The sequence below is a fragment of the Sminthopsis crassicaudata genome, chromosome 2 (assembly GCF_048593235.1).
Source record: "Sminthopsis crassicaudata isolate SCR6 chromosome 2, ASM4859323v1, whole genome shotgun sequence".
Taxonomy (NCBI): Eukaryota; Metazoa; Chordata; class Mammalia; order Dasyuromorphia; family Dasyuridae; genus Sminthopsis; species Sminthopsis crassicaudata.
In genome coordinates this window covers 492,276,883-492,421,061 of record NC_133618.1, presented here as the reverse complement: position 1 = coordinate 492,421,061, position 144,179 = coordinate 492,276,883, and the positions used below count along the sequence as shown (strand labels likewise).

At 35.3% G+C, this 144,179-nt stretch overlaps 1 protein-coding gene across 1 annotated transcript; it reads left to right on the top strand.

Annotated features, from left to right (window-relative positions):
• Positions 1–35,768: 35,768 nt before the first annotated feature.
• On the top strand, positions 35,769–123,337 carry LOC141552939 (carboxylesterase 1D-like). Its single transcript, XM_074284843.1, is given in 9 exon segments — positions 35,769–35,880; positions 97,930–97,970; positions 108,539–108,672; positions 113,264–113,417; positions 116,523–116,627; positions 116,916–117,020; positions 118,350–118,388; positions 121,932–122,072; positions 123,275–123,337. Coding segments are annotated over 9 exon segments (894 nt in total).
• The last annotated feature ends 20,842 nt before the right edge of the window (positions 123,338–144,179 follow it).

Below are 144,179 nucleotides of genomic sequence, written 5' to 3'. Positions count from 1 at the left end.
CAGTGTCCCAGTTTTCTCACATCCCCTCCAACATTCGACATTGTCTTTTCCTGTTATCTTAACCAATCTGAGAGGTGTATAGTGGTACTTTATAGTTGTCTTAATTTATATTTCTTTGATCAATAGTGATTTAGAGTACTTTTTTAGATAACTAGAAATGGTTTTAATTTCTTCATCTGAAAATTGTCTGTTCATAGACTTTGACACTTATAATTTGGAGAATGGCTTGAATTCTTACAAATTTAAGCCAATTCTCTATATATTTTAGAACTGAGGACTTTGTCAGAATCTTTGAATGTAAAAACGTTTTTCCAGTTTCTTGCTTCCCTTCTAATCTTATCTGCATTAGTTTTGTTTGTATAAACCCTTTTTAACTTAATATAATAAAAATTATCTATTTTGTTTTCAATGATGATTTCCAGTTCTTCTTTGGCCACACATTCCTTTCTTCTCCATAGATTTGAGAGGTAAACTAGCCTATGTTTTTCTAATTTGCTTACAATATCACTCTCTATTTCTAAATCATGAACCCATTTCTACCTCATCTTGGTATAGGGTGTTAGGTGTGGGTCAATACCAAAATTCTGCCATACTAATATCCAATGTTCCCAGCAGTTTTTGTAAAATAGAGGGTTCTTATCCCAGAAGTTGGAGTCTTTGGGTTTATCAAATATTAGATTACTATAGTCATTGACCATTTTGTCTTGTGAACCTAACCTATTCCCCTGATCAACTATATGTCTTAGTACCAAATTGTTTTGATGACTGCTGCTTTATAATATAGTTTTAAGTCTGGTATAGTTAGGCCACCTTCACTTGAATTTTTTTCATTCATTCCCTTGAAATTCTTGGCCTTTTGTTCTTCCAAATGAACTCTATTATCACTTTTTCTAACTCTGAAATAATTTCTTGGGAGTTTGATTGGTATGGCACTTAATAAGTAGATTAATTTAGGTAGTATTGTCATTTTTGTTATATAAGCTAGGCCTACACATGAGCACTTGATATTTTTTCCAATTGATTAGATCTGACTTTATTTGTATAAGAAAGTGTTTTGAAATTGTGTTCATTTTCCTGATTTTGCCTTGGTAGGTAGACTCCCAAATATTTTATATTATTGACAGTTATTTTAGTGGAATTTCTCTTTGTATCTCTTGTTTTTGGGCTATCTTGGTAATATATAAAAATGCTGATGATTTATGTGGATTTATTTTGTATCCTGCAACTTTGCTGAAGTTGTAAATTGTAATTTCTTGAAGTAGATTTTTAGTTGATTCTCTAGGATTCTTTAAGTATACCATCATATCAGCTGCATTTTCCTTATTACCTACTCTAATTCCTTTAATCTCCTTTTCTTTTATTGCCAAAGCTAGCATTTCTAATGCAATTTTGAATAGTAAAGGTGATAGTGGGCAACTTTGTTTCACCTCTGATCTTATTGGGAATGGTTCTAGTTTATCCTCATTATATGATGCTTGCTGATGGTTTTAAATAGATGTTACTGATCATTTTAAGGAAAACTCCTTTTATTCCTATATCTCTATTGTTTTTAATAAGAATGAGTGTTGGATTTTGTCAAATTCTGTTTCTATATCTATTGGGATAATAATATGATTTTTGTTCATTTGGTTATTGATATAGTTAATTATGCTAATAGTTTTCCTAATATTGAATTAGTCCTGCATTCCTGGTATAAATCCTACTTGGTCATGGTGTATTATCCTGGGGATAACTTTCTCTAATCTATTTGATAATATTTTGTTTAAGATTTTTTGCATCAATATTCATTAGGGGAAATGATCTATAATTTTCTTTCTCTGTTTTGACCTACCCAGTTTAGGTATCAACAGCTTATCTGTGTCATAAAAAGAATTTCGTAGGACTCCTTTGTCTATTTTTAAAAATAGTTTGCATAGTATTGGAATTAATTGTTCTTTAAATGCTTAGTGGGATTCATATATACATTGCTCTGGTACTGGAGTAGATTAATAGCTTGTTCAATTTCTTTTTTCTAAAATAGAACTATTTAAGTAATTTATTTCCTTTTCTGTTAATCTGAGCAATTTATATTTTTGTAATTATTCTCCCATTTCACTTAATTTATCAAATTTATTGACATACAGTTGGGAAAAAATAATTCCTAATTATTGCTCTAATTTCCTCTTCATTGGTGGAAAGTTCAGTTTTTCGTTTTTGATATTAATAATTTGGTTTTCTTCTTTCCTTTTTTTAAGTAGAATTAACTAAAGATTTATCTATTTTTTTTTTTTTATTAAAATCACCTCTTAGTTTTGTTTATTCAATAGTTTTTTTTTTTTTACTTTCAATTTTTTTAATCACCCTTTTTATTTTCAGAATTTCACATTTGGTATTTAATTGGGGGGTTAATTTGTTATTTTTCTAGTTTTTTTTTTAGTTACATGACCAATTCATTGATTGTCTCTTTCTCTATTTTATGCAAGTAAGCATCTAGAAATATAAAACTTCCCCTAAGAACTGCTTTGGCTGCATCTCATAAATTTTGATATGTTATCTCATTATTGTCTCTCTCTTGGATGAAATTACCAATTGTGTCTATGATTCATTCATTCTTTAGAATTAGATTATTTAGTTTCCAATCAATTTTTGGTCTATTTTTCCCTGGACTTTTATTGCATGTAATTTTTATTGTATTATGATCTGGAAAAAATGCATTTATTATTTCTGCCTTTATGCATTTGATTTTGAGGTTTTTATGCCCTAATATATGGTCAATTTTTAAAAATTTTATGCATGTTAAATATTTGTTAAATCCAATATGTGTAAACATATTTATACAATTCTTTTGCTGCACAAGAAAAATCAAATCAAAAAGGAAAGCAAGAGTCAGAAAATCAAATGCAAGCTAATAACAACAAAAAGAGTGAGAATGTTATGTTGTGATCCACATTCAGTTCCCATAATCCTCTCTCTGGGTGTAGATGGCTCTCATCATCACAAAATCTTTGGAACTGGCATCAATAATCTCATTGTTAGAAAGAATCATGTTCATCAGAACTGATTATCATATAATATTGATGTTTCAGGTACAATGATCTGATTCTGCTCCTTTCACTTAGCTCAGTTCATCTGAGTCTGTCTAGGCCTCACTAAAATCATCTTCCTGATTGTTTCTTATAGAACAATAATATACCATAACATTCATATACAAGGTCAATTTTTATATAGATTCCATATACTGCTGAGAAAAAAAAAGTATGTTCCTTTCTGCCTCCATTCAATTTTCTTTAAATATCTATCATATCTAATTTTTCTAGAATTCAATTTACCTTCTTAATGTTTTTAAAATTTATTTTGTGGTTTAATTTATCTAGTTCTAGTGGAACAAGATTAAGATCGTCCATTAGTATAGTTTTGCTGTAAAATTCTTACAGCTCTCTTAACTTCTCCTCTAGGAATTTGGATGCTATACCACTTGGTGCATATATGTTTAGTATTGATATTACTTCATCATCTATGGTACTCTTTAGCAATATGTGATTTCCTTCTTTATCTCTTTTAATTTAATTTATTTTTGTTTTTGCTTTATTTGAGATCAGGATCACTATCCCTATTTTTTAACTTCAGCTGAAGCATAATAGATTCTTAACACTATATATCATTATTATGTATATTATGTACCTTTACTCTGAATGTATCACTCTGTTTTAAATGTATTTCTTGTAAATAACATATTGTAGGATTCTGGCTTTTAATCCAGTCTGCTAACCACTTCCATTTTATGGTAGGATGTATCCCATTCCCATTTGCATTTAAAGTTAGTGACTATTTCCCATGGTCTTGTTTTCCCCAAGTTATATTTTTCTCTTTTCTTTCCACCTTCCCCTCCTTCCCAATATTTTGCTTATGACTCCCACCTCTCTCATACAGCTTTCCCCTTTTACAACTCATTTTTAAAGGTTGAGGTCTGCTTTTATGGCAAAGGGGAGATTGCCCAAGCTTCCTCTATAGGGGACAGAAGCTGTACATAGCCCTGGGCCAGTGCTGGTGACTTCCTTCTGGTTCTGGGTGTGCTGTATTATGATTGGGTTCAGAGGTTCATGATTTGCTTTTTGTATTTGCATTGGATATCTCACAGCTAATCTGTTGATCCACTGGCTTCTAACCAGGACAGAGTATCCAGTGCTGCTGTATTTTGTACAGGAGCCTCCTGGTAGATTCCCTGATGGGCAGACACCACACCACCCTTGGTCCCTGTATTGTGCTTATGCTTGGCCACCTACCTCATATTCAATTGAAACAGATCTTTTCAAAATATCTTCTGATGGAAATTTTTGAATTCTGTCACTCTAAAACCAGTTTAGTGGTTTGAGTTGGTATTTATCTGAGGGATATAAGGAAGATGTGTCTAATGTCCGCCGTCTTGGCTCCACTCCTCCCCCAAAGAACTTATGATGAAAATACTATCCATACCCAAAGAAAGAACCCATGGCTTCTGAATGCAGATTGAAGAGTCCTTTTTTCACTTTATTGTTCTTGAGAATTATTTAGTCTATGTTTCCTTTTACAACATTACTATTATGGAAATGATTTACATGGCTATAAATGTATAAACTACACTGAATTGCTTGCATTTTCAATGTCAGAATGGGAGAGGGAGACCAGAAAAAAGCTGACATTTAAAGTTTTAAAAACAAATGTCAAAAATAGCTTTAGCATGTAACTGGGGAAAAATAAAATACTAAATATTAAAAAAAATAAAGCTTGTACTAATCATTTCTGGGTAGTGTATGTGTGTATATGTGTAACTCTAAGTTTGAGAGTTCAGGGATCCAGCCTTATAGCCATATAAAAGGACTTTTCAGAGCAGTGTTGCTCTTAGGGAGAAAAAAACAAAACAAAACATTTATTGCATTCTTCTATTTCTGTGAGGTATTCATTGAGTGGGTCTGTTGAAAAAACGATTTACATACATACCTAGCAGCTAAAGTATTCCTCTCTTCCTGGAAGAGTTGAAACCTCTGGGTGGTGATATGAATCTGAGCAAAATAAGAAAAATCTATGTGGGAATAGAGATTCACTTGTAAAAATGACAATAAGAGTCCAAACTATAGGGCAGAATTAAATCTAGTAGGATTTAAGATTCTGAATGGATATGGGCTATTTAGTTTGTTTCTAAGCCACTGTGGGCCTCTTTACATGTTTTCCACATTGTGAGGTTTATCGTTTTAGTCTTGTGGCTGTGTGTCAACTGACTTCTCTATGACAACATTCATCATCGCTGCAACTTCTTAAACAAAACTCTTTTCCAAGGTTACAAATCATATATATGTATACATATATAAGCAAACATACACACATGTATGTACATATACATATTTATGCATACCATGCATACATGTCTGCCATGCAACAACCAGTGGTTGTTGTTATTTATTTTCAAAGAGGAAAATTGATATCATTGAATTGGGGGCAATGTATAGTGTGTCTAATGGTAGCTGATCAGAACAATATCAATTGAGAAAGCTCAACCACAGGTCAGATACAAATAGTTCATAGGAACATTTGAAATGGCAGTGGCTCTAAATGTGCATATCTCATGTGTGTGTGAGAGACAGAGAGAGAGAGAGAGAGAAAGAGAGAGAGAGAGAGAGAGAGAGAGAGAGAGAGAGAGAGAGGAGAGAGAGAAAGAGAGAGAGAGAGAGAGAGAGAGAGAGAGAGAGAGAGAGGAGAGAGAGAGAGAGGAGAGAGAGAGAGAGAGAGAGAGAGAGAAGAGAAGAGAGAGAGGAGAGAGAGAGAGAGAGAGAGAGAGAGAGAGAGAGAGAGAGAGAGAGAGAGAGAGAGAGAGAGAGAGAGAGAGAGAGAGAGAGAGAGAGAGAGAGAGAGAGCGAGCGCAAGCCAGCATGGCCCAGGACCTTATAGAACAAAAACAATTCTTCCTTAGGACTAAAGTCAAGTGAGTTATTGTTTTAGCCACAATCAAGTTCCTAGAAATACAAGAGTTCAAATTAAAAAAAAAATCCCATTTTCAAATGAGGGATGAGGTGGTCCGGAACAAAGGAAACATCATATCCCTGGTATTGCCCTAGGGAGGAGAAAGATTTGGTTTGGAAAGAATCAACTCATTCTCTTTTCCTCTAGGGAATGGGAAGTAAAAAAAGGAGATAGAACCTACCTTTGATAGTGTTACCTATTGTTCATAGTAGGAAACTGTGTCAGGGAGGCTTTGGGCTGGGTAATGTACTTGACTTAATGGAATGAGAAATGGTCATAGTGTGTGAACACCTAAGTTCAATCTCTACCCTGCTAATTATTATCTGTGTGGTGTATCCAATGAACCTCTTTGGGCCTCCTTTGTACAATGAACTAGAGGGCTCCTTCAAATTCTAAACAAGCTCCTACTCTATTTGAGGCACTGTCTGAGATACTGAAGATACAAAGACAAAAAATTAAACATTCCCTCTTTCTAAATAATTTGCATTCACTTGGGGGTAGGTGACATGTTCATATAGAGATATGAGGATGTGCCCCTATCAGATTTTGACAATTTTGCTGATCAGAAGGGAGAAAAACAAAGACAAAGATGAAACTTGCATTCAAAAAAGAAACCCACTCAGAAAGTGGCCAATATAGCCAGTACCTTTACCCCAGGAAAAGACTATCTTGTTTCCCATTTGCTCTTCTGTATATAACCAAGAATATCTTAGAATTAAGTGAAGACCCATGAACCCCATTGCTATTTTGTGATTATTAAACAAATGGGTGGGTCCTGCATCAGAGGAGCCCAGCCATAGAACATTGGTTCTGTAGCAAAGCCGCCATTACACATTCACTAAGGAAAGGGACTTACATGTGCAAAAATGTTTGTAGTAGCTCTTTTTGTAGTGGCAAGGAACTGGAAACTGAGTGGATGCCCATCTGTTGGAGAATGGCTGAATAAGTTATGGTATATGAATGTTATGGAATATTATTGTTCTATAAGAAATGGACAACAGGATGATTTCAGAGAAGCCTGGAGAGACTTACATAAATTGATACTAAGTGAAATGAGCAGAACAAGGAGATCATTATACATGGCAACAAGAAGACTATACAATGATCAGTTCTAATGGATGTGGCTCTCTTCAACAATGAGATGATTTAAACCAGTGCCACTCAGTTTCCAGTTCCTTGCCACTACAAAAAGAGCTACTACAAACATTTTTGCACATGTAAGTCCCTTTCCTTAGTGAATGTGTAATGGCGGCTTTGCTACAGAACCAATGTTCTATGGCTGGGCTCCTCTGATGCAGGACCCACCCATTTGTTTAATAATCACAAAACAGCAATGGGGTTCATGGGTCTTCACTTAATTCTAAGATATTCTTGGTTATATACAGAAGAGCAAATGGGAAACAAGATAGTCTTTTCCTGGGGTAAAGGTACTGGCTATATTGGCCACTTTCTGAGTGGGTTTCTTTTTTGAATGCAAGTTTCATCTTTGTCTTTGTTTTTCTCCCTTCTGATCAGCAAAATTGTCAAAGTCTGATAGGGGCACATCCTCATATCTCTATATGAACCTCAAATGAAATAAAAGAATACATACTCAATAATCAGTGAACCTTGTGATGACAGTATCCTGTATCTCCCCAAAAAAGGCACTGAGTCTGCAATTCCATAATGTGACCTGTCTTAGTTACCCATGTTCTCCAAATGTGTGCCTCCCTACCATGGTATATGTTTGTTTGTGTCCACTTTCTCTGTGAGTACTATATTTGAGAAGTATGTCCCAGATTTATGAATGCAATCTTAGCTAATTTTTGTTCTTTACCTTTTGAATAAATGCTGTTGTCTACGAATATTTGGATCATTTGGACGACTTATTAGTGGGAAACACATTGGTGAAGGCTCAGGTGCTAGAAAAGTAGGAATAGCCATTCACAATATTACTCCCAGAAGCCTAAGGTTAGTGAAAATTACCCACTGAGGATACAGTATGCTGGTATGGTTGAAGGTTGGGGGAATAGTAAATCATTAGATATTAGGATAGCCCCTGCAGCAGATATTGAGCTAACTAAGTAGCTAGCTAATTTACTATGTAAAGTCCTTTCCTATATCAAAGGGCCTTCCCTATGTCAAAAAGTTATTTTTATTTATTTTGCATCTAAAATTTATTATGTACACAAAATAAATATAAGATTTTTTAATCTAGGATGACTCTAGCAGCTGGAGGAATTGGGAAAGGCTTCATGTAGTTTCTGGTGTATGAGCTAACTTTTGTTAGACACAGAGGTTTCTGAGATGTGGAAGAGAGGAGAAAGGGCATTCCAGGTGTAGGAGATAGTCCTTGCAAAGGTATGAAAATGGGAGTTGGAGTTTTATGCATTAACAACAAGAAGACTGGTTTGACTAGAACATAGGATGTGTAGAATAGACCTAGGAAAGCTGGAAAAGGCAATATGTGGGGTATTGGTGTAGAGTTATAAAGGACTTTAAATGGCGAATATAGAAGTTGATAATTCATCATAGAGGCCAAAGGGATCCAGGAGAGGCTATTGAGTAGAAGTGTGAGAGGGTAAGATTTGTGTCTTAGGTAAACAACCTTGACAGTTGTATGGACAGCTGGAATGGAATGGGAGAGACTTGAGGCAGGGGAATGACTGCATAACAGGCAAAAAATGAAGAGGGCCTGAAACAGGATGATAGTTGTATGAGTAGGACCAGGTTCGTATTAGTAGAGGCCAAGAGATATAGGAGAAGTAAAAATGAGAATTTTGGTAACTAATTGGATATAGGGGATTTTCGAGAGTGAGGATTCAATGATGTCATGGAGTTTGCAAACTTAGGTAGTTAGAAGGATAATGATTCCTGTTAGTCTCAAATAGGAAAGGGGCTATTTGTGGATGGATATGACTAGGGGAGGAGTAGATTGTCACATGGTATATCCTTTCCTGCTTGCATCGCCTAGTAGGTGAATTCTTTGGCAGCTCAGGTTGCCTTGGGCCAATGGTTTGCTGTGTTTGACAGTTCTCTTTATTATAGAGAAGAGAAAAGAAACCTTTTAGCCCAGAACAAGTTTGAAGAAATGAGGAGCTGAGGTAATCATTTCCCCTAGGGACTGAACCTGCCATATATTACCATCTCCTTCATAAGCTCAAGGATGCTGATAAAGAGAAAGCAGATGTTCCTTGTCACAAGCTTGGCTTGGGATGTCCTAGCAGTACCAATGAGCTGTTATGGGGAGGAAGGGGAAGTGCTTGGGAACATTAGGTCCCTAGCATCCTACTGTCAATGAGTCTGTCATTCCTCTTCTGGGGGTTCTCCTGCCAATATGAAAGACTAGGCAGTCAATGCTGAAAGGAAGAGGACACATCAAAAATAAATTTCACATTAATTAGAGCCAGACTTGAAGTTAGGGGGCCTAGGTTCAGATTCTGGTACTACTACTTACTATTTGTGAAGTATTGAGCAAATTATTTAGTTTTTACAGGACTCAGTTTTTTTTTTCATCTATAAAATGAAAGAGATGGAATATATGATCTCTCAATCTCTCTCAGTTCCAGTTTCTTTTGTATGAAAGGAAGGTAGTAGGACTTGATGACCTCTAAAGTCTCCTCCAGCTCTAAATTTGTGATCCTATGACTTCAAAAATCTCTTTCAGATCTACTTGTGATTCTGCTCAGAGTAGTGGCTCATCTCAGCAATCTAATGGCATTTTAGAGGAAGGCACCTCACAGGCTTGTGATGAAGGTGCACTATAAGTTCAAATGCTTTTATGCTGTGAATGATGTGGGGTCTTATTGATGCAGGCACTCTATTCCCTGATCAAGAATGCAGCCTTCTACTGATCTCTCAGGCTGGACAGTTCTTATCTACTATTCTTTCCCACAATTCTTCCATAAAGGTGATTACCAGCATATAGAAAAGTTCCTCTGGGTTTCTCAATATTTTGTGAATAACAGGGCAACAACTGAGCTGTCAATCAATTAGCCTTTGCTCTCTCTACCTAACCAGACTTCCTTCTTTTCTGATCTATGTTTTATACTACTTCTCACAATGCTGCAAAGTATGAGTCACATAAAGTGTGAGCTAAAACATCATGTAAATGAGACTGATTAATACTATATTGAAAGACAATATTGCATAATGGAAAGAGAACTGGCCTCAAAACCAGGAAAACTTGGTTCAACTCTTACCTATCATAAATACTGACTGGGTGACCCAAAAATCCTTCCTTAAACTCTCAATTCCTTCAGGCAACTCTCAGACTATAATCTGTGGGGAAGGTACTAATCTGCTTTGGTAGAGGGAGTTTCCTTGCCTGGAAGTTCCTTAAATTAATGAAATCACAGATTGAGTTTCTATCCCTACCTCTGTATTTATTAGCACAGCCATAGAAATGGAGGAATATGAGAGCATAGGGAGAGGTAGTGCAGAACAGCAAGCATACACTACAGTGACAAGACTTTGCTTGGAGAGAGTCCACCAAAGGGGATTTGCTAATGCTTTTTTACCTGTTAGCTGCCTCCCTGCCTCTGCAAATTAAAGAAAGTTTTGACAGATAATACAGCTAAGTGGGTCTCACTTTAGATGAAGATAAAAGATTAATTATATCCAAATTATTATTACTACAAGCCCAATGCATCAGTAGTCATTTTACCTAATGGTTTTCCAGGCAACATGACAATCTGAATAAGACAATGCTAACTTTTTGAAAAGCAAGTATCTTCCTGATACCTTTTGAATATCCATAGAAATAGAATTCTCCTTGGAATGATATGGATTATTCAGTTCCATTCAATGGACTTTTGCTGAGTACCCACTATGTGTAAGTAATTTTGTTAGCTAATAGGGAATGCTAGTCAATCAACATTCAGTAAATCACTAAGCTAACATTTATAACTTCATATATCAGGCATTTTGCTAAGCCCTGGGGAGAAAAAGGTAAAAGTCAAATATTCCTATCATTAAAGGAACTCACATTCTATTGGAGGAGTCAGCATGTTCCATAGGGTGACTCCCTGGCAAAAATCTGTAATGGTTTCTCTTGAAACATATGATGAATCTTTCTTCCCTTTCCTAAAAATATATCCAAGACTAAGAATTTTGGGATTGCTAAATAAATAGCCTGAATAGCAGATATATACCTGAGGTCTTCAAAACATCCCTTTAAATGCCTCTGAGGGTGAGACTAAACCTATGATACAAAACCAAACTATAACATAAAATCCTTACTCTCAAGTAGTTTTTATTCTATGGATTCTCCTAGGAGAACATGTAATTTTCACAAATGAGGTGGAGGAAGAAGGTGACTATTTTAATTAGCTTTGAAGTAAACTAAGACTTTTTGCAGGTACAGAAGAAGAAGCAGTATATTCCAATGTAGTGATGCTCATGACCAGGTATCATTAAGTTGATCAGGACCACAGAAATGAATGAATGTTGGTTTTAAGCAGCAGCCTTCCAGTTTCCTTTTTCCCTTTCTCCTTAAGGAGTTTTGGTTTGATCTTTGAATAGTCAGAGAAACTGTTTGATTTAGAAATCTCCCTCTCCAACTTTTAGACTTATATGAAGAGTAGTAGAAAAACTGATTGAGAGCTGGGAGAAACAGATGTGACAGAAGAGAGCAACCACATTGATGAGGTCTTAAGTAACTAGGTGCAGTTGGCAGATAAAGATTAAGTATTAATAAAAATTGATACCTGAGGCAAGTAGGAGAGGCACTGATGGGGGTCAGTTTAACTTCATAGTCCCACCATTTGTGGAGATTGTGGGCAGCCCTGTCTTGCTTTGTTTGGTCAGAAATCTGAACTATATCAAACCCCTGAGATTGAATTTCCCCTATAAACCTATCCATGGCATATACCATTTTGCTGAATCCCTTTGGGTCAGTCCACCATGACACTCTGCCTTGTGGTGTCTTTTCCCTCTCTCCTCCTCCATGCCGCATGATGTCTCTTCTCTCATCCCTCACCATGTCTCATGTTGTCTCTCCTCTTATCCCCTATCATGTCTAACTAAATCTTTTAGGATGCTAAACTTCTCTATAGATTTAATCTATCAGCTATGGATATACTCCAACTTCATGGATTGCTCTCTTTCTCTTGGTTAATTGTTAATTCCACTAGGAAACTTGTCTTTTTTTCATCATTAATTGTTAAAATCCCTTCCTTGCTAATTATATACTCTCTCAACTCTATTTACCACTCTTGGTGTTTATTGTATATCTTCAATTTGTCTATGCCCTCTTTTTCTAATTAAGCATAACTTTTAAGTATTTATCTGTTTCACTTAAATTATCAGATTTATTGGCATACAATTGGTCAAAATAGTTTCTATTTATTGGTCTAATTTTCTCTTGGTGGAAAGTGCACCCTTTTTGTTTTTGATACTAATAATTTTATTTTCTTCTTTCCTTTTCTAATCAAATTAACTAAAGATTTATTTATTTTGTTGGTTTTTTCAAAAAAACAACTTTTTATTAGCTCAATAGGTTTCTTATTTTCAATTTTTTTTTACTCTCCCCTTTTATTTTCAGAATTTCAAATTATTTAATTGGGGTTTTAAAAATTTGTTCTTTTTCTAGCTTTTTTAGTTGCAATACATTGATATTTTCTTTCTCTATTTTATACGTGAGCATCTAGAGATATCAGACTACTAAGAACTACTTTGGCTGTATCTCATAAATTTTGGTATGTTTTCTCATTGTCATTCTCTTGGATGAAATTATTGGTTGTGTCTATGATTTGTTGTTTCATCCACTCATTTTTTAGGATTAAATTTTTTAGTTTCCCAATTAAGTTTTGGTTTATTTCTGTAGAGGATTGAAACTCTGAATAGTTATACTTGAATTTGAGAATGCAGAGCACTTAAGGCTAATTACTTTTTTGATTTAAGACAATGGCTTTATTAGCATATATTTGGATTGTGGCTCTCCTTACCTTTGGTGTTTGATGAATGTTTGGTAGTAAGATAATTGTAGGCAAGGATTGGAGAGTGAAGGGAGAGAGAGGAGAGTGACTTGTTGGCAGAACAAGGAGGAGAGAGATTGGAGACTCAGGACTCCAGAATCCAGGAGACATCTTGGGCACATTTCGTGGAAGTTTGCCTGCCTCCTTCACTTCTCCCCCTTAAGACCAAGGACTATAATTTGTCCTGACTCTGGCTGACCCTGAAGCCTCCAGGGAGTTAGCCTGTGCTCTACAATTTCCCCTGGTCCTTTATTACATGTAATTTTTAATTGCATCATGATTTGAAAAAGATGAATTTTAAAAGATGTCTTTATTCATTTGGTTTTGAGGTTGTCATACACTAATACATGGTCATTTTTAGTATGGGTTCCATGTACTACCAAGAAAAAATATATATTCCTTTTTATCTCCAATCAATTGTTTCCAAAGGTCTATAATATCTAACTTTACTAAAATTCTGTTTACCTTCTTACCTTCTTTCTTATTTATTCTGTGGTTTATCTAGTTCTGAAAGAGCAATATTGAGATCCCCCATTAGTATAGCTTTGCTGTCTATTTCTTCTTATAGCTCTCTTAACTTCTTCTCTAGGCACTTGGTGCATATATGTTTAGTGTTGATATTACTTCATTATTTATGGTAGCCTTCAGCAAGATGTCCTTTCCTTCCTTATCTCTTCTAATTAGTTCTATTTTTGCTTTCACTTCATCTGAGATGAAGATTGCTATCTCTGGTTTTTGTTTTTTTTTGTTGTTTGTTTTTTTTTTTTTTAATCTTCAGCTGAAGCATAATAGATTCTGTTCCAACCTTTTACCTTTAATCTGAATGGATCATTCTGCTTTAAATGTATTTCTTGTAAACAAGGTATTGTAGGATTCTGGCTTTTAATCCAATCTGCTATCCACTTCCATATTATGAGACAGTTCATCCCATTCACATTCACAGATAAAGTTATTAACTTCCCACCATTGTATTTTCTCCAAGTTATATTTTTCTCTTTCCCTTTTCTCTCCTCACCAATGTTTTGCTTCTGACCACCACCTCCCTCAATCTGCCTTCCCCTTTTACTGCCCCTTCCCATTTCTTATCCTTTCCCCCTCTACTTCTGTTCTACCTTCTATTATCTCCCACTTTCCTTTCCCCTTTCTCTTCCTACTTTCCTATAAGTTTCTATATTAAACTAAATATGTCTGATTTTCTCTCTTTGAGCTAAATCTGTTGAGAGTAAAATTCACACAATGCTCCCTTCTTTTCCTCCACTATACTAGGTTCTTTTTTTGCCTTTTCGTGTGATGTAATTTACCCCCATTTTATCTTCCCTTCCCTCTTCTTTCCTGTTTCAACCCTAGTTTTTTATATCATCACAGAAAAGTCAAATTATACCTATACCCTATAAGTATACCCCTAAAACATAGAGTTCTCAAGAGTTAAACATGTCTTATTTTCATATAGATGTGTAAACATTTTAACCTTTAAAATACATAGTTTTTTCCATTACCTTTTAACTTTTTTATGTTTCTGTTGAGTTCTATATTTGAAGATAAATTTTTCTGTTCAGCTCTGTTTTTTTCATCAAAAAGAAACAAACATCTCCCATTTCATTGAATGCCCATCTTTTCCCCTGAAAGATAATCCTTAATTTTGCTGGATAATTGATTCCTGGCTTTGGTCCAAGTTCCTTTGCCATTTGGAATATCATATTCAATGCTCTTTGATCCTTTAAAATGGAAGCTGCTAGGTCCTGGGTAATCCTGATTGTGGCTTCTTAGTATTTGAATTGTTTCTTTCTGGCTGCTTGTTGTATTTCTCCCTCATCTGATAATTCTGGAATTTAACTACAAAATTCCTTGGAGTTTTCATGTTGGGGCCTCTTGTATGAGGTGATCAATAAATACAGTAAATACTTTTAAAAGCTATTTTATCCTCAGATTCTAGGATATCAGGGCAGTTTTCCTTGATGATTTCTTGAAATATATTGTCTATGCTCTTTTTTTCCTTGTGGCTCTCAAGGGATCCAATAATTCTTAGATTGTTTTTCCTGGATATATTTTTCAGATCAGTTGTTTTTTATGAGGTATTTTACATTTTCATTTTTTTTTCATTTTTTAGTTTTGTTTGACTAATTCTTGATGTCTCATTGAGTCATTTGCTTCCATTTATTCAATCTAATTTTTAGTGAATTATTTTATTCAATTAATTTTTATCTCCTTTTGCATTTGGCCAATTAAACTTTTAAATGAGTTGTTTTGTTCATTGGATTTTTTTTCATTTCAGAAATTTTATTTTTCAAAGACTTGATTTCACTTTCCATTTTGTCGGGACTGTTCTTTAAGAAGTGATTTTCTTCAAGTAATTTCTGTATTTCCTTTTCCAGAGCACTCATTTCTTCCCTCCATTTTGTTCTAGTTTTCTTTTAAGATCCTTTTTGAATTCTTCCAAGAGAGCTTTGTGAGATGAGATCAATTTATATCACTCAGGGTTTGAGGTCTGTTCTCTGCCTTCATAAAAGCTATCAATGAACAGAGCTCTTTTTGCTTTTTTGCCCATTTTAAAAGATTGAGGTCTACTCTTAGAGCAAAGAGGAGTTTGTTCCAAGCTTCCTTTATAGGCAACAGTGGCTTCACATTGTCCTGGGGTGATGCTGTTGGGTGGGCATGGCCAAGTCCCACAGTATGCTAGGCTTCAGAGGCTCATAGCTAGTTTGTTGATCCACTGGCTTCTGAACCAGGATAAAGTAGCAAATGCTGCTGTATTTTGGCTATAAGCCTCCTACTAGGTCATCCTAGCATGCAGAAGCCCCTCCATTCTGGATCTCCCTGCAGTGCATTGCACTGCATTGCACTTGTGCTAGCCTGCAACCTCCCTTCCTTCTCCAATACCCACCTGAGACAGACCTTTCTTAAAGTTCTTCCAAAATATCTTCTGCTGGAAATATTTGTGGGTTCCATCACTCTAAACCTCATTCAGAGGCTTGATCTGGTATTGATCTGAGGGAAACCAGGAAGAGCTCAGATAAAGACCTATCTATTCTTCATCATCTTGACTCCTCCACAATAAACCTAACTTTTGCCAAAGAAAATGGCCATTGTGAATTCCCCACATGATCAAACTCCAACATTTGGTGCCCTCAATCTCATCATTTGGTTTTAAACCCCAAAAACATCATTTGGAATTAGGAATTGGTCTCCTAAATCACATTACCATAATATTTCCAGCACTCGACTCTGGAATCAAGGCAAGTCATATATGAGTGCTGGGGCTGAGCTACAGATGAAAACTGATTGTTTTTCAGTGCGTCCTACCTCTCTTTTCCTTGCCACTGAATCTGATATTTTTACCTTGTTTCTTAACAGTTTGTTTATTTCTTTGTGCTCAAGCATTTGCTTTGTCTCTTAAGCTGGTGAATCTGACAAAATGCTTAACAATTTGCATTTGCCAAACTATCTATTGTTCAAATACCAAATAGGAAGGGAGCTGCCAGGAAAGAAAAGAAATAGAATTAAGCTCGTGATTTTTTTTTTTTTTTTTGTCAGAGAGAGGTTTCAGAAGTCTAGGAGTTAGAGAAGAGAGTTATTACTTTTTTACTCTCTTCCTAGGGCAAAATAATTCTTTTACCAGGGTTTCTTTGGGTAAATTAGTCAATAGTTCTGGTTGTGACAGCAACACAACCTAGGTTGACACTGAGGCAGGCATTTGCTTTTTTTTTTACAAGTCTGGCTTGGAAAGCCTCTACTCAGAAAAGAAGGGTCAAAAGACTAGACAGAAAGTCATATACAAAGAACTGAGTAGCTTAGCTCACAAAAAAGTGGAGATGAATGAAACTATACTTGCCTATAAAAAGTGTGCTGGTAAATGTTTAGCAATGTTGCTCTCTGAGTAAAAAAATGTATGCAGACATAATTTTAAGTTTAATCGATATTATTTGTTATTATTATTATTGAGTATTTTTCTGGCTTATCTAACTCTTTGTGGCCCAATTTGGGGTTTTCTTGGAATAAATACTGGAACGGCTTACCATTTCCATCTTTAGCTCATTTTACAGATGAGGAAATTGAGGCAGTCAGGATTGATTGACTTACCCAGAATCACACAGTTAGTGTCTGAGGCTGGATTTGAACTAAAGAAAATAAATCTTTCTGGTTCTAAGCTCAGTGCTCTATTTATGGTGTCACCTCACCCATAAGATGCATTATTAACACTTTTTTAAAGTCTAGACAATCAACAAAACAATCAACCTCTAGTTGCCAAATTCTGAATTGTGAACTTACTCTGAAAATTTAACAATAGGCTCCCATTTTGGAGTAGACACTCTTGCCTGCTTGTTTAGCATATAATAACCTCATAATCACAACTAGGTATGCAAGCCAGCCTATTTAAAGTCAGAAAGGCAAAAGATGAATTGTCAAATACAGAGAACAGAAAGCCGTTGGCTGGAGTATTGAGAAAGTAAAGTGAAATGAGTCTGGTAAAGTAGCCTGGAGCCAGTCTGTGAAAGTTTTAAATGCCAAAGTAATAAATTTTTATTTTATTCTAAAAACAATAGGAAGCCCCAATTTCTTGAGCAGGGAAGTGATAGGCTAATATCTATGCATTATTAAGATTATTTTTGCACCTATGTAAAGAAAATATTGGATAGGGAGAAACTATAAATAGGGATGTCTATTATGGAGTTATTGTTAGAGCATAAGGAAAAGGTGGTTAGGACTTAAAGGAGGGTAGTGACCACATAAATTGATAATGTGAGAGAGGTTTTGGATAGAAATGATAAAACCAAGAAATCATTTGGATTGAGTGAATGAGGGAGAGGGAAAAATAAAGTTTGAATCTGAGGTTGAAAATCTGGGAGACTGGAAGGATAATTGTGGTCTCTACTGTAATAAGGAAATTAAAAAGAGAGGTGGGTTTTGCATTTTGGGTGCTATCTTGGGAATATTAAGTTTGAAATGACATAAGATAGTCATCTTCAATAGACAATTGCTGATAAAGGAGTGGAACTTGGGAGAGAGATGAGATAAAATAGATAAAAATAGATCAATAATAAATAAAGAGATGAGAGGTAAATATATTAACAATTATGAGAGTCATTAGCTTAGAGAAGACACTTGAACCTATGAGATAGAAGAGTTTATTAGGCAAAAGAATGTAGATGGAAAAGAGAACATCTCATATCTTTGAGGAACTCAAAAGTTAGGACAAATATGATAATCCAGTACAGGGAAAATCAGATAGGTAAGAGTATAAACTGGAGATAATAATATCATGAAAGCTTAGCAAGAATGAAGCTTATGGGGTGGTGGTCAATATTTGAAAGTTTCAGAGAGATCAAGAAGGATGAGGTCTGAGAAAAGACCATTTGATTTAGTACTTAAAAGTTTATTGATGGGAAGTTGTATGTTTGCCAAGTCATTCTAGAAAGCAATTTAAAATTATGCTAACAGTAACTAAAATATTCATAACATTTGACCCAAAGAACCCAAGCATGAAGCCTAAGCAGGTCAATGACAAAAATAAAAGCCATATATACATCAAAATATTTATAGAGCATTTTTTGGTAGTAACTAAGAATTGGAAACCAAATATAAGTTCACTGGCTGGAGGAATGGATAAAAAGTTGTGGTGTGTGAATGCAATGGAGCATTTCTATAAGAAACAATTGATTTGATGAAAAAAGGGGGCATCAACTGAAGGAAAATGAAGTAGGCAAAATCAGTAAAACAACACAAACGGTGGCTATGACAATGTAATTGAAAAGAATAGCAAAAACAAAACAATTTAAATTGAATGCTAAGGATAATAATGCCTTCAGCTGGCTCCAGAGAAGATCTATAAGAAGTTCTCTTCTCTTTCTTTTCAGAGATAGGGGATTATGGGCATGGAATAATGATCATAATTTTAGACTTTTGTAGCATGTTGGTTAGTTTTTTTGGAATGGTTTTCCATTTCTCTTTTATTTCTGTTTTAGGGAATGAATGAGGGCTATGGAGGGGACTGTGGGAAGTGTTATTATTATAATAAAACAACTATCCATATTTAAAAAAAAACTTTTTGATAACTTTTGAGAGAGCAGTTTCATTTGTGTGAAGTGAATGGAAATCAAATTATAAGGGACTAAGAAATGAGGGGGGAAAAGTACAGGTAGATGATTTTTTTCTAGGAGTTTGAATGTAAAAAGGAGAGATGTCAGATGACAGCTTGACAGGCTTAAAGGGTCAAGTAAATGACTTTTAAGAGTGGCAGAGACCTGGGCATGTGTATAAACTGCAAAGAAGGCACTAATGGAAAAGGAAAGTTTTAAAAAGAGAGAGGGAGTATGTTTGTATCTATATTTACATCTATATTTGTATCAATATAGCACATATCCAGCTCCATTCTTTGGTGGGAATCTCAGGATTCTTACATAGAGTAGTATTTCTCCAAGTCAGAAGATAAAAAGGAAACAAGCATTTATTAAGTAACTACTAAGTGCTTTACAAATATTAGTACATTTAAGTCTCACAAAAACTCTTGAAAAGTAGGTGTTCTTATTCTCCTTGTCTTACAGGTAAGGCAACTGAGTCACATAAAAGCTAACTCACCTAATAACCCTTGGGTATAAGGTTGTTTGATTGATTGCTTATCTAGAGTCACACAATTAGGACATATCTTCTTGTAGTTGTTGTTTGTCCTTTATTATCAAAGATAACTATGACATCAGGGGAGATGATTGGATTTAAGGGAGAGAGGGATGTGCAAAGTCACCTTCCTCATTTTTCCCTCCAGAGCATCAGGGTCCAGTGTCCAGACATAGATCAGAACAACTGGAGATGGCCCTAGAGACAATGGGAAACCTTGGTCTTTTTTAAGCCAAGGTCTTTAACAGATCTCAATTTGACTGAGGCAATTGCCCTTTCATTGTGTAAGTCGGGATAAGAAATGTGGTAGAGAATGGCCTTTTTTACCTAGTTAAAAAAATTCTATCTGGGAGATTTTCTGGCTGAAGCAGAAAGAATTGCTTCAGAGTGATTGTCAATAGCAATTGTTTCTGTTTAGCAATTGTTTTAGGAAGGATTTGAACTCTGGCTCTATCTTTTGTACCATCTAGCTGCTGTAATGAAAAAAGACATTTCTTTGTTTGAATCTGGAGTAGAGGAAGTAAGAATCAAAAGCATGTCAAGCATGTGACAGTCCTAATTAGTGGAATTAGCCTCAGAATTGTGTGGATGTAGGTACAATCCAGGTAGTTTGCTTTGAGTCTCCTCTGGCATCTGTTGCTGTTGAGTACTTTTAGTCATGTCCAACTCTTTGTGACCCCATTTGTGTTTTTTTTTTTGTTTGTTTTTTGGTGTTTTTTTTTTTTTGGCAAAGAAAATAGCCAAATATGAATAAAGGTAAGAGTGTAAGAGACAGCATGGGCTAAAACAATCAATTAGAAGTATCCTTGCCCACTCCTGCCTGCTGTCCTGTTGGGAAGACAGCTGGACATCTTGTTTGGCTTTGACTCTGGAGAGTAATAAAGATTGCACAGATGGCACCCCAAACCTTTAAAAATTGGACAGCACCTTCTTCCCTGCTAACCTGTACTCTGAGCAAAGGGAATTGGGAAGAGAATCCCTCTAAGAGTTTTGCTCCTGGACAACTAATCTAATTGAGAGGTTGAATAGCTGATCTAGTTTTGGGGGATTAATTTTCTTAAGCTAGATCCTAAAAGAACTTTAAGTGTTCTTGACAGATTTCTAAGTGATGAGTGTGCCTACAGGTAGGTCCCTAGATAACATGGATGATGTAGAAAGACTTTGAGGTAGAGAATAGGCTTGTAGGGAGATGGCCTATTTTCTCAGCAAAGTAGGAGCAGGCTCTCTGTTGAAAATATGGAGAAGAGAGGGTGGTGTAGGAGTGTTCAGAAGATGTCTGAAGTTGATGCTGTAAGAAGTGTGATTCCCAATCAAAGAAGAATAAAAGCATTGTCATGCAGTAGGGTAGACCCATTTGAGATTGAGTAACATAAATTTGTAATGTACCCACTCAGCCCCATTGTAAACTTTCTCTAGCAGTATGCAGCTTGTTAGTGAGAACAGAGAAGGACATGAGATTGATATTTGTTGAGTGTTATAACAAGCTGTTCCATATTCCCACAATCCAACTTTTTTTTTAGCACTCATATTTTCTTAGTGATACTATTATTCAAAATAAGATAGCAGAAGAATCCAAGTTGTAGATGACCCAAAGGTTAATAGTAGCGATAAATAGGCATATTACCAGCAATATAATGTAATATAATATATTGTCAGTGATATATATGAGCAGCAATGGAGATAGACTAGTTACTTAGGAAGGCACAATGAATAGACTGCAAGTGCATCAGTATTTATAAAATATTAAAAGGACCAGAAGAGGCTACATGGATAATTTAATGATCCTATACTTGTGTCAAATTACAGTATAGAGTGCAGCTTCTTCAAATGTTTCATAATTGAATGGGGGGAATTGTGAAACTGATTTTTTTATCAGTAAATATTTGATTTGTATATTTATATATGTATACACTCAGTATCACAAAAACATTTCTTGGGAGAAAAGGAGTCACCATGGAAAAAGTTTAAGAAACTTTGGTATATTGAGTATTCCGTTACTTTTATAATTTGCATATAACTGAATCTTTGAGTTTCTAATATCTTTTAACTAAGTTTTGAATTTTGTCTTGAACAGAGCTTGCAGGATCCATGATTAATTGTGTGGTGTTGATGTTGCTGTTGTTTGTCTGATTTTTGAAGAGTTGGGTGTTTAAGAAAGACTAGTACTTCTGATGTGAAAGCTTGTTGAGCCCCTTTCAAGATTACTCATATAGCTTGGGTGTCCAACTTTCAATTATAGGGTAGGGAGTGGATGAACTAGGAGCCAGAGGTGATTTCTTCTTTCCTATTCTCACTTTTTCCAGCTGTGACATAGGTGTAAGAAAGGTTTAGAAAGTTAATCCTGATGAACAGGACATAAGATCTAATGAAAAAACAAAAACAAAATTGAACTACCTGTCATTACCTTGTCTTGGTATATTGGGAGAAAAGCTAGAGAAGGGGCTTCAGTGATCTTTTTCTCCTCCTCCTCCTCCTCTTCCAACTTTTCCTCCTCTTCTTCCTCCTCCTCCTTCTTCCTTCTTTTTCCTTCTTCCTTTTCTTCTTTCTTCTCCTTCCTCTTCTCTTCTTCAATATGTCTGACTTTATGTGCCATTTTGGAATTTTCTTGCCATTTTCTTCTCTAGATTATTTAATAGATGAGGAAACTGAGGCAAACAAGATTAAGTGACTTGTGCAGTCACATAACTAGTAAGTGTTTGCAGGTAGAAGAGTCTTCCTGAAATCAGGTCTGGCACTCTATCCACTGTGCCACCTGGCTGCTCTCAATGATGTCTACACCATGGTTAATTAGGTGATAGAGGATGTACTTCCTGTTGTTTGTTCTTCTTGTCTCTCATTCTCTTGCCAACAGCCTTAAAGAAAAGCATAGCCCTTTAATCTACTGTTGAGTTTCCTCAATTGGCAGCTTTACCATGTTATTATGGTCCCTTTTTTGTTGGGGGGAGAGGGAGTGTGTGAGTGTGTAGCTCTGAATCTGAGATCTCATTGTTGTCATAGGATTGTAGTGATAACGTAGTTATTCTACATGCATCAAATTGTAGTATAGAGTTTAGTTTCTTTAATTGTGGTTCATAATTCTATATAGCATCTCATAACTAAATGGGGCAGTTATGAAATTATAATTTATTACCAGCAAATGTTTGATTTGTATATATATTTATATACATGTAAACCTGAGGTCACATAAAAACTCTGGTGTATAAACCCTCTTTCCTGATGCAGATGAGTCACTTCAGTAACATGTTCTTAGAGAGTTGTCTGGGGATCCTCAAAATTGTGACTTGACCATGATCATGTAGTTGGTATGAATCAGCAGTCACACTTGAACCTGGGTCTTGTCAATTCTATGTCCTGCCCTCTGTGTACCATCCTCTGCTGCCTCTTTGAAGGTTTTGTGCTTATAAAGTGATGCACAGAGTACAACATATCTTAGGAGGATTCTTGAATAGGGAGAAAATGCTCCAAATGTGATCTCTAGCAAAACGTGTCCTTGAAATACGTCCCCTGGATAATTGCAAGACTGCATTTTCAAAATCTGGGAATAAACCATACAGTCTCTTGTTAAAGGATGGATTCAATTATCTAATAGCTTGTTCCTGTCTCTATTAGACAGTGGTAGTGATGGGGTGGGAGAAGAAATTTGAGTTTGTTGCATGATATTGTATACTGAAGCTGACAGATGAATAAATTCAGTGAAGCATTAATGCTTTTAAGAAGTAGGAAAAAAAATCCAGTCATTTAGAACAATAAAGGGAGGATTTTAGAGACTTCATTTCTCTCCCAATAGTTCCTGGGTTCTAAAATCCTGCTCTGAGAACTGCTTGCTGGAGCCCTGGGGTTGACCTTAATTCTAAATATAAAACTTGTGATGAAGGCCTCTGCCATGGAAACAGTCTCAGGGAAGCTGCCGGAATCCAGACCGTGGCAAGCAAGAGATGCCAATCTCGCCACACTAGGTGAACCCCAGAGAGCATTGCTGAAAATACTACCTACGCTTCATCCATTTAATTAGGCTCTGAAAGTATAAGGAGAGAGGGAGGAGGGAGAGAACACAGCTGAATTGGGTAATAATCAGGCTGGACCCCCTGCAACCATTCCCAGATCCATCTGGGTGGATCTGTTCTGCTTTGTGTTTCTTATTTTTATTTTGTTGTTGTTGCTAAAAAAAAATTAAGTTCTATCAATGTTTTTGATCTTATATTACATTCATTTCTGAATTTGTCCCTTCCCTACTGGGTGAGAGAATTATGCTGTAGTTTCCTGCTGTGCATTTTCTAGACTTTTTATGTTCTTGCCCTCAGAAGGGGGTGGGCTTTGTGGGTGGAAGGTGGGGACTGGTATAGAGTGGGTGCAGAGGGTTTTTCTGTCTATTATAATGAGTTCTTTCTTCACCTCTAAGCAAAATGCCCATATTGAGTTTGCCAGGTCCTCTCTTTTTACATGGAAGGGAGGTGATGAGAGGAGTTACTAATCAATTTGAGGAGCTTCTTTTTGTCCCCCTCACTAATCAAATATTGTGTTTAGAAGATATTAACCCTTGCTTTGGGCCAGGGGAAGGACTTATGCAATGTGAGCTCGCTCACTGCTACTCAATTGATATACTTATAGAGATAGGGACTTCCTGCTCATGATTGGAGCTGAGAATGTTATTCACCTTTGTGGTTTTTAAAAGTAGGATGTGAAGCCATCCTTGGCCTTTTACTACTTTCACTCTTTTTCCTTAATGTGTTTCCACATATCATCTTCCAGAATAGAATAAGAAGATTGTTTATACAAATGTTCCTTCTCCTCCCCATCAAAGTTGTAGTAAGAGTTATAGCAAAAGCCCATGGGCAGTGGTAGATATGTACTTGCATTTGACCTGGGAGGGAAGATCATGGGCAGTATTCTTGAATCCTTGCTTCTCTGGGGATTTCCCATTGAAACACTCAACAAGAGGTCATCCATTCTCTGCTTAGTGATCTTTAAGGAGTTAGACCAACTACCTCCTGAGGCTGTCTATTCTACTGTGATCAGCTCTAATTGTTAGGAGAGCTTTACTTACAGCAAGACTAAAATTTTCTCTGCAATCTTTGCCCATTACTCTAGTTACTCTGAAACTAGATTAAGTCTAATCCTTCATGACCCTCTGATATTATTATGCCCCATCTACTGAGGCTTCTTATCTCTAAACTAAAAATCTTTGTTTCTTTAAAATAAACCTCATAGAAATATGATCTCTCCCAGAAGCCTTTGCAATTGGGTCACTTATCTACATTTCCATCATTCTTTCTGTGAACTACTCATTTTCTCCAGGGTACTACTAAATAGTTTTACTGAGACCTGAACTTCTGAGTCTTTTCATTCCTCCCTAGACTTGTACCAGTGTTCCACATATAGCCACAAACATTTCTTTTCCTTCTTTAGCTTCAGAACTAGTCTAATTCACTGGGTTCAGCTCAAGTTGTAATAGGGTTCTTCTTGGGAATATTAATTCCAAAAGCTTTTGGATAAATCTGAAACAGCCACAGGGACACAGAAACCACACTATCTGTGTTTGTTTTTGAGTCTGAAAATTCCTAGGCTTACCCCAGGCAGCTGTGAAGTATTCCTTCAGTTTTCTTCTTGTCATTGCTGATTTTGTTGCATTTTGGGACTTGCTTGTTTGGTAGAGGAGAGAGCATCATACTCAGTTTTCTGATTTCATCATTTCCTCAGAATTTTTTCATAAATTATTCATCTGGATCATGTCACAGTATTCATCCTTTTGTTATGCATTCATCCTCTGAATTAATCACCTCTTCTTTCATCCTTTCTATGTCTTTTGAAAAACCTAAGCTGACTGGTGAATTCTTTTTGTATTCATATCAGTCTCTTAAAAGACTTCTCATTCTTTTTTTTCCTTATCAGAATTTCATGTTTTTGGAATTTTATTATTAAAAATTATCTCTTCCAATTGGAAAATAAGTGGATGCCCATCAGTTGGGGAATGGATGCATAAATTATGGCATATGAAAGTAATGGAGTATTATTTTTTGCAAAAAAAAGATGAACAGGCTGATTTTAGAAAAGCCTGGAAAGACTTACATGAGCTTTTTCTGAGTGAAGCCAGTAGAACCAGGAAACATTGTTCAAAGCAACAAGATTGTGCGATGACCAACTATGATAGACTTGGTTCTTATCAGCAATTTAATAATCCAGGAAATTCCAATGAACTTCAGATGGAAGACACCATCTGCATCTAGAGAGAGAACTATGAAGGCTCAATACACTATTTTCACATTTTTTTCCTTTTTTTTCTCATGGTTTTTCCCTTTTATTCTGATTTTTTCTCTCCCAACATGACTCATGGAAATATGCAAAAAGCAAAAGTGCAAGTATAACCTAAAAAATTAAAAAGGGTCAAAAAAGAGAAAGTTACTCCTTCTTACTCAACTAAACTTGCCTTGTAGAATTTAAGTCCACAGAATTTTACCTATCCTTCCTTTGACCCTTAAGATAAAAACCTAGAATGAATGTCAGAACATTTTTACCTTTCCTTTCCTCTATCACAGTTCTAGGAAGTATGTATCACTTATCCCCAAAGTTCCCATTATTGTCATCTCAACAACCAAATATTTCCTTTTGGGAACATCAGATTGGGAAAATAATTTTCCTCTGGCCATTTGAAGTATAAAATCATTAAGACGGGTCAAGGAATTATTTGGTGTTTTACATTTGCCCTAATATCTCTAGCAGGCATTTGTATAATTGAAGTTTTCCATTGTTATTATATCATATTATTTCCCTCCACTATTTCTTTGTTCTGCCCAAGTGGTCTGTAGTATATCCTGATGATAAAAATCATTTCTTTCTTTTTCTTTCCTTGATCTTCACCCAAATATTTCCCATCATTTTCTCACCCTCTAATAACTTTTTTCTTTCTCACAGGTATATCTTTTTAAAATGCATTTTTACTCTATATCCCCTTTGCCAAAACTGTTTCTTTTGAATAAGGTGTAGTTATCTGGAGCTATATTGCAGACTTTGGTTTTATGGAATATTGAAAAAAGAGATTGCTTTACCCTTTGTATTTGTGTCTCTAGTGCCTATCACGATTCCTGGTATATGACCAGTGCTGAAGGGATGAGTAAAAAAGTTTATTAGCTTGGAGCATAGAGGCACTGTGCTAAAGATTAAGAACACAAATAAAAAAGTAATCTAGGCTTTTTCCATCATCCCACACTTCCTAGAATTCTTCTTTAATTTTTCAATCTTATGTACACTTTAAATGGACATCAATAAAACAATTTATACCCACAACTGAGGAACAGAGAAGTTAATCATTCAATAAGAATTTGTTAAATATTTACTTAGACATTGTGCTAAATAATGTGGATACAAGAAAGGTGAAAATAGTTTCCACCCGTAAAAAAACTTGCATTCCAATGGAGAAGACAGAATGACAACAACTAAGTACATGCAAACTCTAAGTAGAATAAATTGGAAGCACTCTCAGAGAGAGCGCACTACTAGCATGAAGGGAAATCAGGAAAGTTAAATAATTTGACCAGAGTGACATAGGTAGCATTTGACAAAACTGAGATTCAAACTCAGATTCTCAGTACTTTCTACTGTGCCACATTGTCTTCAATAGATAATAGAAATAAAAATGCAATTTGTAACTTAAGATTGCATAAGATAAACTGTTCCAGTACTTAGCAGCCAAGGTTTAGGCTTTTTTCTCCAGAAGATACCAATTTTGCCTTAGAGAAAGGGTTTGCTGATAAATATTAAACAACCAGCTCTCTGAAAAGATCTAAGTACACTTTTAAGTTTTATCTGTCATTTCTGCTTTGTCCAGAAACCCTGAGGCTGTTCCCCTCCAAAAGTCATTCATTCATTCATTTTTTTATTTAGATTTGTTTTTTCCTGACCAGGTGAAAGAGGAGATTCTTTGTCTCAGTTGCCACCTAGCCTTAATAACTGGGTGGGTGCAGCCTCAGTCAAAGTGAGACCTATTGAAGATCTTAGCTAAAAAAAGGCTGAAGTCTCCCCTTTCATCCAAGGTTATCTCCAGTCATCCTGATCTATATTTGGCTGCTGGACCCAGATGGTTCTGGAGGGGAAAGTGAGGCAGGTGACTTTGCAAAGCCCTCTCTCACTTAAATCCAATTCACTTGCATGTCACAGCATCACCTCCCTGATGTCATGGTCTTCTTTAACATTGAAGGATAAATAATGAGCATTATTCATATTTTCTCTATTACTTTTGCAAGCCTAGACCAGTGATGTCAGATCCCCATACCTGCATAAACCACAAATCATCATTATCTGTGTCGTATTGTATTTTTCTTTATTTTGGTAAATGCTTTACATTTTAATTACATTTTAATCTGGTTTGGAGTTTTGTTGAGAGATTGGTGGAAGTAATGTTATGCTCAATCTAAATTTCTTCCAGTTTGATGTCTCTATCCCAGATGATCAACAAAACAATAAATCAAGCTCTGATGTGTAACATTTTCCCATTTCTGAAAAACAATAGCTTGTGCTAAAATTTAACAGCATCTGGCTGCCTTTAATGAATTCAAGTTGTTAAACTTTAACAAAGAACGTCTCCAAGTAGGGTGCATAGGTATTCAGGGAAAACTAGTGTTTCTGGGATAAGGCTTGCTGAGCCCTTTTCAGGACTGCTCATCTACCTTTGGTGTTCCCCTCCACCCAACTCTCAGTTTGTGGCTCCAAAACACGTCCATGTACAGCAATAACACCCTGGGTAAACAGAGGGCTGAGGATAAGTGACAGATTCAAAATCCATCAAAGAGTTAGAGGGATAACTGCTTCAAGCCTGTGTAGACTTCCCACTGGCAAAATGGATAGATGAAAACATTTTTTTCAGTGATCATGAAGGTGGCTGAAGCAGGCCTGGTGAGTGTTTAGGGCTTGGTCAGATATCAAAGGGCATCTACTGCTTCCTAGATCATCACAATTTGTTTTGACTTTAATGACTCTAGAAAAGAGAGTGAGGTTAATGACTTTGTGCAACCCTGCCTTACTTAAATCCAATTCATATACAAGTTAAGACATCACACCATTGTCATTAGTCCTTTTCAAATGGAGGACAAACAACAAAATAACCTCTGAGCATTTAAAAATAAGTGCATGATATATTACTAAGCCTTTGTTGATGATATTTGAAAGGTCTGCAAAAACAAGAGAGCCCTGGCAGGTCTATGTATGCCGGACAGTTCCAAGTATGAGTCTGTTGTTGGACTTTGTTTCTGATGATCATTTGAGGAACAACATAGTTAACTGGGTAGAAGCTTGTATACCAGGATGATGACACCATTTTTAATCTTAGCAACTCAAAAGAGAACAGTGCTAGAGAAAAGTAAATGTCCCAATTTTCAAAAAAGGGACAAATGAAGTTTTGCACGTCAGACCTTGATTTTTTAATTTCTAGCAAAATTCTAGGACACATTATTAAAAGGATGTCTTATAAGTATTTAGAAAGGAAAGAAGTAATCACTAAAAATAAAGATGGCTTGATTCAGAATAACTTATGTCAAAGTAATTTTTGTCTTTTTCTCTTGACAGGACAAGTAGATTGGTTAAATCAACAGAATGAGAGTTGACATAATATAATTAAAGCTTAGTGAAGCATTTAACCCTCTGTGGCGATTCAGTTTGTGAGTTAAGTTTGTCTCTGTGTTTTGTGGACAAAATGAAGAGAAATGATCTTGATGTTAGTACAATTAGATAAATTTGGAACTGATTGAATGACTCATCTAAAGAACCTATCATTATGGGTTGATGTCATTCAAGAAGTATTTATTAAGACTTTAATATTTGCCAGGCATTCTGCCAAGCACTGGGAAAACAAAGAATGGCAGAAATAGTTCCTGTCCTCAAGGGACTCATATTCTAATGGGAGAGAAAAGATGAGAACAATTATGTCCACACAAAACATATACAAGGTAAATTGGAGCCAACCTCAGAGAGATGACACTAACATTAACAGACTGGGAAAGAAGTGTTTTTCCCCTATTGTACAAGGTACAATTCTAGCTGAGACTTGTAAGAAGCCAAGAGACTAACATAAGGAAGACAAGCATTCTAGGTATGGGGGACATTCAGCAAAAATGCACTGAGTCAGGAGATGGAATGTCTTGTGCAAGGAAAAGTAAGGAGGCCAATATTGTTGGATTATTGTTGTTGGATTGTGGAGGAAATACAGTATAAGGAATTTTAAAAAGTAAGAAAGACCTTGGTTATGAATTTCTTTCAAATTCAAACAAAGGATTTTTGTAAAGGGCTGAAACTCTGAGTTAATGCATTGGGGTTGGACAACCAAGCACTTAAGGCTAATTACTGATTGGATAGTACTCTATTAGCATATGCTTGGAAAATGGCTCTTTCCACTATTCTGTGCTGGTTAGATCTTTTGGTGTATACAGAGAATTGTGGGAGGGAAAATTGTGTAGAATATGAACTGAACTGGGTAGTCCAGATATAAAGTGATGAGGGCCTAGACTGATAGAGTACCCAAGAAGAGAACACAATATAAAATAAAATTTTATAAGAATAATTATAGCTTTTTATTTTTCTAAATACATGCAAAGATAGTTTTCAACATTCATCCTTGCAAAATCTTAAAATTTCAAAATTTTCTCCCTTTCTTTCCCAGACAACAAGTAATTCAATATAAGTTAAACATGTACAATACTTCTTTTATTATTATTAATAGTTTTTTTTTTTACCTGAAATAAGCATGGGTAATTTTACAACACTGACAATTGCCAAACCTTTTGTTCCAATTTTTCCCCTCCTTCCCCTCCCCCCCAAGATGGCAGGTTGACCAATACATGTTCAATATGTTAAAGTATAAATTAAATACAATATATGTATACACGTCCAAACATTTGCTTTGTTGTACAAAAAGAATCGGATTCTGAAATAGTGTACAATTAGCCTGTGAAGGAAATCCAAATTGCAGGAGGACAAATTTAGAGGGATTGGGAATTCTATGTAATTCTATCTTTTTCTAGGTATAGCTGGTTCAGTTCATTACAGCTCTATTGGAACTGATTTGGTTCGTTTCATTGTTGAAAATGGCCACATCCATCAGAATTGATCATCATATAGTATTGTTGTTGAAGTATACAACAATCTCCTGGTCCTACTCATTTCACTCAGCATCAGTTCATGTAAGTCTCTCCCTTTCTGAAATCATCCTGTTGGTCATTTCTTACAAAACAATAATATTCCATAATATTCATATACCACAATTTATTCAGCCAATCTCCAATTGATGAGCATCCACATAGTTTCCAGTTTCTGGCCACCACAAAGAGGGCTGCCACAAACATTCTTGATGTGCAATACTTCTAAACATATTTCCACATTTGTCATGCTATGCAAAAAAAATCATATCAAAAGGAAAAAAAAATCATGAGAAAGGAAAAAAATAACCAAGAAATCAACAACAAAAAGGTGAAAATATTATGCTGTGATATTATGTTTGTCCTCTCTCTAGATATATATCAGGTAAATAAAAACTATTAATCAAAAAAGAAGTATTGCACATACTTAACCTATATTGTATTACTTGCTGTCTGGGAAAGAAAGGGAGATAATTTGAAATTTTAAGATTTTTCAAGGATGAATGTTGAAAACTATCTTTGCATGTATTTGGAAAAATAAAAAGTTATAATTCTAATAGCTAAGTTAAGTGATAGAATATAAGATGAGAACATGGTACACAGCAACAAGAAGATTCTGTGATAATCAACTGTGATGGATTTGGTTCTTTCCATCATTGAGGTGATTTAAGGAAATTTCAATAGATTTGTAAGTTAGAGAGCCATCTATCATGTTATCCAATCTGAGATAGTATTTCAGAGTTGTCTTAATTTGCATTTCTCTAGTCAATATTAATTTAGAGCATTTTTTCTTATATGTAGAAATGGCTTCAATTTCTTCATCCGAAAGTTGTTTGTGCATATCCTTTGATCATTTGTCAATTGGGAATGGCTCATATTCTTATAAATTTGAGTTCATTTTCTATATATATATTAGAAATGAAGCCTTTATCAGAAACATTGGATGTAAAATTTTCTCCTAGTTTTCTGCTTCCTTTCTAATCTTGGCTACAGGAGTTTTGTTTGTACAAAACCTTTTTATTTTAATATAATTATCCATTTTGCATTTCATAATGTTATCTAGCTCTTCTTTGGCCAAAAATTGCTCCCTTTTCCACAAATCTCAGAAGTAGACTATATCTTGTTTTCCTAATTTGCTTATAGAATCACCCTTTATGTCTAAATCATGAACTTTATCTTGGTATAGGATGTTAGGTGTTGACCAATGCTTAGTTTCTGCTATAGTATTTCCCAATTTTCCCAAAAATTTTTGTCAAATAGTGAGTTTTTGTCTCAGAAGCTGGAATCTTTGAGTTTATCAAATGCTAGATTATTATAGTCATTGACTATTGTGTCTTGTGAATCTAAACTATTCCACTGAATTTCTTAACCAGTACCAAATGATTTTGATGATTGGTGCTTTATAATATAATTTCAGATCTGGCAGGCACCGTCCTTTGCGTTTTTTCATTAATTCTCTTGAAATTCTTGATCTGTTTTGCTTCCAGATGAATCTTATTATTTTTCTAGGTTTTTAAAGTAATTTCTTGGCAGTTTGATTAATATAGAACTGAATAAGTAGATTAATTTAAGCAGAATTGTCATTTTTATTATATTAGCTTGACATATCCATGATCACTTGGTAATCTTCCAATTACTTAGATATAACTTTATTTGTGTGAAAATTATTTTGAAATGTGTTGATATAGTTCCTGGCTTTGTCTCGGCAGGTAGACCCAAATATTTCATATTATCCACAATTTTTAAAAATGGGATTTCTCTTTCTATTTCTTTCTACTGGATTTTGTTGCTAACTTACAGAAATATCAATGATTTATTTGATTTTTTATTCTGCAATTTTGCTAAATTTGTTAATTTTCTAGTAGTTTCTTAGTTAATTACTTAGAAATCTATAAGAATACCATTGTATCATCTGCAAAGACTTATAATTTTGTTTCCTCAATAGCTATTCTAATTCTTTCAATTTCTTTTGCTTCTTTTATTGCTAAAGCTAATATTTCTAGTACAATATTGAATAGTAGTATTGATAGTGTTTCACCCCTGATTTTATTGGGAATGCTTCTATTTTAAGCCCATCACATATAATGCTTGCTGATGATTTTAGGTAGATGTTACTTATCATTTTAAAGGAAACTCCATTTATTCCAATGTTCATTAGTCTTTTTTAATAATAATGGGTGTTGCATTTTGTCAAATACTTTTTCTGCATCTATTGATATGATCATATGATTTCTCTTAGTTTGATTATTGATATAGTTAAGAAATGATATAAAGGAAGAAAAAAGAGAAGTTGGAACAGGTTAGATCTCAGGAACGATATGACACCTATATTGTGAACCTGGGTGAGTAAGAGGATGAATGGCATTCTCAATGTTGCCACAGAACCTTAGGAAAAGATGAGGGTTTTTGGGAACAGATAATAAGCTCAGGTAGGGATATGTTGAGTTTAAGTTGTTTATGGGATATCCAATTCTTGTTCGAAACTGAGTGGATGCCCATCCATTGGAGAATGGCTGAATAAGTTATGGTATATGAATGTTATAGAATATTATTGTTCTAAGAAATTTATTAGCCGGATGATTTCAGAGAGGCTTGGAGAGAACTACATGAACTCATGCTAAGTGAAATGAGCAGAACCAGGAGATTATTATAGATGGCAAAAACAAGACTATAAGGTCAATTCTGATGGATGTAGCACTCTTCAATAATGAGATGAACCAAATCAGTTCCAATTGCTCAGTGATGAAGAGAATCATTTATATCCAGAGAGAGAACTATGGGAAATGAGTGTGGATTACAACATAAGATTCTCACTCTGTTGTTGTTCACTTGCATTTTATTTTCTAACTCATTTACTTTCTTTTTTTTGATCTGATTTTGTATAGCAAGAGAATTGTATAAATATGTTTATACACATTGGATTTAATATATATTTTAACATGTTTAACATATATTGAATTTCTTGCCAACAAGGGGAGGGAGTGGGGGGAAGGAGGAGAAACTCTGAAACACAAGGCTATGCAAGGATCGATGCTGTCAAAATATCCATGGATATGTTTTGAAAATAAAAAGCTTTATTAAAATAATAAAAAGGGGCAGCTAGATAGCGTAGTGGAGAGAGCACCAGCCCTGAAGTCAGGAGTACCTGAGTTGAAATCTGGCCTCAAATACTTAAAATTTCCTAGTGGTGTGACTCTGGGCAAGTCACTTAACCCCAATTGCCTCAGAAACATAAAAAAAGAAAGAAAGGTCATGAAGGATTAGAATTAAGAAGAGATCACTAGTTTGGGCAATTAAGAGATGATTTGCAATCATCTCTTAGAAGAGAGCAGGGAAAGAAGTGGAGGCAACATTTTCAGATAGTTTTTTTTCAGGGTTTTAACCACAAAATGGAGGAGAGGAAAAGAGAATTTCTTATTATTTTCAATTAATTAATTAATTATTAAATATTTTACTTTTCCAAATTTATGCAAAGATAGTTTTCAATATTCACCTTTGCAATTACTTGTGTTTCAAATTTTTTCCCTTTCCCCATCCTTATCTAAATAGCAACAATCTTAATATAGGTTAAACATGTGCAATTATTCTAAACATATTTCTATATTTGTCATGCTACACAATAAAAATATGATCAAAAGGGAAAATATGAGAAAGCAAAAAAGCAAAAAAAAATAACAAAAAGGTGAAAATACTATGCATTGATCTATATTCAGTCTCCATTGTTCTCTCTGGATGTGGATGACACTTTCCATTATAAGTCTTTTGAAACTGCCTTAAATCACCTCACTGTTGAAAAGAGCCAAAATCTATCACAGTTGATCATCATAAAATCTTGTTGTTACTGTGTACATTGTTCTCCTGGTTGTGCTCACTTCATTCAGCACCAGTTCATTTAAGTCTTTCCAGGATTTTCTGAAATCAGCCTGCTCATCATTTCTTATAGAACAATCATATTCCATTACATTTATATACACCATAAGTTATTCAGCCATTCCCCAAACTGATGGGCATATGCTTCTTTTTTTTAAAGGACAGGGAATGTGGGACATGATTTATAGTTATCAAAGAAAGAATCAGTAGATGGGGAAAGATTAGAAATTAATGAGAAAATAGGGATATATTAACTATTTCATATCAACTAATAGAAAGGAAGGAGTATTTTACTTGTCAGATTTGTGAATAAAGGAAAATTATGAACAAGCAAGAAGGAGAGAGCATTACAAGATGTAAAATGGATGGTTTTGCTTATAATTAATTAATGTGATATGGGAGCTAAAACAGCTGATGTTATACTAGGCTATATTCAAAAGGCATATTAAGAAGTATGAGAGATGCCGTAGACAGCTAGGTTGTATATAGTAGATAGTGCTGGCCTAGAGTCAGGAGGAATTGAGTTCAAATTTGACCTCAAACATTTGCTACCTGTTTGACACAGAGCAAATCAATTAACCTCTCTGCCTCAGTTTTGACATCTACAAGATAATGATAATAATAGCAACTTAGCTCCCATGAACAGCTCTTGGCCCTGTGTCTTACTCATTGTAAGCAATAAACTCTTATGTCCTTATCTTTCCCAGTACCTCTACTCTGCTCTATCAAAGTCAGTTAGGATACTTCTGAAGCATCCTTTATACTTTTAGGCACCATATTGTAATAAAGACATAACTACATTGGAATATATTCAGAAGAGAGTGAGGATTCAAAAGTGATTCCTATGAGGATTCATAAAAAGAACTGGGGAAATTTAGTCTGAAGATTAGAGGGTTTGGTGAGGAGCAGCAGGATGTTGGAATTAAGTATCTGAAGGATTTCCATATGGAAGAGGGATTGGTCCCAGAAATAGAAATAGGGTCAATGGATGAAACATCAGAGAGGCAGTTTTTGATTTGATATATGTAAAAATTCCATAAAAATTAGTTAGTGAGAAGTGAATATATTGTGTCAGTCAGAAACAAATTGATGGAATAGAGACTAAGTTTCCCAACAACATGAAAATATTGTCTTAAAATGACTCCTGAAATAGCAGAACCAACAAAATAATGAGGGGAATAATTTTCCAGCCCAAAATAATTTAGAAGGCTGGCAAGAAATTCCTGTCTCACTGGTTAGCATGCGTCTAGTACAAGCAGCCCAAGTAAACCAACAGCAAGATCCCTCTATTCAACAGAAGACATCAGCATACCTTGGCAAGAGCAGCTTTCACAACTCTCCACCCACAGATGGTAAGAGGATGAAACAACTGGTCAGAAAGAAATTACAGGAGATCTACTGGTGGTGCTGGTTCTGTGTGGTTTGGGTTGCAATCCCAGGATGAGGAAGAGGACCAGGAGCAGGAGCAGATATTCTAGTTCTAGTTACTTAAAGTTCGAGTTCTAGTTACAATTTCAGTGTAAAAAAAGTGCTCATAGTCATTCACAGCCCAAAGCACAGGTCAGAAGAATATTGACCACACCGCTGCTTCCCTCACCTTGGGAGAACTGAATTTTATGAACCTTTAGAACTAGCTCTGGATGCAGTAGCATGGAAAACCTGAAGCTTCGGACAATGACCCTTGCACTCCAAGAATGGGACCCAACTTTAAAATAAAGTTAGAAGTTAAAAAATATTTGGAAAAGTAAGCAAACAACCACTATCACCCCTCCCCTCACCACCACAAAGAACCTGACCATTAAAAGTACTATTGTGAAAGGAAAGATTAAAAGAAAAACTCAGAAGAATACAGTGAAATCAAAGCAGCTACAATCAAAGTCTCAAAGCAAAATTTGAATTGGTCTCAAGCCCTGGAAGATCTCAAAATGATTTTAAAAGTCAAAGAAGAGAGACAGAGGAAAAATTGGGAAAAGTAATGAAAGTGTTGCAAGAAAGAGTCAGCATTATGGTAAAGGAGACACAAAAATCCTGAAGAAAATTACACTTTTAAAAAACAGAATATTAATGTTAAAGAAAAACAAAACATCTACTAAAGAAAAGAATTCCTTAAAAACCACAATTGGCCATATGAAAGAGGTACAAAAGTTCAAATACTTTAAAAATTAGATTTGGACATCTGGAATTATGCCCCAAAAGTTATCAAAATGTGCATACCTTTTGACCCAGCAGTGCTACTACTGGGCTTATATCCCAAGGGAATACTAAAGAAGGGAAAGGGACCTGTATGGGCCAAAATGTTTCTGGTTGCCCTTTTTGTAGTGGCTAGAAACTGGAAAATGAATGGATGTCCATCAATTGCAGAATGGTTGGCAAGTTGTGGTATATGAATGTTATGGAATATTATTGTTCTGTAAGAAATGACCAACAGAAGGAATACAGAGAGGCTTGGAGAGACTTATATTAACTGATGCTGAGTGAAATGAGCAGAACCAGGAGATCATTATATACTTCAACAATGATACTATATGAGTATGTGGTCTGATGGAAGTGGATATCTTCAACATAGAGAAGAGTTAATCCAATTCCAATTGATCAATGATGGACAGAATCAGCTACACCCAGAAAAGAAACACTGGGAAATGAGTGTAAACTGTGAGCATTTTTTGTTTTTCTCCCCAGATTATTTTTACCTTCCGAATACCATCCTTCCTTTGCAACAACAACAACAAAATTCGGTTCTGCACATATATATTGTGCCTAGGATATACTATAAGATATTTAATATGTATGGGAATGCCTGCCATCTAGGGGAGAGGGTGGAGGGAAGGAGGGGAAAAACTCGGAACAAAAGGGAGTACAAGGGATAATGTTGTAAAAAAAAAATTACCTATGCATATGTACTGTCAAAAAAAGTTATAATTATAAAATTAATTAAAAAATAGATTTGGACAAATAGAGGCTAATGACTTTATAAGACATCAAGAAATAATCAAATCAAAACAAAAGAATGAAAAAAATAGAAGAAAATATGAAATATCTCATTGGAAAAACAACTGGCCTGGAAAATACATACAGGAGAGATAATTTAAAAAATTATTGGAATACCTGAAAATCATAATAAAAAAGAGACTAGACATCATCTTTCAAGAAATTATCAAAGAAAAATGCCCTAACATCCTGAAATCAGAGGATAAAATAGAAATTGAAAGAATCCACTGATCCCCTCCAGAAAGACAATCTTCAAATGAAAACTCCCAGGAATATTATAGCTAAATACCAAAACTTCTAGGCTAAAACAATAATATTGCAAACAGCCAGAAAGGAAATCAGTTTAAATCTTGTGGAGGAACAGTTAGGATAAAACAAGATTTTTCAGTTTCTACATTAAAAGGTTGGAAGGTTTAGAATATTATATTCTGGAAAGCAAAGGAGTTAGAATTACAATCAAAAATCTTTTACCCAGCACTGAATATAATTCTTCAGAGGAATATAGGTATTCAATGAAAATTAGGACAGTTTCCTGAGTTCAAATTTGTCCTGACACTTTTTAATGTCACAAAGTCACTCAACTTATTTATTTCAGTTTCATCATCTGTAGAATGAACTGGAGAAGAAAATCACAAACCACTCTAGTATCTTTGTCAAGAAAACCCAAAATAGGGGGAGCCAAGATGGTGGAGAAGGCACACCTTAGAATCTAAGCTCCTCTCACCCTCATTACCAATTTTTAAAATCAGCCTCAAAAAGGGGGTGGCCTCTGCAGTTGGAAGGTTTACATAGAGCTCTATGCCATAGCCTGACTGCTTTGCTTTGGTGGCAGAGTAGTGGACCAGCAGAGAAGTTGGAGCCTAGGGTAGAGGGTACACTGAGGGACGCCAGAGCCTGGGAAGATCTGTCTGTGCCCACCCAGGATCGGAAGTGACTCAGTACAGACTATAATACAGCTCTTTGGGGCATTCTGCAGCTTGGAGCTCTTGTTGGGGGGCAGTCACAAACAGCAGGGGCACAGCATGGGACAACCTCTCATCTGCACAGTGAGGGGCTCGACCTGGGGTAGTGAAATTTCCCCAGCTCGACTGCACTGGCCAGGAAGAGATACTTCTGGTGCAGTGAGGGATAGGGCGACTGCTAATACTCAAAGCGGGCTTTTGTGGGGGGGGGGGCAATGAGGCTTTTGCTGCTTAACCTCTAGCCCCAAGGCGGTCACTAGTCCTCACAGTGGGGCTCCTAGCAGGGCACTTATACAGCTTGGCCCTTGTTACCCAGGTCCAGTCACTTTCCTGTGGAGCTCTTCTCAGAGCACTCCTGCAGCTCAGCCACTCCTTGCAGCCTATTAAGAGGACAGCAACTGTCCATATACCAATCCTTACTCTGCAGAGGAAGCTGGTAACCTCCTTGCCTTGAAGACAGACCCTAAAGGCTCTAAAATGAGTAAAAACATGAAGAAAACGATTGATAGCTTCTATACAAAAAGAGAGCGTGTTTCCAATCCTGAGGAGACTAATAGCAAACATCCTCCACACAATACCCCAAATAATGCTTTCCTAGAAGAGATTATTAAAAATCTCAAAAGAGAGTTAGAAGAAAAATGGGGAAAGGAAAGAGAAGCTATGCAAGAAAGTAACAATTTCCTGAAATGTGAACTGGAAAAGGTAAACAACTTCCTGAAATGTGAACTGGAAAAAGTAAAGAATTCACAGGAAGTGCAGGGAAACAGAATTAGGGAATTGGAAAAGGTAAAGAATTCCCAAGAAAGTAGGATTTTGTGATTTGGAAAAAGAAAATAACTCACTAAAAAACAAATTTAGTGAAATGGAAAAAAATTCCATAGAGCAAAACAACTCATTTAAAAACTCACTGTCATATACAAAAAGAAGTAAAAAAAGCTAATGAAGAAAATAACTCATTAAAAAATCAGAACTGAGGGGCAGCTAGGTGGTGCAGTGGATAGAGCACCGGCCTTGAATTCAGGAGGACCCGAGTTCAAATCTGGTATCAGACATTTAACACTTCCTAGCTGTGTGACCCTGGGCAAGTCACTTAACCCCAGCCTAAGGAAAAACAAAAACAAAAACAAAACAAAACAAAAAAAAACAACCCTTCATTTAAAAATCAGGACTGAACAAATAGAAATGAATGATTCATTGAGGCATCAAGAATCAGTCAAACAAAAGCAAAAAAATGAAAATCTGGAGAAAATTGTCAAATATCTACTTGGCAAAATGACAGATCAGGAATATAGATGTAGGAGAGATAATCTGAGGATCATTGGACTTCCCAAAAATTATGATGAAAAGAGAGCCCAGATACTATTTTACAGTAAATCATCAAAGAGAACTGCCCAGAAGTAATAGAACAAGAAGGTAAAATAGGCATTAAAAATTCATCGAACACCTTCTGAAAAAGACCCAAAATAAAAACTCCATGGAACATTGTGGCCAAATTTCAGAACTATCAGACTAAGGAAAAAAATATTACAAGCAGTGAGGAAAAAACAATTCAAATACCAAGGTGGAACAATAAGGGTCACTCAAGATATGGCTGCCTCTACATTAAAGGATCAAAGGGCCTGGAATATGATATTCTGAAAGGCAAAAGAACTTGGAATTCAGCCAAGAATAAACTACCCAGCTAAGCTGAGCATTTTCTTCCATGGAAGAAGGTGGACATTTAATGAAACAGATGAATTCCATTTGTTTCTAAGGAAAAAACCAGATCTAAACAAAAAAATTTGATCTCCAATCATAGGGCTCAAGAGAAGCAGGAAAAGGTAAAAGGAACTACACTAAGACTACACATATAATTTGATTTTACTGATATAACAAAAAAATGGAAGTAGAAATGGAGAGGGGATAGTGTCAGAAAAGGGGAAAAGGGGAGATAAAAAGAGGTAAACTATATCCCACAAAGAGACAAAGAAAAGCTATAATATCTAATGGAAGTTAGAGATGGGGAGGAACATTGTGTGAACCTAACTGTTATCAGAATTGTCTCAAAGAGAAAATAATTGAATATTGGTTTTACAGAAAATTCTCTCTCATCTCATTAAAATGGGGCAGAGGAAAAGGGAAAAGGAACAGAGTAATAAGGGAAGGGTACAAGAAAGGGGAAGGGATTTAAAGGGAGAAGGGAGGGATACTAAAGATTAAAGACTTGTGATACAAGTGGGGCTCATAAGTTTAATACTGGGAAAGGGGTTTGGGGGGCAAGGGAAAAAAAGCAAAATCTTGGGATAATAGGATGGCATGAAATACAGAATTAGTAATTTTAACTGTAAATGTGAATGGGATGAACTCTCCCATTAAGTGGAGATGGGTAGCAGATTGGATCACAAGTCAGAACCCTACAATATGTTGTTTACAGGAAACACATTTAAAGCAGGGAGATACATACAGAGTAATGGTAAAAGGCTGGAGCAGAATCTATTATGCTTCAAGTGAAGTAAAAAAAGCAGGGGTAGCCATCCTCATCTCAGATCAAGCAAAAGAAAAAAATTGATCTAATCAAAAGAGATAAGGAAGGAAACTATATCTTGCTAAAGGGTAGCATAGACAATGAAGCAATTTCAATACTAAAAATATATGCACCAAGTGGTATAGCATCTAATTTCCTAAAGGGGAAGTTAAGAGAGTTGCAAGAAGAAATAGATAACAAAACTATAACAGTGGGAGATCTCAACCTTGTACTCTCAGAACTAGATAAATCAAACCACAAAACAAATAAGAAAGAAATCAAAGAGGTAAATAGAATATTAGGAAAATTAGGTATGATAGAATCTTTGGAGAAAACTGAATGATGACAGAAAGGAGTATACTTTCTTTGCAGCAGTTTATGGAACCTATGCAAAAATTGACCATATATTAGGACATAAAGATCTCAAAATTAAGTGCAGGAAGGCAGCAATAATAAATGCATTCTTTTCAGATCACAATGCAATAAAAAATACATTCAACAAAAAGTTAGGGGTAAATAGACCAAAAAGTAATTGGAAACTAAGTAATCTCATCTTAAAGAATGATTGGGTGAAACAGCAAAGTACAGACACAATTAATAATTTCACTCAAGATAATGACAATGATGAGATGTAACATGCACTCCTGGCAGTTACAATTACTAGTTTGTCCTAGGCCCAACAGAGTACCTTTGACCACTGACCTTTGCAGTGTCAACTCTACCCGGCTCACCTCCTCTGAGGCCTTCAAAGGTCTCTGATGACAATTATTTCTTGAATCTATAGTTTAATAACTGGTAGCGCACTCAAGAACAGCCACGTGCAATCTTAAGAGCCTTTATTATACCTACTCACATAATGCCCTGACAGATGCCCTGACTTGTTGGTTCCCGAGTGAACACCTCGTCAAAGACCCACGTGTTTACTACCAAATTCCTTACCTCTTTCGGTTATCCATCTCGGCTTGGCCACCCAGGTTAGGGAACCAGGTTAAAGAGCGCCAGGTTAAAGAGAGCGACTGCTGCATGCAGTGGGCTTATAAAGAGCCTGTGAGGTCACACACACAGCCAATCAGCGATAGAATCACCCATTACAAATCTATCTCAATGTGGCCAAGATCCCACCTACAAGGCAGTCCTGATATCCACAGAGATTACTTCCTGGGGGACTCAAATCTTCCATTGCACTGTGTCCGCCCATTGAAAGAGCCCTTACAATTCCCTTCTCTTGTTTTGTGGGAACCGCATCCTTACAATGAGATATCATACCAAAATTTGTGGGATGCAGCTAAAGTGATAATATGGGGAAATTTCATATCTTTAGAGGCTTCCTTGAAGAAAATAGAGAAAGAAAAGATCAATGAATTGGGCTTGCAACTTAAAAAGCTAGAAAAAGACCAAATTAAACCCCCCCAATCAAATACTAAACTTGAAATTCTAAAATTAAAAGGAGAAATTAATAAAATTGAAAGTAAAAAACTATTGAACTAATAAATAAAATTAAGAGTTTGCAGGTTCTATATTAGGAAAACTATCAGTATAATTGGCCATATTAGTAACCAAATTAACAAAAATCATATGATCATCTCAATAGATGCAGAAAAAGCATTTGATAAAATCCCAACATCCATTTCTATTAAAAACACTTGAGAGTATAGGGATAAATGGACTTTTCCTTAAAATAATCAGTAGCATCGATTTAAAACCATCAGTAAGCATCATATGTAATGGGGATAAACTGCAACCATTCCCATTAAGGTCAGAGGTGAAACAAGGTTGTCCACTATCACCATTACTATTCAATATTGTATTAGAAATGCTAGCTTTGGCAATAAGAGTGGAGAAAGAGATTAAAAGAATTAGAGGAAGTAATGAAGAAACCAAATTAATACTCCTTGCTGATGATATGATGGTATACTTAGAGAACCCCAAAGATTCAACTAAAAAGCTATTAGAAATAATTCACACCTTTAGCAAAATTGCAGGATACAAAATTAACCCACATAAATCATTAGCATTCTTATATGTCACTAACAAAATCCAACAGTTAGAGTTACAAAGAGAAATTCCATTTAAAGTAACTACTGATAGTATAAAATATTTAGGAATCTATTTGCCAAGGGAAAATTAGAAAGTATATGAGAAAAACTACAAAATACTTTCCACACAAATTAAGCCCGATCTAACCAATTGGAAAAATATTAAATGCTCTTGGATAGGGCGAGCAAATATAATAAAGATGACAATACTACCTAAACTAATCTATTTATTTAGCTCTATACCAATCAGACTCTCAAAAAAAACCTATTTTTATGACCTAGAAAAAATAACAACAAAGTTCATATGGAAAAACAAAATGTCAAGAATTTCAAGGGAATTAATGAAAAAAAATCAAATGAAGGTGGCCTAGCTGTACCAGATCTAAAATTATATTATAAAGCAGCGGTTACCAAAACCATTTGGTATTGGCTAAGAAATAAACTAGTTGATCAGTGGAATAGGTTAGGTCCAAAGGACAAAATAATCAATAAGTTTAATAATCTAGTGTTTGACAAATCCAAGGACCCCAGCTTTTGGGATAAGAACTCAATGTTTGACAAAAAATGCTGGGAAAACTGGAAATTAATATGGCAGAAACTAGGCATTGATCCATACTTAACACCATACAGCAAGATCGGGTCAAAATGGGTTCATGACCTAAGCATAAAGAATGAGATTATAAATAAATTAGAGGAACAAAGGATAGTTTACCTCTCAGACCTGTGGAAGAGTAATGAATTTATGTCCAAAAAAAGGACTAGGGATCATTATTGATCACAAAGTATAAAACTTTGATTATATTAAATTGAAAAGTTTTTGCACAAACAAAACTAATGCAGATAAGATTAGAAAGGAAACAATAAACTGGGAAAACATTTTTATAGTCAAAAGTTCCAATAAAGTCCTCATTTCCAAAATATATAGAGAATTGACTCTAATTTACAAGAAATCAAGCCATTCTCCAATTGATAAATGGCCAAAGGATATGAACAGACAATTCTCAGATGAAGAAATTGAAACTATTTCTAGTCATATGAAAAGATGCTCCAAGTCATTATTAGAAAAATCAGAGAAATGCAAATAAAGACAACTCTGAGATATCACTACACACCTGTCAGATTGGTTAGAATGTCAGGGAATCATAATACACAATGTTGGAGGGGATGTGGGAAACACTGATACATTGTTGGTAGAATTGTGAATACATTCAGCCATTCTGGAGAGCAATTTGGATCTATGCTCAAAAAGTTATCAAACTGTGCATACCTTTTGACCCAACAGTGTTACTACTGGGCTTATATCCCAAAGAGATCTTAAAGAAGGGAAAGAGACCTCTATGTGCAAGAATGTTTGTGGCAACCCTCTTTGTAGTAGCCAGAAACTGGAAACTACATGTATGCCCATCAATTGGAGAATGGCTGAATAAATTGTAGTATATGAATATTATGGAATATTATTGTTCTGTAATTAATGACCAACAGGATGATTTTAGAAAGACTTGGAGAGACTTACATGAACTGATGCTGAGTGAAATGAGTAGGACCAGAAGATCATTATATACTTCAACAACAATACTATATGATGATCAATTCTGATGAATGTGGCCATTTTCAACAATGAGATGAACCAAATCAATTCCAATAGAACAGTAATGAACTGAACTAGCTACCCCAAGCAAAAGAATTCTGCGAGATGACTGTGAACCACTACATAGAATTCGCAATCCCTCTAAATTTATCCGCCTGCATTTTGGATTTCCTTCACAGGCTAATTGTACACTATTTTGAAGTCCAATTCTTTTTGTACAGCAAAACAACTGTTTGGACATGTATACATATATTTTGTTTAATTTATCCTTTAACATATTTAACATGTATTTGCAACCTGCCATGTGGGGGGGGGAAGGAGGGGAAAAATTAGAACAAAAGGTTTGGCAATTGTCAATATTGTAAAATTACCCATGCATATATCTGGTAAATAAAAACTATTAAATTTAAAAAAAGAAGAAAAAGAAAACCCAAAATGGGGTCAAAACATGGAAGAAATGACTAAACAGCAAAAAAAAAAAAAGACTTTTGGGGCACAATTTGGAGGGCATATCTTTTAACTTCACTGAAATACATACATTGCTGCTAATGTCCCTTTATACTCTCAAATTCTGATTCTGTGATTCGTGTAATAGTTTACAGTACACAACATGCTAACAACAATTCTGTCTCAGTTGATCCTGAGATAACATCCTATGTTATATCCTAGCCACTGATCCCTCTGGACCTCAGTTTCCTCATCAGGAGAGACTAGATAACATTTAAAATCCCTTCCAACGCAAGTCTGTAATAATTTGACCCTGCAAAGGAAAATTATCAAAGCTCTAAAAATGAGGCATGGTGAACAATGTAAGGATTTCAGGCCCAATGGAAGATTTAAAGAAGGACAGAGATGGACCTTTTCCAGGCTGTCTTCCCTTTAGTTAGTGGGAACAACCTCTTCTCTCTATGCACTGCCAAGTCTTGAAAATCAAATGCAAACCCAGCTTTGTGTACTGTTGACTTCAATCTTTTTTATTGTTGTTGTTTTTTTTTTTTCAGTGATTGACTATAGTTGTGCTGAGGATCCTCCCTGCACTTTCCCAAATGTTAGGCTACATACTACAGAAATGTGAAGCCTGGATCACGGTATGCTCTGAGGCAAAAAGGACAAAAGAGAAAGGGAGAAAGGACAAATGTACAGGATGTGAAGAAAGGGGGAAGGCGTGACTACTCAACTTTCCAAAGCAAGTAGGGCCAAAGGGAGAGAGTGAGCTAAAATGGTAGAGCCCAAAGATATGCTAGTTTATACTCAATTTCAATTTTTTTAGTATTCCCAAGTTTTCTAGTAAATTGGAGACATTTAATGTGCCATCTTTCCCATAGGATATCCAGAAAAACCACTAAGTCTCCCAAAGGATGAATGTCTAGTACACTTTTGGGCAACTTGAAGAGATAGAAGTTTTTGTAAGGTGGGATTGATGGGATGTAGGGGGGAACTTCCTGGTACCTTCCAAGTTAAATTAAATATTAATTTATAGCAATGATGGAACTAATCCTAGACTGAAGATTTAGGAAAATTGGGTTCTGTTCTTGGCTTAACTGTTTGGGAGAATTATTTACTCTTTCTAGATCTCATCTTCCTTCCATGTAAAATAAAGGAGTAAGACTGGATGTAGCTGAAAGGACCTTTCTCTAAGGTCTTTTATTCTTTGAATAAAAGTTAGGTCCAGTCATAAGGAGGAAAGATTTCTCTGGGTTCTGACATGACATAAATCAGATATAAATTGGATGGAAATCAACATGCAGCATGAGTCTAAATTTCCCTTAGTGTATTGAGTAAGAGGAGGAGGGAAATCATGGCTCTCTTGGTTGAGAAGAAAAATTTGTATCTCTTCTTTATACTGTCTGTTGCTTGGCTAACCTGAAAGTTTTTAGGTTGGGTGGGGTGTTAGTTTGTGACTTCCCTAAGTGACTCCATTATTGTCGTTGCCCTTTGTCCCCCAAGAGAAGTTGAAGTCTATTTGAGGATACGTTTTTGGGGATATTTACAAGGGCTCTGAGTTCCCTGGCTCAGGCTCAATTCTAGGATGCAGGTCTAAGTGGAAAGCTCCTCTACTATTATTTCTTTAAATGGAAAACCTTGTCATTTCCAAGTATCAATCTAATTCCTAAGTGCCTTTTCTCTATAGTTCACTCTAAAGACTAATCTCCTTTAATTCTCTGTAGCTGGTCCCACTTAGGATTTGCTTTGGCCAAGCCCAAGGTGTATGTGTGTTGTGTACATACATCTATCCATACATGCATATATGTTTACAGACATGAAATATGTATACAAATATGTAGCTATTTGACTATAAATGTGAGTGTGTATGTATATATATATATTCTGACATGGAACAGACTGGAGGCCAGGGAAGGCCTTGAACAAAAATCAGTCCTACCAACCAGAGCAATTACAAATCCTTTTCTCCTCTTTCTTCTGGGCTCCTCTGGGCCTCCAAGGGATGGCTGTGAGTGATGAATCTGTGCCTTTCCCTGGTTTTTAGAGCAATTCCTTTGTGAGTTGGTCGGTCTTGCTGAGTCTGATCATACAATTTTGATGGTAGATAGCACCCTCCCCTGTAAGAAGAGAGTTTAAGTTGATACAAGCATAAATTCAGAGTTGAAATGGACCTTAGTCATCTGGTCCAACCCCCTTATTTTAAAGGTGAGGAAATGGAGTCTCAAAGAACAGAGATAACTTATCCAGTCTTCTGTTTGTTTCTTCCTTCCTTCTTTATCCCTTTCCTGTAAAAGCTGAAAACCAGACCCCACCCCCCAAATCTCTGCCACAAGGGACCACATATTTGACTTCAGTGATAAGACATATTCCTAGGTAAATATTAGGTAATATGAAAACACTAATAATGGGGGTAACAAGAGTAAGCTTCATGGAGGCAATAATACTTGTTTGAGTCTTAAAAGAAGGATTCTGAGAGGTGGAGATGAGAAGGGAATACATTCTATGTAAAGGGAATAGTTTGTTCAAAGGAATAGAAAAATAAGATAGAAGGTTACATTAGGAAAATAACTAATGATTTAGTTTGTCTAGAACACAGAGATATTCATGGCATAATATGAAATGGTGCTGGAAAGATAGTCAGATTCTGGAGGATATTGAATAACAGATTGAGTTTGCCTTTGATTTTAGAATAAAAGGTGAGTTACTTAAGGTATTTGAGGGGAGGGACAATCTGTGCCTTGGGAATCTCCCTTTGAGAATGTTTAGAGAAAGGATTAGAGAGGAAAAGATTGAAATCAGGGTGATCAATTAAGAATTTCTATTTATATAAAAAATAAAACAAAAAACATAGGAGGAAGAAATCTATTTTTTCTTTTTATATCATTTTACTTGCCATTACTGATTCTGGTACTCATTTTTATGCAGTAAATTTGATTTCCCAAATAGAAATAAACTTATTAAATCAGTCCAGGCATGAGGTAATGAGGGTATGAACTGGAATGGTAGCCATGTAGGGCCATGTGGGGAGGAATACAAGAGGTGCTGTGGGGTGGAAGTGACAAGAATTGTCAATTGATCAAATATGAAAAATGAAGAGAATATAAATATATGATTAATACAGAGTTAAAGATGATTCTGATGTTATAAACATGAGTGGATGTAAAGGTGACAGATCCTTTAACAAAAATGGGAAAGTGGACAAAAAAAAGGATTAGGAAAGCCAATGTTTTTTTTTTTTTTTTTTTTTTTTTTTTTTGCATAAATGAATGCCTATTGGAATCCAGGTAGAGAATGGGGGAGAGGTGGGGAGAAGGAGGGGAAAAGTTGGAACAAAAAGTTTTGCAATTGTTAATACTGAAAAATTACCTATGCATATATCTTATAAATAAAAAGATATAATAATAATTAAAAAAGAATATATGGCAGTTGGAGATATGTGGTTGGAGTTCAAGAAAGAGATTTGGCCTAAACTTGGTAACAATCATAAACTTTCTTTGCATCTAGAAAATATTTGTACTCATGGGAAGTATCCAAGGGAATGAGTTTAGATAAAAGGAAGAAGAAAGGCACTGAAGAATGTCTTGAAAGACATCTACTTTAAGGGATTAGAAAATGGATGAAGATACAGCAACCTAGAAAGAACAGTCAGGCAGATGAGGTAGTAGGATAGTTAGAGACAGTATCACAGAAATCAAGAGTGGAGACAGATTTCAGGAGGAAGGAGCAACTGAAAATATTGAAATGTTTCAGAGAAGTCAAGGCCTATAACAACTTAGAAAAAGTTCTATCTACACTTATGAATAGCAACTGCTGGATTTATCAATTAAGAAAATATTTGTAATCTTTAAGAGATCAGTTTGAGGAGCTGGGAATCAAATTTAGCTATTTTAATTGCACATTTGACATTTTCCCTACTAGGCTTTCTCTTTGATACTCATTCTTATAACTATTCTGGGAAAACATTTGTGTGGCCTATGTCCTAAGGATGTGCTTAGGATATCCTGCAAGAAGAGAAATACTTTGGAAGGTTCCATTTGTCCCTCACTCAGACCTAAAGATTTCCCTATGGATCACTCCTTTGAGATAAATGGATTGAATGAATCCATTGATTTGGGATTGGTTAAAAATTAATGAATTGGCTTGGATAAAATGCAAATATCATTTTCTCAAAGTATAGGTCATCAATCAATCTATCAACCAATATTTCATTAAGTGCCTAATACGTGCCAGTCATGGGGATAAGCATTCTGACTATAAAGAATGGCAAAACAGTCCCTACTTTTGAGGAGTATATCTTCTAATGAAGGAGAGAACTTGTATATTAATATGTATATGCAAGATATATACAGCATAGTTGGAAAATAATTTTAGAAAATAAAGCTTTAGGAAAGCTCTTGCAGCTGGGGACTAGCAACTAAGTGGCACAATGGATAGAATACTGGATTCAGAGGTAAAAAGACCTGTATTTAATGCAGCCCCAGACACTTGCTAGTGATATGATCTTGGGTAAATCACCAACTTCTCTGCCTTAGCCTCGTCATCTAGAAAATGAATATAATGATTTCTTGAGGATCAAATGAAATGCTATTTGTAAAGTGCTCTGAAATCTTAGTGGTATACATATGCACCCACAGAGAGACATATACAATACACACACATATACACATATTAAATACATACATATATATATGTACATATGTGTGTAACTATGTGAGTGCTGATTGTGATGATGATGTTCATAATGCAGCAATATCTTCTGCAGAAGGTGGAATTTGAGCTGAGTCTTGAAGAAAACCAGGGATTCTAGGTAAAGCTGAGAAGGGAGAGTTTTCCAGGTATGGAGCTAGGGTTTCTTGAGAGAAGCAAGCAGTCCAGTATAACTGGAATACAGGAAGGGGAGTAAAATATAAAAAGACAAAGAAGATAGGAGGAAACAAGATTTTAAAGAGCTTTAAATGCCAGGCAGAAGCTTTTATTTTTGAACTTTGAAGTAACAGGAGCCACTGGAATTTCTTAGAGAGAGTGACAAGGTCTGGTTTGTATTTTGGAAAAATCACTTTTCAGCTAAGTAAAGGATGGATTAGAGGAGCAAGGGAATCAATGAGAATGCAGTTGTAATAGTGCAGGCAAGAGTAGATGAGCTCCTGACCTGGAGAGGTGGCTTTGTGAATGGAGAGGAGGATGGGCATTAAAATTCATCTAGCATCTTCATTTCTAAGCATTTCCCAAAATTATTAGGGAAGGCTGAGATAGAGAAGGAGTCCTAGATCATCAGACAGGGGCACTTAGGTGCCATATCTACAAATGCTACTAACTAGCTATATTACTTTGGGCAAAACAGGTCACTCTTTGATCAGATAAAGATGGAGATTAACTGTGTATTTTAAAACATTTTCCAGCTCAATAGCCTATATTTCCCACTTTTATCCTTTACTCTTTGTGCCATCCCATATTCAATTGTAAACTCTCTAGGCATTAGAAATGACGTTATAGACATGATACAAAGTTTACAGAAGGCTAGAACTCATGTTCTCCTGCTAATTATTGGGCCTTGGATAAATCAATTAACTTTCCTATACCTCATTTTTCTTAAATCTAAAATAGGGAATGAAGTAAACTAGATAACGCCTGAAGTCCTTTTAAGTTCTGACATTCTATGATCCTAAGTCACCAAATCCAGTAGCTTTATACAAACAGAAATAAAAACTGTCAGATGCTTTTTTTAATGCAAATATATGGCCCTCTTCTAACATATTTTGGATTGTCCTGGTCAAACGTAGTAAAAGATTTCCTGAAGAAGCAGAAAACGAGCCACATATATGCAGAAAAGCTGTGAACAACTGATAGAACAAAGATAGGTATCAGTTCTATCAAATACATTCTTAATATCTGTGAGAAAAACTCCATCTTTGTTGAAATGGTGAATTTTATGTAAGTAGTCAAAAATGAGGTCACATTGAAAAACATTATTACTGGCCAAGGGAAGGAAGTAGAAGATGAATTGGCACTGGTAAGTCTAATTTGGGGAGTTAGATTGCTCTAATAACTTTATCAGTGCCATGATGCTGTATTGCAAAATGAAGCATAACTAAGAAAACAGTGGACAAAAAGACTGAAACAATTGAAACTTAATGCTATGAAAAGATAATGACCAATTCTGATCTCAAAGAAAAGATATGAGAAAGTTCCTCTTTTTTGTAGAGATGGAAGATTATTGGTATGTAATATAAAACAATGCCCAAATATTTTTTTCAATATGATAGTTGATTTTGATCAACTGTTTTCTTTGTCTTATCCTTTTAAAGAGCTTTCCCTCCAGGATAGAATGGGGAGTTATGTTGGGAAAAGTGGGTGATGTATATCTATCTATCTATCTATCTATCTATCTATCTATCTATCTATCTATCTATACATGTATATGTATGTGTATATATATATATATATATATATATGTTTGCATATACACATATTTTTCTTTTTTTTTGATGTCAGAATGGTAATTCTAATAGGTAATTACCTATCCATGATATAGACCAAAAAGAATGTTGGATTTGGAGTTAAAAGATTTGGTCACTGACTTTCTTTGTGATCTTGGGCTAGTTTCCTTAGTTGCCTCATATGTAAAAGAAGGACAATTAATCAAATGAATTTAAAGCCTTTCATAGTTTCAATTCTATAAACCTATAATGATATTATGATTTTAAAAATGATGCCAACAGAGGTTTGTTGTTATTATTCAGTTATTTCAGTCATGTTCAATCCTCTGTACGGCCCTATTTAGGGTTTTCTTAGCAGAGATGCTGGAGTGGCTTGCTATTTCTTCTCTAGCTCATTTTACAGATGAAGAAATTAAGGCAAAAAATTAAGTGTCTTGTTCAGGATCACAAAGCTGGTGAGTGACTGAGTCTAGATTTGAATTCCACTATACTATCTAACTGTTCCATCATGGGTTTACATCCATGATTCTCAACTCTTCCCTGTTTCACTCATTTAAGCAATTAAACATGTGAAAGATAATAAAAGATAAATAGTTAAATTCACAATTAAATTCAATTTAGCAAATATTGATTAAATATCTATTGTGTGCAGAGCATGTACTGGGGAGCCACAGATTTAGGTAAAACATGGTCCCTACCTTTATAGAATTACCAATTTAGTATCATAATATTACTTGGTTTCTACCAATGCATAAATTCATCTCAGTCCAATCAGAGGTGAAAAGTGAAACTATGAAATAAAAAGTGTCTTGCCCAAAGTCAAAGGGAGTTAATTAATAGGACTTCTGACCAAGATGGCTGCTTGAATCAAAGCACATTTACTACAGCAAAAAACCAGAAATTTGCACTATAACAAATAATGATCAAGAAACCTAATGAAAAAATTGCAATAAGTTCTAAAATAGTTTAAGAGAAATATAAGAATTGGAAGAATAGAATTTATGGTCTCTACAGTAAAAATAATTGCCAGAATAGAAAACTTGAATTTGTAATGGCCAATCTCACTAAAGAAGCAGAAAATAGAGCAACTGTTTTGAAATATAAATAAGCAGAAATGAAGGACAATCTGGAACTAGAAAAACAAACAAACAAAAAAAAAACGCAATAATGTTAAAAGAAAATGTGAGGGGCAGCTAGATGGTGCAATAAATAGAGCACTGTTTCTGGTCAGGAGAACATGAGTTCAATTCTGACCTCAGACACTTAATAGATATGTGATCCTGGACAAGTCATTTTAACCTCATTGCCTCTACCACCACATACCGCTCCCCCAACAAAAAAGAAAACATGATCTCCATATAAGCAAAACATATTGATCTTGAAGGTGATTAGAGACAATTCAAGGATTATAGGTCTTGAGAAAAACACAGCAAGTCAAAAAACTTGAGCATTATAATTCAAGAAAAAAGAGAACTTGTCCTAACTTCTGAATATATATGAGTGTCAATCAAATTAATCCACAAAAGGCCTCCAGAAAAAACAAACAAATAACCATGCTGCAAATTCCAGACACATGGTTACATTTAAGAATTCCAATTACAAACAACAAATTCTGCAAGTGACTAGGAGAAAGAACTTCAATTATAAAGAAAAATCATATCACACAAAACTCTACTTCATCCACCAGAAACTACAGGAGGGAATGAAATAATACATTCTAAAGAGTAAAAGAGCTCAAGATGCAACAGATGGTGACATAGCTAACCTACAAATCTAAGCTTAACTTTTAATAAACTAGCTCAGTATAAGAAGATATATTAAAAGCATTTTTACAAAACAAGACAGACCTGAACAAAAGTGTTGCCTGGCAATTTCCCCAGAAAAACAAATACAAGAAATATATACAAATATAAGAGTCAAAGAAGGAACAGATAACAAAATAAATGATGACATACAAATTAGATAAATACAAATAAATTACCAATACAAGCAGTCATCCTCCCTCACTGCCTTTTAGCCTTCCCCCGTGTAGTTTCTCTCAATGTGGCTGACCAATTGAAGTCAGAAATAAAACAAAACCAATTACAAATATGTTTGGTTAATTAAAACAAATTTCCACATTGGCCATATTAAAAATTATCTCATTCTGCAAATGAATTCTTCATCTCTCTATCAAGAGGAGGGCAACATATTACTAGTCTTCTGGAATCCTGGTAGGTCATTATGCTATTAAGAATTCAGAATAACATATCTATGTATCCTACTAGCATTTAATGAAATAACTTTTTCATCCATTTCCAAATTTATGAGTACACTCTTAGATTTCTATTCTTTGCTACCGCAAAAGGAGCAATACATATTTTTCTACATACTTAAAGTCTGCTTTGTTTAGGGGTAATGTTTCACTTAATCTATCCTCTCTCTAATTCCTTCTTCCCTATCCTCTTAACTTTTTATTTCCTTGTTGAGTAAAATGTAATTCTAGATCCAATGCTGCTTGTATGTGCTTTCTTTTTTTGACCACTTCAGATCAGAGTAAGGTTCAAAGGATAGCCCCTCCTCACTCCTCTTTTGTATATATTGTATTTGAATAAGTGAAAGAATTCCCCTAGCCTTCTTTTCCCTTTCTTCCCAACATATATTTCTTCCCCTCTCCCTCATTTTCTTAAGATCATCAAGATATACTCTGTTGGGCCTGTATTCCAAAGAGATCACAAGAAAGGAAAAAGAACCCACATGTGCAAAAAATATTTGTGGCAGCTCTTTTTGTTGTGAAAAAGACCTAGAAACTGAGTGGATACCCCTCAATTGGAGAATGGCTGAATAATTTATGGTATAATGAATGCTATGGAATATTATTGTTCTATAAGAAATGATCAGCAGGATGATTTTTATAAGGTCTAGACAGACTTACATAAACTGATATTAAGTGAAGTGAATAGAACCAAGAGAACATTGTATATAGCAACAACAAGATAATAAGATTGCTTGCTGTCTAGGGATGGATGTAGCGGGAAAGGAGGTAGAAAAATTGGGAACAAAAAGTTTTGTAAGAGTGAACGTAGAAAACTATCATTGCATGTATTTTGAAAAAAAAGCTATTTTTTAAAAAATATTTTAAATTTTATTTTATAATTATAAAATTTTTTTGACAGTACATATTAATGGGTATTTTTTTTTTTACAACATTATTGTACTCACTTCTTGCACTCACTTCTGTTCCAATTTTTCCCTTCCTTCCCTCCACCCCTTCCCTTAGATGGCAAGCAGTCTTATACATATTAGATATGTTATAGTATTTCTTAGATAAAATATATGTGTGCAGAACCTAATTTCTTGTCGCACAGGGAGACTTAGATTCAGAAGGTAAAAATAACCTGGGAATAAAAACAAAAATGCAAACAGTTTACACTCATTTCCCAGTGTTCTTTCTTTGGGTGTAGCTCATTCTGCCCATCATTGATCAATTGGAATTGGATTAGCTCTTCTCTATGTTGAAGATATCCACCGCCATCAGAATACATCCTCATATAGTATAATGATCTGGTTCTGCTCATTTCACTTAGCATCAGTTCATGTAAGTCTCTCCAAGCTACTCTGTATTCATCTTGTTGGTCGTTTCTTACAGAACAATAATACATTCATATACCATAATTTACCTAACCATTCTGCAATTGATGGGCATCCATTCATTTTCCAGTTTCTAGCCACTAAAAAAAGGAATGCCACAAACATTTTGGCCCATACAGGTCCCTTTCCCTTCTTTAATATTTCTTTGGAATATAAGTCCAGTATTAGCACTTCTGTATCAAAGGGTATGCACAGTTTGATAACTATTTGGGCATAAATCCGGATTGCTCTCCAGAATGGTTGGATTCCTTCACAACTCCACCAACAATGTATCAGTGTCCCAGTTTTCCCACAGCCCCTCCAACATTCACCATTTTTTCCTGTCATCTTAGCCAATCTGATAGGTGTGTAGTGGTATCTCAGAGTTGTTTTAATTTGCATTTCTCTGATCAATAGTGATTTGGAACATTCTTTCATATGAGTGGAAATAGTTTCAATCTCATCATATGAAAATTGTCTGTTCATATCCTTTGACCATTTATCAATTGGAGAATGGCTTGATTTCTTATAAATTAGAGTAAGTTCTCTATATATTTTGGAAATGAGGCCTTTATCAGAACCTTTATCTGTAAAAAGGTTTTCTCAGTTTGTTACTTCATTTCTAATCTTGTTTGCATTAGTTTTGTTTGTATAAAGGCCTTTTAATTTGCTGTAATCAAAACTTTCTATTTTGTGATCAATAATGATCTCTAGTTCTTCTTTGGTCACAAATTCCTTCCTCCTCCACACGTCTGAGAGGTAAACTATCCTATGTGCCTCTAACTTATTTATGATTTGTTCATTATTCTCCAAAGATCTATCATATCTAACTTTTCTAGTATTTTATTTACCTCTTTGACTTCTTTCTTATTTATTTTGTGGTTTAACTTATCTAATTCTGAGAGTTCAAGGTTGATATTTCCCACTATAATAGTTTTGCTGTCTATTTCTTCTTGCAGCTCTCTTAATTTCTTGTTTAATAATTTAGATGCTGCACCACTTGGTGCATATATGTTTAGTATTGATATTGCTTCATTATCTATGCTATCCTTTAGCAAGATATAGTGCCCTTCCTTATCTCTTTTAATTAGCTTGATCTGAGATCAGGATGGCTACACCTGCTTTTTTGGCTTCACTTGAAGCATAGTAGATTCTGCTCCAACTTTTTACCTTTATTCTGTATGTATCACCCTGCTTCAGGTGTGTTTCCTGTAAACAACATATTGTAGGATTCTGGCTTTTAGTCCAGTATGCTAAAACTGCTTCCTCTTTATGGGGGAGTTTATCCCATTCACATTTATAGTTAAAATGACTAATTCTGTATTACTTGCCATCTTGTTAATCCCTGCTTATGTTTTTCTCCTTTCCTTCTCCCTTACCCCTCTCCCCAGTAATAAGCTTGTGAACACCACTGCCTCTCACAGCCCTCCCTTTTCAGTATCCCTCCCCCACCTTATAATTCCTCCCCCTATTTTATCCCTTTTCCTCACAATTTCTGTATTCCCTTCCACTTAGCTTACTCCTTCCCTTTTCACTTTTCCCCTCCTACTTTTCAATGAAGTGGAAGGAGTTTCACCATAAATCGAATATATCTATATTTTTCTCTTTAAGCCAATTCTAATGAGAATATGATACGCACTGTTCATCCCCCTCCATTCTTTCTCTCAGATATAATAGATTACCTTTGCCTCTTTGTGAGATGTAGTACCCCCACTTTACTCTTTTTTCTGGTACAATTTCCTTTCCACCTCTAGTTTCTAGAACAAATTATACATATGTTCTTTATACATCTTTATAGCAGAAATATAGTCCCCAAGACTTCTTTTTACCTTTTTTGGAATCTCTTGAGTTCTATATTTGTAGATCAAACTTTTTGTTTCGATCCAGTTTTTTCATCAAAAATAGATGAAGTTCACTTATTTCTTTGAATGTCCATCTTCTTCCCTGGAAGAAAATGCTCATTTTGACTGGGTAAGTTATTTTCGGCTGCATACCAAGAGCTATATAGATTATTCTTAAAAAGATATTTACAAAGTATGATAACTATTTATGCTAAAACCTCATATAAATCATGAACATAGAAGGACATCTTAAAATTTAATAGAAAATATCCATATAAAATGAAAAGAAATCACTAAATACAAAGGGAAATCATTAGATTTTGTCCCCACCCCACAAAGCAAAGCTGCTCACTCTCCCCGCTATTATTTGATATAGTTCTGGAAATGCTAATAATAATAAGACAAGAGAAAGAAATTAAAAGTACAAAGATAGGTAAAGATTAGTCAAAACCTAAATTGTTGATTGCATGGTGATTTACTTAGAAAATACTATGGAATCAGCAGTTACTAATTGAGATAATAGCATCAGTAAATTCACATGCTACAAAATAAACCTTCAAAATCAACAGTACTTAGATATAATAATAATAACAGAATCCAAAAAAACAGCAATAGAAAGGAAAATGCTATTATGTATAACTATAATATGCAAAAGTATCTAAGAATCAATTTACTAAAATACACAAAAGACTTATAAATTCAGTTACAAAAAGAAATGCTCCTAAAAGAAATAAAGAACAATTTAAATAGCTGGAGGCATATTTAATGTTTATGGATGGACTATATATGGATGGGCTAATACATTAAAAACAATAACTCTTTACAATTTTAATAATCAAATTATCAACAAGTCTTTTATAGAATTTGATAAAATAATATTTCATTTGGAAAAAATAAAAGATCTAGACCATCAAGGAAAATAGTGAAAAGAAGTAGGGATAAAAAGGAATAGCATTTCCAGATCTCATACTAAAATATATAAGTCATTAAAATTTGTTTTTTGGTTACAAAATTGAGAGGTAGCTCAATGGAACAGATTAAACAAGGAGAATTGGAAACAAAGAATAATAAATAGCATAGAAATGAAGGTGGAAATTTTTAACCAAATATCAAACACCCTGAAGAACAGAAGAGGGCAAACAGAACTGAGACTTTCTAAAAAAGAAGAAATGTTAGAACAAAGTTAAAAAATAAAAAAAGAAAGGAAATATAATGTTTTGAATATTGAGAACAACTGATCTAAGAGTAAAAAGGTCTAGGAAAAAAAATAAATGAAAAGACTTCAGATTCCTTGAAAATAACAACCAGACAAAATACTCGTGTAATATATTTCAAGAAATCACAAAGAAAAATGTCCCAGATTTTTTACAGTGTAAAGTGAATGCAGGGGAAAAAAAAGTTCACTCATAATCTCTTCAAAAACAAACACATTTTAACATATTATTTATCTTTACAGTGCATGAGGGAGGTGCTAAAAAGAACTAGAGATTTTGGAATACAAAATTTTAAAATGTTAAAAAGAAATAAATAACAATATTTATCCTATAATTATTGGGTTCATATTTAGAGGGAACAAATTGCCAAATTACACACACACACACACACACACACACACACACACACACACACACGTGATACAACCACCTCAAATTTTATTACATTTTAAATCCTATTTCATGTTTCTATAGAATTTGGTTTGCTTGATGATGCATATTCGTTACAACAAAATTATTCTTTTTCTTTTCTTTTTTTTTTTTGCAATGGTACTGATGGTGCCAGGAAAAAATACATTTATGCCAATTAAAAATACATATGTCAGGATATGAAATATTGCATGAATTGTAAAATGAAGTTTAGAAATAACTTAATAGTAACTAAAGTAGTTGATATGACTTGTTTGAGCAAAACATTTTTCCTTGACTTTCAGTGCTCTGTATGTGTTGACTTCTCTTGTTTGAATGTTAAGATATTCAAGGGGAAAAAAGAAAATAAACAAAGAAATCCTAAACTAAAAACAGTAAAATCCAATCAGGATTGCACAACATTTAGCAGCAACTAATAAAGGGGTAAGATAATATTGGAATATGATATTCTAATAGACAAATAAATAAACAAATAGAAGCTTAAAAGTAAGAATAACTTTTTTGGAATTATCCAAATCTTACAATTTATGTTTGGACCAGTTTCTTTCTTTTTCCAACACAGGAAACAACCTACAAGAAGAGAAATATGCTCTGAGTGACTTAATTGACCCTAGTTTACCTGCTGCACCTTCCTGAACATCTGAGGGCACAAAAATTAATAGAGTCTAAGCTGAGCAGCTTAGACTCTACTCAGACTTGGTGGATGCATAAGAACCCATAGGTCATCATCTCCTAATTATCTACTCATTAGGTACAAGGGAGGAAGCAAAGGAAGCTGAACCTATTAGTCTATCAAAGCTAAAGGCCACTTTAGCTTTATATCCTTAATATGTTGGGGTAAAATAAATCTCTTTTTTATTAATCATTCAGTGACTTATGCATGCCTCATTTGTCCCAAAATTGTATCTGAACAGAGTACTGGGATTAGATCTGTTTCTTCAACACAAGAGAAAAATAAATTTTTTAATAGAATAGAGAACTTTTAAGCATTCCTGATGAAAAATGAACACTGAATTGAAAGTGAAATACAGAGGAGGCAAAAGACATGTAGAGGTAGCTATATTTGTACCTTGGAAGGCTTTAAACAATGATGAAGTACTTATGTTTAGAAATGAGAGTCCCTTCACAATTGAAATATCTTCAAGAGTAATAGAAAGAATCAAATGACATAACCACTTTGTAATGAAAGAGGTAGAAGGAAAAGGTACAAGGACTATGATTGAGGAATTTAGCCATAAAAATGCAAGGGCAGCAAGAAAGGATTAGAAATCAGAATATAACAATATGTTGTTAACAAGGAACACATTTGAAACAAAGACTCACGTGGAGTTAAAATGAGGGAACTGGAGCAGAATTTACTATGCTTCAGAAGATTTTTTTTTTCTTTTTTTTGTTAAAGTAGAGATAGCAATTATAGTCTCAGATAAGATAATAATACAAAAATATAGACAGAGGTAACATAAGGGGAAACTCTATTAATCTTCCTCATCTTTTGCAGTATTCTATCCTTCCACCATCTTAAATGAGGACTTAGCCTAATACTTAAATAAAAAAAATTGAAATTTTTCTCCTCAAGAACTTACTCTATTCCCTTTCACCCCATGAAACAACAATCATATCTTCTGCCATTATCTTATCTTTAATCTCTGCTTCCTATCAAGAGATATTCCTTTTCCTTGCCAAAGCAAACCATTCTACATTCATCTTTGATCTCATTCCATCCTGTTTTATCCAACAATATTCCTCTATAATCCTTATTCTCTCACAAATCTTTTATTTCTCACTATCTAACTACTTTGTTTCTGCCAACAAATATGCTCTTCTTTTCTAACTTAAAAAAAAAAACAAAACAAAAGTCATTTGAGCCATCTCCATTAGCTCTCACATTTTATATCTCTTCCCTTTTTTGGACAAACTCTTTGAGAAAGTTATCTCCAATTGCTGTATCTCTTTCTTTTTTTCTCTTTTATTCCCCCCCCTTTTTTTTTTGCTCTTTTCTGAATTCTTCATAGAGTGATTTCTCATCGAATTAATTATTTGAAATCATTTTCTCCAAAGTTACCAATGATTTCTTCATTGGCAAAACTAAAAACCTTATTTACTTACTTTAAGTGTAGCAGAAGTAATTAGTTGACCAGCTAATGATCCCTCTACCCTCTTTTATAAGAAACAATAACAATTGCTAGAGGGGATTTTGGAAGACAGGTACATTACCACATTATTAGTGAATCTGAGGAGTAGATCAACCATTGTGGAAAGCAATTTGATAATTTACGTAGTCACTAAACTTGTGTAAATCTTTTGGCTCAGAAATGTCACTAATATGTTTATATCCCAAAAGGATAAAAGAAGCAGGAAAAGGACCCATAGGTTAAAAATATTTATAGCTGCATTTTTTATTATAACAAGGAATTGGAAACAAAGTAGGTTGCCATAATGGCTGAACATCATTATGCCATTAATGATGATGAAAACGATATATTAAGAGAAACCTAGGAGGACTTAGATGAACTGATACAAAGTCATATGAACAGACCCACAAAAATAATTTAGACAACGACTACCATGTTGTAAAAGAAAACAATTGTGAAAGTACCAATAACTATGATTAGTGCAATGACCAGAAGACTAATGAATCATGCTTCCCACATCTTGGCAAAGAGGTGATGGATTAGGAGTACAGAATGAGATGTAGTCAATGTGTGGGTTTGTTTTGCATGACTATACTAGTTTATTATAGGGGATGGCTTTCATATTTTAATGCTTTTTTGGATGGAGAGTCGAATAGAGAGTGGGGAAGAAGGATGTTTATACTGATGAAAAGAAAAAAAAAAGAAAATACCATCAATGAATCATTAAAAATATTCAGAAGAGAGCAAAAGGAATTTCATAAGACGACATGAATAAGAAAGGTAGTATTTAATATACTAAATATATATTTTAAAAAACAAGATATATTATTAGCTGTACCCAGTCTCACATAAAATCCTCTTTTTCTCTGTGTATGTTGTATTTGTTGATGTTTCTCAAATTCATAACAAAAGGAAAAAATTCAAAATAAAAATAAAATGAAAGGATTGGTCTTAAATATTCCTTTCAATTCTATGTTCTAAATTCTAAGTCTAAATTCTATGGTCTAAAAGTAGGTTCACTTTTAGTACACTGGGTTGCTCTTTAGGGATTAGTCTTTTGTGTGAAGAGAAGAATCTTACCTTTTCCATCCCTTTATGCCCACTTCTTCACCTCTGAAAGAACATAAAACAACCCTAGGTTGTCTTCCCCCAAATTTCTGGACTCTGATCACTAATTTTTAAAGGACCACAGAACTACATTTTCACCAAGGGTACAATTAGATTTCAATGACTAGAGCTTCCTTCCCTCTACCCCCAGGAAACTGAAGGTAGTTGACATAAAGCAGATGTTCTTCTTCCCCACAGGAGGTCCTTTGGCCAAATTTCTTTTATCTTCTTGGTGCTCTGTCAGCTTGTTGCTAAAGGGTTGGGGCCATGTATTATTTTGCCCTGTCATGTTCTGGGTTGCTACTTTTGAGTATCTCCTTACTATGTCACTCTGACCTTTCCTTATTGCTAAATCTCTTGCCTGTCTCATACTCTCATCCCATTCCACTTCCTTCCAAGGTTTGAGAGTCAAAACCTCTTGAGAGTGGGCTGCCCATTCTTCCAGCATGTCTTAGTTGTCTGGCAATGATAGTAATGGCTTATTATCAACTGAAGTTCTTATTCCTGGCTTGCTTTCTACCATCTAAAGTCTTATAATATACCCTGTAGTATTGTCTGAACAAGGCCCATAGCTCTGTTGTGTATATGGAATTTCATCGCAGAGCAATGAACCTCCCTTCCTGATGGTCTCAAAAGATGATTGCAAAGAAAGAAAGAGAATAGTAAGTAATGTTCACATGAGGCTTGTTGTACTTAGCATTGACCATGCAATGGAGAGAACACTTTATAATTCCCTAAGGAGATGGGCAGGAGACAGGCTAAAACTCTTCCTAAGAATAAGTGATCTGTACTGGCCTACAGCCTAAGAAAAGTAGCTGGTTCCACTGTGCTTTGAAGATCTCACTACAGAATAAAATTTCTTATGGGTATCTAGATCTGTCATTATCAAATCATTCCTTCAAAAAGGAATATCAGCATTTACCAAGTTCCTATTCTAAATCCTTGTAAAGAGTAACATATTAAATCTGTAAAGATATCCTGTTCTTTTTTCTTTCTTATCATCTTCTTTCCTGGGGAACAAAGCTGAGAGAAAAGCCCCCATATTTAAGGACTTTGGAAGTAAGATCAGGAGAGAAGTGATAATTGCTTATGAGAAAAGATGAATAAATCAGTCTACCCTCAGTCTTCTGTAACCAGAGAAGAATGCTTAGACTTCCCAGGTCTGTCCCTTGCCCTGCTCCTAACTGAAATTTGGAGCAGAAAACCCTTCATTTCCTTCAGATCAAAAAAATCCAATCAGCCGTCATAGCTAAGGACTCTAGCAGAAACACTTTTACTTACTGTGAAGGTTTGAACAATTTATTATCTTATGACTAGGAACTTTTCTTCATAAAGTCTTTGGGATGCAGACTCAAGGTCTACCAAAGAAACAAACAACAAAAAAATAACTTTTTTCCCTTGTAGCATTTTCTATTCCCTCATTCCTATTTATCTCAGCTCTTTTAGAGATGTCAGCTTCCATATATCCAAAATAGAAATCATTACATTTTCCCCAAATCTCCCTTTCTTATTAAATTTGCTTTGAGGGTACCATAATATTTCCATTCATCCAGCTCCACAATATTAGAGTTACCCTTTTGTATTCCTTAATATCCTCTTCTTAAATATTCAATGAGCTTCCAAGTCTTATCAAGTTTTTCTCCAAAATTAGCAAATAATTCAATGGTTCTTTAGATTTTTAGATATTTTAGATCAGTGAATTCCAAAGTTGGAGACATACTTCATATCTGACCCTAATAAATGTGTGCTCAATTAGAGTGGAAGGTTATCTCACATCCCACCTACCTTGAAGTGGAGCTTGTCTACAACAACCACAAACTTATTTTCTTCCCCAAATTCCCGTATTCTGTTTCCTCCCTCCCTTCATTGTGTAAGCTCCCAAGCTCTACTGTAGTGACTCAAGCTTAGGACAGTTACAGCTGAAGTGCTACCCTTGCATCCGTAATAGTTGCACAGGTGCTTTTGAGAAAACTCCCCTACATTCTATCCTCACTCCCATTCCCCAGATCACATTATGGCTTAATAGGCACCCTTTGGAGAAGTATGCTCTATGCTCTGAAAGAATCAGTATCCAATAAATATGAATCTTGACTCTCCCATTTTTGTTTTGTATGAGTCATGTACATGATGAATTGAGTAGGATAACTTGTAGTTGTCATTGCAGATCTCATTAAATTACTTTTCCCTCCATTCACCCCTTTTCCAACTTTTTTATTACTGTGGAGGGAATCACTGTTCTTCCATTCATCCTAGTTCACAATCTCAGTGTCATCTTTGATTCCTTACTGTCACCTGCCTTATTTGGGTCCCCAAATTGTCATTTCTATCCCCATGACATCTCATGTATGCTCTTTTCTTTCCACTCATAAGTCCATAAACTATTTCAGACTCTTCCTTTAATTCTTGTAAAGTTTTTAGATTTTTCTTTTTTTTTTTTTTTTTTTTAGATTTTCCTCCCATATTCTAGTTTCTTCCATATTTTAGTCTTCCTTTATCAATTTGGCTGCTACACGTGTCAGCTGGAACAGAACCAGATTTAACCTAGGAATGGCCATAGCTAAATAGAATAGGGTAGAAATGGTATAGATTAGACATAACAGAAGTTTTATTAACTTCAAAGTAACGAAAGTGTTTACAAGTGGAAGTTCACCCTTCTAAGAGGATGGGCTTAATATGCTGAGGCAAGACAGTACTTTATAAACATAAAAAAACAAACAAACAAACCCCAAACAAACAAAAGAAACAACAAAAAACAAGTGGGCTGGACCAAGACATAATCATTCTCATGTCTTGAATAGTATTTTCTGTGGCAGGCTCATGCATGGACAATGAAGGTATAAGTCTCCAAGTTGGCTGACTAGGGTACACAGCCAGCAGGAAGTGCAGTACCTAATTTGGTTCACTTGGCAGTTACAAGGAACAGGAATTGTGAACATGTCAAGAAATGTGATAATATGTTGGCTCTCAGGATCATGGGAAATAGGTGAACCTACAATCATAAATCCCTCAGTGAATACCTGGTGTCAAATTGCAAAGGGTTATTGTTATGCCAACCTTAGGTATAGTTGGCTTGCTGGATCTTAGCCCCAGGAAATAGGATGTCTCCTAATAACATCTCAACACTTTGTAACTTGGTCTCTTCCTATACTTTATCTATACTCTAAGCGTGAATCTCATAAATAATCCTCCATCTCCCATCTCTTTCTGAGTTTGTTGACTAGCTTTTATGGAATACTCTTCTCACTTCCACATCTGAGGTTTCCTTCAAGATTTAGCTCAAACTGTACATTTTCAGTGGGGCTTTCCAAGGCCTTCCTACTTCTACTGCCTTCCTTTCCAAGAGTACTTTTTTATTTGCTCTGAATATGGTTTGTCTATAATTATCTAATTACTTTTGTATTTGTCTTCTTCATTAGAAAGAGAGCTCCTTGAGGGCAGGGATTATTTTTGCTTTTCTTGGCATCTTTAGTACTTAGAGTAGTATCCCAGTGCATAGTTTGTGATTAAAAAGCAACTGATTGAATGACAGATGTCATCTCCCATCTTAGAACCTTTGAACAATATGTCCCTCATACTTGAAATATCTCCTTTTTCATTTCTACCTCCTGAGATCGCTTGCTTCTTTCAAGGCTCAACTGTTAGAAATTCTTCCCTCTAATTATTTTGTATTTATATGCATGTAGTGTATATGTGTTTTTATACATATATATATGTATATATATATATATATATATATATACACACACACACACACACACACACACACACACACACACACACATACACACACATATCTCTAAATCTATTTATTCAGTTAGTAAATGTTCTTTTCTTAGTATCCTCTCTCCTATTGGAATTAAAGTTCCTTGAAGACATGAATAGCTAAGTAATTCAGTATATAGCATTCTTGTCCTGAAATCAAAAAGACTCATCTTCCTGAGCTTAAATCTGACCCTGTATGTTAGCTAGCTATAGGCCCTGAACAAGTGACTCAACCTGTCTGCCTCAGTTTCTTCATCTAGGAGTAGGAGTAGGAGAAGGAAATGGCAAAACCACTCCAGCATCCCTGCCAAACCCCAAATGGAGTCCCAAAAAGTTGGACATGACTTAAATGACTGAATAATAACAAGAACAAGAGGACACAGACATGGTTTTTGTATCCCCAATATCTAGTGCAGTGCCTTATGCATATTAGGTACTTACGAAATGCTTACTGAATCGAATTTCAATAAATGGAATTTAGTTCATGCCCATTTCTCCCCCTAAAGGGAACTTGCTGCTGGCCCTAGATAGCAGTAGCAAGTTTCTATAATAGCAAGAACAAATAGGGATTTAGTGGACCTTGATTTGAATTTTGTTTATGCTGCTTACTACCTGTATGCTGTTAGGCTGTTTGTTATAGTGACTACATAGAGAGTCAGCTGAATATCACTCTTATAATTAAAACCTGGGCTCATCCTGCTTCTGACACATGCTGATCATGTGATCCTGGACAAATAAGTTAACCTCTGGGACCATGGAGTAAGAAAGATGATGGCCTACCTTGGTAGAGGAAATTTCCCTACCCTGGAATTCTCAAGACCAGTGAAATCACAGATCTGTTTCATAAGCCAATACCATTCCTTGTGATATTTGGCAGATTATTACTTGCTTTCTCTTTCTTACTTTTCTTATTTATAAAATGAGGTGGTTGGATGAATACATCAAGACTTTTAAATCTAGGGCTTATAAATTTGTTTTTATAACTATACTTGGTTTTATTATATCATAATTATAAAAATATAGCCAATTATAAAAACATATTTTTATGTGTTTTATTTTATGTACTTAAAAACATAATTCTGAGAAGGATTCCATGGACTTTGCCTGTCTCCCAATGGACATCATGACACACAAAAAAAGGATAAGAATTTCTGGGGCAGATGATACCTAAATCCTTTTGAGGCAACTAGGTGGGGCACTAGATAGAGTGCTGGCCCTGGAGTGAGGAGTTGAGTTCAGATCTAGCCTCAGATATGTGACCTTGGCCAAACCACATAACCTAATTTGCCTCATTTTCTTTATGCCAAATGAGCTAATGAAGAAAATAGCAAGTTATTCTAACATATTTGCCCCCCCCCCAAAAAAAAAAAAAAACCCAAATAGGGTTACAAAATGTCGGACATGACTGAAATGACTGAACAATAACACTGAATTCTAAAGTGAATTCCAACTGTTCTTCAAAGATGTTAGCTCCATATGGAAGGCAGTAAAGCTACTCTTTCTGATCTGTACATAATTGTTTGAATGCTCTCTCTCAAGTCTTAGTTAATTAGTTAAAGTGGAATCATTAAGATTTTGCTTTATGGAATCAAAATGTAGAGGGCATTGACAGCATTTGTAGTCTTTCAGAAGTGTAAAAACAACTAATTTTGGTTAGTTATAATTATTAATTCATCAAAATAGGATGTCAAAGATTAAGGTAGAAGTTTCATCTCTCCCAAGTTCATGCTACAGCCTTCCTTGTCACTGTCTCAGGGCACATTTTTTCCTATGTACCCTGGGCACAAATGTTAATTTACAATTCTTTAGCTAAGGACAATTTTAAAGCAACTAATTTGATCTGGGAATACTCTTACTTACAACTTTGCTTTGTATTATTATATTATGCTGACTCAGCTGGGCTTTGTTATTTGAAGCTATAAGGTTGACTGGCACACTGGACAGAGAATGGAACAGAATATTTTGCATATTGTTACCATTTTCTCTTGGGCTGGATGTTTTATCACAAACATTCATTGATTCAAGGGTTGATCAACATTGGTTTTTGGAAACGGTCTATTTGGAAGCAGAGTACCCATAGGTAGAACAGAGTACCCAAGGAGAACAAAGGGTATTCTCTATTTGGGCATACAATCACCCAGAAAGGCAAAGGAGTGAGGGCATCTGAGAAATAAAGTACCATCAGAGAGCAAGTGATAAAAAAGTGACCTTGTTTCCACTGGTCTGGGTATGATGGCTGAAATTAAACTTGCTTAAAACTAGTAACATTCTTGGCATTAGAGTCCATTGGTTCATTGACTTCCAGGAAATGTAAATGCTTGGACAATAAACTCCAATGATTTATAAAACAGACTTTTGGTTGGGCTGTATAATGTATTATTTCCTGGGAAGATTCTTGGTTTTGAAAAAGGGAAAGCAAAGAAATGGAAATGAGGAGGGGGAAAATATAAGAAGACTGAAAATCAAAGAAGTTCAACTCTCCCTTTAATTATGATAAGCCAAAGTAACAAAAATAATTTTTGAATACTGTGTTGTAATTTCCTTTCCTTCCCCATCCCTCTCTTTTGTTCTTTTTTTTCCTTTCCTATCCTTTCACTTTCCTTCCCTTCCCTTCCCTAGCCAAAAAGCCTCTTTCTCACCTCTGGATTTAGATTAATTAAACCAAGTTGCAGAATGTCCACACGTGATCTATATAGTTCCTCTAAGGAACCTCTATTCTATATCATTACAACTTGAAATCCGAAAGCAGGTTTCATAGCATTTTTATGTAGAAAGAAGAACTCTGAACATGTTGTAGATCCCCATTTCACTAACAATTGCAATGACAAGAGAATGAAATTAAAGGTATAAAGATAGGTAAAGAGGAGACAAAACTAGATCTCTTTCCATCATAATTTTCTTAGAAAATTTTAAGATTTATCAAATAAATTGACAAAAAATATTATTTTCAGCCAAGTAGAAAGCTACAAAATATACCCCTCCCCCCAAAATCATTAGAAGTTTTACACAATATTAACAAAATCCTGGAGGAACTTAGAGAAAAGGAAGTCATAATCAAAAGAACTACTAAATGCATAAACTATTGGGGAGTCAATCTATTAAAGCACACCTAGGCTATATAGATTCAATTATAAAATACTTCTTTAAAATTGAAAATAAAAGTTAAGATGAATATTCAGTGCTCATGGCTGGGCCAGATCAATATAAGTGGCAATATTACCTATTTTATTCACAAACTTAATATTATAATAATCAAACTATGAAAAGAATAGTTTTCAGAGTTAAATAAAATAATATTATTCATTTAATGGAACAAAAGAAAAGGATTAACTAAAAACATAGGAATGAAGGAGGAATAGAACTTCCATAATTGAGGTGTATTCTCTCAAAAAATACAACAATACAAAAATATGTGCCTATAGAAAAAGTAATCATAGGGTCATGCTTGTCAGGAGCATATTGTTAGATTCTATCATCCTAAATGTAAATGTATGCTTCACATACATTGTTTTTACAGCACTACAATATGAAATTATATCAATAGAATACAACAGGTGTTAAAAACATAAGTATATATGTATATATATTTTATAGCTAGATCCTTTTCCCTCTTTTTCTTATGTCAAAATTTTTTGGTTGATTCTTCAGGGCCACAATTATGAGCATAAATGGGGCTATTCACATTTATAAAATACGTGATCCTGAAGAAAGCCTGGGAAACCAAGAGGCAAAAGTGAAGAGCAAGAATATTCTAGACTTAGTGGACAGGTGATTAGTATAATATTGTAGAAAGGTTCTTGAATACAGAGGAAAATGTAGGTAGGACATTTTGCTTCAAATTCCAATTCTGACACATACTGGTTGTGTGAGCACTTAACTTGTTTTAACCTCTCTTTTGTATTTATAATGTCCACTTCTTAAAATTGTTATGAATCAATTGCTTTGTAAAGCAAAAAAGTGCTATAGAAATGCCAGTTATTGCTCTCTTAGACTGCTCTTCTATACTAGATGTCATAGACAGACTGAAATACTTGCTATTTCCTGAATAGGCCACATTCCACACTTTTTCTGTACCTATGCCTTTTTTCACATGAGTATATAATCAAGTATATACAATCAGATGCTGACTTACTGAATTATTCATGTATTTCAGTGAGAAAAAATATTTAACTCTTCCATAGTAGCATATGGCTATACTTTCAGATGTCATAACTTGTTTCTAAGGCAACAAGAAATACTAGACTGCTGCATCAATACCATTGGGTATGGATATAAGTAGGGGCTTGGTGACCATCTTTGGAGAGTTATCAGGAGCCATGAGTGTTTCTAATCTTGTAGGTTATTGACTGATTAAATTAGATAAACCTTGAATCCTATTTCTCTCCCAGAGAAAAGTAGGGTAATTGTTCTTTGGAATAGAAAGAGAGTAGCAACACCCAATATGTCTGATTAAGGTCCAATTTCCCTCCATCTTTGAGACTATTCATAAGTAGTGTAGAAAAGCAGAGTCACCTCAGAATTTGGGTCTAGTATTTCTTAGAATGAACTATCGCTGTTTTCAGAAGGAAGAACAGGTCAGGTGAGATTTTTTTTGGTGAGATTCCTGTGTGACAGGAAACAAGCCCATAGTAGGGAAGGTCTGAGGGATTCTAATTACCAGTCATGGGGAAGGTCTGTGTGCACTTTGTTATAATGAAAGTTAATGGAGGCCTACCAAAGGGATTCCCTTGAAAATTTCCTTTAAGAGGGGGTTTTAGCTTGAAGCTAGTCATTACTTTTATGCAACCTTCTCTTACTCTTCATATTCTCCCATGCACAAGAGCCATCCTGGAGAATGGTATGACCATATCCCTGTCCTTGAAGGCTTCAAATTTGTAAAAGAATTCGTGATGTAGATATTTTATGGTTAGCTAGTTCCTTTATAGAGAACATGACTCACCCCAAACTCACCCAAAGGTGAGGAATTGTCTCACCCAAAGTTACAGTCTCATTTTATGATACAAATATCCCAAGCTTACCATTTATAGAACTATCTGGTGCTCTCTCCCAAAGGGAGCCTAAGTTTCTATATGCAAGGCTCATCTTGATTGCAAATATGTTTCACATGTATGATGAAACCCAAGCTTTTTTGGTATTGTGGGAAGTAAAATTGTAACATTTTGTTTTCATAGTTAAAAAGTTTCAGAGTCTCATAACCTCTCTCTCCATTGCCATGGTAGAAAACAATGTGATATAAGTTTTAAGATCAGTACCTCCTAACTGAAGAGAATTAAAGAATGTCTTAAGTCAGCAGAAGTAACTGCGGCTGTTGGTTGAATACCAATAATCTAAATTTATGCTCCAGGCAAGCTAAATTTTAATTGAACATTAAATAAGCCTCATGTATACTATTTGAGCATTAAATAAGCTTCATGTATACTAACTTCTCCCTTGAGAATACATGCATCATTTTTATACATATATAGATATGGCAAGGAGAGGGGTGAACATGGAAATATATCAAGGAGTGTATGAAGTGGGAGTGTTATGAAATATTAGATTTTGGAGGTCTCTTTCAGTGCAATTTCTGAGGAGAGAATGAGGAGGCAGGGCAAGATTATTGAATATAACAGCCTATTCTGGCCACTGCATTTATGTCCTCTTAAAGGAATATGGTAACTGATTCTTACAAGAAACATAAATAAAACCTCCCTCCACTCACTCCAAGAATTTGAATCTGAAGTTTTCTAAGGTGTATTGAATAGCTAGAGTATAAGTGTATGTAGATGTTTAATAAATGACTATTGAATTGAACTCAGTTCAATTGCTACTTTCTGGAAGAAATACTAGGTATAGCTAATGCTTTGTCCTTTGATTTTTTTGATTAAATTGATGATCTAATTATTGAAGATTTGTTTGTCCTAAATATGGTGCCTGCCCTCAAAGAACTTACAATCTCGTAAGAGAAAATAACTTCACATGCTTTTTGAAAAAACCCCAGAGAACTATAAAAGTGCATCAACTCAGTATCTTTTTTGTTTCTTAAGGACCTTTCCCACACAACCCAACTCCACAGATGTGGTTGTTCAACTGACTGGTAATGAAAAACTGTGAATCAAGAGAGTCACTTTATAATCTCAAAGACAGGAAATTACATTGGTGTGGAGCTTTTTGTAACTGAACTCACCCCATTTCCCTACTGCAGTGGTGGGGAATGTCTAGCTTACACAAAGCCTGCATTACTAAGGGAACTGTTGGAGAGGATGAGCTGAAAGCTAGATAGAATAACCTCCATTGCTTGAGTTCTTTAAGTTGATAATTTTATATAGTATGATAATGATGTTATAATTAATATAAATGTTATAAATGGTCATTGGCAGAAACAGGTTTTCCATCCTTGCTCTACAGCAAGGATTCTGCCAGTATCTCACTTGGAAAAACTTTCCTTAATTGTCCACTTCTAGGTGCTTCCAGCCTCGATGTTTCTTCTCTCTTCTCCATTCCTTACTGATCCTAGTTCCTTCTCTACAAATAGTTGGAGGCCCTTGTTGGTTTGTGTTTTTGTAATAAGAAGGATTCTATCACTCTGGTTTGGTGCCTTCAGGACAAAACAAAGTATGAGATCTTAAGCATCAGCAGGGTGAGGAGCAAAAACCACAACTGGAAAACAAAGTTATCCTTTGTATCAGCAGTAAAAAAAATCCCTACTGGGAAAAGTGGCATACTATTCCTAGGGGCTTGCCTGAGAATTCTGATCCATGAAGGAATTTCACAGAGCTCCTTCATGAAACTGCCTTTTTGTTTATTTTGAATGTGGTAGTATCAAAACATTTAGCCTTTTATTAGTATGGGAAAACAAATCATTGAGGTTTTAAATTCAGAGGCAATACAGTATAATGAAAATAGGCCTGACCATTGATTCAGGAGATTCTGGAGTCAGAATTTTAGCTGTAATATATGCTAACTGTGAAAGGTTGGGCAAAGTCTTTCTTTTCTCTTGACCTTGGCTTCCTCATCTGAAAAAAAAAGATTGGAGAAGGCAATTAATTGTGTCCATAGTTTGTTACTTCACCCAATCATTCTTTAAGATGAGATTATTTAGTTTCCAATTACTTTTTGGTCTATTTACACCTAACTTTTTGTTGAATGTAGTTTTTATTGTATCATGATCTGAAAAGAAATCCTTTACTATTTCTGCCTTCCTGTATTTAATTTTGAGATCTTTATGTCCTAATATATGGTCAATTTTTGCATAGGTTTCATGAACTGCTGAGAAAAAAGTATATTCCTTTCTATCACCATTCAGTTTTCTCCAAAGATCTGTCATACCTAATTTTCCTATTTACCTATTCAATTTCTTTCTTATGCGTTTTGTGAATCGATTTATCTAATTCTGAGAGTGCAAGGTTGAGATCTTCAACTATCATAGTTTTGTTGCACTCTCTTAACTTCTCCTTTAGGAATTTATATGCTATACTACTTGGTACATATATATTTAGTATTGATATTGCTTCATTGTCTATGCTATCCTTTAGGAAGACATAGTTTCCTTCCTTACCTCTTTTAATTAAATCAGTTTTTACTTTTGCTTGATCTGAGATAAGGATGGCTACCCCTGCTTTTTTGACTTCACTTGATGCATAATAGATTCTGCTCCAGCCTTTTACCTTTTCTCTGTATGTATCTCCCTGCTTTAAATGTGTTTCTTGTAAACAACATATTGTAGGGTTCTGACTTTTAATCCAGTCTGCTATCTGCCTTCACTTAATGGGAGAGTTATTTTCTTTTTCCAATTCACAAATCCTACTTTCTTGGGAGTTCTTTATCTTTTCCAATTCACAGATACAACTTTCCTGTGATTTCTTTACCTTTTCCAATTCACTAATTCTGTTTCCCTGCAATTCCTTTGAATTCTTTAACTTTTTCAATTCACATTTCAGGAGATTGTTACTCTCTTGCATAGCTTCTCTTTCCTTTCCCCATTTTTCTTCTAACTCTCTTTTAAGATTTTTAATAGTCTCTTCTAGGAGAGTGTTATTTGGGGTATTATCTGGAGGTTGTTTTCTATTAGTCTCCTGGGAGTTGGAAACCTGCTCTCTTTCTGTATAGAAGATATCAAATGTCCTCTTGATTTTTTTACTCATTTTTTTAGAGCCTTTAGATTCTGCCTTCAGGGCAAGGAGGTTACCAGCTTCCTCTGCAGAGCAAGGATGAGTATATGGACAGTAACTGTCCTCTCAATGGGCTGCAAGGAGCAGCTGAACTGTGGGAGTGCTCTGGGAAGAGCTCCACATGGAAGTGACTAGGCCTGGGTATCAAGGGCCAGGCTGCTTAAGTCCTGTGAGGAGCCCCGCTGTGAGGATAAGGGACTGCCCTAGGGCTAGAAGTTAAGCAGCAAAAGTATCACTGCTCCCCCACAAACAACTGCTTTGAGTATTAGCAGTTGCCCTATCCCTCTGGGCACCAGAAGTGTCTCTGCCTGGGGAGCATAGTTGAGCTGGGGAAATTCTACTACCCCAGGCTGAGCCCCCCACCACACAGAAGAGAGGCTGCTGCAGCTGTGCCTCTGCCATGCAGGTTTGTGACTGCCCCTCCAACAAGAGCTCCTAGCTGCAGAGTGTCACTGAAGAGCTGTGTTATGGTCTGTGCTGAGTCACTTCTGGTCCTGGATGGGCACAGCCAGATCCTGCCAGGCTCTGGTGTCCCTCAGAGTACCCTACACCCTAGGCTCCAGTTTCTCTGCTGGTCCACCACTTCTGTGACCAAAGCAAAGCAGTCAGGCTATGGCAGAGAGCTCTATGCAAAACCTCCAACCACAGAGGCCGCCCCGCTCCGAATCCATCCCTGCCTGCGCTGGTCTGTTCCCGCCACTCCGGACAAAGCCTTTCCAATGATATTCCAGATTATCTTTGGCTGGTGAGTTGTTGGACTTCTAATCTTCGTGAACCTTACCAGTCTAGCACTATTTTTGAGACTGATTTTAAAAATTGGTAATGAAGGGTATGAGAGGAGCTCAGAATGTTGCATGTGCCTTCTCAGCCATCTTGGCTCCGCCCTCTTGAGGCCAGAATTCTTACTAATTCCCCAGGAAGCCATAGCCATCAGAATTGTTGGTTCCTGTATAGAGAATTATGTTGTTTGCTGAACACAGCATCAAAATCACAGTATCAAAGAATTGGAGATTTACAATAAAATTTAAACATTGTCTATTCCAATGCCTTAATTTTAAAGTTGAGAAAAGGAGCGATTGGAGAATAGATTTCCAGATTAGAATTTTGATTCTGGTACTTTCTAGCTTTATGTCCTTGTATTGCCTATAGCCTCAATTTCTCTACCTACAAAAATAGGCAAATAATACACTATCTACATTATAGTTGTTTTTTTTTGTTGTTTGTTTGTTTGTTGGTTCCCCCCCCCCCTCTCTCTTAGTGAGAGCAGTCTAATCTACTGGAGTTAGCATGATATAGGTATAAGGATACCTGAATTCAAATGTAGACTCTGACATTTGTAAACTTAGTAATTCTGGGTAAGTTACCATCTTTTTGATTTTTAGTTTATCTATAAAAAAAATATATACACTTCCTACTTCATGTAGATGTTTGTAGGAAAAATATCAGCTTTTGTTTTTGAAATGACAAACACATTTCACTCCTACTAAAGTAAATTTCTCTAATTCATTAGTCTTCTTGCCAGAAACTCTCATTTTGGGCTCTTTTTTTGAAGCATTGAAGTCCCCTATGAAAATGTAAGCAGATGACACTCCTAGGAATTCTTATTAGCTTTGTGCTACTAGAAGGAACTTCAACTATTCTAATCAATTCATTTTACAGAAGAGGAAACAGGCTTAAGGAGAGCATGTGATTTACTTAAGGTCATAAAGAATTATTGCCTTTGGAGTGATTAGACCTTGATTCTTCTAGCTTTAAGTTCAGTGTTTATGTCATTGTTTTATATTCCTTGTCACAAATTTGATTAGATTGTTTTCCCAAGAGGACTCTTAGGTAATGAATCTCAGAAGAGCTAAGTTTTGATGAGGAAAGACAGTCAGACCACAGCTCAAATATGAATTATTGTAAGTGGAAGGGGAAAGAAGATAAAGGAAGAAAATAAGCATTTCTGTACTGCCAGGCACTGTGCTAAGTAGCATTTTTTTTTTAACAATAAATTATCCTTACAACAACTTTGAGGTTTGCATTTTATATTTTATCCATTTTACAATTGAGGATATTGAGGCAAATAATTAAATGGCTTGCCCAGGATGTCTCAGCTGGTAAATGTTTGAGGCTGCATTTGAACTCAGATCTTCCTAAATCCAGTGCCAGCTCTATCATTTTGCTCTGTGAGCTTTCTTTCACCCTTATTCTAGGCATTAGATATACCCCTCTGCTAAGGTTCTATTTTCAAACTATATGAAATTGGTCCTATTACTGGACATATGATACTTAACAAACCTCCTAGGGAGAAAGGACTCTCTGCTCTGCAGTCAATATTCTCAACTAACAAAGAGCTATGAAGTTTGTTTTAACCCTCTCATTTGAAGACTGTCACTATCTTCAATTAATGATTTCAAACAATAGCCATAATGTTTGGTATAGGAGCCTCAGTTAAGCTTCTCTGACAATAGGCATAAAGGTCTCTTCTCCATCAGGCTCCATCAGAAGGTATTGGGGCATGTGGGTAGTACAGTAGATAGAGGACAAGACTCAAGTTCTGCTTCAGATACTTACTGGCCCTGATATTCTGGGCAGGTCAACTTAACCTCTGGCTGCCTTGTTTTCCTTAATTGTGAAATGGTAATAATAAGAGCACCCTCTTCCCAGGATTGAAGTGAGGATCAAATGAAATAATGTTTCAGAAGCGTTTAATATAGTGCCTGGCACATGACTTTAATAAATGTTTTATTCCTTCCTTCCTAAACTGAGATCAGCGTTGTCTCTTGAGCTTTTCTTAAAACTCTTTTCTATTAACTACTTCTCTTCTTCTATACTCTTATCTGAACTTTAAAAAAAAAAAAAAGATTTAGCCTTCTATTGTATCTTTTGCAATTATTAGCTAAAATTTGATCAGAAACCCATACTCATTTGTAGAACCTATTATTACACCCCCACACACCCCCCAATCTGAAGTAAATCATTCTGGGACTCTATTTCATAAAATGAAAAAAAAAAAAAAAAAGATCAAGGGATGCTTCTGCAAGCTGATGTTTATAGTCATCCCAGTAAACCTGTTGTTCTATACAAACACCAGTCATTGTGATGATTAGAGAATTCTGAGAGACAATCAGATCTTTTGACTTTTTACCTGAATTATTCCTCCAGTAACATAATATAGTTCTCTATGTGTCTATCTGTCTGAATCTTTCCCTTCTCCTTTTTCTATCTTCCCCTCTCCCCAGCTTCAGTATTGTTCCCACAGGAAAAATATATTCCTAGAAGATAACAGGAAGTATACTTACTTATTTATAAAATACTCATTAATGATAAATTCCCCAAATTAATATTCTATATATAACTGAACTACATATAGTATATACTTGAAACAATGGACATTAATATAGTTATATTGTTTGGAATAACTATGGACATTTCAAACAAATATAATTTCTATAGCATATTAAAATGTATATATAATAATAATGAATGCTAATAATGAATGCTTTTAAACAAAAATCTGTCAGATTCAATATTTAACACTTTTATCAATGATGCAGTTGGCTAACATTTATTAAGCACTGCCATATGTCAAGTACTTTACTAGGTTCTAAGAATACAAACATAAAAAAAAATCCCAAATATAAAAAATAAAATAATCCTTTGCCTAAGAATTTAAATTTGATTAAAGCAGATATGTATATATTTAAGTATTTCTAAAATAAATGTATAGAGAGAATAAATGTGAGGGAGGAAAGACATGGGAGATGAAAAAATAATAAACTAAAGGATCTATAAATGGAATTAATTATTAAAAAATTTTTATTAATAGCTTTTTTATTTTTAAAATACATGCGAAGATAGTTCACCCTTACGAAACCTTGTGTTTCAAATTTTTCTCCCTGCCTTTTCCCTACCTCCTCCCTTAGACAGCAAATAATCCAATGAATGTTAAATATTTATAATTCTTCTTTACATATTTCCACATTTATTATGCTGCACAAGAAAAAAATAGATCAAAAAAGGGGAAAAATGAGAAAGAAAAAAAGCAAGCAAGCCACAACAGAAAAGGTGAAAATACTATGTTGTGATGCACATTCAGTCCCCACAGTTCTCTTTCTGGATGCAGATGGCTCTCTCCATCACAAATCTATTGGATTGGCATAAATCACCTCATTGTTAAAAAGAGTCATGACTGGAAGTAATTTTAAAGAATATTGAGCCCACCAATTTTCAGATGAAGAAATTGAAACCATTTCTAGTCATATGAAAAGGTGCTCTAAATCACTATTGATCAGAGAAATGCAAATTAAGATAACTCTGAGATACCACTATATACTTCTCAGATTGGTTAAGATGACAGGAAAAGATAATGACAAATGTTGGAATAATGTGGAAAACTCAGACACTAGTGCATTGTTGGAGTTGGTGAGTTGTGAACTGATTCAGCTATTCTGGAGAGTGATTTGGAACTATGCTCAAACTGTGCATATCCTTTGACCCAGGAGTGTTGCTATTGAGTTATATCCCAAAGAGATCTTAAAGAAGGGAATGAGACCCACATGTGTAAAAATGTTTGTGGCAACCCTTTTTGTAGTCCCAGAAACTGGAAACTGAGTAGATGCCCCTCAATTGGAGAATGGCTGAATAAATTATGGTATATGAATGGTATGGAATAATATTGTTCTGTAAGAAACGATCACCAGGATGATTTCAGAAAGACTTACATAAACTGATGCTGAGTAAAATGAACAGGACCAGGAGATCATTATATACTTCAACAACAATACTATATGATGATCAATTCTGATGGACATGGCTCTTTTTAAACAGTAAGGTGATTCAGATGATTTTGTGATGAAGAGAGCCATCTACACCCACATAGAAGCATGTAAGAACTGAGTGTGGTTTACAGCATAGCATTTTTACTTTTTGTCGTTATTTGCTTACATTTTAATTTCTTTCTCATTTTTCCCTGTTTGATTTTATTTTTCTTGTGTAGCAAGATAATTGTATAAATGTGTATGCATATATTGAAGTTAGCCTATTTTTCTACCATGTTTAACATATATTGGATTATTTTTCATCTAGGGAATAAGGTGGGAGAAGGGGATGGAAAACTGGAATACAAGATTTTTCAAAGGTTTATGTTGAAAAATTGTCCATGCATATGTTTTGAAAATAAAAAGCTTTAATTTAAAAAAAGAATATTGAGTCTACTCCCTATTCTATTTCCCTATTCTATTCTATTGCTGAAAATGAGAGAGGGTAAGTAAATTGCCTTAGGTAACGAATTAAGCTAATTAAGATGTGAGTCAGAATTTAAACTTATGTTTTCCTGACCTGAATATAATGTTCCATCCATTATACCATCTAGCTGCTCAAATTGATAGAGATTTCAATGGGGCAGTTACGTGGTGCTGTGGATGTATAGACAGGCCTGGAGTTAGAAAGGCTCATTTTTCTGAAGTCTCTGACCTCAGACAGTTACCTAACTGTGTGATCTTGGGTTACTCATTTAACCTTGTGTGTCTCAATGTCTTCATCTGTCAAATGAGCTGGAGAAGGAAATGGCAAACCTCTTCAGTATCTTTGCCAAGAAAATCACAATTAGGGTCATGAAGAGTTACACATGAATGAAAATAACTTAATAACAACAATTTTAAAGGCTTTGTTTTTAAGTGCCTGGGGAAGGAGGAGATATCTAAGAGACTAGAAGGAAAAGCAAAAAGCTTTTTTATACTTGCTTTTTAAACACTCTTCCTTTTCTCTACCTTGAATCTATTATATCCAGTTCTTTTTTTCAGGTCAAAGTAAAAAGCTTTTTAAGTGAAATGCATCTAAATTCTAAAAACCTGTTATAGCATTAGCAAAAATTATAGCTAAGAGAAATGAAAATGATAATGAAGGTGAAGATAGGAAGAGTTTTTATGACTCTGACATGAAGTTATTTTAGCTGTTTGCTTGGAAAAGTAAAACACAGTTATGTTTAACTTTTAAGCCTAACACAATTTGTTTTCTTTAATTTGAGGCTTCAGGTCACAGATCTATCCATCCCCTATAAGCCCAAGGATTCTGGGTTTACATAGAAGAGGATGGATCTTGGAGGCCTATTTTGAATGGTATCATTATCTGGAACCTTAAGGCTTTAAGGATTGAAAGAATCCACTGATCATCTCAGAAATAAAAATTCCAAGGAACATCATAGTTAATTGCAAGGAAAAAAATTCTGCAAGTAGTCAGAAAGAAACAATTAAAATATTGGGGAGCCACAATCAGAATTATACAGGACTTAGAAGTGTAATTTTAAAGGATCAAAGATTATGGAATTTGATATTCCAGAAGCTAAAGGAGCCAGGACTTCAACCAAGAATCACTTATTCAGCAAATTAAGCATAAAACTTCAAGGGAAAAAGTGGTAATTCAATGAAATAGAAGGATTTCAATCTTTCATAAGGAGAACTAGTATTGAAGAAAATTTTGATCTCTAATATTAAGATCCAAGAAAAGCCTACCAAGGGAAAAGGAAACAAAAGAGATTCAATGGAGCTGAACTGTTTACATCCCTACATGGGGAGATAATACTTGTATTATTTTTTCTTTTCTTTTCTTTTCTTTTTCTGAGGCAATTGGGGTTAAGCGACTTGCTCAGGGTCAGACAGGTAGGAAGTGTTAAGTGTCTGAGGCTAGATTTGAACTCAGGTCATCCTAACTTCAAGGCTGATGCTCTATCCACTGCACCACCTAGCTGCCCCAATTCTTAAAATTTCTACCACTAATTGTACAGCTAGAAGGAATATACATAGACAGAGGATATGGGTACAATGTACATATGAGGGAATGGTATAAAAATTAAGGGATGAGAAAGACAAATACACTCTGTGTAGAAAGAAGGGAAAGTTGGAATGCAGTAGATTTTTTCACACGAAGAAGAGAGAAAACCCCATTACAGTAGGAGGGTAAATGGGAGAGTGACTGGCATCTCCTGAACCTTAATCTCATCAGTATTGACTCAAAGAGGGAATAATGTAAACAATCACTTGAAGATAGAAATCTATCTTATCTGACAGGAATTAAAAGGTAAGAAAATTAAGTAAAAGGGGCAGGTTGAAAGAATATAGGGCAGATTGGGAAAATATAGACTGAAGTAAAACAATGTTGAGATGGGAATGGGTGAAAGGAGAGAGAGAGGACAAATAGGAGGAAAAATAGGATGTAATTAGTAATGATAATTGTGAATGTGAATGGAATAAACTCTCCTATAAAATGGAAGTAGACAGCATAGTGGATAAAAAAATCAGAATTCTACAATATGGGAAACATACTTGAAACAGAGAGGCATAGACAGAGTAAAGACAAGGGGCTAGAGCAGAATCTATTTTATTCCAGCTGAAACCAAAACAGCAAGAGTAGCAATTCTGACCTCAGACAAAGCCAAAGCAAAAATAGACCTAATTTAAAGAGATAAGGAAATTGCCTCTTGCTAAAATATACCATAGACAATGAAGTAACAAAAAATGAAAATACTGTGTTATGGTCCACACTTAATCCCCACAGCCCTTTCTCTGGGTGCAGTTGGCTCACTTCATCTGAGCAGAACCAGGAAAATGTTGCACACAATATCAGCAGCATTAAGTGATGATTGGTGCCAGAGTAAAAATGGTGGAGACACATGTGACATTCTAAGCTCCTCTCATACCCTCACTACTAATTACCAAATTCAGTCTCAAAAATAGTGCTTGACTGGTAAAATCCACGAATATTGAAAGTGCAATAATTTGCCAGCAGCATATAATCTGGAAGATTGCCAGAGAAGGTTTGTCTACATGGGGGGAAGGGCAGGGAGGGCAGCCCAGGCCAGCATAGGCAGGAAGATAGAACCAGAGGCTAGCATACTGAGCAGATTGGGGCAGGGGCAGTCTCCATGGCTGGAAAATTTGCAGGGAGGACTCTACCACAGGTTGCTGCTCTGCTTTGGTTGCAAAGCAGTAGATCAGCAGAAAAATTAAAGCCAAAATTAGAGTATACTTCAAAAAAACACCAGAATTTAACAGGATCTGGCTATACCTACCCAAAACCAGAAGTGATTTAGCACAAATCACAGCACAGCTGTGTAGCCTCCTTCTGCAGCACAGGACTTTTGCCTTGGGCAGTCACTCTTCTGCAAGGCAGGGGAGCTAAGCCTGGGTCAGCCTCTAATCTGCCCAGTGGGGGTGGGGGCTTTGCCCAGGGCAGCCAAAAATCTGAATATCAAGAGGGCTCTGCCTGGGGCAATAGAACTTCCTCAGTAACTGCTCCCCAGGGAAGAGACACTTCCAGCTGACAACTGCTAATCTCCCACAGTGGAGTTCTGCCTAGGGCATTGACAGTTCTGCAGCTTAGCCCGTGCTACCTAGGGCAGAGACATTTCTGCTGCAGGGATCTTCCCAGAGCACTTCCACAGCTGGGCCACTCTTAGAAGCCTGTTTGCAGGACAGCTACTGTCCATCAAACTAACCCTGCTCTGAAGAGCAAACTGGTAATTTCCTTGCCCTGAAGGCAGACCCTAAGGGCTTAAAAATGAGTCAGAAGCCAAAGTGAACTTACCATAGACAGCTTCTATACAGAAAGAGAGAAGGTTTTCAACCCTGAGGAGATTAATAGCAGACAGTTTCCAGAAAAAAAAAAAAAAAAAACCAAGGGATGATGTAACCTGGTCCACATCACACAAGGCTCTTCTAGAAGAAATTATAAAAAATCTTAAAAGAGAGCTAGAAGAAAAATGGGGAAAGGAAAGAGAAGTTATATAAGAGAGTACAGAAAAAGGCTTATAATTCACTTAAAGAAAAATTTGATAAAGTGGAAAAAAGAAACAACTTCCTGAAATGTGAATTGCAAAAGGTAAAGAACTCCTAGGGACTGCAGGAAAACAGAATTTCTGAATTGGAAAAGATAAAGAACTCCCAAGAAATTAGGATTTGTGTATTGGAAAAAGAAAATAACTCAGTTAAAAAAATAGTGAAATGGAAAAAAATTCCATAGAGCAAAACAACTCATTTAAAAACTCAATTGGACATATACACAAAGAATTAAAAAAAAAAAGCTAATGAAGAGAATAACTCATTAACAATCAGAACTGAACAAATAGAAATGAATGATTCATTGAGACACCAAGAAACAGTCAAGCAAAACTAAAAAAAAGTAAATCAGAAATAAAAGTTAAATATCTACTCGGGAAAAAAAAGACCTGGAAAATAGATCTAGGAGAGACAATCTGAGGATTATTGAACTTCCTGAAAAATTATTATGAAAAAAAGAGCCTACACACTATTTTAAAGAGAACTGCTCAGAAGTAATAGAATCAGAAGATAAACTAGGCATTGAAAGAATTCATTGAACAGTTTCTGAAAAAGACCCTAAAATAAAAACTCAAAGGAATATTGTGGCTAAATTTCAAATTTATCAGATTAAGGAAAAACTATTACAAGCAGCCAGAAAAACAAAACAAAAAAAAAAACACAAAAAAACAAAAAAACAATTCAAATACCAAGGAGCCACACTAAGGATCATTCAAGATATGGCTACTTCCACATTAAAAGATCAAAGGGCCTAGAATCTGGTATTCCAAAAGGCAAAATAACTTGGAATACAGCCAACAATAAACTACCCAGCTAAGCTGAGCATTTTCTTCCATGGAAGAAGATGGGCATTTAATGAAACAGGTGAATTCCATTTGTTTCTAAAGAAAAAACCAGAACTAAACAAAAAATTTAACCTCCAATTCAATAGAAGCAGAAAAAGGTAAAAAGAACTCTTGAGAACTGTATTTCTGTTACGAATGTACATAAAGAGTACATGTATAATTTGATTTTTACTGATATAACATAAAAAAGAGAAGTAGAAATGGAAAGGGGATAGTATCAGAAAAAGGGAAAAAGGGGAGATAAAAGGAGAGAAATTGCATGCCATGAAGAGGCAAAGGAAACCTATCATATCTCAGGGAAGTTAGAAAGGAGGAGGAACATTGTGTGAATCTTACTCTCATCAGATTTGTTTCAAAGAGAAATTAATTAACATATGTATTTTTTTTTTTTTTACAGAGAAATTTCTCTCACCTCATTAAAAATGGGAGAGGAAAAGGGAAAAAGAAAAGATAATAAGGGAAAGGTACAAGAAAGGGGAAGGGATTCAAAGGGGGTGGGAGGAATTCTAAAGAGGAAGAGTTATGTGAGACAAGTGGTGCCCATAAGTTCAATACTGGGGAAGGAGGTAAAGGGGGGGTAAGAAAAAGAAAAGCATAATCTGTGGATATAAGATGGCAGAAAATACAGAATTAGTAATTTTAACCATAAATGTGAATAGGATGAACTCTCCCATAAGAGGCAGATAGCAGACTAGATCAAAAGCCAGAAAACAATAAGTTGTTTACAGGAAATACATTTAAAGCAGGAAAATATACATGGTGTAAAAATATGCTAGAGGAGAATATATTATGCTTCAGGAGAAGTAAAAAAAAGCTGGGGTAGCCATCCTTATCTCAGATCAAACAAAAGCAGAAATTGATCTAATTAAAAGAGATAAGGAAAGAAACTTTATCTTGCTAAAGAGTAGCATACACAATGAAGCAATATCAATATTAAACATATATACATCAAGTGGTATAGCATCTAACTTCCTAAAGAAGGAGTTGAGAGTTGCAAGAAGAAATAGACAGCAAAATTATAGTAGTGGGCTGATCTCAACCTTGCATTCTCAGAATTGGATAAACCACAAAACAAATAAGAAAGCAGTTAAAGAGGTAAACAGAATATTAGAAAAATTAGGTATGATAGATCTTTGGAAAAAACTGAATGGAAACTGAAAGGATTATATTTTCTTCTCAGCAGTTCATGGAACCTATACAAAAACTGACCATATATTAGGACATAAAAACCTCAAAATTAAATGCAGAAAGGTAGAAAAATCAAATCCATTCTTTTCAGATCACAATGCAATAAAAACTACATTAAGCAAAAAGCTAGGGGTAAATAAAAGAAAAAGTAATTGGAAACTAAATAATCTCATCCTAAATAATGATTGGTTGCAATAGCAAATCATAGACACAATTAATAATTTCACCCAAGAAAATGACAATAATGAGAAATCATACCAAAATTTGGGGGATGCAGCCAAAGCAGTAATAAGGGAAAAGTTTATATCTTTAGAGACTTACTTGAACAAAATAGAGAAAGAGAAGTTCAATGAATTGGACTTGCAACTTAAAAAGGTAGAAAAAGACCAAATTAAAAACCCCCAATCAAATACTAAACTTGAAATTCTAAAATTAAAAGGAGAAATTCATAAAATTGAAACCAAAAAAACTATTGAATTAATAAATAAAACTGAGTTGGTTTTATGAAAAAAACAATAAAATAGATAAACATTTTGTAAATCTGATTAGAAAAAGGAAAGAGTAAAATCAAATTATTAGTCTTAAAAATGAAAAAGGAGAACTTTCCACCATTGAAGTGGAAATTAGAGCAAAATGAGTTAAATTTTCCAATGTTATGCCAATAAATTTGACGACTTAAGTGAAATGGATGACTACCTTCAAAAATATAGGCTTCCCAGATTGACAGAGGAGGAAGTAAATTGCTTAAATAGTCCCATTTCAGAAAAAGAAATAGAATAAGTTATTAATCAACTCCCTAAGAAAAAATCCCCAGGACCAGATGGATTTACATATGAATTCTATCAAACATTTAAAGAACAATTAACTATAATGCTATATAAACTATTTAAAAAAAAAAAAAAAAAGGAAATAAAGGAGTCCTACAAAATTCCTTTTATGTCACATACATGGTGCTGATACCTAAATCAGGTAGGTTAAAACGGAGAAAGAAATCTCCCTAATGAATATTGACACTAAAATCTTAAATAAAATATTAGCAAAAAGACTACAGAAAATCATCCCCAGGATAATAACCATGACCAAGGAGGATTTATACCAGGATTGCAGGGCTGGTTTAATATTAGGAAAACTATTATTATATTGACTATATCAATAACCAAATTAGAAAAAAAAACATATGATCATCTTAATAGATACAGAAAAAGCATTTGATAAAATACAACATCCATTCCTTTTAAAAACACTTGAGAGAATAGGAATAAATGAACTTTTCCTCAAAATAATCAGTAGCATCTATTTAAAACCATCAGTAATCAACATATGTAAAGGGGATAAACTGGAACCATTCCCAATAAAATCATGAGTGAAACAAGTTTCACCACTGTCACTATTAATACTCAATATTATATTAGAAATACTGGTTTTGCTTTGACCCAGCAGCGCTACTACTGGGATTATATCCCAAAGAAATACTAAAGAGCGGAAAGAGACATATATGTGCCAAAATGTTTGTGGCAGCTCTTTTTGTTGTAGCTAGAAACTGGAGGATGAATGGATGTCCATCAGTTGGAGAATGGTTGGGTAAATTGTGGTATATGAAGGTTATGGAATATTATTGCTCGGTAAGAAATGACCAGCAGGAGAATATAGAGAGGCCTGGAGAGACTTAAATCAACTGATGCTGAGTGAAATGAGCAGAACCAGAAGATCATGTACACTTCAACAACAATACTGTATGAGGATGTATTCTGATGGAAATGGAAATCTTCAACATAAAGAAGATCCAACTCACTTCCAGTTGATCAATGATGGACAGAGGTAGCTGCACCCAGAGAAGAAACACTGGGAGGGGAATGAAAATTGTTAGCACTAATATCTGTCTGCCCAGGTTGCATGTACCTTCGGATTCTAATGTTTATTGTGCAACAAGAAAATGATATTCGCACACATGTATTGTACCTAGACTATATTGTAACACATGTAAAATGTATGGTATTGCCTGTCGTCGGGGGGAGGGAATAGAGGGAGGAGGGGTAAATTGGAAAAATGAATACAAGGGATAATATTATAAAAAATATATATATATATATATATAATAAAAAAAAATGAAGGAAGGAAGATGACAAGAAAGAAAGAAAGATGAAAAGGAAGGAAGGAAGGAAAGAAGAAAGGAAAGAAGAAAGGAAAGAAGGAAGATAAAAAAGGAAGAAAGAAAAGGAGAGTGGGAAGAAAGGGAGAGAGGGAGGAAAATGGCAAGGAAGGGAGGAGGAAAGGAAGGAAGAAAAGAAAGAAAGAAAAAAGAAAAATCCCTGCCCTTGAGAAGTTTATATTCCAATGGGCAGAGTAGTGTTGTAGGGAAATATTATGCAGAAAGATTAATCCTCAAATGCAAGTTACTGCCTAAGAAGACCTTAGCATGGGGTGAGTTGTCTTTCCTTGGGTAGGAGTCTCCCAAGAAAGTCAGTTGATTTGGGAGCAAACAGTTTAAGTGGCTTTCTCATTAATGTAGGTGTGTGTTGGACTCACTGGCCACTGGAGTATTCTGGATTCCTGGCATTCTGTGATTGTATAGTTGGGGTCGGGTAGAGAGCAAGAGGAACTATAGTTTATGGGAAATTAATTTATTTTTTTTCTTGCGTTATACACAAAAATAAATATATCAAGGGAAAAATGCCTTGCTTTAAAAAAAAAAAAAAGAAATACTGGTTTTGGCAATAAGAGTTGAGGAAGAGATTAAAGAAATTAGTGGATGTAACAATGAAACCCAAATTATTGCTCTTTGCAGATGATATGATCATATACTTACAGAACCTCAGAGATTCTACTAAAAAGCTATCAGAAATAATCTACACCTTTAGCAAAGTTGCAGAACACAAAATAAACTCATATAAATCATCAGCATTCTTATATAATAATAAGAAAATCCAACAGTTAGAGTTACAAAGAGAAATTCCATTTAAAGTAACTACTTGTATTATAAAGTATTTGGGAATCTATCTGCCAAGGAAAAGTCAGGAACTATATGAGTAAAAGTACAAAACACTTACCACACAAATAAAGTCAGATCTAACCAATTGGAAAAATATTAAGTGCTCTTGGATAGGGTGAGCAAATATAGTAAAGATGACAATACTACCTAAACTAATCTATTTATTTAGCACTATACCAATCAGACTCCCAAAAAACTATTTTAATGACCTAGAAAATATAACAGTAAAATTCATCTGGAAGCATAAAAGGTCAAGACTTTCAAGGGAACTAATGAAAAAAATAATCAAATGAAAGTGGCCTAGCTGTACTAGATCTAAAATTATATTATAAAGCAGTGGTTACCAAAACCATTTGGCATTGGCTAAGAAATAGACTAGTTGATCAGTGGAACAGGTTAGGTGCAAAGGACAAAATAGTCAACAACTTTAATAATCAAGTGTTTAACAAATCCAAAAATCCCCGCTTTTGGGATAGGAATTCACAGTTTGACAAAAACTGCTGGAAAAATTGGAAATTACTATGGCAGAAACTCTTAACATAGTACACCAAGATAAGGTCAAAATGGATTCATGATCTAGGCATAAAGAATGAGATTATCCATAAATTAGAAGAACATAGGATAGTTTATCTCTCAGACCTGTGGAGGAGGAAGGAATTTGTGACCAAAGAAAAACTAGAGATCATTATTGATCACAAAATAGAAAATTTTGTTTATATCAAATTGGAAATTTTTTTTGTACAAACAAAACTAATGCAGACAAGATTAGAAGGGAAGCAATAAACTGAGAAAACATTTTTGCAGTCAAAGATTCTGATAAAGGACTCATTTCGAAAACATAGAGAATTGACTCTAATTTAGAAGAAATCAGGCCATTCTCCAATTAGTAAATGGTCAAAGGACATGAACAGACAATTCTCAGATGAAGAAATTGAAACTATTTCTAGCCATATGAAAAGATACTCCAAGTCATTATTAATCAGCAAAACACAAATTAAGATAACTCTAAGATACCACTACACACCTCTCAGATTAGTTAAGATGACAGGAAAAGATAATGATGACTATTGGAGGGTATGTGGGAGAACTGGGACACTGATGCATTGGTAGTGGAATTGTGAATACATCTAGCCCTTCTGGAGAGAGATTTGGAACTATATCAAAATGTTTTCAAACTGTACATTCCTTTTGATCCAGCAGTGTTACTACTGGGCTTATATCCCAAAGAGATCTTAAAGAAGGGAAATGGACTTGTATGTGCAAGAATGTTTGTGGCACTCCTCTTTGTAGAGGCCAGAAACTGGAAACTGTGTGGATGCCCATCAATTGGAGAATGGCTGAATAAATTGTTGCATATGAATGTTATGGAATATTATTGTTCTGTAAGAAATGACCAGCAGGATAATTTCAGAAAGGCCTGGAGAGACTTACATGAACTGATGCTGAGTAAAATGAACAGGACCAGGAGATCATTATATACTTCAACAACAATACTATATGATGATCAATTCTGATGGACATGGCCCTCTTCAACAATGAGTTGAACCAAATCAGTTTCAATAGAGTAGTAATGAATTGAACCAGCTACACTCAGCAATAGAACTCTGGGAAATGAGTGTGAACCACTACATAGAATTCCTAATCCCTCTATTTTTGTCCTCCAGACACTAAATATCCTTCTTCTCTGCAGTCTTCTCTAGTAACACTCTATTTTGCTTCTGACTTGACTTTCTCATTCATGACGGGGTGGAGGATTTTCCCAGGGGAGAGCTAGGAAGTTTCTGGGGGACCAGGCACTTAATTGAGCTTGCCACTAAGGACTTTACATGTCACATACCTCTCTCCCTTCTAGTCCAAAGTACTCGGTTTAATCCAGAATGGATATTATAAATTGTGGTACCATTCACCACTCTTTTGCTTTCCTCTTTTCTATGAAAGGTCATAGGGCACCTTAAAAAAACATGCTAGATTTGAAATTCAGTGAACTTGCGTTCAAATCCTGATTTTTTTTTCCCCTATTACTAGTGAGTCCTTGGGCATGTAACGTTTCCCTCATTTTCCTCAACTGCAAAATAAGTGGTTGAATTGGTAGTTAGAAAATATTTATGAATAGCAATATCCTTAATGACATCATACATTGATTAATTTTGCAGTGATAGACAACCTCATTCTACATAATAGTAATGCTATTGTGGATGTTTTGCTCTGAGCACTGTACTAGCCACAGAGGACAAAGGAAATGCAAAATCAAACCTCCTAACCTCAAGTTGCTAATATTCTAATGGATGAGACATCCTTTTAACAGCATACAAGCTATATACAAGATACCTGAATGGCATTATCAGAGGAAGAAGGGGAAGAAAAGGAACACTGGATTTGATTGGGGAAGGCCTTCTCTAAAAGGTGGGCTTTGAGCTAAGCCTTAAAAGGAGGCAGGAGTTAGCAGATAAAGGGAAAGAACATTCTCAGTGTGAGGGGAAGTCTATATAAATTCATGAAGTCTGGAGAATAGACCACTCATTATGTGTGAGGAGCAGTAGGCTACTCCATTTGGCTGAATAGTAGAGTGAAAGGAAGAGTAAAGTACAAAGAGACTGGAAAGGTAAGAAGAGGTCATGTTAAGAAGAGTTTTTAACACTGAAGAGAGGATTTTATATTTGATCCTACAGGTGAAAGGAAACAATTGAAGTTTATTTAGATCAGATTCAAATGGTGAGGCCTATGTTTTAGGAAAGGTCAGGATGCTTAAGGAAATTTATTTGAGTGGCTGAGTAGAGGATATATTGGAATCATAAAGAATTTATCAATAAATAATTATACCTTCATGCTAATATTACATAATTATACATTATATATTTGTGTAATAATAAAAAATGTGATAAATTCTTAATTTTGTTTGAATTAAGTACAAACAAAGGGGAATTATTTATAGAGATTGTAATTTTTTCTGTAAAAAATATTTCATTATTTAAATAATTAATATTTGAAAACTGCTGTATTGCGACAAGTCAATAAATTATTAGTTGTTTTCCTATTGGTAGATTTATGTATAATTGTATAATGTATAATCCCAAAACTATTATGCCTCTACTCCAAATTTCTCTTCTCTTTTCTAAACTCACCTATTTCCTCTTTTTTTCAAGTGATTTTTAGTATATACCAATGACAAAATCACCTTTTCACTCCATTTGTTTTTTCTATGGACTTGCTATCATTCTTTCTACTTTTTCCTAGATTTCCTTCCATAAACATTCCTTTTTCATAAACAATTCTGTCCTTACATTATTTATTCAGTTATTTTTAAAAGAATAAAATACATCAATCCAGAGTGATAGTCTAATCATGGGTTCCAACCTGTAATGTCTTTATGGTACCCTTGAGGTAAAATTGTTTCATTACATTAGTATTTTTATTATTCCTTGCCTAAACTTTGAGTATCAGTGTATGCAAATTTGAAATCATAGTTTTCAGCACTGGATCCTTTCTTAGAATCATTTTATTGACCTTCTAATTTTGTGAATTGTTATTCTTCCACCTTTGTAGTTACTCTCTAGCTTTGTGATTATATAGAAGTAGTTTTTGCTCATATCCTTTTTTCATCTAAAGTATGTTTAAAAAACTAGATTCATATTACACCTCATTCATATTCCTACCAATCTGTGTTAGGTATATGCAATTCCTTTTTAGAAGTCTGTCATTCTTATATGGTCCATTCTGGTCCATGGAACAGAAGTCTTAATTCCATTCTCAGACCCCATGTTGATAAGAATATCCAGATGTTCACTTCTCAAATTAGTTTTTAATCTTCTTGGCTTTTATCACTTGTCTTCAATGGACAACAATAAGGAAATCACAACCTATAGTTTTTTTAGATTTTTTTCCCCTGGAAGTATTATTTGGGTTTATGTGAATAGCCAGAAGAGGAGAGTGATAATTCATTTGATTGGTCTTGTAAAATTCTGTTATTTCTTGGATACATACCTTGGGAAGATAAAAAAAAAGCCTCTTTATTGTCATCAGGTGGACACATTGCTGCCTCACTACCTTAAAGCAGGGAATTATCAACCATCATCACTGTTAATGACTTTCTCTGACCTTATTGTCACCTGACAGCTTCTATAGTTCTCTCCTTTTTTAGAAAGATCCGCAAATTTGTTTTCTTTTTAAATTTCTTTGTATACATCTGTTTTTCTTCATTTCTTTTGTTTAATTCACTTCTACTTTTCATCTTCTAACCTAAGTCAATCTATCCCAATGCAATTCTTTTTGTTCAATTCAGTTATTTTATGCCCTATGTAAATTTTATTTTTGTCCAGTAGATGGCAGAAGTACCTTATGAAAAAGTCATCTTGCTCCCATTAAGTTTATCCAGTATTTATTAAGTATCTATGTGCTTTTATGGACTTTACATTCTATTAAGAGGATAAGACATTAATACAGATAAAGGTAATTCAATATAATAGTTGGTTTATTCAGCAGAGAAGCACAAAGTTCAACGTAAAATGGGGTAGAAGTGGTAGGCATAGAAATAAACATTTATGTAGGGTAGCATTTAGTACTAGATGGTATTTCAAAATAAAGTATTTTATTGAAAACTTAATATTTATCATCATTATGTTATATTGCAGCATCACTTAAACTTGTTTTAAAGCACTTAGACTTAAATAGATTAATTTTTTTATTAATTTTATAATTATAACTTTTTTTTTTGACAGTACATATGCATAGGTAATTTGTTATAACATCATCCTTTGCACTCACTTCTGTTCTGAATTTTCTCCTCCTTCCCTCCAACCGCTCCCCTAGATGGCAGGCAGTCCCATACATGTTAAATGTGTTATAGTATATCTTAGATACAATATATGTGTGCAAAACCGAATTTCTTGTTGCACAGGAAGAATTGGATTCAGAAGGTAAAAATAACCTAGGAAGAAAGACAAAAATGCAAATAGTTTATACTCATTTCCCAGTGTTCCTTCTCTAGTGTAGCTGATTCTGTCCATCATTGTTCAATTGAAAGTGAATTAGATTTTCTTTTTGTTGAAGGTATCCACTTCATTATTATTCATTTCCATCAGAATACATCCTCATACAGTATTGTTGTTGAAGTGTAAAATAATCTGGTTCTGCTCATTTTATCAGCATCAGTTCATGTAAGTATCTCCAAGCCTCTATGTATTCATCCTGCTTGTCATTTTTTTATGGAACAATAATATTCCATAACATCAAATACCATAATTTACCCAAACATTCTCTAATTGATGGTCATCCATTCATTTTCTAGTTTGTAGCTACTACAGAAAGGGCTGCCACAAATATTTAGTATTTCTGTGGGATATAAGACTAGTAGTAGCACTGCTGGATCAAAGGGTATGCACAGTTTGATAACTTTTTGGGCATAATTCCAGATTTCTCTCCAGAATGGTTGGATTATTTCACAATTCCACCAACAATGTATCAGTGTCCCAGTTTTCCCACAGCCCCTCCAACATTTATCAATATTTTTTTCTGTCATCCTAGCCAATTTGACAAGTGTGTAGTGGTATCTCAGAGTTGTCTTAATTTCAATTTCTATGATCGATAGTTATTTGGAACACTCTTTCATATGAGTTGAAATAGTTTCAATTTCATCATCTGTATCAGAACCTTTAATTGTAAAAATGTTTTCCCATTTTATTTCTTCCCTTCTAATCTTGTTTGTAGTAGTTTTGTTTGTACAAAAGCTTTGATGTAATCAAAGTTTTCTATTTTGTGATCAATAACAATTTCTAGTTCTGCTTTGGTCACAATTTCCTTCCTTCTCCATAAGTCTGAGAGGTAAACTATCCTGTGTTCCTCTAATTTATTTATGATCTTGATTTTTTTTTAAATTTTATTTATTTATTTATTATTATATATATTTTTATAATATTATCCCTTGTATTCATTTTTCCAAATTATCCCTCCCTCCTTCTACTCCCTCCCCCGATGACAGGCAATCCCATACATTTTACATGTGTTACACTATAACCTAGATACAATACATGTGTGTAAATACCATTTTCTTGTTGCACAATAAGCATTAGATTCCGAAGGTACATGTAACCTGGGCAGACAGACATTAGTGCTAACAATTTACATTCACTTCCCAGTGTTCCTTCTCTGGGTGTAGCTACCTCTGTCCATCATTGATCAACTGGAAGTGAGTTGGATCTTCTTTATGTTGAAGATTTCCACTTCCATCAGAATACATCTTCATACAGCATTGAAGTGTACAGCGATCTTCTGGTTCTGCTCATTTCACTCAGCATCAGTTGATGTAAGTCTCTCCAAGCCTCTCTGTATTCCTCCTGCTGGTCATTTTTTACAGAGCAATAATATTCCATAACCTTCATATACCATAATTTACCCAACCAATTTCCAACTGATGGACATCCATTCATCTTCCAGTTTCTAGCTACAACAAAAAGAGCTGCCACAAACATTTTGGCACATACAGGTCCCTTTCCGCTCTTTAGTATTTCTTTGGGATATAAGCCCAGTAGTAGTACTGCTGGGTCAAAGGGTATGCACAGGTTGATAACTTTTTGGGCATAGTTCCAAATTGCTCTCCAGAATGGCTGGATTCTTTCACAACTCCACCAGCAATGTACTAGTGTCCCAGTTTTCCCGCATCCCCTCCAACATTCATCATTATTTGTTCCTTTCATCTTAGCCAATCTGACAGGTATGTAGTGATATCTCAGAGTTGTCTTAATTTGCATTTCTCTGATCAGTAGTGATTTGGAACACTCTTTCATATGAGTGGATATAGTTTTAATTTCATCATCTGAGAATTGTCTGTTCATATCCTTTGACCATTTATCAATTGGAGAATGGTTTGGTTTCTTATAAATTAGGAGTTCTCTATATATTTTGGAAATGAGACCTTTGTAAGAACCTTTACTTTTAAAAGTATTTTCCCAATTTGTTACTTCCCTTCTAATCTTGTTTGCATTAGTATTGTTTGTACAGAAACTTTTTAGTTTGATGTAATCAAAATCTTCTATTTTGTGATCAATAATGATCTCTAGTTCTCCTCTGGTCATAAATTCCTTCCTCCTCCACAGGTCTGAGAGTAGACTATTTTATGTTTCTCTAATCTATTTATAAATCTCATTCTTTATGCCTAAATCATGGACCCATTTTGATCTTATCTTGGTATATGGTGTTAAGTGTGGATCCATATCTAATTTCTGCCACACTAATTTCCAGTTTTCCCAACAGTTTTTTCCAAATAATGAATTTTTATCCCTAATGTTGGTATCTTTGGGTTTGTCAAAGTTTAGATTGTTATAGATCTACCCTTTTTTGTCCTTTGTATCTAATCTGTTCCATTGATCTACCGGTCTATTTCTTAGCCAATACCAAATGGTTTTGGTGACTGCTGCTATATAATATAACTTTAGATCAGCTACACTTAGACCACCTTCCTCTGAGTTTTTTTTTTTTTTCATTAGTTCCCTTCCAATTCTCCACCTTTTATTCTTCCATATGAACTTTGTTGTTATTTTTTCTAGGTCATTAAAATAGTTTCTTGGAAGTCTGATTGGTATAGCACTAAATAAATATATTAGTTTGGGGAGTATTGTCATCTTTATTATATTCGCTCGGCCTATCCAAGAGCACTGAATGTCTTTCCAATTATTTAAATCTGACTCTATTTTTGTGGCAAGTGTTTTGTAATTTTGCTCATGTAATTCCTGACTTTTCTTTGGTAGATGGATTCCCAAATACTTTATACCCTCAACATTTGTTTGGAATGGAATTTCTCTTTGTATCTCTTGCTGTTGCATTTTTTTGGTGATAAATAAAAATGCTGAAGATTTATGTGGATTTATTTTGTATCCTGCCACTTTGCTGAAATTTTGAATTATTTCTAATAGCTTTTTAGCAGAGTCTTTGGGGTTCTCTAAGTATACCATCATGTCATCTGCAAAAAGTGATAGTTTGATTTCCTCATTTCCTACTCTAATTCCTTGAATCTCTTTCTTGGCTCTTATTGCCGAGGCTAGCGTTTCTAGTACTATATTGAATAGTAATGGTGATAGTGGGCAACCTTGTTTCACTCCTGATCTTACTGGGAAAGGTTGCAGTTTATTTCTATTGCATATTATGCTTACTGATGGTCTTAAATATATGCTCCTGATTATTGTAAGGAATAGTCCATTTATTCCTATACTTTCAAGAGTTTTTAGTAGGAATGGATGTTGGATTTTATCAAATGCTTTTTCTGCATCTATTGAGATGATCATATGGTTTTTATTAATTTGATTATGAATATGTTCAATTACATTAATAGTTTTCCTAATATTAAACCAGCACTGCATTCTTGGAATAAAGCCTACTTTGTATTATCCTGGAGATGATTTTCTGAAGTCTTTTTGCTAATATCTTATTTAAGATTTTAGCATCAATATTCATTAAGGAAATTGGTCTATAATTTTCTCAGTTTTCTATTGACCTGGTTTAGGTATCAGTACCATGTCTGTGTATGATATTGTTTTTTATGCCTAAATCATGGACCCATTTTGATCTTATCTTGGTATATGGTGTTAAGTGTGGGTCCATATCTAATTTCTGCCATACTGATTTCCAGCTTTCCCAGCAGTTTTTGTCAAATAATGAATTTTTATCCCAAATGTTGGGATCTTTGGGTGTGTCAAACACTAGATTTCTATAGTTGTACACTGTTTTGTCCTGTGAACCTAACCTATTCCAATGATCAACTTGTCTATTTCTTAGCCAATACCAAATGGTTTTGGTGACTGCTGCTTTATACTATAGTTTAGATCATTTATAGCTAGGTCATCTTCATTTGATTTTTTTTTTCATTAATTCCCTTGAAATTCTCGACCTTTTGTCCTTCCATATGAATTTTGTTATCTTTTCTTGTTCATTAAAATAGTTTCTTGGGATTCTGATTAGTATGGCACTAAATAAATACATTAGTTTAGGGAGTATTGTCATCTTGATTATATTCACTCAGCCTATCCAAGAGCACTTAATATCTTTCCAAATATTTAAATCTGACGTTATTTTTGTGGCAAGTGTTTTGTAATTTTGCTCCTATAATTCCTGATTTTCCTTTGGTAGATAGATTCCCAAATATTTTATACTCTTGATAGTTATTTTGAATGGAATTTCTCTTTGTATCTTTTGCTGTTGGATTTTGTTGGTGATATATAAAAATGCTGAGAATTTATGTGGATTTATTTTGTATCCTGCAACTTTGCTAAAGTTGTGGATTATTTCTAATAACTTTTTATTAGAATCTCTCGGGTTCTCTAAGTATACCATCATGTCATCTGCATAGAGTGATAGTTTGGTTTCCTCATTACCTACTCTAATTTCTTTAATCTCTTTCTCTACTCTTATTGCTGCGGCTAGCATTTCTAATACATTATTGAATAGTAATGGTGATAGTGGGCAACCTTGTTTCACTCTTGATCTTACTGTGAAAGGTTCCAGTTTATCTCCATTACATATGATACTTATTGATGGTTTTAAATATATGCTCCTGACTATTTTAAGAAATAGTCCATTTATTCCTATATACTCTGAAGTGTTTTTAGTAGGAATAGATCTTGGATTTTATCAAATGCTTTTTCTACATCTATTGAGATGTTCAGATTGTTATTGTTAATTTGATTATTAACATGGTCAATTATAGTAGTAGTTTCCTAATGTTGAACCATCCCTGCATTCTTGGTATTTATCCTACTTGATCATAGTATTTTATCTGGGGATGATTTTTGTAGTCTTTCTGCTAATGTTTTATTTAATATTTTAGCATCAATATTCATTAGGGAGATTGGTCTATAATTTTCTTTCTCTGTTTTCAATTTAGGTACCAGTACCATAGTTGTGTAATAAAAATATTTTTTTTCAAATATTTTATATAACATTGGTGCTAATTGTTCTTTAAATATTTGGTAGAATTCACATGTAAATCCATCTGGTCCTGTGGATTTTTTCTTAGAGAGTTGATTAATAGCTTGTTCTATTTCATTTTTTGAAATGGGACTATTTAAGCAATTTACATCCTCCTGTGTTAATCTGTGAAGCCTATATTTCCATTTAATTTAGGTTATCAAATTTATTGGCATAAAGTTGGGCACAGTAACTCCTAATTACTTCCCTAAATTCCTCTTCATTGGTGGAAATTTCTCCCTTTTCATTTTTAAGACTAACAATTTTATTTTCCTCTTTCCTTTTTCTTATCAGATTTACCAAATGTTTATCTATTTTTGCTGTTTTTTTTAAATAAAACTAACTCTTATTTTTCTTTATTAATTCAATAATTTTCTTTTTTACTTTTAATTTTTATCAATTTCTGTTAGGATTACTAAGTGAGAACCGAGGTTATCTGGACAGTGACAAGGTGAGAATTCAGGTTTTCTGGACAATTACAAGGTGAGAACTCAGGTTGACTTGATAGAGGGGGCAAGCTCATTGGCTGGGGTGGTTCTTCCCAGAAGCCCTTGCATTATCCCACGCCCATTCTCTGGGAGAATAAAAGAGAGGACTCTCAGAGAAAGAAGAAGACTCTCTGCATTACATCAGGCCTGACGGGGCTCTCTGCAGGAAGGGAAGTCACTTCTAAAGACAAGAGTTAACAGCAACTGCCTGGAGACAACGGTTCATTACAGGAAGAAGAATCTGTCTGAGAGATTTGAGTAGACACAGCAGATCTCTTCCCAGAGAGTGATCCGGCAGCTTCTGGAGACGACAGCTCGCTACAAATTTCTTCTTTTAATTTTAGAATTTCAAGTTTAGTATTTGATTGGGGGTTTTAATTTGCTCTTCTTCCAGCTCTTTAAGTTTAAATCCCAGTTCACTGAGCTTCTCTTTTTCTATTTTATTTACGTAAGGCTCTAAAGACACAAAATTTTACTGTATTGCCGCTTTGGATGCATCCCACAAATTTTGGTATGTTTTCTCATTGTTGTCATTCTCTTGGGTGAATTTATTTATTGTGGCTATGATTTCCTGTTTCACCCAATCATTATTTAGGATGAGATTATTTAGTTTCCAATTAGTTTTTGTTCTATTTACTCCTAGCTTTTGTTGAAATGTAGATTTTATTGCATCATGATCTGAAAAGAATGCATTTACTATTTCTACCTTTCTGCATTTAATTTTGAGGTCTTTATGTTCTAATATATAGTAAATTTTTGTATAGGTTCCATGAAGTGCTGAGAAGAAAAATATAGTCCTTTCTTTCTCCATTCAGTTTTCTCCAAAAATCTATTATACCTAAATTTTCTAACATTCTATTTACCTATTTAACTTCTTTCTTATTTGTTTTGTGGTTTGATTTATATAATTCTGAGAGTGCATGGTTGAGATCTCCCATTATTATAGTTTTGCTGTCTATTTCTTCTTGCAACTCTCTTAACTTCTCATTTAGGAAGTTAGATGCATATCATTTTGTGCATATATGTTTAGTAATTGATATTGCTTTATTGTCTATGCTATCCTTTAACAAGATATAGTTTTCTTAGTTTTCTCTTTTAATTAAATCAATTTTTGCTTTTGCTTGATCTGAGATGAGGATGGCTACCCCTGCTTTTTTGACTTCACCTGAAGCATAATAGATTCTACTTCAGCTGTTTATCTTTATTCTGTATTTATCTCCCTGCTTTAAATGTGTTTCTTGTAAACAAGATATTGTAGGGTTCTGGCTTTTGATCCAGTCTGCTATACACCTCCCCTTTTTGGGAAAGTTCATCCCATTCACATTTAGGATTAAAATTACTCATTCTGTATTTTCTGCCATCTTATTATCCCCAGATTATGCTTTTCTTTTTCTTGCTTTCCTTTCCCCCCTTCCCCAGTATTAAACTTATAGGTCCTACTTGTGTCATGTAGCTCTCCCTCTTCAGGCTCCCTCCCTCTTCCCTTTGAATCCCTTCCCCTTTCTTGTACCCTTCCCTTATTACTCTTCTCTATTTCCCTTTTCCTCTACCACTTTTTAATGAGGTGAGAGAATTCTTTGTAAAACAAATATGTCAATTATTTTCTCTTTGAGCCAACTCTGATGAGAGTAAGATTCACACAATCTTCCTCCCCCTCTCTAAATTCCCTCAGATATGATTGGTTTCCTTTGTCTTTTTATGGGATGTATTTTCCCCCTTTTTATTTCCCCTTTTCCCTTTTTCTGACACTATCCCTTTTCCATTTCTACTTCCCTTTTTTATGTTATATCAGTAAAAGCAAATTATACATGTGGTCTTTATTTATATCCACAACAGAAATACAGATCCCAAGAGTTCCTTTTACCTTTTTCTGCTTCTCTTGAGTCCTATGGTTGGAGATCAATTTTTTTGTTTAGATCTGTTTTTTTCCTTAGAAACAAATGGAATTCATCTCTTTCGTTAAATGTTCCTCTTCTTCCTTGGAAGAAAATGCTCAGCTTAGCTGGGTAATTTATTCTGGGGTGCATTCCAAGTTCTTTTGCCTTTTGCAATATCAATTCCAGGTCCTTTTGATCCTTTAATGTGGAAGCAGCCAGATCTTAAATGACCCTTATTGTGGTATCTCAGTATTTGAATTGTTTCATCCTGACTGCTCATAATATTTTTTCTTTAGTCTGATAATTCTGAAATTTGGCCACAATATTCCTTGGAGTTTTTATTTTAGAGTCTTTTTCAGAAGGTGTTTGATGAATTTTTTCAATGCCTATTTTATGTTCTGATCTATTATATCTGGGCAGTTCTCTTTGATGCTTTTCTGTAAATAGTATCATGGCTCTTTTTTTCATCATAGTTTTTGGGAAGTCCAATAATCCTCAGATTATCTCTCTTAAATCTATTTTCCGGGTCCGTTGTTTTTCCAAGTTGATATTTAGCAGTTTTTCCTAATTTTTCATTTTTTTGGTTTTGCTTGATTGATTCTTGATGTCTCGATGAATCATTCACTTCTATTTGTTCAGTTATGATTTTTTTAAAATTTATTTTTTTAAACATTTTTTTTGACAGAACATATGTACCATTAATTTTACAGCATTATTCCTTGCACTCACTTCTGTTCCAAATTTTCCCCTCCTTCCCACTATCCCCTTCCCTAGATGGCAGGCAATCTCATACATGTTAAATATAGTATATCCTAGATACAATATGTGTCCAGCACCAAATTTTTGTTGTTGTTTTTGTTGCACAGGAAGAATTGAATTAAGAAGGTAAAAATAACCTGGGAAGAAAAACAAAAATGCAAACAGTTTACACTCCTTTCCCAGTTCCTTCTCTGGGTGTAGCTTATTCTGCCTATCACTGATCAAATGGATCTGAATTAGATCTTCTCTTTGTTGAAGATATCCATTTCCATCAGAATACATCCTCATACAGTATTGTTGTTGAAGTGTGTAGTGATCTCCTGTTTCTGCTCATTTCACTCAGCATCTGTTCATATAGGTCTCTCCAAGCCTCTCTGTATTCATCCTGCTGGTCATTTCTTACAGAGCAATAATATAATTTCCTTTTTCCATTCACAAATTCTACTTTCTTGGGATTTCTTTACCTTTTCCACTTCCAATTTCCAAACAAATTCTGTTTCCTTGCACTTCCTGGAAGTTTTTTTTTTTTTTACTTTTTCCAATTCACATTTCAGGAAGTTTTTACTCTCTTGCATAGCTTCTCTTTGCTTTCCCCATTTTTCTTGAGTCCCTTTTAAGATTTTTAATAGTTACTTTTAGGAGAGACTTGTGTGTTGGGGCCCAACAATTGTCTGGAGACTGTCTGCTATTAGTCTCCTTGAGTTTGAAAACCTGCTCTCTTTCTGTATACAAGGTCTCAATTGTCCTTTTGATTTTTTTACTCATTTTTTTATTTTTATTTTTTTATGAGTCTGGGGGTTAAGTGACTTTCCCAGAATCACAGAGCTAGGAAGTGTTAAGTGTCTGAGACCAGCTTTGAACTCGGGTTCTCCTGAATTCAGGGCTGGTGCTCTATCCACTGCACCATCTAGCTACCCCAAGTCATTTTTTTAAAAGCCTGTAGGTTGTGCCATCAGGGCAAGGGTGTTACCAGCTTCCTGTGCAGAGCAAGGATAGGTGTATTGACGGTAAGGTGCTGCAAACGGTCTGCAAAATGCTGAGAGGTATCAGAATGCTCTGGGAAAAAGTTCCTCACTGTAAGTGACTCAGGCCTGTACGGCCAAATTGCAGAAGTGCCATGTGAAGAACCTTGTTGTGCAGATAAATGACTGCACTGGGACTAGAGGCTGAGCAGTGAAAGTGTCACTTCCCTAAGCCAAAACTGCTATGGGTATTAGCAGTTGCCCAGTGAATAGTTGCAAGATACCAGAAGTGTCTCTGCCCAGGAAAGCACAGTCCTGCTGCAGAAGTTCTATTGCCCTGGGATACCCCCCCCACTGTGCTGATTAGAGGCTACCCTGGTTGTACTGCAGAATGAAGCTGCACAGTTGTGCTGGTCTGTGATGAGCCACTTCCAGTTTTGGGTGGGTATAGCCAAATCTTGTTAGGTTCTCATATTTTTAGAGTATCCTCTACCTTTGGCTTTAATTTCTCTGCTGGTCTACTGCTTTGTAATCAAGGCAGAGCAGTCAGCCTATGGCAGAGTTGCCTCAATAACTTTTCTAGTCACAGAGGCTATTCTTCCCCTCCTCCCCCCCACCCCAGTCTGCTCCAGATGCTAGTCTCATCTATCTCCCTGATTGCATTGATCTGCTCTAGCCTCTTAGGACAAACCTGTTCTGGTGATCATCTAGATTATCTTTGGCAGGTGAGTTGTTGTACTTCTAATCTTCATGAATTTTACCAGTCTAGTGCTATTTTTGAGGCTGAATTTAGTAATTGGTTGTGAGAGTATGACAGGGGATTAGAAAGTCACATGTGCCTTCTCTGCCATCTTGGCTCTGCCCCCCGCCCCGCCCCAAAGAAACTGATTTCAAGGGATTTAAGAAGGACAAATTGTTTATGTTTTGTATATGAAATTATAAAACATATATCTAAGATTGTTATTAATAATTGGTTAATCCAAAAGAAAGTATGGGATAGTGCTGAGTATGATGTGATTATGAAAAGTGAAACTGTGTAGGAACAGGTAAAACACTAATTATGGTATACCAATGAAATTCAAGAATAAGTATGGAAAAGGAGGAATTAGATGGGGGAGGAGAATTGGCATTTCTGAAACACTAGTCACATAAGTTATGGGATAAGAATCAGAATTTTAGTTCAGATTGATTATTCTTGAAATTAATTAACTTAAAGCTTTTAGTACACAGTTTAATTGCAAGCCTGATTAGTTATTAAACATTTACTCTTGTAATCTAAGTGAATTGCTTGTAATCTAAGTGAATTGCTAGCAAAGTGTAGATTATTTGTATTTCTGTATTTGTGTTGTCATATCCCTTAATAGGATACTTTTATTTGTGCATTATTTATATGTGGTAGTTAAGTGGAATTATTATCTTTGAATTTTCATCTTTAAAAAGGGACAGATTGGGGGGTAGAGCCAAGATGGTGGAGAGGAGACACAGTTTTTTCCTGAGCTCTCCCCAAGTCCCCAAATTAACAAAAAAATCAGATGTTAACAGCAATAATAAAGTTGGATTATTAAACTTCCTGAAAACCACAATAAAATAAAGAGCCTAGAACTGGTTTTAGAGTGACAGAACCCACAAATATTTGGAGTGTAACAAATTTCCAGCAGAAGATAATTTCAAAGTTTTCCAGGAAATATCTGTTCCAATCAGGCATGGAGGGAGGTAGGATGAGCACAGACAGGCCAAGCACAGACACCCAGTGTAAGCAGTGCACATTCCCAGGGCGGTGTGGGCTCCATGTGCCAGAGAATTTACAGAGAGGAATATACAGCAATGCTGGCTACTCTGTCTTGGTTGCAATCTAGTAGATCAGCTACTAGTTATAATATATCCAACACAAATACAAAAGAAAAATAGTGAGCCCCTAAATGCCAAGATTTCAGAGGGACCTGGCCACATCCATCCAGCATCTGAACTTAGTCAACACTGACTCAGCACAGGTACTGTTGCCTATAAAAGAAGCTTGAACAACCTTCCCTTTATCCTAAAAGCAGAGCTCAACCAAAAAAAAGTGAACAAAAAAGGAAAAAAGATCTCTGACCATAGATAGTTTTATGGAGAAAGAGAAGAACAGATTTCAAATGCTGAGGACACTAAAAGCAGATTCTTGGATGAAGCTCCAAAGGATGACATAACTTGGCCCCATCTCACAAGGCTCTTTTGGAAAAATTCATAAAGGATCTTAAAAGAGATCTAGAAAATTAATGGGAAAAGGGAATGAGAATTTCACAAGAGGGTTTGGAAAAGAAAACACAAAAATCATCTGAAGAAAACTCCTTACAAAATAGATTTGACAAAAAGAAAAAAGAAAACAATCTTCTGAAAAACAGAATTTGTGAAATGGAAAAAAATCCATAACAAACTCATTTAAAAATTAAATTGGCTACATATAAAAAGAACTAAATAAAATAATTTACTAAAAATTAGAACTGAACAAATGGAAATGAATGATTCAATAAAACATTAAGAATCAGCCATGCAAAACTGAAAAAAAAAAGAAAATGTAAAATACCTGCTTGGAAAAACAATTGACCTGGAAAATAGATCTAGGAGAGACAATCTAAAAACCACAGTGAAATAAAGAGCCTAGACATTATCTTTCAAAAAATCATCAAGGAAAACTTCCCTAATGTCCTGGAATCAGGAGGTAAAATAGCTATCGAAAGAATTCACCAATCACCTCTTAAAGGAGACCCCAAAATGAAAATTCCAAGGTATATCTTGGTTAAATTTTAGAACTATCTGACCAAGCAAAACATATTGCAACCAGCCAGAAAGAAACAATTCAAATACTGAGGAGCCACAATCAGAATTACTCAGGACATATCAGCTTCCATCTTAAAGGATAGAAGGTCTGGAATTTGCTACCCTGCTAAATTGAGCATTATCTTTCAGGGAGGAAGATGGACATTCTATGATATATGTGAATTTCATTTATTTCTGATGAAAAGACCAGAGATGAACAAAAAACTTGACCTCCAAATATAGAACTCAAGAGAATCATAAAAAGGTAAAATGCAAAGAACTCTTGAGAACTATATCCCTGTTATGGCTATACATATATAGTACAGGTAAAATTTGGTTTTACTGTGATAATATAGAAAAGAAATTAGAGGTAGAAAGGGGATTGTATTGGAAAAAGAGGAACATGGATGTAGAATGAGGGAAATTATATTTCACAAAGAGGCAAAAAGACCTCTTATAAGTGAGGAACAGAAGGAAGGGGGAATGAATATTGTGTGAATCTTACTCTCATCAGATTTGGCTCAAAAAGAGAATATTAGACATATTTACTTTCACAGAAAAACTTGTCTCCCCTTATAGGGGATTAGGAGGGGAAAGGGGAAAGGAAAGGTGGAAGCTAATAGAAGGGAAAACAGAAGTAACAGGGAAAAAATATGAGAAAGGGGGGAGGACTACAAAGAGAGAGGGCTACTTGACGGAAGTGGTGGTCAAAAGCAAAATACTGGGAAGGAGGGAAAGGGGGAAAAGAAAGAGAAAAACATAATTTGGGGTAAATAAGATAGCAGGAAATACAGAATTAAACATTTAAACTCTGAATTTGAATGGGGTGAACCCTCCCATAAAATGGAAGTTGGATTAAAAGTCAGAATCCTACAATAGGTTGTTTACAAGAAAAATATTTAAAGCAAGGTGATACTTTTAGAGTAAAGGTAAAAAGCTGGAGCAAAATCTATCATGCTTCAGGTGAAGTGAAAAACAAAACAAAACAAAACAAAACAAACAAACAAACAAACAAAAAAACAGGGATAGGCATCCTGATATCTCAGATCAAGTAAAAGCAAAAATAGATCTAATTAAAAGAAATATGTAAGGAAACTATATCTTGCTAAAGGGTATTATAGATAATGAAGTAATATTAATACTAAACATATGTGCACCAAGTGGTATAGCATTTAAATTCCTAATGGAGAAGTTAAGAGAGCTGCAAGAAGAAATAGACAGCAAAACTATATTAGTGGGGGAATCTCGACCTTGCTCTCTCAGAATTAGATAAATCAACTCACCAAATAAATAATGAATAAGTTAAGGAGATAAACAGAATTTTAGAAAAGTTAGGTATGATAGATCTTTGGAGAAAATTGAGTGGAGACAAAAAGTAGTAGACTTTTTTTCTCAGCAGTTCACAGAATCTATACAAAAAGTGATCATATATTAGTGCTTAAAGACCACAATTATGATGGAATACTAGTGTGTTCTGAGGAGAATCTGGAAAGATTAGCATGAACTGATGCAAAGTGAAATGTACTGTGTACAAAGTAACAATGCAATGATTTATTTAAGAAAAATCTGAAAGATTTATGATGTTTCAGGCAACCTATTTAGGAAAGCTGACCAAAAAAAGTCACAATGATATCTGGTAGAATTTAAACTGTTTGGTCATGGAATTTTTTCTATTATGTAACCAATCCCACTTTAGTTTGACCTAATCTATTACCCAGACATAGTTTAGTGAAGATTTGCCATCAATGATGGTATCAAATGACCACATATCTGGGGCTCATGACACTTGGCTCCATATCACAACATAACTTAAACTTCTTGATTTTGAGTTCATAATTCAGCATTCTGAAGCTAGAGAGAAATCCATCTCTGAGTCTCATTCATCTGACACCCATCGGTGCCAAGCATAGTATACTACTGATAATAGATCTTTGACAAATGATTGCTGACTCAATGAAGAAATCTCCAAGTTTTCCACAGAAGAAATAGAGACTGTGTCTTGCAGCACATGTGGGATGTTGTAAAATGTATAGAACTTATTTATATAAGGTATGTACCAGTTATTATTGTTTTCTCTTTCTTTCTCAAAGAGTACCATGGCATCAGACAGGTGATGCCATAACATGAAAGTAAAATGATATTAAGTGAGGAAAGACTGTGCAAAGTCACCAGCCTCACTTTCTCCTCTGAAGTCAGTGGCAAGATATAGATCAGGATGACGGATCTATACAGTGAAAGACCTTGGCCCTTTTAAACTATGGTCCTTAATAGGTCTCAGTTTGGCTGAAACAATACCCAATCAGTGATTATGGCTAGGTAAGAAATGATGGAGAGAATGCCTTCTTTTACCTAGCCGTGTGTGTGTGTGTGTGTGTGTGTGTGTGTGTGTGTGTGTGTGTGTGTATAAAACTATAGCTAAAGGAAATCTTCAACATAAAGAAGATCCAACTCACTTCCAGTTGATCAATGATGGACAGAGGTAGATACACCCAGAGAAGAAACACTGGGAGGGGAATGTAAATTGTTAGCACTACAATCTGTCTGCCCAGGTTGCATGTACCTTCGGATTCTAATGTTTATTATGCAACAAGAAAATGATATTCACACACATGTATTGTACTTAGACTATATTGTAACACATGTAAAATGTATGGTATTGCCTGTCGTCGGGGGGAGGGAATAGAGGGAGGGGGGGTAATTTGGAAAAATGAATACAAAGGATAATATTATAAAATATATATATATATATAATAAAAAAAAACTATAGCTAAAATTAAAAGATAATAAGAAACATGGGGGAACATTTTAAGACAAAATTTCTTTGGACAAGTCACTTAACCCTGTCTGTCTTTGTTTCCTCATCTTTACAATGGACTGGAGAAGAAAATGGAAAACTATTCCATTATCTTTGCCAAGAAAACCCAAATAAAGTCATGAAGACAGAAACATAACTGAAAATGATTGAACAACAGTCAATTTATAGATGTAATAACTCTGTTATCAATAGGCTTATTTTAAATGATTTTCATTCAGGTACTTTTTAGATCAGGAAAAATAATCTTTGAATTTTTCCTTACACACGACCTTCCATCTCACTCACAAATTGGTGCTTTTGTATAAGCTCTCCTGAATGCCTAGAATACTTTACTTTCCCCACCTCTACCTCTTAGAATCTCTTCAAAGCTTCACTCAAATGCCACTTCTTCCCATATGAGGTCTTTCCTGAGTCCCCACGTTGTAGTTTCCTTCCCTTCTCCAAAATTGTCTTTGGTTTATCTTATACATCTTTGTATAAATCTATACTTAATACATATACATTGAGAATGTGAGCTTGATTGGAGGAAAAACTGGTTTTGACCTTATTTCCCCACTATAAGGGATAGTGTTTGATATATAGTGTCGGCTTAATAATTATTTGATGATTGATTGAATTATATTTGCAACATACCTTCATCAAAAGCCTTTCATTTATTAAATGAAGAATGAATGAAGATATGTAAGAAAAAATATTTCAGTGGAGTAATATGGGATCAAAATGGCAGAACTAGAGGAAAGTTGGAGGATCACAGTCATTGTATTGATGGAAAAATTAGAATTTAGAAAAGAGAAATAATTTGCTTTGGGTCACAGTGATATAGTCAGATTGAGAATACAGGAAACCTATTGCTGGGACCTTTCCACTATATCAACATACTTCTTCCCTGAAGAAAAGTATCATAGAGATCATAGAGTATGGGCAATTTAGAGATTCATTTTCTTTTTTTTTTTAATTTTTTATTTTATTTTATAATTATAACATTTTTTGACAGTACATATGCATGGGTAATTTTTTTTACAACATTATCCCTTGCACTTACTTCTATTCATATTTTTTCCCTTCCTCCCCCAAACCCCTCCCCCAGATGGCAAGCAGTCTTATATATGTTATATATTCTAGATACAATATATGTGTGTAGAACCGAATTTTTTGTTGCACAGGAAGAATTGGATTCAGAAGGTAAAAATAACAGTTTACATTCATTTCCCAGTGTTCCTTTTCTGGATATAGCTGGTTCTGTCCATCATTGAGATTCATTTTCTGAAGTTCCTTTAAATTCTGGCCACATTGATCCAAACTTTTTTCTTCTGATTTCCCAGGTGATGGTGTGGATCTATGGAGGGGGGCTGCTACTGAATAGTGCTTCAAACTATGATGGAGTGGCCCTCTCAGCCCTTGAGAAAGTGGTGGTGGTGACCATTCAGTACCGCCTGGGAATCCTTGGGTTCTTTATGTAAGATCTGCAGGGCAGAAATTCAAATGACACCTGATAAGAAATGGGAGTCTGCCACTGGAGCTACAGTTCTGCCCTTGGTATTCTTCTTCTCTCAAATCCTGATTCTTACAGAAACTGATTTTTCAAAAGCATGAATATAGTGCATTCATCTTGAAAGGGAATATTTCTATTTCTTGCATTTACCTTCTTAGAACCTATTATATATGTAGCCCTATTGTATTGCTTCAATAATGTAATTTTCATGAGGACATAGGGCTTATGGTAAGCCTTTTGTACTGTGAGCATATAATTATTGCCAATATCACTGCAATCCTGCCATGTGTAGTCAGGGTTATTAGTTGATATCTGTCCAATCAAAGATGGATTGAAGATACTTTACGTATTTTCTCTATCCATATGTATGCATTGATCCCCTCTCATGCAAACCATACAATTTAGTTTGACAAACATTTATCAAAAATGCTCGAACTGTTCATGATTCAGAATGGGGTGGGGGCAAAAGCTAGGCATGGCAATAATCTTGCTTTCAAGTAGCTCACAGTCTAAAGGGAGAAAGGCTAAGTTACTTATATAAACAAGGGAGAGTAAGGCAAATATAGAGGGAAGGTATGAACAATTGGTGCAAGGAAATTCCCTTTTCATCTAATAGGGAAAAATGCCCAGGGAAGGCATGGAAGAGGCAGCACCTATTCTGAGCCTTAAAGGAAAAGAGAGTTGGAGAAAAGTTTAAGGGGAGGGAAGAGACAAATTACTGGCATGGGGCATGTGTGAAACATGATAAGCCAAGATGAGAAAGTGAGGTATAGTAAAATCAAATTAGACTGAATCAGAGAGTATGTGAAGGGGAATAATTTGAGAAAAGTCTAGCCAGGTAGGCTGGAATCAACTGATTTAGAATCTTGAATGCCAGGGTCAGGAGTTAATTTGTTAGGGAAAAAGGAGTCACTAAATTATTTTTTTGTAGAAGAAAGGAAAACATTAGGAGTATCATTAGAAAGATTAAACCTGCACTGATGTGGGAGGTGGATGAGAGAGAAGATAGACTAGATTAAGAACATTTTTGCACTTCACAAAATATCCTATGTAAAAAATAATTGAATACTTTTTTTTAAACTCAATGCTAGTGGAGTACAAGGTCTGACATTTTTGACTAAGAAAGAAAGGCTTTGGAGAGACTTAAATAAACTGATGCTGAGTGAAGTGCTTAGGACCAGGAGATCATTGTATATTTCAACAACAATACTATACGATAATCAATTATGATGGATGTGGCCATTTTCTTTTTTTTATTAATTTTATAATCATAATATTTTTGACACTACATATGCATGGACAATTTTTTACAACATTATCCCTTGCACTCCCTTCTGTTCTGAATTTTCCCCTCCTTCCCTCCACCCCCTCCCCTAGATTGCAGGCATTCCCATACATATTAAATATGTTGTAATATATCCTAGATACAATATATGTGTGCAGAACTGAATTTTTGTTGTTATTGTTGTTGCTGTGTCAGAAGAATTGGATTCAGAAGGTAAAAATAACCTGGGAAGAAAAACAAAAATGCAAACAGTTTATACTCATTTCCCAGTGTTCCTTCTCTGGGTATAACTGATTCTGTCCATCATTGATCAATTGGAACTGAATTAGATCATCTTTTTGTTGAAGATATCCACTTCCATCAGAATACATCCTCATACAGTATTGTTGTTGAAGTGTATAATGATCTCCTGGTTCTGCTCATTTCACTCAGCATCAGTTCATGTAAGTCTCACCAAGCCTCTCTGTATTCATCCTGCTTGTCATTTTTTATGGAACAATAATATTCCATAACATATACCATAGTTTACCCAACCATTCTCCAATTGATGGGCATCCCTTCATTTTTTAGTTTCTAGCCACTACAAAAAAAGCTACCACAAACATTTTGGCATGTACAGATCATTTTCCCTTCTTTAGTATTTCTTTGGGATATAAATCCAGAAGTATTACTGATGGATCAAAGGGTATGCACAGTTTGATAACTTTTTGGGCATAATTCCAGATTGCTGTCCAGAATAGTTGGATTCTTTCACAATTCCACCAACAATACATCAGTGTCCCAGTTTTCCCACATCCCCTCCAACATTAGCATTATCTTTTCCTGTCATCTTAGCCAATCTGACAGAGTTGTCTTAATTTGCATTTCTCTGATCAATAGTGCTTTGGAACACTCTTTCATATGAGTGGAAATAGTTTCAATTTCATCATCTGAAAATTGTTCATATTCTTTGATCATTTATCAATTGGAAAATGACTTGATTTCTTATAAATTAGAGTCAGTTCTCTATATATTTTGGAAATAAGGCCTTTATCAGAACCTTTAACTGTAAAAAATATTTTCCCAATTTATTACTTCCCTTCTAATCTTTTTGCATTAGTTTTGTTTGTACAAAAGCTTTTTAATTTGATGTAATCAAAATTTTCTATTTTGTGATCAATAATGATCTCTAGTTCTTCTTTGGTCACAAATTCCTTCCTCCTCTGCAAGTCTGAGAGTTAAACTATCCTTTGTTCCTTTAATTTAACTATGATTTCGTTCTTTATACCTAACTCATGGACCCATTATCTTAATATGTGGTGTTAAATGTGGCTCCATGCCTAGTTTCTGCCATACTAATTTCCAGTTTTCCCAGCAGTTTTTGTCAAAAATGAATTCTTATCCCCAAAGTTAGGATCTTTGTATTTGTCAAAGACTAGATTGCTGTATTTATTCACTATCTTGTCCTGTGAACCTACCCTATTCCACTGATCAACTAGTCTATTTCTTAACCAATACCAAATGGTTTTGGTGACTGCTGCTTTATAATAGAGTTTTAGATCAGGTACAGCTAGACCATCTTCATTTGATTTTTTTTTTTTCATTAATTCCCTTGAAATTCTCGACCTTGTATTCTTTCATATGCATTTTGTTGTTATTTTTTCTAGGTCATTAAAATATTTCCTTGGGAGTCTGATTGGTATACCACTAAATAAATAGATTAGTTTATGAAGTATTGTCATCTTTATTATGTTCGCCCCCCCTCTCCATCCAAGAGCACTTAATATTTTTCCAATTATTTAAATCTGACTTTATTTTTGTGGCAAGTGTTTTGTAATTTTGCCCATATAATTCCTGACTTTCCTTTGGTAGATAGATTCCCAAATATTTTATACTCTTGACAGTTATTTTGAATGGAATTTCTCTTTGTATCACTTGCTGATGGATTTTGTTGGTAATGTATAAAAATGCTGAGAATTTATATGGATTTATTTTTTATCCTGCAACTTTGCTAAAGTTGTGAATTATCTTTAATAGCTTTTTAGCAGAATCTTTTGGGATTCTCTAAGTATACCATCATATCATGTGCAAAGAGTGATAGTTTGGTTTCCTCATTATCTACTCTAATTCACGGGCTAATTGTACACTATTTCAAAGTCTGATTCTTTTTGTACAGCAAAACAACTGTTTGGACATGTATACATATATTGTATTTAATTTATACTTTAACATATTTAATATGTATTGGTCAACCTGCCATCTGTGGGAGGGGGAAGGAGGGGAAAAATTAAAACAAAAGTTTTGGCAATTGTCATATACCCATACATATATCTAGTAAATAAAACTATTTAAAAAAAAAGATGAAAGAAAGGCTTTAATTATATGCTGAAATGTGTTTTCTTTCCTATATGGTCCAGCCCAGCTAAATTTTCATAGGCTAATAAACAGATTGTTGGCCAGCTGGTGAGCTATAGTTCAGAGGGCTTAACATCCATGTTTATGGAAAAAATACCGACACCTTTGGAAGTCATGGCTCTTTTCAAATGTGGCTCCACAGAGTATCATATATCTAGTATTTGAGCTGTTCTAACAAAATCTACTCCAAATTCAATATTGGAAAAGGAATTGCCATAGAAAGTGAAATTTATTTGTATTTCAAACTATTTTTGCATTCAGATATGAACATTCATTTGCTTCTGTGTTTCTTCAGGTGTAAAGTGAGGAGGTTAAACTAATGAGCTTTGAGGCTTTTTCTGATTAAATCCTTGAAGTTAGTGTCAAGAAATGAGAGATAATGCAGTAAAAAGGAAGATCTGATCACTGCTCTCATCATACTTACATACAATGTAAAAAGGAGGACATTTATATATAATTGACATAAAAATAACAATATTGAAAACTGAACTGGTTTTATTCAGAGATAAGAAGTCTCCTTATCATTATTCCCAGTTTCCCCATGTAACTAGCTATTTTGGATAGTAATGCCAATATTTTTAATGTTTTATTTGTTATCAAAATTGTCTTTTACCTACCTTTAGGTAAGTGCTATTAAATAAGTTGTGCATGATCACATAGTTAAGTATCAAATGCCATATTTGAAATAAAATTTCTCCTGTAAGTCAATTTTCATTCTACTGCACTACCTCTCATTTCTTGACACTAGCTTTTGTTAGAAGATTCACCTTTTGATAACCATTCCCCTTTTTTCCATCCATCCATCCATCCATCCATCCATCCATTCATCAAACACGTATCTCTCCATTCTTCTATCTCCTCTCCTCTCCTTTGCAGCACTGGAGATGAACATGCTTTGGAAAACTGAGGTTGCTTGGACCAAGTGGCAGCACTCCAATGGGTCCAAAAGAATATTGCCAATTTTGGAGGAGACCCAAGCTTGGTGACCATCTTCGGTGAAGCATCGGGAGGTTTTAGTGCTTCAGCACTGGTGAGATTTCAGAATCTTGAGTTAAAGAGTTGTGCCAGTGTTTTGAAGGTCAGGGTGGGAACACTAGAAACTCAGAGATTTCTGGTATAATAAGAGACTTATTCTTCCATCAATATACAATGACCAAATGGTTCAAAACAGTCTGTTTTTTTATGTACTGGATAGTAGAATGTTAATGACTCAAATATAGAATTGGCCATGCCCTAAGACCAATTTTAGACAGCTACTGATAAAGAATGTTTACTTTTTCAAATGATGTTCTTTTATAATAACAATAGTAATAACTTATATTTACATAGCATTTTAAAACAATTTTCCTCACAGACACTATATATAAAGTAGGTCATGTATGATTATTGTTCTTATTTTGAAAATGAAAAACCTGTAACTCCAATAAATATAGTAGCTCTATTCTCAGTGTCATGGATTATACGATCTGAGATTCAAACCCATATGTCTAGGTTTTAAATCCAGTGTCCTTTAACATGTACACTAAGAAATTCAGAGTATCATGAACATCTATATCATTTCCCCTTAAGATTATTCAAATAAATTTTATGAAGCTACCATATTCTTGACTACATTTTACTTGACACCCCCAAGGTATAGAACTAGGACTTGACCTAAAAGGAGTCACATAATTCTTTCTGTCAGAAAGTGACTAATTTCATAGAATTTCTAGTGTTCTCGCAGTAGAATTTCATTGCATTAAAGTTTGTCCTCTACTTTGTTCCCTACTAAAGTTTATTCCCCAATTTCTGTTGAAAGCGTAGGTAGCATATTAAATCTGAAACTTCCATATGATTATATTTATCACATGTTTCTCTAAGAAGATATTTTGATAAGGAGAAAAAAGTACTGAGAAACTTAGATTTTGGAAGAAAATAAAAAGAATGGAAGTCAATGAATGAAGAGAAAAGGCATAAACAGAATGCCTAAAACTCCAAGGGGAAAAAAAAATGACTACAAAATTTAGCCCAGGATTTGTTATAAACCAGTCTGCTACATATTTCTTATTCAAGTAACTCATTCTTTCTTATATTAATAGCTTCAATTTTTAGAATTTTTCATTGAGAATCTAATTTCCAGATTTATAAATCAACATTAGAAATATCACTTCTAGGCCCTAAGAAGAAAAATCAATCTTAAATTCATTTATTATATATGTATTTCCTGATATATACTTTGACCCATATAACCAGGCTCTTAATTCACTAAAGAGCCATTTTTGGCATCTTGGACAAATAACATGAAACAAAAAACATAAAACATTAAATAATATTTTAAGACAAACTAGAGAAGGGAAATCCCTGAGAACAAAAACTCTGTGAAAAGAAAGCTTCTAGTACACTTATGTCTTTATGTTACACCTGTTTATTAAATTCAGCCTATGTACAAGACCTTGTGCTAAGCTCTGGGATGTAAAGTCTCTGACTTCAAGAAGTTTCTGTTGTACTGGAGAGAAACAAAATGAATACAGATTACTCAGAGTCACTGCTGGGAATGTTTCCACTCTATTAAGTAGAGAACATGGAGAAGCTAAATTAGAGCATGGCAGCCAAAGGAGGAAGTGTGCCCTCTGCTGGCTTCTTCTTTTAACTATTTTTAGTTAGATTGTAGGCAGAGTCCACTCATAAGAATTCTTGATGAGAAAAAAAAAAGTGAATCAGTAGTTGTTCTGTAACTTCAAGATTTTTAGAACTCTCTCAGGGTAGAGATACCCTCAAGGCCTCGTAGGTGGTGAGTGTCAAGGGAAGAATTTGAATCCAGGTTTCTAAACTGCAGGGCTGACCTTACATGTATCAGGGCTGCTTAAAACTTTTTCTACTGATGACCCCTTTTGGCCTGACACAGTTTTGAGTGTCCCTGGATATATAGGCTTTAAAAATACGTATACTAAACATATAACTGATAATAAATCATAATTTTGTGACTCTCCCATTCAATTGCACTATCTTATATGAGGTTGCAACTCACAGTTAAAGGATCTTTTCCATATGCTACACCAGACCCTATTTTTCTATTTTATTTTATTGTTTAGGTAATTTGAGTTAAGTGATTTGCCTAGAGTCACACAGGTAGTATTAAGTGTTTGAGGTCAAATTTGAACTCAGGTTCTTCAGATACGAGGCTTGATGCTCTGTCCACTGTACTATCTTAGTTGCCCCTCTCTATATTTATTTTATATTATTTTATTTTATTTTTACTTTTTAGTAGCTTTTTTATTTTTCAATAAATGCAAAGAGAGTTTTCAACATTCACTATTGCAAAACACTGTGTTTCAAATTTTTCTCCCTCCTTCCCTACGTCCCTCTTCTTTTGGACAGCAAGTGATCTAATATAGATTAAACATGTGCAATTCTTCTAAACATATTTCCACATTGATCATGGTATGCAAGAAAAATCAGATCAAAAAGGAAAAAAATGAGAAAGAAAAAAACAAGCAAGCCAACACAACAAAAATTGAAAAAAGGTAAAAATTCTCTATTGTGATCCATTTTCATTTCCCATAGTTCTCTCTCTGGATGTGGATAGCTCACTCCCCCAGAAGACTATTGGAACTGGCCTGAATCACCTCATTGTTGAAAAGACCCAAGTCCATCATAGTTGATCATCACATAATCTTCTTATTGTTGTGTACAATGTTCTCTTGGTTATGATCACTTCATTATCATAAGTTCATATATGAAAACAGCTTGCTGATTGTTTCTTATACAACAATAATATTCAATTACATTCATATACCATAACTTATTCAGCCATTCCCCAACATTATCTAACTTATTCCCAATTTCCCAAGGTATCCACTTAGTTTCCTGTTCCTCGCCATTACAAAAAGGGCTGATGCAAACATTTTTGCACATGTAGGTCCTTTTCCCTTTTTTGTGACCTCTTTGGTATACAGACCCAGTAAGAGTTTGTCTCTATTTTACCTAATTATTTTAGGCACTAACTGCTATATTCAGAATTTTTTTTTTAAATTCTAGTAAAGGAAGACAGGTTTGTCAGCATTTCAAAGCCCAGAGTAAAGAAAATCATGATTATTCTACCATTGTAACAGTTTTGCATTTGAATAATAATTTCATTCCCTACTTTTGCTCTTAGGTTCTGTCTCCTTTGACCAAGGATCTCTTCCAACGAGTCATTTTGCAGAGTGAAGTTGTCCTTCAAAAAACTCTCTTCAGACATAACATCAAACCACTTACTGAGGTAGGATCCTTATATTATATTCCATTTCAAAAAATTTGACCGGATTCATACATTTTAAATGGCCAAAGCAGGAAGTGACATAAAAAGTCATCTAGTTTAATTATTTCATTTTACTTAAGAATGGTGGCCCTGAGTGGATTGAAAGCAAGGATTGAACACTAGTTTTCTGACTTCAAATTCATCAATTTTTCTCTATACCATGTTGTCACAAATTCAGGTCCAAGGTGGTTTGGGTATAATTATTTTACCTGATGGACAATAGGAAAAATGTCTCATATTTTGTTATAGAAAATTGCAGCTGTGGTTGGATGTGAAACAACTACATCTGACACTCTGATTCAATGTATGAGACAGAAGACAGAGGATGAGATCCTGCACATAACAGAAGAGTTGGTAGGTGATCTTAGAGTCCTTAATTTTTGCCACTTTAACAACTTTGTATATGGGCACTTCAGCCTCTCAAGTTCCTCCATGCAGCCTGGCAGGTTTCCCATGAACAATTTGCTCTAATTTCTAGAATGATAAATAGTCATAATTTTTCATTTTTTTTTTTTGCGGACCACAGATACATTGTTGGGAGCAAATGGCATGATTGGTAAGAAAACCATGAAAGAATTCCCCTTTTATACTGCAACAATCAACGCATCTGGATTCTTTCTATTTTTGGATTGTGTTTTTGCTGAGGATTCAAAGAACTATGTGTAGTTTCAGTTTTCACAAAAGTCCCTCCAACCAGCCCTAGTTGAGTTGTTAATTGCCTAAATCATTATTTGGGAAATGGATTTTGGGGTTTAATTTTTTGATGTCCATATGTGTGAGTATAACTTTAAGTTCCTTCCTGTTCAAATCAAGTACCTTGGAGAATCTATTCTTTTAAAGAGGTCTAAGACATGGGGACTGGGCCCTCTGTATTCTGGAGCTATAGAGAACCAGATATGCTTAGACCTTCCTTGAACAGAAGGCTATTTAGCATATGATCTCTTTGCCTTCTCAGTGTAGTCCACCTGACCCTGGACTAACATTGCATTTATACATGAGGGGCAAATGTAGCCTTGGAAAGGCCATTTGAATCCACTCAAGCCCTTCCAAAATTGGAATGGTAAATCAGACAAATAAAGACAAAGTAATTTGTTGGAACTAAATTGATTTGTATATTCACTATAATTCTCTGCTTCAGTACCAGTCTATCAGCAATGGCTAAGGAATCTTGGGAGAATCTCAAAATTGTAATATATAGAGAACAAGAGCCAGGTCCTTTTGGCATAAATACAATAATATAACTCTTCCTGCATGAATTTCAGCAACATTGGTGTAGTTTGCTCCAAATACAATCCTTATTTTAGGCTTAAAATGGAGGCCAAGTAGTATAGGGTGGTGATGGATTATGAAACATTAGACTTATCAACAAATTGAGAAAAAAAAGTGCCACTACTAATTTTGAGATAGTTTATCTCAGCCGTATTTTCTTCCAAAGGCCTTTGAAAAATGAGGAGTAATTAAATCGGGGAAGCACTTGAGGTGAGGGCTCCAAGGGTAATTTCATAGACACCTGGTTACTTCTTTTGTGACCCTTATTACTTGATTTGCTAAGAAGTATGGGAGACCAGATGCCCTGTGTTCTTCTCTGAGACTTTCTGAAACCAATATGAGAATGAACTTGACTGTGAGCTTGATGAGCTCTTTTTGGGAAACTTTTTTGTCCATTTTTTTTTTCCTTCACAGAAATTATACCACTTGGAGTTCACAGGAGATCCCACGAAGGTATATTATCTTTCTTATTTTGATTTTACCTCTTGGCTCCTTTAAGTTACTCAATGAAACAATTAATGAATATTCATGAAGCACCTACTATGTATGAGGCAGTGTCAAGTGGTAGAATTCTTGCTACTATGTTCTGGTTAACTATAGAAAAGGTAGCCATCTCTAAATGAAATCATTCAACGTCATAACCCCCATTATATTCTTAGGACACAATGAACCATAACAGAAATTTCCTTTTCAAGAGTGTTACTAACCTTTTCAGTTTCAGAGTAGCTTTTAGACCAAGGATTCTGTGTGTGTGTGTGTGTGTGTGTGTGTGTGTGTGTGTGTCCTTTTGTTTTATTCAAAGGGATTTTGATTCTTTAAAATTATAAAATAAAATATACAATTATAGAAGAAATCAATCATGTTGAAAAATAATTATGAAATTTTTAAAAATATAACTTCAGTTCACAAATATCAGTTTAAGAAATGCTTATAAGGCTTTATATAACTTTCCCCTACCATCCTAAAACCTCTTTGAAAAGAATTCTGTATGGGCAGCTAGGTGCTGCAGTGGATAAAGCACCAGCTCTGAAGCCAGGAAGACTTGAGTTCAAATCTGGCCTTAAATACTTAACACTTCCTAGCTGTGTGACCCTGAGCAAGTCCCCTAACCCCAATTGCCTCAGCTTAAAAAAAGAAAAAAAGAATAGTTTTGTAGATAAGGATGTGAGAAGTAAACCTTTTTATTACTGTCAGAAAATTTGAAGTAAAAATACCACAAAATTATAGAATAATAAACCATTTTAGGTGAATCAATGATTCTTTACAGTAGTCTCAGATATATAACCAAAGCTCCAGGTAATTCAAGATTTTTTTTACCAATCTCTACACTCCTAGTAAAACTCTATGGAAACAGCTTTAATTTCAATGGGAGATTTTTGATCTGGACTAATTATTAAGTGGAAAATATATGAAGTAGACTGATCATTTGACACTTCAAGTCTTGTTCACTCATTTCAGGAGTAATCTATCTACCTTTCTCATCAGCTTTGCTATAAAGTTAGTAGGTTAGAATATGTAGAAGTTACTGAAACCTCAAGCTTTTTGAAAGATATTTAACTAAAATTCCATCTATTACAAGAAATGCTCTTGAATTAATGCTCTTGAATTAAGCAGAAAAGATATTATGATAAATTCTCTCCAATCCTACTGTCTTCATGGATGACCTTGTGAATCTTTCCAGTTCCTTGTCCCATGACTGTATTTAAACTCTGGTTTGTGTATGATGTAAATATTTTCTTTCTTCTTTCAGCCATGCTATTCCATTGATAGTCTATCTCTGTAGTTTGGTTTGCATTCATGGTAGTATGCTATAGAGGAAAGCTTCTTGGATTAGAAATTACACTATGACTCTAGACGTTGCTCTTCTGTTTTCAGAGTCTCAATTATATTTAGAAAAGAATGAGATGTAGAATGTTGTTTTGTTTGTCTTTTGTTCTAGAAAAGAACCATGGAATCAGGAAGATGATACCATGATATCCAAGTGATTTGGGTTTAAGATACAAGAGGTGGTGCAAAGTCATGAGTCCCCCTTTTCTCCTCTGGAGCCATTTGTGTCCAGTGGCAAGATTTTAAAAATTTAAACATTAAAAAGGCCAAGACCTTTCTCTCCATCCAGACTTTCTTACTTTATAGATAACCAAAAAAGTTCCTCAGGAAGAGGGACTATTTCGATCGAATCTGCAATCCATCTATCACTGTCATATAATTATAGAGATATCCATAGAATAGAATGTTTGTTGAATAAGAAGGTTCAATTAAGTGATTCCCAGGCCCAACTAATTCTGTCTGTGATCCAACATTTCCCTTGAAACTCAGTTTTCTTATTTGTATAATTTGTACAATAGTCATTTCACTTCCTACCCAATGAGAATGTCAGAACCAAATGAGAAAATGGATGTCTATCTGAATTATAAATGAGAAACTGCTGCTTTTCTACCCTGAACAATTTTATTGAGATTTATGAAATCATAGAATTTAAACATGGAAAGGACAAGTGATCATCTAACCACTTCTTGAGGATCTTTACTAAAAGGTAAATCACTACCACCTAAGGAAGTCCAGTCCAATTTTTGTTATTGTTGCTGTTCAGTTTTTTTCTGTAGTATTCAACTCTTTGTGACCACTTTTGGGGATTTTCTTGGCAAAAATATTGGAGTGGTATGTGATTTCTTTCTCTAGACCATTATATAGATGAGGAAATTGAGGCAAATAGGGTTAAGTGACTTGTCCAGAGTCACATAGTCAGTGTGAGTATAGTGAGTGAGTACAGATTTGATGTCAGGTTTTCCTGTTTCCCAGTCTAGTGCTCTAACTACTGTGCCATCTCTCTGCACATTTTACAGTTTTGGACAGATTTTAATTAAGAAGTTTTTCCTGACATAAAGCCTAAATGAGTTCTTTGCAACTTCTGTTCATTGCTTCTGATTTTATCTTCATGCACAATTTCCAAACCTCTTCTATCTGACAATCATTCACATTCTTGAACATGGATGACATCTTGCCCTTTCCCCTCCCATCTTATGTTTCGTAGTATTTTCAAAAAAATATTTATGACATGCATTTTAATGCCTTCACAATTTTTGTCTCAGTGCCCTTTAATTCACCAATATTCTTTGTAATTTAAGATATACCTAGATGAGTAAAACACTTAGTATGGTATCTAGTGAAGGGAAAGTAAATTGGGACTATTATCTTCTTATTCCTTCAGTCATCTCTTAATGCAAACGAAGATTATATAATTTTTTTCTTTTATTGTCCTCTACATTCTGCTACTGACTCATATTGGCTTTGTAAAAAGTCTCCAGATTTTTCTTTCAGACAAATTGCTAACTACTTCTTCCCTATATTGTATTTATGGAATTTATTTTTGAATTCAAGTGTATGATATAACATTTATTCCCACTAGATTTGACTTCCTCAGATTCACCCCAATGCTCTTTTAAGATATTTTTTAATCCTAACTCTCATTCAGCTTATTAGCTTGCCCTTTTAACTTTGGGGAATGTGTAAATTTGATATTCATATATGTTCTCATCAAAAATCAATGATAAAAAGCTTAAATAGCATATAGCCAATTATTGGAGCAGGTTTCCAGACTGTTTCCAGTAATTGTTTGCAGGGACTCAGACTCTCTCAATGCCATTCTTCACTACCAAAGACCTGAGAATTTTATTCAGCTCCCATCAGTAATATGTTCCTACATTTCTGACTATGCAACAATTTTTTTGATGCTCTAATCTACTGAACTGAAATAATTTTCAATAAAGCCAAATTGATTCATAAGTAATCAATTCATTGTTGAGATAAAAACAATGCCTACAAGTGTCTTTCTATTTCAGTCACCCACAGTATAATTTTACCCTTTCCCCTCCTGACCTTAACAGAGGATAAGGAGACTATGTCTCTCCTCTATCAACTATAGAGGAAGGACATACAAATGAATTTATTTTTGTTTGAGGGGGGAATACAGCTATAGTACTAATTTTTTTCTTTCAGGATGATGTGTTCATACCTATAGTTGTGGATGGAGTATTTTGGCCCAAAAGTCCTGAAGAACTCTTGGCTGAAAAGCAATTTGCTGACATTCAGGTCATGATGGGAATCACCAATGATGAATTTGGCTGTATTTTACCAACTGTAAGAGCACTGTGTTTCTCCTGGAATTTTGTGTTCATCTCTTTTTCTCTCTAGGACCAGAAATTCCCCATTGATTAATCTGAGAAAAGGCTTCATTCAATATGCTGGATGCTCCTCTACTGCTGATTCTGAGCGAACAACCTATACTTCTGTTTCCTAACACAAGGCATCATTTCTAAGGATTTACTTTAGGCAATTGTTAAATTGTTGTCTGGGTGAAGTTTGTGTCTAGCTCTTTCCCACTCAAAGAATCTTAGTACATTGGAGCTATAAGGCACAGAGTCCAAATCTCTCATATCATAGATGGAAAAAAAAAAAAAAAAAAACAAAAAACAAAAAAACTAAGGCCCATAAAATGGAAGAGATTGCTTTGGGTTGATACACTGTGTTAATGTCAAGATAAGGATTAGAGTCCAGTTTTTTTTTTTTTTTCCGAATTTTGTGTTGTGCCTCATGATCCATAAAATATATAACATCCTGGTTCTCACTTGAGATTCCTTCCTATTAAAATTGAAAAGGTTTTGCATGAAGTCCTGGGCTTGATCCTTTCTGTCTTCTTCAATGTGGAAACAATATAATATTGCTGGAAAAGCAGTAAGCTGCAGATATGAATTCTAATTCTGATTCTGTTACTAGTTTGCATGGGACCTTCTGTAAATCACTTGATGCCTTTCTTTGAATTATAGCTTCCTTATCTGTGAAATGAATTGGTTGGACTGGATCAAGGAGCTATTTAACTCTTAAATCCCATGATGAATTAAGTTACTTGAATACAAATAGTAATTATTCTTGTGTAAATGGTTCAAAGTTGCCTCTGTCAGTGGCATCTATATTCTAAAAGTTAACATCATAATAAACTAGGGAAATATGGTTCTAGTATCAGTTAAGCTCCCTTCAGACTTCTTTACTTTGTCAGTAGTAGCTAGAAACTTCTCATTGATCAACCTTCTGGGCACTGTGAGATTCCCTATTCTGTCTTTTCAAAAGAAATGAGAAAATGCTTTACTTGTCTTTTTACTTAAGTGGTTTTCTGGAATATTTAGAGAACTATGTTAATTTATTAAACTAACTTTACTATCCTACTCATCAGAGAACTTTCCTTCCAATTTGAAAATAAAATCATCTTCCTCATTAGTGTTACATAATTTATTTTATTTTACATCAATGCTTTTTGTAAAACTTGGTTCTTTTTTTTTTTTCAGGCATTCGGATATCCTCTGTCAGAGAATGGATTGGACCAAGAAACAGCATCAACACTGTTATGAGATTCATATCCACTTGTTGTAAGGAATTTTAGAGATTTAAAATATAAGATTTGGGAGGCAAGTTAAAGCATAGATAGCCAAAGTTAGATAAAAAAGCTTAGAACACTGAATATTAAAACTCAAGAGAACCCAATGCTCATCTTGCTCAAAGCCTTCATTTGGGAATGGGGAAAGCTGTGGCACAGAGAAGGGATGCAGTTTCTCAAAGGTCACACATACCCAATCTATTGCAATTTCCATAGAGTTATTATTCTTTCCATTTCAGGGCAGACCCCAAGTACTCAAAGAACAAAGTAATTTAAATGGTCTCTTTGTGTTAGAAAACAGAAACCTTTGAGTTTTGTTTTGTATTTTTAAAGCAAAATTTGACAACTAAATATTCTAGATCATAAGTGTCACAAAACAAAATGTAAGCAATAATATTCAAAAACTAAATTGATTACCCCTACAGATTGTTCAGGGTACAGAAAAAAGTGGTATGACCTGTACAGTAAAATCAATGAGAGAATATATGTATTCAATTCATTATGTCTTCTCTAACTGATACCCCACTCATTTTGGAAGTAATTTTGCCCACTTTGGAAGCAGTGGAGTAACATATTGTTTATACCTGCTTTAGGCACTTATCCAAATATACTTTATGTCATACTTTTTTTGTTATTGTTTTAGCTCTCTCTTTTAGGTGGGCAAGATTGGGGTAGAACTTGACTTGTAATTTTATTGAAAATTTCTCATAAGAAAAATTATTTCGCTAATTCTGATTGTCAACTTCTTAGCTACTTATAGTTTTAGAGAAGAGTCTTTATAATAAAAACATAAGAAACTTATCCAGTATCACATAGTATGTTTCCAGAAACAAAATTAACCCCAAGTCAACTCCCTCTCTACTATGTCATGCCATAAGAAATCTGTCTTTGTCATCTCTGTTTTCTGCTAATTATCTAGCACAGGAACCAAACACAAAATAGTAGACATTAAAATAGGCATTTTACTTCTAATGTCAATAACGTATTTCACAAAAACAAGATTTTAGAAGAGACTATATTTTAAGTTAAAAATAGAAAATGTTATAAACAGATTATTTACTTGAATAATTTATAGCAGGATTTCATAATATTATGGTGAGACTTTTTATAATGTATTCACAGGGTTGTGTAAGATATAAATTGGAGTAACTTTAAGTAAGACATCACATCTATTGAAAGATGAAATGAAGTATGGGTAGAAATGAATGAATGTGACTATTTTTTCACTCCTTGCTTCATTGACTATTTTAGGAGATCCCTCAAAACCTTGTACCTGTGATAACTCAGGAGTATATTGGAGTGACAGATGATCCTGTCGAAAAGAAAAGGCTTTTTCTGGACATGCTAGGAGACTTGACAATTGGAATCCCAACTGTGATTTTGGCTCGGAATTTTCAGGGGTAAATTTCTGAGGACTATGAGATGGGGAGATGGTGATACAGCATGGTATATCCCTTACAACTTTTAGTCAAAGATATTAGCTTACTCCATAGCTTCTTGGGACAGACCCTACCCAGATGCTTTGTAGACACTTGCCTATATAAGGAAAATATTTCTGGAATTTGAAGACCTGAATTCCAATTCTCAATTGAATATTTCCTTGATGGAAAGGACATGAAGTTTCTTATTTTGACTGTGATATGCTCCATTTAGATTAGGGGCATTGGTCATCTAGGGAGGAGCAGCACTTTGGAGAGTACCCCAAACTTAATTGTGATTGCTAAATATTGACTATATGATATATAGTTATTCCTTCCATATTGAAATGTTCTCATCCTAGTTTCAATATGACAGGGATTGGCAAAAGAAAATAGATGGAAAATTTGAGGGGAGTTTTGTAGAAGCCGCAGATGACACACAGTTGGCAGCAGAAGACAGAAGTTTAGAAACTCAGAAATGTAGAAAATATAATCTTATTATTGTATAATATCAATCTATATTTTATAAGGTACTATGAACCCCAAATAAAATAAAAAGAAGAAATTTAGACTTTTCTATTACAAAGGGAGAGCAACAATTTTTATGTGGATTTTCTAAATTGCAGCAGCATCATGTTCCTAACTCCCATGATATCAAAGGGATAATGGTATAAGATTTTATAACTAGTAGGACTCATCTAATTGAGTCCTTTTTTTTTTTTTAACATTTTAAGAAGCTGAGAGCTAAGGAGAAGACTACATAACCTTTCCAACATTATACCTATGTGTAAAAAACTAGATCAGCTTCCCTTATCAAACTGGCTAGATGACTATGTTTGTATGATACCAATGGGATTTTAATAGGATATAAAAGTCTGAACAAGATGAGTTCTATGTTCATAGTGAAATCTAAACTTTTATATGAGTAAGGCAGGACTCTGGTTCTTAATGAACATCTCTGGGCTAAATAACAACTTTTGACATAACTTCCTTTATTCATTGTGGGCCATTATAATTCATGCTTCCGTTGACACCTTCAGTTGTATCATATCCCCTAGATTTAGGCTTTTCAATCACTTAAAATGATTAAATATGATAGAGAACAAGCCTTTTATTATTTAAATTTCCCAAAGAGAGTCAGAAGTTCTAAATCTGATAAAACATTCTAGAATTTTTCTCTACTTTCTTTTCTTTCAGATTCAGGTGTACCTACCTACCTATATGAATTTCAGCATGAGGCCAGTATTTGGGGAAATATAAAACCAGCAACAGTCAAGGCAGACCATGGGGATGATCTCTTTTTTATGTTCGGTTCTCCATTTTTAAAAGGTAATAGATCTTTATTTTCTACATAAACCTTATAAAATGTTACCTAATCTCCTTTTCTAAAAAAAATAACTATTAGTCCTTATGTGCATTTAATCCCTTTACATAACCAAAGTACCTTCCTATCTCTTATCTCATTTCGTATTTACAACACCCCTGTGAAGTAGAAAGGGTGATTTATAATTTCAAATTATAGATGAGAAAATGAAGGTCAGAGAGTGAACTGGCTTGTTAGAACTGGAACTTGAACAAACATCTTTGATTCTTCACCAAAAGTCTTTAAGCAGAGACTAGACCACCACTTGTTAGGAATGGAGACAGCATTAAGGTTCTGGGAAGGTTGAATTAGAAGAGATCTGAAGTCCCTTCTGGATCCGAGATTCTCTGATTTTGAGCAGTGTCACACGTATTCAAGACAACTCTTTCCCAGGAGTCTGATTTCCTTTAATTATTGCCATATCTTAGAAAATACTCATAATGAGGGTAGGAGAACAGAGTCTCCTTCAAAGTAAGAGTGCCCATTAGTGCACTTGAAGTTCAGTCTATGGCCAGGTGGCTTTGAAATGGACAGACGCAAGATAGACAGCTCTGACCAGATTATTAAATTTAAAGCTTCTTTTATTAGCTGGCCAACGACTGACCCCACTAGACAGGCTAGTCGAGATCAGCCCCATACCTTTAGTGAGGTACACTTTTAAGCCCTTTGCCACATCCTGGTATAGCCTTGTGGTTACACATTTTGGGAATCTCTGACACAGTTTCTTGTTAACAATGGGGAAGTGTCTGGATGGGAGTGAGTATGCAACAGAGTCTTTTTTGCAATGTAGACACCTACTTCTCGGAAATTCTAGTGTCTCATGAACCAGGGGATGGGGCCCAGTCTGAACATAACACTTCCTTAATTTAGTTTAAGCAACATTTTTCTATAAGCCAGAGGCCCCTTGTGGGGGACCAGTATTTTGTCTATTTCACTCCCCCATTTTTGTGGTCAGACTTGTGACTCATCAGAGGCCACAGGGGAACAGGTCATCTGCAGGGTAAATAACTTGATGGCCTGTATACGGTCTTGGACATAGGTGACAAGGCACTTAATAACACAGGGGCCTATGAGGAGAAGGAGCAGGAATAGAAGGACAGGCCCCGCAATTCCCCAGAGGAAAGTGGTCAGCCAAGGGGACCAGCTATGGAGCGATTGGTACCAAGGCAGTGAAGCCTCTAGAACATCATGATTATCTAATCCTTTTCACAGGGAAGCCAGAGCTCCCTAATTACAACTGAGCGATTTACATAGAAACAACAAGATTCTCCTAGGGCCATACACAAACCTCCCTACTTCATGAACAGCAAATTTAACCCACGGCAGTTCTGCACAATCTCCATCCACTGATTTTTCTAAATGGGTGATGAGACTCTCTAGAATCCTAATGTCTGCATCTCTCGGCTGGAGAAACTGAGGCAAGATAGAGTCTGAGAGCTCCCAACATTCTATTAATTGCAGAGTTTGATTGACTGGACAGGACTCTCATCTCAAAGTACCCAGTGATGAATATGAGTTCTCAATAACATGTAGACACACATGACTCAGCTACAGGGGTAGACCAACGCAGGGGCGGGGTCAGAACACTGAGAATGGGAACAGACTATCATTCTGGTTCTGGCGCTAGACATTCTGATAGGCAGGAAGTCTGAACTCCCCTTTATCTTGAGTCTCACATTAAGAATTTATAATCCTAGAGCAAGTAGACTTTAGTCTTCTATGAACCAGAGGGGATTGAGTCAGAACAGCCAAGGAAACCGAGGCAGAACAATCCAGGGAAACTGAGTCAGGACAATTCTCAAAGTATAACAGTTAAGGAAAATGAGTCAGATCAATTTTGGGAAACTGAGGCAGAACCAATTAGGGAAAATGAGTAAGAACAATTAAAGAGGACTGTGGCACAACATTCCACACTCTCTCTCTTCTTAATAAACCAAAATAATACTAAAAAAAAAAGAAAAAAAAATGCAAGGACAGGTCTCTCCCTGATAACCCCAGAGTTAACAGCTGTACAAAGGCTCCCTTGTGCAAGCATGTCAGGTCCTCTGCAGTTGGGGCATCATCTCAGCCAGAGAATGCAGTTTGAGATGGACAGTTCACTGTGAGTTAGGTCTGCAGTTATTTGTGCACTTAACTCAGTCTCTGCTTACAGAGCAGTAGGGCTCAAAGCCCATTCAGAGGGGCAGCCCTCTCCAGGGGAGAACGGTGACGCTTGGAGTAGCTTCACCTGTCCCCGCTCAGAGGAACAGACAGAGCTACAGAAAGGATCAGATAGCAGAGCCTATTATGCACAGTTAGACCATCAAGGCAGGCAAACCCCAAACTTTTAGATACCTGATATCAAACTTCAAGGTCTTTTGAGATCACTGAAATACTAAAGAACTGGCGTTGCAGGACTGGAAAAACAGATCAGAGAGGCTGCCAGTCCTAAGACAGGTGTCTGATTTCTGGCTGTTTCTTAAAAAAAATAATCCCAAGAACTGACTCTGCCAGGACAATTCTGACAGAATAAGGGGTTCCAAAACTAAAGCATCTGAACTAGTGATTTAGTGGTTGGAGTAGAAGTGCCTAAAGCAAAAAAAAAAAAAAAATACCACTTTCCCCAATGTTCTATCTCTTTCTCCCCCTTTTTTTCTCATGGAAAGGAATTGTCAAATGACCATTCCACATAAAAATCCGAAAAGTGAATCGAAATCCCTATACATAACAGACTAGTACAGTAGTGTTACTTAAAAATCCCTCAAACATAACATCAGTAGTTACACAGATTTAACAAATCCCAAATTTTAAACACACAGTAACAGATGACCCAGTCAAGGTCTAACAGTCAGTCATCAACTATTCCCAAAGTGCCCTATTTCAGTCCATCAGGTGTGAGGGGACAAAGCTTCTCAGTCAAAACTGCATCCTGGCAAAGATGTCGGTGACTCTCACTCCATGCAGAGAGTGGGTGTGCCATGCTGTCAATCAAAGCTGGTCAAAGCTGATCTGGATCCCAGAAGCAAGTAAATATCGGTGATTTGACACAACTTTCTATATTCTAGAGTTTAGAATTACAAGACCATCACACTATCCTAGTAATAGGCAGCTCTGTATCACCAGCCATTCAGAAACTCTGAATAGATTTTCTTATTTTCACTCACTGATACCTCTAAACAAATTGCCACATTGTTGACAGATTATTCTTCCTTATTTGTAGATGTGGTCTTATTATTTCTCTGGTCAATAATCATCAGTGGAGCTCAAACTCCTTTTCTTGGCTTTTAAGGCATTTTTCTACCTACTTGTCGGAGTTGATAGCTGAACATCACTAATAAAAATCCCACACTTTCTTGACTTTACTGTTTTATGTTCCCCATACCTCAGAATACTCTCTTTACTCCACTTTACTTTATCTACAAAATTCTTAACATCATATAATTAAAGTCCAATTTAAGTGATATCTCCTACAGGATGCCCTCCATTATTTCCTCTGTAAAATTCCCATTTTACAGAGGAGGAAAATGAGGTTCAGGGGCATAAACAATTTAGCTAAGGAGAGGTAGCTAGCATTTAAACTCTTGTTTTCCTAGCTTCCAAGTGACTGTTCTTTCCATTACTTCATGCTGGTTGTCACCATAAAGTAACTGACAAGTCACTTAGGTGCACAGTTGATGTTTTGTGCTTTCTTTTCTTGTTGTTGGCTTATTGTTGCCTTTCCCCCCCCCTTTTTTTTTTAAAGATGAGCCATATTCCTTCTGTTTCTGTGAACTGCTTGTTTTTCTATTTTAAAATTATGGGCTGCAAAAAAGAAGTTTCCAGGTGAATTAAGTAGCTAACAGATGACTAAGCAAGCCAATTGAATAAAAATATTTCCAAAAATTATTTGGACCCAAAATTAGATCAATAAATTGCATCTGGAGTAATGAATTAGTCCTGGAAATCATTTTTTAAGCTGATTATCTGAAGCTTCCAGAAATTTTTATTTCAGAAAGATACATACAATGGGACTTCTTACCTAGGATTCTAAAACTAGTCTGAACCAATGACTTTGTAAGAATTTCCCAGTCAGCCTTAATTTTGACAGGCATGAAATATTTAACAATGGCACCAGCTGAGGTGTGAATACTTTTCCATTGGCATTAGATGGTTTGGCTTAAATGACTATACTCTTACGCACACAGAAATGGATCTACTCTTTCTTAAGTACATTATTCTTCCCTTAGCCAATATCACAGACAGGAAAAACAAAACAAAACCAGTAAACTACTTTCTAAAGTAGGAGGAAGCAGTGGGGGGGTAGTTGAGTTGCTCTCTTCCCCATTTCTTCTTTTTGCTGCCAAAACCTTTCTCTTATTTCCTAAAATCATGCAAACCTTTAATTGTTCCTACAAATCAGCCGTTCATAAATCACCTCCATTCTTTCCAGTTCTGTTCAAAACTTTTTAAGATTCACAATAGCTAGATAACTCCATAAACATAGCTTGAATCAAACCAAACTTCTTTTTTTTTTTTCTTCTGCCTGAGTGTTTGACCACAATTAGAATTTCTCTTATCTGTCCGGGCAGAGCTCAAATGGTGTTGCTTTCCTTCCTCTTTAGTAATAGAGGCATCAATATTCAAACAAATTCCAAGATCTTATACTCAGAATAAACAAATCTAGCATGCAAAGGCAGTAGCAAAATTATATTTCCCATAATTTCAGAATCATCCCCAATATTCCTAATCAAATGTTTGTTGTGCTTTTTTTCTTCCTGAGTTTCAATTAGATAATGTTTTATTACCCTCTACTCTAGCAGGCTCTGAAAAACTGCTTTAAAGGAAAAACTTTCCTGTCAGTTTAAAATGGCCAAGTTCCATTTACTTACAAATTAGTACAACAGGTTAAAAAGTTTAAAATCACAAGCAAATTTTCAAATAACCAATTCCCAAATTCCTTAATCATTGTTTTTAAAATTTAACAAAGCTTTGCAAACAGCAAAACAGACTAGGGGCTTTTTCCAGGACCCCTGCCCTCGGAGAGAAGTTTGTTTCACCTTGAACATTTTTCCCTCCCAGAATCCAAGGGGATCTTCTCTAAACTTCCAAACCCACTTAGTGCATTTTTCTGCCTTCACAGAGAATGCCTAGGTATTCCATTCAAACTTCTTTTCTTTAAATGTTAGCACACTGCTCTTCTATAGTTTTTTTTTTAATTTTCCAAACTTTCAAATCCCTCTCAATCCATGTTTTTATTTTTTCTTTTCTCTCCCTTTTCTCCCTTTTTTCCCCACAAGACTATTGCAGTTAGCCAGAGACAAAGAGAAAGTTTTTTTTTCAAAGTTCCTCTAATCTATTTATGATCTCATTCTTTATGCCTAAATCATGGACCCATCTTGATCTTATCTTGGTATATGGTGTTAAGTGTGGGTCCATATCTAATTTATGCCAAACTAATTTCCAGTATTCCCAACAATTTTTTTCAAATAATTGTCTTATCCCAAAAGTTGGTATGTTTGGGTTTTTTAAACACTAGATTGCTATAGGTGTACACTATTTTTTTCTGTGAACGTAACCTGTTCCATTGATCAACTAGTCTACTTCTTAGCCAATACCAATTGGTTTTGGTGACTGCTGCTTTATAATATAGCTTTAGATCAGATACAGCTAGGCCACCTTCATCTTGCTTTTTTTTTTTTTTTCATTAATTCCCTTAAAATTCTCGACTTTTTGTCCTTCCATATGGATTTTGTTGTTGTTTTTTCTAGGTCATTAAAATAGTTTCTTGGGAGTCTGATTGGTATAGCACTAAATACGTAAACTAGTTTAGGGAGTATTGTCATCTTTATTATATTCGCTCGGCCTATCCAAGAGCACTTATTATCTTTCCAATTATTTAAATCTGACTCTATTTTTGTGGCAAATGTTTTGTAATTTTGCTCATATAATTCCTAACTTTTCTTTGGTAGATGGATTCCCAAATATTTTATACTCTTGACAGTTGTTTTGAATGGAATTTCTCTTTATATCTCTTGCTGTTGCATTTTGTTGGTGATGTATAAAATTGCTGAGAATTTATGTGGATTTATTTTGTGTCCAGCAACTTTGCTAAAGTTATGAATTATTTCTAATAACTTTTTATTAGTGTTACACCACTATGAACTGCTCTAACCTGGTAGCTCCCCTTAGAGCTACTCTTAATGCCTGTCCATCGACGGCATGGCTAGGCCACACTTACCCATCTTCGGGCACCAACCTGGATCCCATTGAGACAGACCACCAGGATGTAAGGGTGAAGCAAAAGAGAGCTTTGTTCTTAGATATCATATATTTATACCCCCCTGAGAATCTGGGGGAAGGGGGAGGTCCTCTAGGAATCTGGCATAATAGGACTGGCCCAAGAAGAAGGAGGGAGGCGTGCTAGGCTTTGAGAGCACTAAGGAGGGAGGCATGGTACCTGGAATCAGACACTGCCTTTTGGGGCTGTGCCCCACCTCCATGTAGGACTCACCTGTGCCTCTCATCCCTCAGGTCCTCCCACATGCCTTGAAATGCATTCCTTGCTTCTGGAGGCTTTTTAACCCTTACATCTCCCCCTCTTTTATTAATAAGACAGAGTGTTCTCATGTTGACAAATGAGAAGCTCTTACATAAGCACTTCTAAAGGATTTTTAAGAATACATATAAAGCATCCTAGCAAAGTAGGCAAAAGCAAAAGAAGCAACAATACAAAAATGGCTACATAGAGCCCATGGGATATAATAGAAAGGGTTGGGAAAGGAAGTATGTTGGATCCAATCACTAAGTTGGTCTGGCAAGGGTAGTCATCTCTCTGCTATGGCACTGTTTTGGGCATCTTCCTCTGTCATCTCCTTCTCTTCTTTAGCCCCTGTTTTAATAGGGGCAATTCTCCTTGTCCTTCTTTCTGGAATCCAGTGGCCTTCCTCATCAGGATCTGCAAAACACAAATATCCCGGCCCTCTCCAAAGTACTAAGGATGGACCTTGCCAATGTCCTTCCTCATCCTTCCAAAAGACGTTTTGAATGTTCTCTAGCACTTGAAGCGCAGTTTTTATAGAGCTTAATTTTCTGTGCCAAATTGTGCCAAATGTATCATTCCTGGAGAGAGCCTGATCTCCCTATCCAGGCACAAAAAAATTGTAAGTATATGAAGTCTTATCCATATCCTCCTGTGTGGGCCATTGTGGGTTCTATTTACTCCCCCTTACTGTTTAACAAGGGTGGCCTTCAGAGTATGATGGGCCTGTTCCACCAGGGCCTGACCCTGTGGATTATAGGGAATCCCTGTAAAATGCTTAATGGTGAAAGTGGCAAAGAAGATGGCCATCTGCTTAGAGGTATAAGCTGGCCCATTGTTGGTCTTTATGGTATTAGGAACTCCATAAGAGGAGAAGCAACTATATAAATGTTTAATGATTGAAGGAGTGTTCTCACAGGAGGCCACTGTGGCCTAAAGGAATCTAGAATAAGTGTTAATACAGATGTGGCCACACAGCCTAAGTGTGTCACATCCATTTGCCACAAACCATTGGGGAATAAAGTCCTGGGATTAACTCCTTTACTAGGTGGAGTAGGGAGAAACTGAGCACACTGCTTCCTTATATGTTGGGCTTGTTCCCAAGTGAGGCCATAAAGGCTATGTAGAGAATTAGCAGGTAAGTGGAGAAAATCATGGGCACATTCAGGAGGTGTGACCATGAGAAGTGAGCATTGTAAAGCACGGTCCACCACCTCATTGACAACAAATATGTCTCCTGCAAAACATTGGTGAGAATATACGTGCAGGATGTAAATGGGATGTTTCCTAGTCTGTAAAATCAGCTGCAATTCATCAAGAAGGTTAGCAATTGAAGAATTCTGGGGCTGTAGGACTATATCTTCAATGCCTCCGAGCACTTGGACAGCATATAAGCTGTCTGATAGGATGTTAATGGGCTCTGGGTATCTCTTACATCCTTTCAAAATGTCATATAAAGACTGCATCAAAGAAATAGGAATAAGGACATGAGCCCTTAACCACTGAATTTGTCCAACTAGTTTCTCAAATAGGTTCAGAGTATTCACCTTGTCTAATTGTAAGTTAGGTATCTGATTAGTAACTGCAGAAGTCCCCATGCTGAGTCCCAGGCAAATGATGGGATACTTATGTGGAATCTTTCCTGGGGCTACCACCAGTCCATGTGGAGCAAGAATGTTCATAGTCTCTTTAAGCATGGCAGAGAGATCTTTCCCGCTGCTCATTGATAACACTATATCATCCATATAAGGCAGTAGCATGGCATGAAGCCATACCTTCCTAATTGGTTCTAGCACTTATGCTAGGTACACCTGACATAAGTTGGGGCTGTAACAAATCCCTTGGGGGAGAACTTTCCATTGGTAGTGCAAATCAGGTCCTACATTGTTTATAGAGGCAATGGTAAAAGCAAATCTTTTCTTATCCTCTGGGTCCAGAGGGATGGAGAAGAAACTATCTTGTGTGTCTATTACTGTAACTAGCCAGCCAGTGGGTACTAGATTAGGAGATGGCATGTCAGTCTGTAGGGCTCCCTTAGGTTCAATAGTAGCATTAACGGCCCTAAGGTTCACTAGCATTATGAATTTTCCAGATTTTCTCTTTTTAATAAATACAAGGTTATCCCATGGGCTGGACATTGGTTCTATATGTCCAGTCTCCAACTGTTCTTGTATAATTTCACATAAGGTTTGGGCTTTATAAACTGAGAAAGGCCATTGAGGTACCCAAACAAGGGTGTTAGATTTCCATGTTAATGGTGGGGGCATGATATGAAACAACACCAAACACCCAATGACCCCAGTTAAAAATCCTGTGGAGATCGTATATAGATTGAGGCCCCACAAGCTTTCAATATGTCCCTGCCCCATAGATTGTATCTGAAACTTGCAACTACCACAGGCTGGAATATTCCTTGTTTGTCTGCAAACTGCCAGGGCATGTTTTCTGCTGCAATCTCTTTAGATATAGCAGCTGCAAGGGCATCCATTTGAAAGGCACTGGAGCCTATATTCTCACATCTCTTTATCATGTCTTCCAGGCCAGCCTCCCCAGCTATGGTGAGCATGGCCTTCTGGCAATTAGTCTTAGTATTCTCCCCTGCCAATGTCTGTATAAGGAGGCTGGAGGCTTCTCCTCTACCCACAGACCTCTCAATAGCCATTTGTAGGTGGGCCACAAAATCAGGAAAAGTTTCATCTGGGCCCTGTTTAATTCTAGTCATTGAGGACCTCTGCTTTCCAGAAGCTTGAATTTTGCTAAATGCTCTTTGGGCACATTGAGATACAGCTGCATATACTCCTGCATCATATTGCATTTGATCCTCATTTCTTTTATATTTTCCAGCTTTCTCTATTATTTGTCCTGAACTTGTCTGGGAATCTGCAAAGCCTTCACAAGAAGGCACAGAGGGAGTGGATGGGAGACATAGGGAGGTCGGGGGATGAGGGGGAAGGCCATGCCTAAGAGATGGAGGCGACCTTCCCTTTGTTCTCCTTCTCCTCCCTCATCTTATCCTCCTCCTTTTCCTCAAGGTCATATGTCTCTCTGTTTATTTTCTCATTACTCATATTATCCCTGCCCCCTCCTGTTCCATCACATCCACCTCCTTCATCTTCCTGTTTATTTCCTGATTCTTTTCCACAGCTAACTTCTGCCAGCTCCATGTTATGGGCATGGCTGGTCCCATGAGTGCCAGTTTACAAGCCTCATTTGTTTTATGACTCTCATTTGTTTTATGACTTTCCCTTTGCACTTCATTATCTACTTTTAATGGATTGCAGCTTACACCTCTTAAAGTGCCCCCAATCACTTGATGCCATTCCAGGATGGCTCCCGGAGTTTCCTCATCATAGGAAGCCATCTGATTACCTACTACCTCCCACTTTTAAAAATTGATTTCTAATTCTACTTGCTTTACTATTCTAGAAGCTTCTTTCCCTGGTACCTTCTGGTCTGGGACCGTCACAATAACCTGTCCCATTTTCCTAACTTTCTACTCACTTTGGAGCAGAGTTCTGTCTCTCTTCCCATCTGTAGGCCTGCTACAAGGTGAGGTCCTAGCCAAAATTGTCCCTGTTCAAGCGTACTTGTTACACCCCTATGGACTACTCTAACTTGGTAGCTCCCTTTAGAACTACTCTTAATGCCTGTCCATCTACAGCACAGCTAGGCCACACTTATCCGTCTTCGGGCACCAACATGGATCCCATTGAGACAAGACCACCAGGATGTAAGGATGAAGCAAAAGAGAGCTTTTTTCTTAGATATCATATATTTATACCCCCTGAGAATCTGGGGGAAGGGGGAGGTCCTCTAGGAACCTGGAATAATGGGATTGGCCCGAGAAGAAGGAGGGAGGCGTGCTAGGCTTTGAGAGCACTAAGGAGGGAGGCATGGTACCTGGAATCAGATACCGCCTCTTGGGACTGTGCCCCATCTCCATGTAGGACTGGCCTTCGCCTCAGAACCTCTCATCCCTCAGGCCCTCCCACATGCTTTGAACTGCATTCCTTGCTTCTGGAGGCTTTTTAACCCTTACAATTAGAATCTCTGGGGTTCTCTACCACTAATTGTACAGCTAAAAGGAATATACAAGGACAGAGGATATGGGTACAATGTAAATATGAGGGAGTGATATAAAAATTAAGGGATGAGAAAGACAAATACAGTCAGTGCAGAAAGAAGGGAAAGGTGGAATGCAGTAAATTGTTTCACACAAAGAAGAGAGAAAAACCCATTATAGTATGAAGGAAAATGGGAGAGTGATTGGCATCTCCTGAACCTTACTCTCATAACTATTGATTCAAAGAGGAAATAATATAAACAATCACTTGAATATAGAAATTTATCTTATCTGACAAGAATTAAAAGGTAAGACAATTAAGTAAAAGGGGTAGGTTGAAAGAATATAGGGCAGATTGGGAAGATGTAGACCGAATTAAAACAATGTTGAGATGGGAAAGGATGAAAGGAGAGAGAGGACAAATAGGAGAAAAAATAGGATGTAATTAGTAATGATAATTGTGAATGTGAATGGAATAAACTCTCCTATAAAATGGAAGTAGACAGCATAGTGGAAAAAAATCATAATTCTACAATATGGGAAACATACTTGAAGCAGAGAGGCATAGACAGAGTAAAGACAAGGGGCTAGAGCAGAATCTATTTTATTCCAGCTCAAACCAAAACAGCAAGTGTAGCAATTCTGACCTCAGACAAAGCTAAAGCAAAATAGACCTAATTTAAAGAGATAAGGAAATTGTATCTTGCTAAAATATACCATAGACAATGAAGTAACAAAAATGAAAATACTGTGCTATGGTCCACACTTAATCCCCACAGCCCTCTCTCTGGGTGCACTTGGCTCACTTCATCTGAGCAGAAGCAGGAAAACATTGCACACAATATCTCTCTCTCTTTTTTTTTTTTTTTTTTTTTTTTTTTTTGAGGCTGGGGTTAAGTGACTTGCCCAGGATCACACAGCTAGGAAGTATTAAGTGTCTGAGAACACATTTGAACTCGGGTCCTCCTGAATTCAAGGCTGGTGTTCTATCCACTGTGCCACCTAGCTGCCCCTCATTGCACACAATATAAGCAACATTAAGTGATGATTGGTGCCAGAGTAAAAATGGTGGAGAAGACACATGTGACATTCTAAGCTCCTCTCATACCCTCACTACTAATTACCAAATTCAGTCTCAAAAATAGTGCTTGACTGGTAAAATCCACGAATATTGAAAGTACAATAATTTGCCAGCAGCATATAATCTGGAAGATTGCCAGAGAAGGTTTGTCTACATGGGGGGAGGGGCAGGGAGGGCAGCCCAGGCCAGCATAGGCAGGAAGACAGAACCAGAGGCTAGCATACTGAGTAGATTGGGGCAGGGGCAGTCTCCATGGCTAGAAAATTTACAGGGAGGACGCTACTACAGGTTGGCTGCTCTGCTTTAGTTGCAAAGCAGTAGATCAGCAGAAAAATTAAAGCCAAAGGTAGAGTATACTCCAAAAAACACGATAATTTAACAGAATCTGGCTACACCTACCCAAAACCAGAAGTGATTTAGCACAAATCACAGCACAGCTGTGCAGCCTCATTCTGTAGCACAGGATTTTTGCCTCAGGCAGTCACTCTTCTGCAAGGCAGGGGAACCTAAGCTTGGGGCAGCCTCTAATCTGCACAATAAAGAGGGGGCTCTGTCCAGGGCAGCCAAAAATCTGAATAGCAAGAGGGCTCTGCCTGGGGCAATAAAACTTCCTTAGTGCCTGTTCCCCAGGGCAGAGACACTTCCAGTGAGGTGCTCTTGCCTGGATAACTATAATCCCCCACAGTGGGGTTCCATCTAAAGCATTGACACTTCTGCTGCTCAGCCTATAGTCCCAGGGCAGTTGCTAATCTCTACAGTGGGGCTCTTCACAGGCACTTCTGCAGCTTGGCCTGTGCTACTCAGGGCAGAGACACTTCTGCTGCAGGGATCTTAGCAGAGCACTTCCACAGCTGTGCCACTCTTAGCAGCCCATTTGCAGGACAAGCACTGTCCCTCAATCTATCCCTGCTCTGCAGAGGAAACTGGTAATTCTCTTGTCCTGAAGGCAGACCCTATGGGCTTTCAAAAAAATGAGTAAGAAGGCCAAGCGAACTAACCATCAACAGCTTCTATACAGAAAGAGAGCAGGTTTTCAAACCCGAAGAGATTAATAGCAGACAGTCTCCAGAAAACTAGAAAAATTCTAGAATCTGGTATTCCAAAAGGCAAAAGAACTTGGAATGCAGCCAACAATAAACTACCCAGCTAAGCTGAGCATTTTCTTCCATGGAAGAAGAGGGACATTTAATGAAAAACAGGTGAATTCCATTTGTTTCTTAAAAAAAACAAAAACAAAAACAAAAACAAAAAACAAAAACAAAAAACAGGACTAAACAAAAAAATTTGACCTCCAACTAGAAGACTCAAGAGAAGCATAAAAAGGTAAAAAGAACTCTTGAGAACTGTATTTCTGTTACGAATATATGAAGAGGCAAAGGAAACCTATCATATCTTAGGGAATTTAGAGAGGGGGAGAAACATTGTGTGAATCTTATTCTCATCAGATATGTTTCAAAAAGAAGTTAATTGACATATTTTGTTTATAGAGAAACTGCTTTCACCTCATTAAAAAGTGGGAGATGAAAAGGGGAAAAGAAAAGAGTAATAAGGGAAAGGTACAAGAAAGGGGAATGGATTCAAAGGGGGTGGGAGGGATTCTAAAGCAGAAGAGTTATGTGAGGCAAGTGGTGCCTGTAGTGAGCTGTCGTCTCCAGAAGCTGCTGGATCGCTCTCTGGGAAGAGATCTGCTGTGTCTTCTACTCAAATCTCTCTGACAGATTCTTCTTCCTGTAACGAACCGTTGTCTCCAGGCAGTTGCTGTTAACTCTTGTCCAGAGAAGTGACTTCCCTTCCTTCAGAGAGCCCCGTCAAGCCTGATGCAATGCAGAGTCTTCTTCTTGAATCCTGGCTCTGAATCTCCTCCAGCTCTTATCCTTCTCCAGGCCGATCTGCTCTCTGGGCCCAATGCTGTCTCTTTTATCCTCCCAGAGAATGGGCGTGGGATAATGCAAGGGCTTCTGGGAAGAACCACTTCAGCCAATGAGCTTGCTCCTTCTATCAAGTCAACCTGAGTTCTCACCTTGTAATTGTCCAACCTGAATTCTCACCTTGTCACTATCCAGACAACCTGAGTTCTCACCTAGTAATCCTAACAGGTGCCCATAAGTTCAATACTGGGGAAGGAAGTAAGGGGGGTAAGAAAAAGAAAAGCATACTCTGGGAATATAAGATGGTAGAAAATACAGAATGAGTAATTTTAATTGTAAATGTGAATGGGATGAACTCTCCCATAAAGGGGAGGCAGATAGCAGACTGGATCAAAAGCTAGAAACTTACAATATGTTGTTTATAGGAAATACATTTATACACAGTGTAAAGATAGGCTGGAGCAGAATCTATTATGCTTCAGGTGAAGTAAAAAAAGCTGGGGTAGCCATCCTTATCTCAGATCAAGCAAAAGCAGAAATTGATCTAATTAAAAGAGATAAGGAAAGAAACTTTATCTTGCTAAAGAGTAGCATACACAATGAAGCAATATCAATACTAAACATATATGCATCAAGTGGTATAACATTTAACTTCCTAAAGAAGGAGTTAAGAGTTGCAAGAAGAAATATACACCAAACTATAGTAGTGGGAAATCTCAACCTTGCATTCTCAGAATTGGATAAACCACAAAATAAATAAGAAAGCAGTTTAAGAGGTAAATAGAATATTAGAAAAATGATCTTTGGAAAAAACTGAATGGAGACTGAAAGGAGTATATTTTCTTCTCAGCAGTTCATGGAACCTATACAAAAACTGACCATATATTAGGACATAAAGACCTCAAAATTAAATGCAGAAAGACAGAAAAAGTAAATGCATTCTTTTCCGATCACGGTGTAATAAAAAACTACATTCAACAAAAAGCAAAGGGTAAATAAATGAAAAAGTAATTGGAAACTAAATAATCTCATCCTAAATAATGACTGGTTGAAACAGAAAATCATAGACACAATTAATAATTTCACCCAAGAAAGTGACAATAATAAGATATTATACCAAAATTTGTGGGATGCAGCCAAAATGGTAATAAGGGAAAATTATATATCTTTAGAGGCTTACTTGAACAAAATAGAGAAAGAGAAGATCAATGAATTGCCCTTGCAACTTAAAAAGAGTAGAAAAATAACAAATTAAAAACCCCCAATCAAATACTAAACTTGAAATTCTAAAATTAAAAAGAAGAAATTAATAAAATTGAAATAAAAAAAAAAACTATTGAATTAATAAATAAAACTAAGATTTGGTTTTATGAAAAAAACCAATAAAATAGATAAACCTTTGGTAAATCTGATCAGAAAAAGGAAAGAGAAAAATCAAATTGTTAGTTTTAAAAATGAAAAGAGAGAACTTTCCACTATTGAAGTGGAAATTAGAGCAATAATGGGTTACTTTGCCCAACTTTATGCCAATAAATTTGACAACTTAAATGAAGTGGATGACTACCTTCAAAAATATGGGCTTCCCCGATTGACAGAGGAGGAAGTATATTGCTTAAATAGTCCCATTTCAAAAAAAGAAATAGAACAAAGTATTAATCAACTCCCTAAGAAAAAATCCCCAGGATCAGATGGATTTATATGAATTCTACCAAACATTTAAAGAGCAATTAACTTCAGTGCTATATAAACTAATTTTTTTAAAAAAAATAGGAAATGAAGGAGTTGTACCGAATTCCTTTTATGACACAGACATGGTACTGATAACTAAACCAGGTAGGTTAAAAACAGAGAAAGAAAATTATAGACCAATCTCCCTAATGAATATTGACACTTAAATCTTAAATAAAATATTAGCAAAAAGATTACAGAAAATCATCCCCAGAATAATAACCACGACTAAGTAGGATTTTTACCAGGATTGTAGGGCTGGTTCAATATTAGGAAAACTATTACTGTATTGATTATATCAATAACCAAATTAGAAAAAAAATATGACCACCTTGGTAGATACAGAAAAAGCATTTAATAAAATCTAACATCCATTCCTTTTAAAAACACTTGAGAGTTTAGGAATAAATGGACTTTTCCTTAAAATAATCAGTACCATCTATTTAAAACCATCATTAAACATCATATGTAATGGGGATAAACTGGAACCATTCCCAATAAAAACATGAGTGAAACAAATTTGACCACTATCACTATTACTATTCATTATTGTATTAGAAATGCTAGCTTTGGCAATAAGAGTTGAGGAAGAGATTAAAGGAATTAGTGTATGTACTAAGGAAACCCAAACTATCACTATTTACAGATGATATGATGGTACATTTTCAGAACCTCAGAGATTCTACTAAAAAGCTATCAGAAATAATCCAAACCTTTAGCAAAGTTGCAGGATACAAAATAAACCCATATAAATCATCAGCATTTTTATATATCAATAAGAAAATACAACAGTTAGAGTTACAAAGAGAAATTCCATTTAAACTAAGTACTGATAGTATAAAATATTTGGGAATCTATCTGCCAAGGGAAAGTCAGGAACTACTCGAGCAAAACTACAAAACACTTTCCACACAAATAAAGTCAGATCTAACCAATCAGAAATATCTTAAGTGCTCTTGGATAGGGTGAGCAAATATAACAAAGATGACAATACTACCTAAACTAATCTATTTATTTAGCACTATACAAATCAAACTCCCAAAAACTATTTTAATGACCTAGAAAATATAACAGTAAAATTCATCTGGAAGCATAAAAGGTCAAGACTTTCAAGGGAACTAATGAAAAAAATAATCAAATGAAAGTGGCCTAGCTGTACTAGATCTAAAATTATATTATAAAGCAGTGGTTACCAAAACCATTTGGCATTGGCTAAGAAATAGACTAGTTGATCAGTGGAACAGGTTAGGTGCAAAGGACAAAATAGTCAACAACTTTAATAATCAAGTGTTTAACAAATCCAAAAATCCCCGCTTTTGGGATAGGAATTCACAGTTTGACAAAAACTGCTGGAAAAATTGGAAATTACTATGGCAGAAACTCTTAACATAGTACACCAAGATAAGGTCAAAATGGATTCATGATCTAGGCATAAAGAATGAGATTATCCATAAATTAGAAGAACATAGGATAGTTTGCCTCTCAGACCTGTGGAGGAGGAAGGAATTTGTGACCAAAGAAAAACTAGAGATCATTATTGATCACAAAATAAAAATTTTGTTTATATCAAATTGGAAATTTTTTTTGTACAAACAAAACTAATGCAGACAAGATTAGAAGGGAAGCAATAAACTAAGAAAACATTTTTGCAGTCAAATATTCTGATAAAGGACTCATTTCGAAAACATAGAGAATTGACTCTAATTTAGAAGAAATCAAGCCATTCTCCAATTAGTAAATGGTCAAAGGACATGAACAGACAATTCTCAGATGAAGAAATTGAAACTATTTCTAGCCATATGAAACGATACTCCAAGTCATTATTAATCAGCAAAACACAAATTAAGATAACTCTAAAATACCACTACACACCTCTCAGATTAGTTAAGATGACAGGAAAAGATAATGATGACTATTGGAGGGTATGTGGGAGAATTGGGACACTGATGCATTGTTAGTGGAATTGTGAATACATCTAGCCCTTCTGGAGAGAGATTTGGAACTATATCAAAATGTTTTCAAACTGTACATTCCTTTTGATCCAGCAGTGTTACTACTGGGCTTATATCCCAAAGAGATCTTAAAGAAGGGAAATGGACTTGTATGTGCAAGAATGTTTGTGGCACTCCTCTTTGTAGAGGCCAGAAACTGGAAACTGTGCAGATGCCCATCAATTGGAGAATGGCTGAATAAATTGTTGCATATGAATGTTATGGAATATTATTGTTCTGTAAGAAATGACGAGCAGGATAATTTCAGAAAGGCCTGGAGAGACTTACATGAACTGATGCTGAGTAAAATGAACAGGACCAGGAGATCATTATATACTTCAACAACAATACTATATGATGATCAATTCTGATGGACATGGCCCTCTTCAACAATGAGTTGAACCAAATCAGTTTCAATAGAGCAGTAATGAATTGAACCAGCTACACCCAGCAATAGAACTCTGGGAAATGAGTGTGAACCACTACATAGAATTCCTAATCCCTCTATTTTTGTCCTCCAGACACTAAAGATCCTTCTTCTCTGCAGTCTTCTCTAGTAACAATCTATTTTGCTTCTGACTTGACTTTCTCATTCATGACGGGATAAAGGATTTTCCCAGGGGAGAGCTAGGAAGTTTCTGGGGGACCAGGCACTTAATTGAGCTTGCCACTAAGGACTTTACATGTCACATACCTCTCTCCCTTCTAGTCCAAAGTATTCAGTTTAATCCAGAATGGATATTATAAATTGTGGTACCATTCACCACTCTTTGCTTTTCTCTTTTCTATGAAAGGTCATAGGGCACCT